Genomic DNA, 144179 nt, shown 5'->3' on the forward strand with positions numbered 1-144179 from the left:
GTTCTAGAGGTAGACATCTATCACATAATATCAAACGAGTTAAGAGATTAATATATCACATAATATTCACATGTTAAAAATATATAGTTTCCAACAAAATTTGTTAAGCAATCATTTTTCAAGTAAACACGGTCGAAGTCCAGACTCACTAATGCATCCTAACAAACTCGATAAGACACACTAATGCAAAATTCTGGTTCTCTAAGACCAACGCTCTGATACCAACTGAAATGTCCCGTTCTTATTGATTAAAAACGTTCCATAATAATTGATTTCGTTGCGAGGTTTTGACCTCTATATGAGACGTTTTTCAAAGACTGCATTCATTTTAAAACAAACCATAACCTTTATTTCATCAATAAAGGTTTAAAAAGCTTTACGTAGATTATCAAATAATGATAATCTAAAATATCCTGTTTACACACGACCATTACATAATGGTTTACAATACAAATATGTTACAACAAAATAAGTTTCTTGAATGCAGTTTTTACACAATATCATACAAGCATGGACTCCAAATCTCGTCCTTATTTAAGTATGCGACAGTGGAAGCTCTTAATAATCACCTGAGAATAAACATGCTTAAAACGTCAACAAAAATATTGGTGAGTTATAGGTTTAACCTATATATATCAAATCATAATAATAGACCACAAGATTTCATATTTCAATACACATCCCATACATAGAGATAAAAGTCATTCATATGGTGAACACCTGGTAACCGACATTAACAAGATGCATATATAAGAATATCCCCATCATTCCGGGACATCCTTCGGATATGATATAAATTTCGAAGTACTAAAGCATCCGGTACTTTGGATGGGGCTTGTTGGGCCCGATAGATCTATCTTTAGGATTCGCGTCAATTAGGGTGTCTGTTCCCTAATTCTTAGATTACCAGACTTAATAAAAAGGGGCATATTCGATTTCGATAATTCAACCATAGAATGTAGTTTCACGTACTTGTGTCTATTTTGTAAATCATTTATAAAACCTGCATGTATTCTCATCCCAAAAATATTAGATTTTAAAAGTGGGACTATAACTCACTTTCACAGATTTTTACTTCATCGGGAAGTAAGACTTGGCCACTGGTTGATTCACGAACCTATAACAATATATACATATATATCAAAGTATGTTCAAAATATATTTACAACACTTTTAATATATTTTGATGTTTTAAGTTTATTAAGTCAGCTGTCCTCGTTAATAACCTACAACTAGTTGTCCACAATTAGATGTACATAAATAAATCGATAAATATTATCTTGAATCAATCCACGACCCAGTGTATACGTATCTCAGTATTGATCACAACTCAAACTATATATATTTTGGAATCAACCTCAACCCTGTATAGCTAACTCCAACATTCACATATAGAGTGTCTATGGTTGTTCCGAAATATATATAGATGTGTCGACATGATAGGTCGAAACATTGTATACGTGTCTATGGTATCTCAAGATTACATAATATACAATACAAGTTGATTAAGTTATGGTTGGAATAGATTTGTTACCAATTTTCACGTAGCTAAAATGAGAAAAATTATCCAATCTTGTTTTACCCATAACTTCTTCATTTTAAATCCGTTTTGAGTGAATCAAATTGCTATGGTTTCATATTGAACTCTATTTTATGAATCTAAACAGAAAAAGTATAGGTTTATAGTCGGAAAAATAAGTTACAAGTCGTTTTTGTAAAGGTAGTCATTTCAGTCGAAAGAACGACGTCTAGATGACCATTTTAGAAAACATACTTCCACTTTGAGTTTAACCATAATTTTTGGATATAGTTTCATGTTCATAATAAAAATCATTTTCTCAGAATAACAACTTTTAAATCAAAGTTTATCATAGTTTTTAATTAACTAACCCAAAACAGCCCGCGGTGTTACTACGACGGCGTAAATCCGGTTTTACGGTGTTTTTCGTGTTTCCAGGTTTTAAATCATTAATTTAGCATATCATATAGATATAGAACATGTGTTTAGTTGATTTTAAAAGTCAAGTTAGAAGGATTAACTTTTATTTGCGAACAAGTTTAGAATTAACTAAACTATGTTCTAGTGATTACAAGTTTAAATCTTCGAATAAGATAGCTTTATATGTATGAATCGAATGATGTTATGAACATCATTACTACCTTAAGTTCCTTGGATAAACCTACTGGAAAAGAGAAAAATGGATCTAGCTTCAACGGATCCTTGGATGGCTCGAAGTTCTTGAAGCAGAATCATGACACGAAAACAAGTTCAAGTAAGATCATCACTTGAAATAAGATTGTTATAGTTATAGAAATTGAACCAAAGTTTGAATATGATTATTACCTTGTATTAGAATGATAACCTACTGTAAGAAACAAAGATTTCTTGAGGTTGGATGATCACCTTACAAGATTGGAAGTGAGCTAGCAAACTTGAAAGTATTCTTGATTTTATGTAACTAGAACTTGTAGAATATATGAAGAACACTTAGAACTTGAAGATAGAACTTGAGAGAGATCAATTAGATGAAGAAAATTGAAGAATGAAAGTGTTTGTAGGTGTTTTTGGTCGTTGGTTTATGGATTAGATATAAAGGATATGTAATTTTGTTTTCATGTAAATAAGTCATGAATGATTACTCATATTTTTGTAATTTTATGAGATATTTCATGCTAGTTGCCAAATGATGGTTCCCACATGTGTTAGGTGACTCACATGGGCTGCTAAGAGCTGATCATTGGAGTGTATATACCAATAGTACATACATCTAAAAGCTGTGTATTGTACGAGTACGAATACGGGTGCATACGAGTAGAATTGTTGATAAAACTGAACGAGGATGTAATTGTAAGCATTTTTGTTAAGTAGAAGTATTTTGATAAGTGTATTGAAGTCTTTCAAAAGTGTATAAATACATATTAAAACACTACATGTATATACATTTTAACTGAGTTGTTAAGTCATCGTTAGTCGTTACATGTAAGTGTTGTTTTGAAACCTTTAGGTTAACGATCTTGTTAAATGTTGTTAACCCAATGTTTATAATATCAAATGAGATTTTAAATTATTATATTATCATGATATTATCATGTATGAATATCTCTTAATATAATATATATATACATTAAATGTCTTTACAACGATAATCGTTACATATATGTCTCGTTTAAAAATCATTAAGTTAGTAGTCTTGTTTTTACATATGTAGTTCATTGTTAATATACTTAATGATATGTTTACTTATCATAGTATCATGTTAACTATATATATATCCATATATATGTCATCATATAGTTTTTACAAGTTTTAACGTTCGTGAATCACCGGTCAACTTGGGTGGTCAATTGTCTATATGAAACATATTTTAATTAATCAAGTCTTAACAAGTTTGATTGCTTAACATGTTGGAAACATTTAATCATGTAAATATCAATCTCAATTAATATATATAAACATGGAAAATTTCGGGTCACTACAACTTAGATTCCATTTCCGCAAAGATAGATGCTGTCGAGAGACGAATGGAAAAGATGACTAAAGATATTCACTCAATACGAATTAGTTGTGAGCAGTGTGGAGGACCACATTTGACAAAAGATTGTCTCAGTATTGAATTAACAATGGAACAAAGAGAGAATATTTCATACATAAACTAAAGGCCTGGAAATAATTATCAGAATAATTATCAACCGCCAAGACCGATTTACAATCAAAACCAGAATTATAACCGAAATATTCCATACAACAACCAACAAGGTCCTAGCAATCAACAAGTATCCAATAATACTTACAATCAGCAAAGACCTAATTTTCAAAACAAACCACCACAACAAATCGATGATAAAAAGCCGAATTTAGAAGATATGATGACGAAGCTAGTTGAAACTCAAACGCAGTTTTTCACATCTCAGAAACAAACTAATGAACAAAATGCTCAAGCATTTAGAAATCAACAAGCTTCTATTCAAAATCTGGAACAAGAAGTAAGTAACCTAGCAAGGTTAATAGGTGAAAGAAAACCGAGAAGTCTACCTAGTGATACAAATGCTAACTCCCGGAATGAAACAGCTAAAGCCATTACCACAAGAAGTGGTACAACACTTAAACCACCTGAAATACCTGTAACTTCTGATGAAGCTATTCCTACTCCACAAGAACCACAACCTGATCAAGATAAGGAAAAAGAACCGGTAGTTGAAAAGGTTAATGAAGATAACACAGCTAAGGGTAAACCTTATGTTAAACCATACCAACCACCACTTCCTTACCCGAGTAAAATGAAGAAAGAGAAACTTGAAGCCGAGCAATCCAAATTCTTGGATATGTTTAAACAGATAAATGTAAATCTTCCTTTCATTGATGTGATTTCAGGAATGCCTAGATATGCTAAATTCTTGAAAGATCTAATCTCAAATAGAAAGAAAATGGAAGAACTCTCTGCTGTTACTATGAATGCTAATTGTTCAGCAGTGCTGTTGAATAAGATACCAGAAAAACTATCTGATCCAGGAAGTTTCACAATTCCATGTTTTCTGGGTAGTCTTAGTTCAATAGAAGCATTGGCAGACTTAGGTGCTAGTATAAATCTAATGCCGTATTCACTATACGCTAAACTAGACCTTGAAGAATTGAAACCAACCAGAATAAGCATACAACTAGCCGATAGATCAATAAAATATCCTAGAGGGATAATGGAGAACATGCTAGTTAAAGTTGGTACTTTAGTATTTCCAGTAGATTTTGTTGTTTTGGACATGGAAGAAGATTCTCAAGTTCCTCTCATATTAGGAAGACCATTCTTAAACACGGCTAAAGCAATGATAGACGTGTTCGGTAAGAAATTGACCCTAAGTATAGAGGATGAGAGTGTTACCTTTTCAGTTGATAGAGCAATACAACAACCACAATCTACAGATGATACATGTTATTATATTCAAACTATAGATGCACATGCAGAATTATTAGAAGAATTTCCAGAATTACAAGGAACAGGAGAATGTTCTTTAGGAGAAGGTAATGAACCAATTGATGAAGCTGAAATGTTAGCTACACTTATAGCTAATGGATATGAACCAACAATAGAAGAAATTCAAATGCTAAAAGAAGAAGACAGATATCGATACAAATCATCGATAGAAGAACCTCCGAAATTAAAGTTAAAGCCACTTCCAAACCATTTAGAATACGCTTATTTACATGGTGAATCTGAATTACCTGTAATAATATCGTCTTCTCTTACTGAAAATGAGAAATCACAACTCATTTCTGTGTTAAAAGCTCATAAACCAGCCATTGCATGGAAGATTCATGATATTAAAGGAATAAGTCCTTCGTATTGCACACATAAAATCCTTATGGAAGAAGGTCATAAAACGTATGTGCAACGCCAACGAAGACTAAATCCTAATATGCAAGATGTAGTTAAGAAAGAGATTATTAAACTGCTAGATGCAGGTCTAATTTATCCAATCTCTGATAGTCCATGGGTAAGCCCAGTTCAATGCGTGCCTAAGAAGGGTGGCATGACTGTCATTACAAATGAGAAAAATGAGCTTATTCCTACTAGGACTGTAACAGGATGGCGTGTGTGTATTGATTATAGAAAATTAAATGACGCCACCAGAAAAGATCACTTTCCCTTACCTTTCATAGATCAAATGTTGGAAAGATTAGCCGGAAATAGTTACTATTGTTTCCTAGATGGATTTTCCGGATATTTTCAAATTCCAATAGCACCCGAAGATCAAGAGAAAACCACATTCACGTGCCCTTATGGTACTTTTGCTTACAAACGCATGCCATTTGGACTTTGCAATGCCCCTGCAACCTTTCAAAGGTGTATGATGGCAATTTTTCATGACATGATAGAAGAATGCATGAAAGTTTTCATGGATGACTTTTCAGTCTTCGGTGATACATTTGAATCATGTCTAGTTAATCTTGAACGAATTCTTATTAGATGCGAACAATCAAATCTAGTACTTAATTGGGAGAAATGCCATTTCATGGTTAAAGAAGGCATCGTTCTTGGACATAAAATTTCAAAAGAAGGATTTGAAGTGGATAGAGCTAAAGTAGATGTAATTGCTAAACTTCCACATCCCACCAATGTTAGAGGAGTTAGGAGTTTTCTAGGGCATGCCGGTTTTTACCGACGTTTCATAAAAGATTTTTCTAAAATTGCCACTCCTATGAATAAACTCCTAGAAAAGGATGCTCCATTCATCTTTTCAGATGAATGCATCAAATCTTTTAATATTCTTAAAGAGAAACTAACTAATGCGCCGATCATGATAACACCAAATTGGAATCTACCATTTGAACTAATGTGCGATGCAAGTGATTTTGCAATGGGAGCCGTTTTAGGACAAAGGATTGAAAAACGATTTCAACCTATATATTACACTAGTAATACGTTACAAGGAGCACAAACGAACTATACAACTACTGAAAAAGAACTCCTTGCTATTGTCTTTGCTTTTGACAAATTTCGATCATATCTCGTTCTAGCAAAAACGGTGGTCTATACCGACCATTCTGCTCTTAGATACCTATTTTCGAAACAAGATGCTAAACCAAGATTAATCCGTTGGATCTTACTCTTACAAGAGTTTGATATTGAAATCCGAGATTAAATAGGAGCAGAAAATCTCACCGCTGATCATCTTTCTCGTCTTGAAAATCCCGAATTAGAAGTTCTAAATGAATCGGCCATACAAGACAACTTTCCTGATGAATATCTATTGAAGATAGATTATAATGAAATACCATGGTTTGCAGACTATGCAAACTACTTAGTTTGTAGATTCCTTGAAAAAGGATTATCGTACCAAAGACGAAAGAAATTATTCAGTGATATAAAACACTATTTTTGGGAAGATCCACATCTGTTTAAAAGTTGTCCCGATGGAATAATACGCCGATGTGTATTTGGAGACGAAGCTAGTAAAATTTTAAACCATTGTCACACAGGACCAACAGGAGGGCATTATGGGCCTCAACTAACAGCAAGAAAAGTTTATGATGTTGGATTCTATTGGCCTACAATTTACAAAGACGCACACCTTCTTTGCAAATCCTGTGATGCTTGTCAAAGGGCTGGAAAAATAAGTCAACGTGATGAAATGCCACAAAATGTCATACAAGTATGTGAAGTATTTGACATTTGGGTTATTGACTTTATGGGTCCATTTCCAAAATCTCATAATAATCTATATATACTCGTAGCCATTGATTATGTATCTAAAGTGGCGGAAGCACAAGCTCTCCCAACTAACGATGCACGAGTTGTAGTCAACTTTTTAAAACGTCTTTTTGCATGGTTTGGAACACCGAAAGCTTTAATAAGTGATCGGGGTACTCATTTCTGTAATAATCAACTTGAGAAAGTTCTTAAAAGATATGGAGTAACTCATAAAATCTCCACCGCATATCATCCACAAACAAGTGGACAAGTTGAAAATACCAACCGAGCTTTAAAACGTATTCTAGAGAAAACCGTAGGATCAAATCCGAAGGAATGGTCCATTAAATTGGAGGATGCACTCTGGGCTTTTAGAACAGCCTACAAAACTCCAATTGGAACCACACCTTTTAGACTTGTTTATGGAAAAGCATGTCATCTTCCAGTAGAAATTGAACACAAAGCATTTTGGGCTTTGAAGACATGTAATCTTGATTTACATGAAGCCGGACGTCTACGATTAAGTCAACTAAACGAATTAGAAGAATTAAGACATGAAGCATATGAAAATTCGTTAATCTATAAAGAAAGAACGAAGAAATGGCATGATAAAAGAATCAGAAGTTCAAAAGAATTCAAAGAAGGAGACAGAGTTCTTCTTTTCAATTCACGATTCAAGCTATTTCCTGGAAAATTGAAATCAAGATGGTCTGGACCATTCATAGTCAAAAGAGTTTTCCCATACGGAACTATAGAATAAATAAATTCAAATGGGATTGAATTTAAAGTTAATGGTCACAGAGTTAAACATTACATACATGGTCCGATGGAAGTCGACAATGAAGTTAATCACAATTTCGACACCACAGCTAACTAAGTGTGGGGAGAATCAAGTCTTTAAAGGTTTATGTATTTCTGTTAGAGTTAGATCGTCTGTTTTCGTGTAGTTCTCGAAAATGGAACCCGAATGGTCTTTCCCTAGCAGACCCTAAAGAACTAGTCTTCTCCCCCCATTCTGAATTTTTATTTTTTTTAGGTTTTTACAAAATGAAGACTGCCTGTGAACTAAACCATGGTCTAATGCTACACGCTTTGATCACTAAACGTAATAATGACACACTTCCGAGTGAAATAGTATCAGTAATCAGAGAAAGAATGGACGGAGTTAGAAAAGAATCCAGATGCGAAGATAATAAGTTACAATTTGGTAAAGGAAAATCAAAATCCGCAGCAAAAAGAAGAGCACGACACCTAGAAAGATGTCACAAATGCGGAAAATGGTCACATGGAGGTAAATGTTCAAATAATCAAACCTATTCAAATACCGAATTTGTTACTTTATGCAGAGACGGACCGTTCATATGTTTAGAAGAAAAGACACTGAATGCTCGAGGTTACGCCTATGTAGCTATGGAAAACCAATTAAACCGACTATCTTATGAATGGGATAGATCATATAACTAAGAAATCTATTTCACAGGTATTTTTGTACAGTTTTTATTTTATTTTATTTTTTTTAACCTTTTGATAATAAACGCTAATTTGTTCGCTATAAAGTATTAAATTGGTATTGAATAAAATTAGGTTTGGTGACCGAAATTATTGATATCATTCAAAAATTTATTACATCACTGCGAAATTTAACGTTTATTCTTAAGGTATAAATATCTTTAAACAATCAACCCAAAATATTTCAAAAATTCGTCATGAGTTAAATTAGGTCTTGGAACCGAAATTACTTTACCGAAAAGAGGGGCGCATATTTTTGATAATATTTGATTGATTAAAGTGGGATAAAAAGCCAAAAAGATTTTTAATTTTATTTTTACCATGTTTTTAAAATTAATATATAAATCTTAAATTAATATTGTAAACTTTGTAAAAACAATATATTTAAAATTATAAATATTTGAAAAATTAATATAAGTTTGGTGTGAATTTATAATATGAATTTTTAAATTAAGTTTGGTGTGAATTTTTAATTTTTAAAATATGAATTTTTATGCATTTCAAATTTTAAAGTTTGGTGTGAATTTTTAATATTAAATTTGAATTTTATATTTAAGTTGTGTGAATTTAAAAACAAAAATTTACTTTATCTCATTAAGTTAAAAATATGATTTTTAAAATTCGTCGTAAGTTGAAGACTAGGTCTTTAAACCGAAATTGCTTTACCCGAGGGAGGGACGAGAACTTTTACTATCATTATTTTTAATCTTATTGAATTAAAGTATGCCAAAAACATTAAAAAAACCCAAAAATCTTAGCTTTTAAAACAATCGCTACAAAAAGACAAATTTTAAAATTTTGTCGAGGGACGGACTAGGACATCGATCCGAAACGACCTCGTCCTAAATAACAAGGGAAACAAAATTTTAAAATTAATTACTTAATTGTTTTAATTAGTATAAGTTATAAAAAAAAATACCAAACTCCGCGACTCGCGGAGTTTGAAGCCTTAAACACCGCGACTCGCGGAGGGATCGGATTAGAGAAAAAAACAAAAAGAGCTGAAACAGCTCAGTCCACACAACCCACAAAACACATACTGCGAAATAACTGCACGCAAAAACCCGTAAAAACACCCCCAAATTCACAATTTTTGACCGTTAATCACCAAATCTTTTACTAAAATCATGTTGAGAAGGATGCTATCAAGGAATTACTCAAGAAAAACGGTAAATTTCTACACCTAAACACCATTTAATCCGAAATTAGTGTTTTTGAGCAATTTTTTTCCCCAATTTGATTTTGATGCTTTTTAGTGTAATTAGGCTTAAATTGTTTATGTATTATGCTTGTATAACCTAGATTGATGCAATTTAACATGATTAGAAGCCTTAAACTTCAAATTTTGAGTAATCTAGGGTTTGTGTTCTTGAGCAAATTTGGGGCTTTTTGATATAAACAGGTTATGGCCGATTTTTGTCATGAATTGTTGCTAAATTAAGTAGTGTAGTATGTTTAGGTAGTTAAATGATCAAAACTTTGAGCCTAAACATGATTTTGAGAATTAAAGTGGACTTTTTCAAGTCTAAAATTCATGAACTTGATTTTTGAGAGATAATGCCATTTGAAACTTGTTTAATTGCTAGTAATGATTATTTTGACATGTTATTTGAGTTGAATGCTTATGAACTTGGTGAACATTTTCGTATATGCTTATTTGAAAAAGTGTAGATTTGATAAAAATGTGAAAATGAGCTTAAGTTTGATATAAATTGATCATGTCATTGTAATTATTTTGATTGATGATTTTGCTGACACTAATGTATATTTGGATGCACAAAAATTGTGTTGATGTGTTTTGCAGACTGAAAGGGGTGAATCTTCATCCCAAGCCCGCAATGCTCCTGCTGAGAATGCGGAACAACAGGAGGTGGATAACTACTACAAGCAGGATATACCTCATCCAGTCATGACATTTTCTGATATGCACTTGGAAGAGTTGCACCCGAACCTGAGATTTGACAGACTTTGGATTGATTATCCAAAATACCAAAGGGGTTTGCATACTCTTCATTCTAAGGTTGTTGAGGTACCGAGGGTCATAGAATGGGGACCCTTAGAAGCTGTAGAATTGGCAGGGCCAATTAGGGAATTACTTGTACAGAGGTATGGTAATTCTACTTTTAATGACTGGGTACATTTATTCACCATGCGTAGACCTGTATATAAAGTATGGTGTGAAGAATTGTTGTGTAGTATAGAGTTGAATGATCGGGTAGCTAGTTTAACTGATCGATCTTTTATTAGATTTTTGTTAGGAGGTTCGATGCGCCACATGTCTTTACTAGACATGGCTCAGGCTTTACGTATATATACGCCTGAGGAGTTAGCATCTGCCGATTGTAGAGGGTTGATACTAAATGGTAGAAAGATAGATGAAAATTTTGATACACACGGTGTATGGAGTCAATTGACAAGCCATCACCGTTTCAAAGGGGGAAATTACTCTTATTTGGATATAGATAGAGCCGAATTAAGAGTGATTCATAGGTTTTTAGCTAATTCGATTACACAAAGAGGTAAGAACAAGGAAAAGGTAAATAAACAGGATTTGTTTTACCATATGTGTATTCGAGACCCACAAAGCGCTGTAAGTATACCTTATTGTGTGGGTTATTATTTATCAGCTATGGTCAGGGGGATGAGACCGCATAGCATAATAGGAGGTGGTATTTTTATTACTTTGATTGCTGAATATCTCGGTGTGGATATAAGTCGGGGGGGATTATTAGTAGAAGAACCAGAACCCCGCGATACTATAGGTTTAAATGTATACCATGGTGCGAAAGTTTTGAAGAGGCGAAATAACGCCGTAGTACAATACCATGGTAGACATCCACAGGTTGAGAGAAACCAACAGCAAGGTAATGTAGGAGGGGGAAATGAGATGCAAGAAATGCAAAGGTTTATAGCTGCACAGGAGTACGAAAATGCTAGACAGAGAGCATTTGAAGATTGGCAAGTTCATCAAAACCAAATCATAGCTTATTGCCAACATATAGGTAGAAACTATATTCCTACTCCGAAACCCATCTTCCCTCCCTGGTCTATAGAGATACAGCCACCGTATCCTACGTATAACCCTGCCGAAGCATTTTATAGCACCTATGGTTATGCCTGGAACCCCTATTGGTATCAATATCATCCCTAGTCTACTTAGTTTTTTTAATTTATTTTGTAATTTGTAATGTTGATACGTTTAATACTTATGTTAATATTGTAATAGTTGTTATAATTTTCTAACTTTTATTCTTAGATTTTAATAATTTTTAAATGTGGGGTAATATACCAAACTTCAAAAATATGTATATATGTTTGCAGTTTATCTTATGTACACAACAGGGTAAAACAACGCATTTTCAAAGACTGGCATTAAGTTCAGCAAAAGCAACTAATTTTGACGACAAGATGCAAAATATATGTGAAATAACAACAAGACGGAATGAACAAATGATGTGCACCATTTATCATTCAGCAAACAAACGCCAATATATTTGGAAACTTTGGTAAAAATTTAATCATTTTCATACAAATCACCCTCAATAATTTAAATTGTTACTGATTTCTTGCAAATGAGGGCATTGCAAGATCTTAAGTGTGGGAAGGGGTTAAATTCTTTCGGATTTTAAAATTTTTACTTTATACACTTGGTTACCATTAAAAATACTAGTAAAGCAGTAGTTGTATTAGAATCTAGTGCTCTCTGATAATAAAGAACAGCCCTAGTCTTATATACTGACTACCCAATTCTAGTAAAATTTTACAAAATTTTCAATTAAATGAACTCAAAATCATGTTTATACATATTTATGAACGATAAAACTAGGTTTTAACACCGAAATTATTGTAACCTCGGAAAGGACATAAATTGAGAAACAAACCAAAATGTTAAAATTCATTTAAAATGGAATAGAGGACGATAAAAAGGAAAATAAAAGCCAAGTGTGGGAAAATTTACCAAGTTATTCAAAACATATATCACATATTTTTGTACAAATAACTGAAAATACTTTTGCTTTGGACTAAACTAAAAAGTTTTACCTGATTTACTGTAAGAAAGATGGATCTACACGATGAATCAATTCCATCATTAAAAGGAAGTAAAGTCTTCCGAAAAAGAAACGCGCTTCTTGATTTAGGTCAAGAAGTTGTCGTCCAGACCAGCTGTAGGTTGACGAAAAATCTAGAAAAGTCATTACTAAAATCAGCAGGAAATCCACGGACCTCAGCATTAAACATGGTCGCCAAGTGGTCAGATTTATCCTAACCATGAGAAGGATTTATCTCGTACAATGGGGGGCACCATGCAAATTAGCTTGATAAGACTAATGAATCAGATCCCCAGAAAGGATAATCTCCTTAAAGATCAAAAATCAGCTTTTAAGACTGATATTACTCAATCCTTGAGATTGACCTTAAAGATTGAGAATTACAAACTCATGGAATTCAATGATATCTAAACTCGAGCTTGAACGAGAAAATATTTTGATCAAAATTACAAACCGATTTTTTTTCTGGAAATCCTATTTTCAATGCGTTCATTACCTTTGAACGTAAAATCCTAGGAATTCACCTGGAATTCATTAGGTCACCTGAACCAAATCGGGTGTCAACCGTAAGAACGGTGGTTGCATAGTGGTCAAAGACATGACCTTGTGCCAGACCGAAAAATTATAAGGGTGAGCTTTACTATTGCTCCTACCAAGGATAGTAACTGCGTCCGACATGTTATAGACCATAATTAAAAGCATGTCAGGGGACATTGCCTTAACAGTTGCTTGTTCAACGCTTTCCTTTACAACCGGACGGTAGTTTACCGAAAGGTAATATACGGGACAAGTAAACTGGACGTGTTGCTTTCCAAATGCAAGGTTAGCAAGTGGGTGACACAAAACCATAAGTTTTGAGCTAAAATTTTCAAATCTGAAACCCACCAAACCCACAAAAATATTTTGCAAACACCGGTAAAGGGTTATTCCGGAAAACTTATCTAGGGTAAAAACTAGATTTAATTTTCAAAAGATCAAATGTTTTCATAAATATCCAATTTCCTTAATGGATCTAAATTTTTATAGTCATGTGGGACTGTAAACCATATCGTTACTACCATTGTTTATACCGCCGTATAGAAATCACTGATGTACAAAGTGTGAAGAATAAAGAAGTGATTCTAGTATTTCAAGACGATATTGCTTGAGGACAAGCAACGCTCAAGTGTGGGAATATTTGATAATGCTAAAAACGAACATATATTTCATAGCATTATTCCTCAAGAAAGACAAGCTTTTAGTTGCAATTGTTCTATTTACAAGTGATATTCGTTTAAATAATAAAAGGTGAAGACAAAAGACAGATTCGACGAATTGAAGACGCAAACGACCAAAAAGCTCAAAAGTACAAAAGACAATCAAAGAGGTTCCAATTATTGATAAGAAACGTCTCGAAATTACAATAGTACAAGATTCAAAACGCAAAGTACAAGATATTAAATTGTACGCAAGGACGTTCAAAAATCTGGAACCGGGACCAGAGTCAACTCTCAACGCTCGACGCAACGGACTAAAAATTACAAGTCAACTATGCACATAAATATAATATAATATTTAAATAATTCTTATAATTATTTAATATATTATATTTATTTATAAAACCGTCGGTAAACAAAGAGCCAAACTCGTGTGAGCTGTAAAATCTCAATATATACGTAATATATATTTATAATTTATATTTTAATTTTAATTTTAATTTTAAATCCTAATAATAAGGGTATGTTAGCGAATATTGTAAGGGTGTAAGTCGAAATTATGTCCGTGTAACGCTACGCTATTTTTAATCATTGTAAGTTATGTTCAACCTTTTTAATTTAATGTCTCGTAGCTAAGTTATTATTATGCTTATTTAATCCGAAGTAATCATGATGTTGGGCTAATTACTAAAATTGGGTAATTGGGCTTTGTACCATAATTGGGGTTTGAATAAAAGAACGACACTTGTGGAAATTAGACTATGGGTTATTAATGGGTTTTATATTAATTAAACAATACCTTGTTAATTTAATATACAAACTTATAATTCGACGTATTTATATATAACCACATACGCTTGACTGGGTACGGTGGGCGGGATATCTATAAATACCAATAATTATTCATTTTACCGGATACGGAACTGGATTAATAGTTAATAGACTTGTTGAAACAGGGGTGAATTACATTCAAGGGTAATTGGTGTAATTGTTAACAAAGTAGTAAAACCTTGGTTTACACGCAGTCGATAACCTGGTGTATTCATTAAACAAAGTATTAAAACCTTGTTACAATTCGAATCTCCAATTAGTTGGAATATTTAACTTCGGGTATAAGGATAATTTGACGAGGACACTCGCACTTTATATTTATGACTGATGGACTGTTATGGACAAAAACCAGACGGACATATTAAATAATCCAGGACAAAGGACAATTAACCCATGGGCATAAAACTAAAATCAACACGTCAAACATCATGATTACGGAAGTTTAAATAAGCATAATTCTTTTATTTCATATTTAATTTCCTTTATTTTATATTTAATTGCACTTCTAATTATCGCATTTTTTAATTATCGCAAGTTTATTTTATCGCACTTTTATTATTCGCAATTTCATTATCGTTATTTACTTTACGCTTTAAATTAAGTCTTGTATTTATTTATTATTTTACATTTGGTTTTAACTGCGACTAAAGTTTTAAAAATGACAAACCGGTCATTAAACGGTAAAAACCCCCCTTTATAATAATAATATTACTTATATATATATTTGTATTTTTATAAAAGTAAACTAATATAGCGTTAAGCTTTGTTTAAAGATTTCCCTGTGGAACGAACCGGACTTACTAAAAACTACACTACTGTACGATTAGGTACACTGCCTATAAGTGTTGTAGCAAGGTTTAAGTATATCCATTCTCTAAATAAATAAATATCTTGTGTAAAATTGTATCGTATTTAATAGTATTTCCTGTAAAAATATAAGCTATTTTGTATACCCTTTGCTTTAACATCAGCTTTATATTAAATTAACGATACCTAGTTAATTTAATATAAAGGTTATGATTTGACGTATCTATATATAACCACATACGCTTAATCGGACACGATGGGCGGGATATTTATAAATACAAATTATTGTTCATTTGACCGGACACGGGGATGGATTAATAGTCAATGGACTCATTAAAACAGGGGTGGATTACATTCAAGGGTAATTGGTGTAATTGTTAACAAAGTATTAAAACCTTGGTTTACACACAATCGATAACCTGGTGTATTCATTAAACAAAGTATTAAGACCTTGTTACAGTTCGAATCCCCAATTAGTTGGAATATTTGACTTCCGGTATAAGGTTAAATTTGCCGAGCATTTTATAATTATGACCGATGAACTATTATGGACAAAAACCAGATAGGTTTCAAATACATCCAGGACAAAGGACAATTAACCCAGGGTAATAAATTATAATCAAACCGTCAAACATCATGGTTACGGAAGTTTAAATAAGCATAATTATTATATTGTTATTTATTTTACGTACTTTAATTATTGTCATTTATATTTACACTTAAGTTTTAAAATCGACAAACCGGTCATTAAATGGTAAACCCCCTTTTATATATTATTATATATATTTATATATATTTTGTACAAATATAGCCATTTAAAATATAGTGTGAAATAAGCTATCTCCCTGTGGAACTAACCGGACTTACTAAAAACTATACTACTCTATGATTAGGTACACTGCCTATAGTGTTGTAGCAAGGTTTAGGTATATCCCATTTGTAAATAACTAATTAAAACTTGTGTAATTCGTAACGTATTTCGTAATAAATATATAACTATTTCCTAGTACACCTCGCACACATCATATATATATATATATATATATATATATATATATATATATATATATATATATATATATATATATATATATATATATATATATATATATATATATTACTCTTATATATAAAAACTCTTATTCATTAAAAAGATGTGGCAGTATTTTTTACTTTTTTTTTTCTTTTTTGTAGTAATCCTTAATTAAATTTGGAAAGTGTTATAATCCTAATATGAGGATTAAGAATTATACATTTAAACTTACTTTTAGTTTAAGCAAATAACTCCAAATCTAATGGACCTAGTATACATTGGTGTCTAAATATTTATTGGTTTAAATTTAAAATTTATACGGATACCTAGGTTTAAAATATAATTTGTTAATTCTTAGATTATTTCTTGAATGCCACGTACCTACAAAAACTGTGGTATTTAGAGAGTTTCTAGACATACCGGAAACTATACAGTGAAAGCGGAAAGATCGGGGTTTAGATCACCGGTCGAGAAAGCGATCACCAAAAGGAAGGCTTTCAATTTTCACGGCCTAAGTTTCTTTAACGGTTTGCAATGTTTCACCTGAACAAATATACTCATAATCTCTCAATTTACTAGTGTATGCTTTTCTCTATGATTTTGTGTGTTTATTAAACAAGGAGATTGAGACACAATTTATAGGGTCATAAAGTAAAAACCTATAGCTTATGAAAGGTCTCCATTAAAATTATTCACCACAAAGTTAATGAGTTAACTCAAAAGTTTGCAGGTGTATAACAATTAATTTTCAACATCTCCCACTCGCACACAAACAATTTTGATATAGTCATATATCTTGAAAAACATACCGTGTAATATGCAAACCATTCATACTGGGAACTAGGATGTGCGACCGACATACTTGAGAGCTCATTTTTTTATACATTTGTTATGAATATATATTATCTCAATAAACTTGGAAAGAGTAGATTTAGTATGAAATATCCTAGACCAATTATCACATTAGTAACCCTCATGATCTCAGTTTTACTTTTAAAACCCTTTTGTATTCACAATTATCATTTATCACTAACACAAAATATAATTGGTCGACCGGTGAATACAAGTTAATGTGAACTTCAAATGATCTTTCTTTCTCTTAGAATCCATTGGCCTTAGCTAAATTTTCTTTTCTAAGAACGTCCGGCCAGGTTGAATCGCTCATAACCCTTAAGAAATGCCTTAAGATAGCAAACATTCAACTAAGCTTCAAGAGACAAGAAAAAGTCATAAGGATATTAATTGAGGTTACTGATATCTCAAGGGACTCACATAACATAGAAGTAGAGATTGTTTCTTCTATTTCCCTTATTGGTCACCTTGATCACATGTGGTATGAATCACATGTTGCAACATTTCTCCTTTCACAATGGAGGTATGTCTTCAAATCAATGTTGCACAGATGATAGTTCAAACATACTCAATGTTCAAAACTCGAGCTCACTTATCTACTCATAAAACTCTTAAGAATTCTCATCTGGATACTCATGACATATAGAGTGAATTTTGAATATTCACATAATATTGTACACTAACAACTATGGCATCTAATTATCTCAAACACGTTCTCTCGATTGTTACCAAAACAATGTTCTTAAAATGAGCCACTTATCCATTTGTCACATAAAATGGAATTGATTACCCATGTGAGTAGGCTAATCTTATATCTGTCCGACATACTTTTCTCGATTTGCAACACAAAGAGCGAACAATAAAAAAGGAAAAAAAAAAGGAAACTTATTGCATTGGATATAAACTTAAATTTGTAAGTACGTTTATTAAAATAGTACATTCATCAAAATCTACGCAATCCTTGAGACCTAACATGCTTAACAAATGAATCTCTAGGTATGGGTTTTGTCAAAGGATTTGCTACCATATTATGCGTAGATATGTACTCCATACTTACTTTCTTTCTTGCAACCTTGTCCTTCACAAAATTGTACTTTATGTCTATGTGCTTTGTCTTACAATAGAACTTGGGGTCTTTTGAATATGCAATGGCAACCTCATTATTAGAGTATATCAATGCTCGATCAATGGTATTGCCAACAACCCCCAAACTTCTCAAAAAATGATTAAGCCACACAGCTTCTTGTACAATAGCTGAAAATGCCACAAATTCTGCTTCCATTGTAGACAATGCTATACATGATTATTTCTTTCTACTCCAATATATAGCACCTTTGTTTAATAGAAAAACAAAGCTAGAGGTGGATCTTGTTTCATCCATATCTCTTCCCATATTAGCATCAGTGTAGCCTCTCATTTGCAGATCACTTCCTTCGTAGCACAAAGAGTAATGACTAGTTTCCTTAAGATACCTAAGTATCCTTTTCACGGCTTTCCAATGGCGTAAACCTGGATTGGATTTGTATCAGCTTACCAAGCTAATAGCAAAGCAGATATCCGGTCTCGTACACATCATAGCATACATGAGACTTCCAACCACACTAGCTAATGTTATGCGAGGTGTATATGAAATAGCTTTATTTTATTACGAAATACTACAAAATATGATACAAGTTTTATTTAATTTACGGATGGGATATACCTAAACCTTGCTACAACACTATAGGCAGTGTACCTAATCGTAGAGTAGTGTAGTTTTTAGTAAGTCCGGTTCGTTCCACAGGGAGCTGGTGATACGTACTATATTTTTATAGAATTATATTTATATATAAAATATATATAATTATATAAGTAGTAATATTATAAAAGGGGGGTTTTACCGTTTAATGACCGGTTTGTCGATTTTAACTAAAGCGTAAAGATAAATGACAATAATTAAAGTGCATAAAATAAATGACAATAAATAAAATGACAGTAAATAAAAGTACGATGAGAAATACAATAAAACAATTATGCTTATTTAAACTTTCGTAATCATGATGTTTGACTTTTTGATTTTAATTAATTGTCATGGGTTAATTGTCCTTTGTCCTGGTTTATTTGATACCTATCTGGTTTTTGTCCATAATAGTCCATCGGTCATAAATATAAAGTGCGAGTGTCCTCGTCAAATTACCCTTATACCCGAAGTCAAATATTCCCACTAATTAAGGATTTAAACTGTGACGCAGTTATCACTTCTGTCAACAATTACACCAGTTATCACTGTATGTAATCCACCCATGTTTTGATTAGATATGAATATTAATTTACCCACTTGATCAGTTTGAATAATCAATTACCCAACCCTAATAATTAATTAAATGATTATAATAGATTCCATATGAACGTCACTAAATAAGACAACCATAATCATTATTAATTATTAGGTTAATTAATTTGAAGATAGGTTCGACAGACTCCAATGAGTTGTCACTTAATTAGACAATACCCCCCATCTATTAATAGTCAATAGTCCAATTTCCACAAGTGTCGGTCTTTTGCCCAAACCTTAATTATGGTCCAAAGTTCAATAACCCCATCTTAATATTTTAGCCCAACATCACGATTACTTCGGCTCAAATAAGCATAATAATAACTTAGTTACGAGACATTAAATTAAAAAGGAAGAACATAGCTTACAGTGGTGATTAATCGCGTAGGGTTGCACGAACGGAATTTCGACTTAAAACCCGTAAAACATTTCTTACAATAACCCAATTACACTATAATTTTATTATTAAATTTAACTTAAATTAAAATTATAATATATATATTACATATAAGAGAAGAAAGAGTACGTGAAAAAGGTATATTCTTTTCATTACTCCGTGAATTCCATTTTATAGGCAAATGTTGATTTGAAATTTTCACTTATGACCTCTTAACTATGCTCAATTAACAACTTTTTATTATTTATTATTATTCTTATTATGAATTATTTAAATATTATATTATATTCTTGAGCATAGTTAACTTGTAATTTTAGCTCCGTTGCGTCGAGCGTTGAAAGTTGGTTCATGTCTCGGTTCCGGATTTTCGAACACCTTTTCGTATAATTTAATATCTTGTACTTTGCATTTTGTGGCTTGTACTTTTGTAATTTTGAGACGTTTCTCATCAATATATTGAACCACTTGGAGTGTAACTTGTACGTTTGACCATTTTGGACATTTTGGTCTTTCAAATCTTCGTTTTCGAGCGATTTGCGTCTTTCGTCTTCGCACTTATTTATTTAACTATTACAACTAAAAATAAGGAAATTACATTTAAAAACTTTACATATTGGAACGATATTGCGACTAATTATATGTTCGTTTGGAGCACTATCAAATATCCCCACACTTGAACGTTACTTGTCCTCAAGCAATACAGAACTTGAAATTTAATCATACTTCACTCGAATCACTTTTTTTATTCTCACACTTTATACATCAGTGATTTTGATACGGCGGTATAAACAATGATAGTAACGATAGAACCATGGTTAAAGGTGGGTGTGCCATCCACAGTTGCCTCGGGTTCAGGTCAACGACACTTGCAATCAAATAGCCGATTTACTTTCGGTTTCCAAAGCAAAGTGCACATTTGAAAGGCGGTTTAAAGTCCCACATGACTATGAAAATGTAGATCCTTAAGGAAATTGGATCTTTATGAAAATATTTGATCTTTTGAAAATTCATTCTAGCTTTTATCCTAGATAAGTTTTCCGGAATAACCCTTTACCGGTGTTGCAAAATATTTTTGTGGGTTTTGTGGGTTTCAGATTTGAAAATTTTAGCTCAACACTTGCGGTTTTGTGTTACCCACTTACAAAGCTTGTATTAGGAAAGCAACACGTCCAGTTTACTTGTCCCGTATATTACCTTTCGGTAAACTACCGTCCGGTTGTAAAGGAAAGCGTTGAACAAGCAACTGTTAAGGCAATGTCTAATGACATGCATTTGATTATGGTCCTAAAAATGTGTCGGATGCTAGTACTATCCTTTGTAGGAGCAATAGTAAAGATCATCCTATAATTTTTCGGTCTGGCACAAGGTCCTGTCTTCGACCATGCTATGCAACCACCGTTCTTACGGTTGACACTCGATTTAGTTCAGGTGACCTAATGAATTTCAGGTGAATTCCTAGGATTTTACGTTCAATGGTAATGAACGCATTGAAAATGGGTTTTTAGAAAACAAATCAGTTTGTATTTTGATCAAAATATTTTCTCGTTCAAGCACGAGTTTAGATATCATCGAATTCCATGAGTTTGAATTCTCAATCTTTAAGGTCAATCTCAAGGATTGAGTAATATCAGGCTTAAAAGCTGATTTTTAATCTTTAAGGAGATTATCCTTTCTGGGGGTCTGATTCATTAGTCTTATCAAGCTAATTTACACGGCGCCCTCCCCATTTTACGAGACAGATCCTCTCATGGATAGGATAAGTCTGACCACTTGGTGACCCTGTTTGATGCTGAGGTCTGTGGATTTCCTGCTGATTTTAGTGATGACTTTTCTAGATTTTTCGTCAACCTACAGCTGGTCTGGACGATAACTTCTTAACCTAAATCAAGAAGCGCGTGTCTTTTTCAGAAGACTTTACTTCCTTTTAATGATAGAATTGATTTATCGTGTCGATCCATCTTTCTTTCAAAAGTATTATAATAAATCGGGTAAAACTGGTTAGTATCGTCCAAAACAAAAGTACCTGCAATAATCTTGTACAAAATATGTGATATATGTTTTAAAGAACTTGGTGCATTCTTCCCACACTTAGTTTTTATTTATTTTTTTCTTTGCCTTTTTATTCTCCTTTATTCCATTTTAAATGAATTCAAGCGTTTTGGGTTGTTTCTCAATTTATGTCCTTTCCGAGGTAACAATAATTTTGGCATTAACACCTAGTTTTATCGTTCATAAATATGTATAAACATGATTTTGAATTCATTTAGTTGAAAATTTTTCAAATTTTCACATAATTTGGCAATTAAACTAAGTGTAAATTCGAGAGAATTTATAACCCTTCCCCACACTTGAGATCTTGCAATGCCCTCATTTGCAAGAAATCAGTAAAAATTTAAATTCATGAGGGTGATTAGTGTAGAAAAATGATTAAAATTACCGAGTTTGCAAACATATTATTGTTATTTCACATTTGATCTTTCGCGTCTTGTCGTCAAAATTAGTAGCTTTTGCTGAACTTAATGACAGTCTTTGAAAGTGCGTTGTTTTACCCTATTTTATACATAACATAAAATACAAACATATATATACATATTTTTGAAGTTTGGTATATAACCCCACGTTCATATAATATTTTTGGCATACTTTAGATCAATAATATTAAAATAATGATAACAAAATTTGCCGTCCCGCTCTCGGGTAAAGCAATTTCGGTTCAACGACCTAATCTTCAACCCACGACGAATTTTAGAAATCATTTTTTTTTAAACTTAATGAAATAAAGTAAATTTTGTCTTTAAATTCACACAAAACTTAAATTTTAAAAAGCATATTAATTGCATATAAAACCTAAAAAAAAAAAAAAAATTCAGAATGGGGGGAGAAAACTGGTTCTTTAGTGTCTGCTAGCGGAAAAGACCAATCGGATTCCATTCTCGGAACTACACGATAACAGAACAATTAACTCTAGACTTCATTTTCTTTTTAAACATTTGAATCTCCCCACACTTAGGTAGTTGTGGTGTCGAAATTGTGATTAACTTCATCGTCAATTTCTCTTGGACCATAATTAACTTGCATATCCGTGACTTTTTCTTTAAGCCAGTGACCGACTTCTTCCGTAATATCCACAAATTCAACTAGTTTCGCCTTTTCTTTAGGCGGCAGATTGGATACTAACCGGTTACATAACTTAAAATTCCCCTTACTTCTAGCATCACAAACCCGTTTAAAAAGTTTCTTCATTGAACTGTTAATAACGGGATCATTTAATTTCGTATCAACAACGGGGTTCTTTGTTATCAGGTCATCATTAGGTGTTACTTCATCTTCCCCACACTTAGGCGTTTTATTATTGTTAAGCACTACCGTTGGAGTTGGTAAAACAACATGGTTCTTACCAATCGTTTTTGCTGGTTCAACGGTTTTGGTTGGTGGAGATTTAGACTTTCGAATCATAAAGGTGATCGATTTCTCACATTTACTAAGTGTCATTCTACCCTTTCTTACATCAAATAACGCCCCGGTGGACGCTAAGAATGGTCGACCTAAAATTAGAGGAACGTTTGAGTCCTCTTCTATGTCAATGACAATGAATTCGACTAGAAAGGTTAAATTACCTACTTGAACGGGTAGGTTGTCAGCAATTCCAACTGGGTGCTTAATGGTTTGATCAAGGAGTCGAACACTCATATCCGTTGGAGTTAACTCACCTACACCTAATCTCTTATATAATGAAAGAGGCATAACACTCACACTTGCACCTAAATCTGCTAGTGCATCATACATGACACAATCACTAAGTAGACAATGAACAATAAATTCACCCGGATCACTTAACCTGGGTGGAGGTTTTGGTGGAACTGTCTTCACCGGGTTTACTTCTACGGTTTTTGTTTCTTGCACTTTATTATTCTTCTTCTTCTTCTTTCCAAAGGTATCACAAACTTTAGTACCTATTACTTTCTCATACTCAACTCCTTTTCTTGAAAACGGGATGGGTGGTTTGTATGGTGCCACCACTGGCTTTACATACTCGGGTGGTGGTGGTGGTGTAACTTCTTCATTGTTACTCACATCTAAAACCTTCCCATCTTCTGGAGCTGGTTTTTCAGAATTTGTTGAAACCATGTTAACATTCTCATTCCGAGGATTTACTTCATTATTACTCGGTAGCTTTCCTTGTTCCCTTTCACTCATCAATCTAACAAGAGTACCTACTTGTTTTTCTAGATTCAAAATGGAATCTTGTTGAGTTCTAAATGACTGATCAAACCTCTCATTCGTTTGGGTTTGAGTTTCAATAAATTGTGTTTGAGATTCAACTAGCTTAAATACCACTTCTTCCAGATTTGACTTTTTCTCTTCGGTTTGTTGTGGTGGTTTATACAAGCCAGGTCTTTGTTGATTGAAAGTGTTGTTTTGAGTTGGTTGGTTATTCGAACCTTGTTGGTTATACGAGTTATTGTCGGGTCCTTTTGGATTGTAAAGAATGTTTTGATTTCGATTGAAGTTTAGCCTTGACGGTTGATAATTATTTTGATAATTATTTCCCGGCCTTTGGTTCATGTAGGAAACATTCTCACGTTGTTCCATCGTTTGTTCAACATTACATTCTTTTATTAAGTGTGGTCCACCGCATTGCTCACAACTGATTCGTATTGCGTGAATATCTTTATTCATCTTTTCCATTCGTCTCTCGAAAGCATCTATTTTTGCGAAAATGGAATCAAAGTCATGGCTAGAATCGGCTCTAGCCGCTTTAGATGAACGATATATATCTTTCTCTTGGTGCCACTCATGAGAGTGGGAGGCTATGTTATCAATGATCTTGTGAGCTTCAGTTGCGGTTTTCTTCATAATGGAACCGCCAGCTGTTGTGTCGATATCTTTTCGTGTAGCGATGTTTACGCCTTTATAGAAGATTTGCACTATTTGAAAAGTATCTAATCCGTGTTGAGGACATCCTCTCAACATCCTTCCGAATCTTGTCCACGCCTCATATAATGTTTCATTTGGCTTTTGCACGAACGTGGCAATTTCTCCTTGAAGTCTCACGGCTTTAGATGCCGGAAAGAATCTTTGAAGAAATTTCTCAACTAAAACATCCCATGAGTCAATCGCTCCTTCAGGTAACGATTCTAACCAATCTTTGGCTTCTCCCTTTAAAGTCCAGGGGAACAACATAAGATAAATAGTTTCATCCTCAACTTCTCGGATTTTAAATAGATTACAAATCCTATTAAAAGTTCGAAGATGTTCGTTTGGATCTTCTTTTGTTGTACCACCAAATTGGCACTGATTGGTGATCATGCGTAGGATTTGTCCTTTGATTTCAAAATCTGATGCTCTAACATCTGGCTGATTAATGGCGTGACCTTGGCCCGTGCGTATGGCTCTCATTCGGTCTTCCATACTTTGAGGTTTCGTTATTTCCATTTTTGAATTTGTTGAATCCGAATCACTAGAAGATTCCGATTTAACGGTTTGTGGTTCAGGAGGAATGATTAGTTGTTCAGGATCTTGGAATTGACCTTGAATATCCGCCGGGTTCTCGATTGTGAAGTCGGGTTCAAAAGATGGATTATCGGAATATTGAATTGGAGTACTTGTTCGACTAGATGATGATTCTAAAGAAAAATCAACGGCGACAATATTGGCTAGATGTCTTGATCGAGTTACAGGTGGTGAACGTATGAAAGGTGGTGAACGTTTTGCTCGGTGCATTCACTGAATATCCTATTAGTTATAAAAATAAGAAAAATTATATAAGTTATCAAATTAATAGACTTTTCTGATTTTGCCCACGTTTCGAATAGTCAAAAGATGCAGCAGAGGGGCAGGATTCGTTTGGTCTCAATATAATTGAGGACTGTTTGGCTCCAATAACCCGGTCCACGTACAAATCCAACTATTACTACGAACCAGAAAATGGATGTCTATCAATTTAACCACTTAAAATAATTTTTCGTTTTGAAATTTTAGAGAAGAAATAGAAAAAATTCTATGTCCTATAAACTAGAGCGTCGAGAAATAAGAAAGAAAAAGATTGCGCGTCGAAAAATGTCAAAAAATAAAAGGCTGAAAAATAAAAAGAAAGGAGCGCGTCGAAACTTAAAACTAAAAAGTAGTTACTAAAGTATTAAAGCTTAAAAAGAATCTATATCCAAAACGGCAATAACTTAAAAGGATACTAATATTTTTTTTTTTCAAACATATATATATATATATATATATATATATATATATATATTCAGTATTAAAAAGATATATTTAAATATTACTGTTGTATTACGTACTATAACAAACAACATATATTGAACGGTAACTCTTTTTTCCCATTTGAATATACTTGTATAAATAAGAAATTTGGAGTTTTTTTTTTTTTTGCGATACCCTCAAGTCCATCAATGTTGAAAACTACACCAATAACTTTTTTCTGCAAACGGCATGGCCCGGAGGTTGCTTTTTTTCATAATATAACACACGCGCATTTGTTTTGTTTCATCTCATCTGTTGCTTTCTTTTCTTTTTGTAAAGCAGACCCAACCACTCCTCTTTTTTCTTTGTGGTTAATTTTTTATTGTTAGTATTATATCTTTTTAGTATTATATTATATTATATTATATTATATTATATTATATTATATTTTTAATACTAAATCACACCACTTTGTGAAATAGTGACACCAAATAAAAGATTTTGCACAAATCACACTGCCTTTTAATACGAACACATAGAAATAGTAACCACTTTGTGAAATAGTGACACCACTTAGTATTATATCTTTTCCAAATCGCGACACCAAATCACACTGCCTTTTTTTTTTTCCAAGTATGAAAATAATAAAGAAAAACTACACCTTCTGTTCTTTTTCTTTCCGTCGACTACCACATAAGGAAAAATATGATCTCTCCTTTTATTGTTGTAAACCTACGGACCAAATCACTTCATTCTTTGTTTTGCTTTTTGAAATCATCACAAGGTCAATATTATAAAACCCTTTTATTTACCTTCACACTATTTTTTTTTTATATTTTTTTTTATTTTTTTTAAAACGTTTTTTTTTTATATATAGAAGTTAATAATAATACAACTTAAAATATTTAAATACTTAAAATAATTAAAAACCTAACTTGAATAAACTAATTAAAGTTATGAAGTTTCAATACGATCCAGACTCAAAGTAGGGATGCAGATTCAAAAAAAAAAAAAAAAAAAAAAAACTTGTGGGTGTGCCTACGGCCAAGGTGGTCCCCACTTTGGTTGTGGTTTTGCTCGATGCAAGCAAGGACAAGAAGCAATGATTAAAAAAAAATCACTTAATTATATATTAACTTTTAGGGGTGTAGTGGGACAAGTTCACGTGTAGCACAGAAGGAAAAAAAAGTCAACAGTGGTTTAATCTTTTATCTCTCACTTTTGGCTATTTTAGTTTAACTTTTCCTCCGTACTTTAAAAATATTGACAACTTGTATTAAATAACACTTGAATGATTGGCACTTTAATTACATTCCATCACTATACTACAACGAAAAAGAGAAATAATAGAAATGATAGCAATTAAAACTTACCACTTACTATAATCTTAACAAAATCTACATATTACACTTGCGTTGCTGTATGAGTTTTTTTTTTTTTTTTTTTTTTACACTTAACTAAAAATTACAAATTCGATTTATTTAATTTTCTAAACTTAAAACTTACAACTAATTAGTAAAAAAATATAAAATAAAAATCTAAAATACTAATTTAACTAAAACTAAAAAAAAATAAAAAATCTAAATCAAGCTCCCCGGCAGCGGCGCCAAAAACTTAATGTTATGCGAGGTGTATATGAAATAGCTTTATTTTATTATGAAATACTAAAAAATATGATACAAGTTTTATTTAATTTACGGATGGGATATACCTAAACCTTGCTACAACACTATAGGCAGTGTACCTAATCGTAGAGTAGTGTAGTTTTTAGTAAGTCCGGTTCGTTCCACAGGGAGCTGGTGATACGTACTATATTTTTATAGAATTATATTTATATATAAAATATATATAATTATATAAGTAGTAATATTATAAAAGGGGGGTTTTACCGTTTAATGACCGGTTTGTCGATTTTAACTAAAGCGTAAAGATAAATGACAATAATTAAAGTGCATAAAATAAATGACAATAAATAAAATGACAGTAAATAAAAGTACGATGAGAAATACAATAAAACAATTATGCTTATTTAAACTTTCGTAATCATGATGTTTGACTTTTTGATTTTAATTAATTGTCCTGGGTTAATTGTCCTTTGTCCTGGTTTATTTGATACCTATCTGGTTTTTGTCCATAATAGTTCATCGGTCATAAATATAAAGTGCGAGTGTCCTCGTCAAATTATCCTTATACCCGAAGTCAAATATTCCCACTAATTAAGAATTTAAACTGTGACGCAGTTATCACTTCTGTCAACAATTACACCAGTTATCACTGTATGTAATCCACCCATGTTTTGATTAGATATGAATATTAATTTACCCACTTGATCAGTTTGAATAATCAATTACCCAACCCGAATAATTAATTAAATGATTATAATAGATTCCATATGAACGTCACTAAATAGGACAACCATAATCATTATTAATTATTAGGTTAATTAATTTGAAGATAGGTTCGACAGACTCCAATGAGTTGTCACTCAATTAGACAATACCCCCCATCTATTAATAGTCAATAGTCCAATTTCCACAAGTGTCGGTCTTTTGCCCAAACCTTAATTATGGTCCAAAGTTCAATAACCCCATCTTAATATTTTAGTCCAAAATCACGATTACTTCGGCTCAAACAAGCATAATAATAACTTAGTTACGAGACATTAAATTAAAAAGGAAGAACATATCTTACAGTGGTGGTTAATCGCGTAGCGTTGCAAGGACAGAATTTCGACTTAAAACCCGTAAAACATTTCTTACAATAACCCAACTAAACCATAATTTTATTATTAAATTTAACTTAAATTAAAATTATAATATATATATTACATATTAGAGAAAGAAAGAGTACGTGAAAAAGGTATATTCTTTTCATTACTCCGTGAATTCCATTTTACAGGCAAATGTTGATTTGAAATTTTCACTTATGACCCCTTAACTATGCTTAATTAACAACTTTTTATTGTTTATTATTATTCTTATTATGAATTATTTAAATATTATATTATATTCTTGAGCATAGTTAACTTGTAATTTTAGCTCCGTTGCGTCGAGCATTGAAAGTTGGTTCATGTCTCGGTTCCGGATTTTCGAACGCCTTTTCGTATAATTTAATATCTTGTACTTTGAATTTTGTGGCTTGTACTTTTGTAATTTTGAGACGTTTCTCATCAATATATTGAACCACTTGGAGTGTAACTTGTACGTTTGACCATTTTGGACATTTTGGTCTTTCAAATCTTCGTTTTCGAGCGATTTGCGTCTTTCGTCTTCGCACTTATTTATTTAACTATTACAACTAAAAATAAGGAAATTACATTTAAAAACTTTACATATTGGAACGATATTGCGACTAATTATATGTTCGTTTGGAGCACTATCACTAGCATAGGGAACATTTTTCGTTTTTTGTTTCTCTTGTGGAGTTTGAGGACACTCTCTAATGCTCAATGTATCACTAATCACCATAGGAGTGTCTATGAGGTTACATTTATGCATGTTAAAACGTTCAAGAATCTTGTTGATATAAGTCTATTGAGAAAGAGCCAACAACTTCCTTTGAGCGATCCCTTGAAATCTTAACTCCAAGGATATATGCAGCTTCACCCATATCTGTCATTTCAAAATTAGATGATAACCATCTTTTAACCTTGAAAACAAACTCCTTGTCATTTCCAGCAATCAATATATCATCAACATATAATGAAAATATGACAAATTTTCCTTTAGACCTTTTGGTATAAACAAAATTATCTTCATTTATTGCATTGAAGCCATATGATATGATCATATTGTGAAAATGTATATACCATTTTCTCGATGACTACTTGAAGCCATATATTGATTTAACTAATCCACAAACATTATGTTCGTGGCCTTCCTTGATGAAGCCCGTCGGCTGTTCCATATAGATTTCTTCATCTAAATTTTCATTGAGGAAATCAGTCTTTACATCCATTTAATGTAATTCAAGGTTCATACTTGCCACTATTGCTAGAATCAAATGAATTGATGTAAATCTTACAACAGATGAAAATGTTTCCTCATAGTCAATCACTTCTTGTTGATTGTAGCCTTTTACCACAAGTCGCGCTTTGTATCTTCCAATACTACCATCAGCTTTATGTTTTATTTTGAGAATCCACTTAATCCCAATGGCTTTTCTTCCTTTTGGAAGCTCAACCAATTACCAAACGTGATTGGATCTCATAGAATCCATATCTTCTTCCATTGCTTTGAACCATTTATCCTTTGTAGGACAAGTGAGAGCTTCATTTATATTTCTTGGTTCATCCTCTTCTTGTTGAACCATAAAAGTATAACCATCTTTGATCTCATACCGAAGTGGAGGTTTACTTTGACGACTACTTCGTCGTGGTTGGTTATCCAATGAAACAAATTCTTGCTTTACCAAATTGCTCCCACTTTGATCAGAATTATGCTCGGTAGCAACGGGTTGATATTCTTCAGAAACATGTTCTTGGTTTGCCATATTGCTCCCACTCGGATCAGAATTATCTTCATTCACAATAGGTTGAGGAGTTATATCCAAAGAAACAAATTATTCATCTTCACTCCTCAAATATCTCCCACTCAAATGAGGTAATTCTGTAGTCTCAAATAAAGACCAATTTATCAAGATCTCCTTGTTTTAGAAACTCGTTTTCCAAGAATGTATCATCTCGAGATTCAAATTCAGTTATGCTCCCACTTTCGTGTTCACCTAAAAACACATAACCTTTTGATTGTTCAGAGTATCTAATGAAAACACATTTCTTTCCTGTTGGACCTAATTTTCCATATTTGAGCAATGAATCCAAAGTATATGTTGCACAACCTCAAGGTCTTAACATATTCAAGTCAGGTTTGCGACCTGTCCATAACTCATATGGTGTGGAAGTTAGTGATTTTGAAGGCACATGATTAAGTACAAATGTGGCATTTAACAAAGCATCACCCCAAAAGGTAATAGGTAAATTTGCTTGTACCATAATTGACTTAACCACTTCAAGAAGCGTTATATTCCGCCTTTCTGCAACACTATTTTATTACGGAGTTCTAGGAGTAGTTAGTTGAAGCTAAATACCTTTAGCATCACATAGAGCTTTGAACGAATCAGATAGGTATTCACGCCCTCGATCGGTTCTTAATGCTTTAATCTTACGTTCTAATTGATTCTCAACAAAATTCATATAACTTTGAAAACAATCCAACGCTTCGGATTTGTGAGAGATCAAGTAGACGTAACCAAATCGAGAATAATCATAAATGAATGTAATGAAATAATACGCTCCATGCCTTGCTCGGATGTTAATAGAGCCACTTATGTCCGAATGTATTACTTGCAATGGATAATCGGCATGAGTTCCTTTTCCAAATGGTTTTCTCGTAGTTTTCCCTGCCATACAATGCTCACAAGTGGACAATTCCACTTTATCAATATTAGCCAATAAACCATCTCTAGCTAATCTATTCATTCTTTGTTGGTCGATATGACCAAGTCTAACATGCCAATTGTTTACATCATTATCAACCTTATTCGAAGATGTAACTAAAGAAAAACATGGTTTATTATTACGATAATCAACATCTATTACGATAAAACCGTTAAGGACATAACCAAAACCATAAGAGTTTGTTCCCAAAGACAATTCAACAACATTATCGCGATAGTACCAATGAAAACCAAGTCTTAACAAAACCAAAACAGAAATCAAATTTCGACGAATTTGAGGAGCATATAAAACATCATGTAGGATTAGGGTTCGTCCATCACGCATGACTAACTTGCATGACCCGATCCCTTTAACTGGAACTCTTGAGTTGTTTCCCACATATATCCATATAGATCCATGAGAAACTCGCTGAAAAATTCTACAAAGGTGTCTTAGCCTTTAGCTACATAGTCTGTTGCTCCTGAGTCTACAATCCACAAAGGTTGAGATTCAGTTAAGAAAATAGAACTAGCAACAAAAAGTTTGCTAACATAAGCATTGTAAGAATATACCTATTTAGGCTCTGGACAATCACGAGCAAATTGCCCGTTGTTTCCAGAATTGTAGCATTTCACCTTTGCAATGTTCACTTTCTAGGAGGGATGTGTTCCCTTGCCACGATGATTGATCTTTGGCCTTTTGTTGGACTTATTAGTTTCTTTACCCTTATGGTGATGAAACTTACACTTATGCCCAAAAGTATTTTTAGAGTTTGTCACCATATTCATCCTAGAATTGACTTACCAGCCTCAATCCGATCTTCTGCTAGCTCTAGAATGGCGTGCACACTTCTCAAAAGTCTTGATGTTCTCATTGTGTGTGAGATGAATTTCTTTGGCTAGCAACTTTGAGGCAAAGAATGGATCATAGCTTGAACATGTTGTTCATAAGTAAGAACCTGACCTGCATTTCTTAATTCACTTATCATGTTTGACATTTGTCTGACATGTTTTTTCATGGTATGATCAGACTTCTTTTTATATTGGTCAAACTTGATAGTGAGAGATCTTAGTTTGGTCATCGAGGTTGCACCAAACTTGTCAGCCAATGCTTTCCACATATCTTTTACTAGTTCATACTTACAAAATCACGCATGATGTCATCATTCATGCTGCTCAGCAACGTAGTGCGAGCAATGGTGCTCTTACATTTCCAAGCAATGACACTTCGGCATCCCTTTTATGTTGTTCCGTATCACCCACCTCAGCTACTTCCATTGATTGAGTAAGAGCAACAAGAGCCTCTTGCTCTTCCAACACATATTCGAGTTTCATGCTCCATATTTCGTAGTTGTCACCATTCAACTTAACACCATTGTTAAGTTCAACAATAATGTTCTTTGATGTGGAAGCCATGATTGAACACAAAAGTTATATCTTTAAGTCAATTATGCAAGATTAGTTATATTCATCTAAATATGCAATCATGTTGCAAGTATATTATTTTATTAAATAATAGTTCATCATAGGCTATAGAGAAAAAGGTCACTATGTTTCCAATTATCATCCATAAAACCTATTATGAAGCCATCACCAACACAATAATATACACAAGATTATAATTTCCCATAAATCCGAATTGGCACAACTTTTCAGTACCATATTTCAAACTTTAAAAACATATCAGTTCATATTAGTGTTCTCATAAACAATGATCTATGCAATAAATAATATATACTTCTTCATAGAAATATATTTATGTACATATAATAAGTGTACTACAAGATACTCATGACATAGTGATCAATTTTATCTAAGACATGCTTGATGTAATGTTATGAAAACACAAGAATAAAAATCACTAGAAATATGAAGTTTTAATTAATCAAGTACCAAAAGATAAACTTATAAGCATGCATAAAATATATACTATTCAATGATCAATCACCAACTATAAACTTGTACAGACCATATCAGTTACGGAGGAATAATTTATTAATTAATACACTATGTAAACTATTATGAGAATCCAAAAATGAACATTATTGTTTTCATGAGAAGATAAAAGGACACATATCTCATTCCATATATTATTTTAGCGTTTTGATTACGTGGGCTCACCAAAAGACATAATGCACATTAATAATTATTTAACGATATATGCATTCACCAAAAAAAAATTATATGTCACAAATATATATACCGTATACATTGCATACCACAAACAAACAAGGCATATCATATTCAATTTTGTAATTTGGTATATCAGCGATACGAGATACGGAGTAATAGAATCAAGAGGATCAAGCAGAATAATTAGATAAAATAATAAGTATTTTCTTTTCAGCAATTAACAACAACAGTGTATCTCCATGCACATAAAAAGGAACTGAGCATAATCTCAAATAATTTATGAACTAAAGAAATAATATAATGCAATTCATATTCATTTGCAAGATATCAATCCATGAATTTAGTATAACATACGGGATAATATATAACACATAATATATTAAATTTTAAGCAGTAGTGTAAAATTATGTTTAAACATACGATCATGAAAACTATATAATTCATGCAATGTCAAATACGATGAAAGAAAACTTAGCGTGATAACCCGAGAATAAAATTCTTGCTCTGATACCAATGTAGTATTTAGATAGTTTCTAGACATACCGGAAACTATACGGTGGAAGCGGAAAGTTCGGGGTTCAGATCACCAATCGAGAGAGCGATTACCAAAAGGAAGGCTTTAAATTTTCACGGTCTAAGTTCCTTCAACAGTTTGCAATGTTTCACATAAACGAATATACTCACAATCTCTCAACTTACTAGTGTGTGCTTTTCTCTATGATTTTGTGTGTTTATTAAACAATGAGATTGAGACACAATTTATAGGGTCATCAAGTGAAACCGTTTAGCTTATGAAAGGTCTCCATTAAAATTACTAACCACAAAGTTAATGAGTGAACTCAAAAGTTTGTGGGTGTATAACAATTAATTTCCAACAAAAACGTATTTGAGTACCACTCAAAATCTAATTTCTAATTGAATGATGTAATATGAAAACTTTTTAGTATATATAAAAGAAGACTGCCAAACCATATTCAACTTTAACCTATTTTGTACATTCAATCTTACATTAATCACTCATGGTAGCATCGAATAAAAAATCATCAAGTTCCAACAAGACGATCAAGTTACATTATGCATATGGCGGGAAGATTGTGTATGGTAATGACGGAATAAGGTATGATGGTGGCACAAACAAGATCGAGGTTAATCGTGATATCTCTTATACGGAGTTGATCATAAAGTTGTGGGACACATGTGGACCATCAATGAATTTGAGGTTTAAGTTGTCGGGAGATGATCCTGATTTGTTAGTATTAGTAACGTCGGACTGAGGTTTTTAATATCTTATTAAAGAAAACGATCTATATGCCAAAGATTCAAAAATTGAAGTCATCCTTGATGACTCCATATCAACCGTCGTTGAAGAGTGTAAAAGAGAAGAGACTAAAGTCGGAGGTGGTTTCTTGGGCGTGAAGGCATCCTTACAATTTGGTTATAAGGTTTTCGCAGATTAAGAATTTTAATAAAGAAAATTTAAATGTACGTACAATTGTGAGATAAATAGTTGATGGTTGTATTTAAACAAATAATAACAACATAAATATGCATGCAAGTGAAATTTTATTGTAAAGCCAATTTAAAGAATATTTGGTTGTATGTTTCTTGATCTTGATATTTATTATTATTTTTTTTGCTAAAACTTCAATAGTATTAAAAACTTTCCAAGATTTACACCGCAAAAACTACATCTCACTTAATAAATAAAAAAACCCTCACCTCATTCTCTCCACATCTTCTTGAATCCCCCAAATCGACAAGGTACCACCACCACCTTCATCCATTCATCCACCGCCATCACCGCCATTTTAATCGATGATTTACAATAGAGTGTTAACCAGATAACAAAAGGCTGAACTACCAGCATCATCACCATCGGCTCAGCCTCAGATCTTGAATTTTCCTACGCGATTGTCGACGAGCGGGGATTGAAGGGTTTTACTTTCATAATTTGGTCGTCTACATAGATTAAAAGACGATTTAGGGTTATAATTGTTTGTTTCCACCTTTCTTCCCTTCTAAACTTAGGGTTTATTGATTAAAATTCTGATTCCCATGTATATATTGACGTATTCAGTTGTAGATTAATCTTTTATCAGCTTTACTTTATACTTACTTCTTTTCCTTCCTTATAGGTTTTCTTTTCCTTCCATTTATTAATTAGTGTATATGCAACGAAAACATTGTGTCTAGCCCACCATAAATTGGAATAGTATTCAAGAGTTCAGGACACATTTTGTTAAGCTGGCTAGTTATTGGTCTAGTATGCCTCGTATGTGGCTTAAATATGAGTAAAATTCCCGAAAAGTTGTATCTTCAGGCTCAGATATATACACAATCACAAACAAAAGCGTATGAATTGACATGATTGCAACTCTAAGGTTGCCGAGCAAAGGCAATATATATGTATAACGACGATTAAAAAAGGAAAAAAGTTATGAACAAACAACAGACCAAAAAACTATGTGCATCACAAAACTCATAAAAAAAACATTACCGCACATTGAAGATGCAACATGGTTGATGAAGAACAACCAATATAAAAAGAAACGGAATCACTTAGCTCTGCAAGAGAGCAGAAACAGCAACAACAACCAAAGACGGATTATGCCTTTAGTTAGTTTTAATTTTCAATTCATACAATCAGAATGAATGTACTTTGAGAAAAGATTGTACTGGGGTCTTGTGACAACGGATTGTCCGTTTTAATATTATGAAATTTGTGTCCATCTTTAAGGATAGAAGGATCAATTAGAAGCTTCCTCCTTATAGCAGTATACCTGAGACGTACACATTTTTCTATTATATAAGAAAAAATGTTATATTGTGCATCATATCCAAAGTTAAAGTTCAATACTTTAAACTGTTTAAATACCATATTACCAAAATTCCTAATAATCAACACTGAACATCAAGAAAGTTAATAATAATAAGTTATCTATAAGGAAACTTTTATTAATTGAAGTATCTAATAGGAAACTGCAAAGTTTTAAAGTATAGAAAGAATAATACATATACCAAAGGTTCGCTTAACATCATTTCGGGCATTTGCTTGAAATATCGTAAATTTAGGTCGTCTATCGTCAGTAGGACACAACCACCATTTGACAAGTGTAGCCTAATCTGGATATATACCATCGGCAAAGTAGTAACCTTTGGTTTAATGATGTTCGTTAACCTCAAACGGTGCGGGTGGAGCATTGCCATTTTTTGATGTATCAAATATTGGAGAGTTATTTAAGACGTTTATAACATTATTCGATCTCGCCATCCCAAAAAAATACCATCCACATATCTTACGAAGCAACTGCTTCAAGCATAACAGTCGGTTTCTTGTGATCGCCTCTTGTGTATTGACCTTTTAAAGCAGTCGGACAATTTTTTCAATCACAATGCATACGGTCAATGCTCTCTACCATCCGCTAAACCCATGCATTTTGTTCATGTGCATTATATAATCATACAATATCTTGTTGATTGGGTTTTTTTATATACTTGGGATGGTATAACTGGATAATGCGCTTACAAAAATTTTCTATACAATTTATCATGGATATTTTACTCATCTGTAAGTATTCGTCAAACATATCCACAACAATGCCATACGGCAAGATTCAAGGAATATCATGGAAACAAGACCGGATCTTCTCCTTTGTAAAATTTGAAAGCCATCAATTAGCTTTTGCAGCGATATATAGAATGAATGGGAGCATTCTACAGGGTCGAAACATTTTAGTTAGTTTTGCGAAGAAGGAACTCAATGTTAAATTGGAAAATGTACATGATACACATCGGGGATCTTCACAAACCAAGAGATATATATGGTTAAATGAGAACTAGGAATTTTCGGCCACATTAAATCGTTCGGTTTTACTCGATGATAAGATACCTATCAAGCAGGTAAAAGTTTGTTCATGGTTGAGAAGTAGAGACACTTCTATAACCTCCATTTCATTGTGGGGAAAATATGGGGCCATTGTAAATGCCAAGATTCAGAAAGTTTTCAAAAAATAACTCCCTGCAAATCTCTTAACAATGATGAACTTTTGAAAATACAGCCGATGTTTGGCGTATAGGAAAATTATCAAGATTTACATGGCTTGAAATAAAGGGTATTCCATTTGATAGCGCTTCCATGTAAAGTATAATGGTTGTTGCAAAGTCAATAGGTGAGGTTCTTTACGTCAACAAAGGATCTTATGAATTGAGTCAAGCATGATCTCTTTTCGTGGTAACGGAAGTGAACGATCCAGGAAAAATAGCGATATATGTATCTTCAAATATATCGAATGTTAAATCTTGTCGGGTATGGGTTGAGGAATTCCACGGCGACCCATTATGCATTAACTTTTTCTCTGATGATGACATTGATGAATAGAACAAATCGCTTAAAAAGACCTTTATACTTCACTGTTTGCATCTTGCGATGATGATGTTCAGCCCGATCAATCCCCACCGATAAAAGATAGAGAAGAAGATGAGTTTCAAGATGAGGGGAAAATTCTAATTCTGTAAAGGAAAAAGATCCTTTGGTTAGTCACAATAACTCCCCTACTGAGGTTATTACAGCTACCTTGGGTGGAATTAAGGAAATGGGGGGTTATCTTGATGGTGAATCTGTATCGACCATGTTAGAGTGTGGAGACATTTAAACAAAACTGGAAAAAGTGTCACTAAAAACTGTTTCAACACTTGCACGGATTTTGCAGATTTCGGTAAGCGTGAAACAGAGAAAAACAGAACAAAAACAGAGCAAATTGATTGTGCGCGGTGATGGTGCGCGGCGCGCTCCCTGCGCGCACTAGAGAAGTTTTGATCAGAAGGCTTGCTCGAAGTTTGGGAGTGTGCACGGCGCGCACGTTTAAGTGTGCACGGCGCGCACGATGTCTGGCAGCAAGTGGGCAACTTGCACACATGGGATCCGATCTTGATTGATTCTCCTTTCACTTTAGGTTCTTAGTGGGTTGCTTTACACCACTAATTGTGGCTATGATCATGTCATTAGTGGGTGTAAAGCATGGCTAGTTGGTTTATCTTTCATGATTACTAACACACTTGAAGATCAAGTTGTAGTTTGGTTGGTTTCTTGTTTGCTCTATATATAGAGCTCATTCATAGTCATTGTAACACACCACTCTCAAATATTCAGTAAATAAACGATCTCTAGTTGGTCCGTGGACTAAAGCAATCACAACGATTGCATATAACCACGTTATATCTTGTGTCGATTTACTTTTTCGCATTTATATTCTTTCGTTCATTAAGTGGGTGAGTGATCTTGAAGAATCGCTTGCGTTGTTTGGGTCCTAATATCCCAACAACTGGTATCTAGAGCACAAGGTTTCATTAAGGGAATGATGGCGGAAGATGGGAAGTTTAGAATCGACCGATTCGATGGGAGAGACTTTGGCTTTTGGAAGATGCAAATTGAAGATTACTTGTATCAAAAGAAGCTACACCAACCCTTGTTAGAGACCAAGCCCGAAAGCATGAACGATGCCGATTGGACGCTTTTGGATCGGCAAGCTTTGGGTACTATTCGTCTTTCACTTGCTAAGAACGTTGCATATAACGTTGTGAATAAGAAGACGACGTTTGCTTGTTTGAAAGCACTCTCTAACATGTATGAGAAACCTATAGCTGTAAATAAGGTATTTCTCATGCGTCAATTGTTTAATACTAAAATGAAGGAAGGTACGAGTGCAACGGATCATATCAATGAATTTAATAATATCGTTTCAAGACTTGAATCGGTAGAGATTAAGTTTGATGATGAACTAAAAGCACTTATCTTGCTTTCATCATTACCGGAAAGTTGGTCGGGTACGGTTACCGCGGTTAGTAGCTCTACGGGAACTACTAAGCTAGCGTTTGAAGGAATAAGGGACTTGATTCTTGGTGAAGATACTCGTAGGAGAAATTTCGACATCCGGTTCTTTGTTAAGTACCGACAACCGGGGTAGAAAATTTGAACGCAGTGAGAAGAAGGGTAGGAAGACGTCTAAGAAGAGGTATCCATCGAAGGATAGAAGTGAAGTTACTTGTTGGGGTTGCAATCAAAAGGGGCACTTTCAAAGGAATTGCAAAAATGGTTCCACGAAAGGTGTAAACTTGGCCGAAGGGGAAAGTGATGATGCACTTTTGTGTAGTGTTGAAAATTCTATGGAGTCTTGGATTTTGGATTCGGGAGCTTCGTTTCATGCTACTCATATCAAAAGCATGATGAAGAATTTTCATTCATACCAAGGCAAGGTGAGATTGGCGGACAACAAGCAACTCAATATAGAGGGCATTGGAGATGTTGTTTTGAAGACTACTCTTGGTTCTAATTGGACTTTGAAGAACGTAAGGTACATTCCTAAATTGAAAAGGAAACTTATTTTGGTTGGTCAATTAGATGATGAAGGTAACGCGGTTACTTTTGAAAACCGTGAATGGAAGGTGGTTAAGGGTAGTAGTATTGTGGCTCGTGGGCATAAAAGGGGAACACTTTATATGGTTGAAGTGTTTGATGAAGACACGGTGGTTGCTACGGTTAATGTTGAGTCCGAATCAACTCTATGGCACCGAAGACTCGGGCATATGAGTGAGAAGGGTATGAAGATGCTTGTTTCGAGTGGGAGGATTCCGGATTTGAAGAAAGTAGAACTTGGGTTTTGCGAACCATGTGTTTATGGGAAGCAAAAGAAGGTGACTTTTTGGGAAATCGGGGAATGCACCTAAATTGGAGAAATTGGAGCTCGTTCATACGGATGTGTTTGGTCCAACCAATGTAGAATCACATGGAGGTTCTCGCTATTATGTCACCTTCATTGACGACTCCACTCGAAAGGTATGGGTTTATTTTCTTAAAGCTAAATCCGATGTATTTAATACTTTTGTGAAGTGGAAAGCTATGGTAGAAAATGAGACTAACTTGAAGGTTAAATGCTTGAAGTCGGATAATGGAGGAGAATATGGTAGTCTTGAGTTTAAGGACCATTGTGCAAAGCTCGGTATTAGAATGTTGAAAACGGTACCGGAGACACCGCAACACAATGGGGTCGCCGAACGTATGAATCGTACGTTAAATGAAAGGGCTAAGAGTATGAGACTACATGCCAGTTTGCCTAAAATGTTTTGGGTGGATGCAGTCAATACGGCGGCTTATTTGATAAATAGAGGACCCTCAACACCGTTAGGTTTCCGAATTCCCGAGGAAGAATGGCAAGGTAAGAAGGTGAGTTATGGTCACCTTAGGATCTTTGGGTGTAATGCATATGTGAAGACCAAAGATGCGGATAAAGACAAGCTTGAAGCTAAGTCAAAGAAGTGTATTTTCATAGGGTACTGGTCGGATGAAATGGGCTATCTTTGTTGGGACAACGAGGCTAGAAAAGTGATTCGTTCGTGAGATGTTACTTTTGATGAAGATTCGGTCTATGGCAAACCGGAAACGGGGAGTCCTAAACCGAGTCAAGTTACTTTTGACGATGTTTCTATTGATGATCTTGCAGGTTCTAGTGGGAGTACGTGAAACAATGAATTGCCGAATAACGGTGAGGCGTCGGAAAATGCTAATGATGGGGATGATTCGGAAAGCGGTGATGATTCCGAACATAGTGCGAGCTCTAGTGATGAGGAGGACACAAATGAAACCGGTCCAACCATTCCGGTTACTCCTACACCAAGACGCTCGACTAGAGTGCCCAAACCTAATCTTAGGTATTCTCCATCAGCAAACTACTTGCTCTATACCGAGAATGGTGAACCCGAAAGTTACTTTGAGGCAAGGAAAACAAAAGAATCCATACAATGGGAGCTTGCCATGAAAGAAGAGATGGGTTCACTTGAGAAGAATAAAACTTGGTCACTAGTGAAGTTACCTCATGATAAAAGGGCATTGCAAAACAAATGGGTGTATCGAATCAAGAATGAGTCGGATGGCAAGAAAAGGTACAAGGCTCGTTTGGTAGTCAAAGGCTTTCAACAAAAGGAAGGGGTTGACTACAAAGAGATATTTTCACCGGTAGTTAAAATGACTACTATCCGTTTGGTACTTTCTATAGTCGCATCCGAAGACTTACATCTTGAGCAACTAGATGTAAAAACTGCATTCTTACATGGTGATCTTGTTGAAGAGACCTACATGAGGCAACCCGAGGGCTTTGAGGTAAAGGGTAAAGAGAAGTGGGTTTGTAAGCTAAAGAAAAGTTTGTATGGATTGAAGCAAGCACCTCGGCAATGGTACTTGAAGTTTGATGATTTTATGAAGAAGATTGGTTTCTTAAGATGTGAAGCGGATCACTGTTGCTACTTGAAGAAATCCAAGTCTTCTTATATAATCTTATTGTTGTATGTTGATGACATGTTACTTGCAGGTTTAAACATGTCCGAAATTAACAAGTTGAAGGGATTACTTTCCCGAGAATTCGAGATGAAAGATCTTGGCGGTGCTAAGCAAATACTTGGCATGAGTATTGTGCGTGATCGTGTGAAGGGTACTCTATACTTGTCTCAATCCAAATATATTGAAAAAGTAATAGAGAGGTTCAACATGGAAGATTCAAAGGCTCGTTCTATGCCTTTGGGAAGCACCTTAAAGTTATCGAAAAGTCAATCACCAAAGACGGAAAGAGACAAGAAGGATATGGAAAAGGTTCCATATGCATCAGCCGTGGGTAGTATTATGTATGCCATGGTTTGTACAAGACCCGATATTGCTCAAGCAGTGGGAGTTGTAAGTCGTTATATGTCTAATCCGGGAAAAGAGCATTGGGAAGCGGTCAAATGGTTGCTTCGTTATTTGAAAGGTACTTCTAATATGGGATTGTGTTTCTCCAAAAACAATCTCATACTTAGAGGTTATGCGGATGCTAATTTGGGTGGATGTGATGATTCGGGGAAAAGCACTACGGGTTATGTTTTCACAATGGGGAAGACGGCGATTAGTTGGTTATCTCGATTGCAAAAGAGTGTTGCTTTTTCAACCACCGAAGCCGAATACATAGCTATTGCGGAAGCTTCTAAAGAGCTAGTGTGGTTGAAGAACTTCTTAGGCGAGTTGGGTAAAAGACAAGACTATTGCGTCTTGTATTGTGATAATCAAAGTGCGGTTCATCTTGGGAAGAATCCGGTGTTTCATAGTCGAATGAAACACATCAAGATAAGGTATCATTTTATTCGACAACATATAAATGATGGCACTTTATTCTTGGAGAAAATCCTTGGTACGAAGAATCCTGCCGATATGTTTACTAAGGTGGTTACAACGGAGAAATTGAGGTTTTGCATTACCTCAATTGGTCTTCTCATGAATTGATGAGAGAAGACCCCAACTAGAGATGTGAATGGTGTTACAAGTTTAACAAGTAGTATTGAAGACCTTTTATCGAAAGTCTACTCATCCGAAGTATGTGTTGAGCGTGCGTGTCCCAAATGATATTTGGCGGTAATCGAAGGTGGTTTAATGTTCTTGGTAAATTCATTGATATGAATGGAGCTTGTTCAAAGTCTCCAAGTGGGAGATTGTTGGAGTGTGGAGACATTTAAACAAAACTGGAAAAAGTGTCACTAAAACGGATTTTGCAGATTTCGGTAAGCGTGAAACAGAGAAAAACATATCAAAAACAGAGCAAATTGATTGTGCGCGGTGATGGTGCGCGGCGCGCTCCCTGCGCGCACTAGAGAAGTTTTGATCAGAAGGCTTGCTCGAAGTTTGGGAGTGTGCACGGCGCGCACGATGTCTGGCAGCAAGTGGGCAACTTGCACACATGGGATCCGATCTTGATTGATTCTCCTTTCACTTTAGGTGCTTAGTGGGTTGCTTTACATCACTAATTGTGGCTGTGATCATGTCATTAGTGGGTGTAAAGCATGACTAGTTGGTTTATCTTTCATGATTACTAGCACACTTGAAGATCAAGTTGTAGTTTGGTTGGTTTCTTGTTTGCTCTATATATAGAGCTCATTCATAGTCATTGTAACACACCACTCTCAAATATTCAGTAAATAAACGATCTCTAGTTGGTCCGTGGACTAAAGCAATCACAACGATTGCATATAACCACGTTATATCTTGTGTCGATTTACTTTTTCGCATTTATATTCTTTCGTTCATTAAGTGGGTGAGTGATCTTGAAGAATCACTTGCGTTGTTTGGGTCCTAATATCCCAACAGACCACACCTATCCGGGAAGATGTTGGTGAAGTCGCAGGCTGCTTTTCAAATATTAAACTTGCCGATTTGCAAACGGGCAAAAGCTTAGATCCAATGAGTAATAGTGCGATTTCCAAATCCAATTTGAATCTTGAAGTATATGAGAAGTATAGGGGTGTTGTGGGGATGAAAAAATCATTTAGTGTGCCTTTAAAGGTGGGTAACAGTAGCTCTTATGAGAAAAGGGTATCAAATAACGTTAAAATAAACCTTGAACGTACATTTATATTGGTTGATGCAACAACCCATATTGTTGACCTTCCAAATGCAGCTTCTGTTCCCCATAATCCTACATGTTCCTCTCTAGTTACTAATCCCATATCCTTAGTAAACAATGTATCTGCCTGTTCGTTGGAAAAACCCATCGATAATGGGTCAGCCCAAAACAATTCTGCTTTTGATGTTGATATGCCTAATGAACCTTCCTTTTTTTCACTTAGCAAGATTTAATCATGAAAAGCAGGACTTACAAAAATTCCCTACATTAGATTGCCAATCTTCTTGTGCAATTTATAAGAAAAACTCTCAAAAATCCAAAATTACTATCCAAAAATGAAGTAGTTGCTAGTGATCATCGCAGCCCATCAAAGGGCTATAAAATGAAGAAATTAAAGACAAGAGAGTTAAATGAAGATCGAAATGGAAGCAGAGATGGAAGTTCGTTCTGATGATGAAGATGGGGAACAAAGAGAAGTAGATCAAACTCCCATCTTTCCTCGCAAACTGATTAAAGTGAGTGGTAAACGTTTAAATTATAAGAAAAATCTTAAAGATATAAAGAAAGATGATAAATTCAGTAATTTCTTAGAAGGCATGTTCGATAGTAGTGAGTGCCCGGTCAAATCTAAACCATGAAGATTGCGACTTGGAACAATAGGTGACATGGAAATAAAGATAAAGGGCGAAGGTAAGTAATATAGCGAGGGATCAATTTTCGGCTTTATATCGATTATCTTCTAAAAGGAATTATCATTTTTCGTAGGGTGAGTTCGTTAACAAAGACGGGTAGATTATATGGGATCTAGGGATTTAAGGACGAATGGATGCATACGAAGAAAGACATTTTCTAACTTTAATGGCTTTGTTGGAGCCTACTATGATGGTCCAAAACAAAGAAGTTGAATTTCGATGGGCGCATTCGATTGACAAGGTCTAAAGTCGTACGGTATATATAAGTCCTTTCAAAATTGGCTTTTTTCATTGGCTAGCGATTCGGGGGCAATCGGGTTAATTAAGATCTGAGTTATAGACATCCGTTATAGGAGCTCAGATAAAGTGTTTCAATGGTTATAATATTCGAAGACATGTGAGTGATTTCAACTTCACATTTGGACGACAACTCAACTGTGGTTGTTTATGCAAATAGATAGGCGATTGTAGTTCAAATTTGTTAAGCTTTTGTTGTGTAAGTTGTAGTATGTTTTTTGTTTGGCCCTTTTTATTTGACAATGTCGTTGGTCGTTTTCAAGTGGACAAGTAATGTGTAAGTCCAACTTGACATTTATGTACTTGACAACTTTTCACTATTTCTTGAAAAATTTTATTTATAAAATTCTTGTTTTTTGCCAAAATAAATAAATAAACAAATCTATCTATCTATCTTCTATACATTATATAAAACGCGTGCTAATAATCTTACGTGTCAACTCCTGATTAATTCATGCCATATGTCAACTCCCCATTTATTCCTGTCATGTGTCAGTATATCAGTTATTTTCATCTAGTAATTAAATTATTAGATTTTCTAATCCAATTTAAAAGATTTTCTAATTTAATTTAAATAGATTTCATTACCTAAAATACTATATTATATATCATACTATATTATATTTTTATTAACAACGATAAATGTTATAATTATCTATCTATCTATATCTATCTATACTATACATTAAAAGAAAAGAAAAATTGAGTTATACTTTTGTAGCATTATTGAATTTGGACCCTTAGATCAAAAAAATGATCTCCATTACCCTTACTTAAAAACCATTGGATCAACCTATAACCTAACTAAATTCACCCCATCATACCCTTGATCCAGTAAAATTACGGGAGTAGGTCACGCCATTTACGCACTTCATCATTAACCCTATTTCCCATTCTCATTCTCATTAACCCTAATCATTATGAATCTTCCCTGATTTTCAAGATTAAAACCCTAAAAACATCAATTCTATCAACGAATGCGGGTTGAATTCATCTGAAATATCGATTGTCACATCTAATCGTTATTCTTCTTCCCTGATTTTCAAGTTTGTAACCCTAAAATCGCCAATTAAATCAACGAATGCGGGTTGATTTCGACTGAAGTATCGATTGTTACATCATCTTCTATTTCAGAATCACAAGCTAAGTATATCTTCATATTTTCTCTACAAATTTTCTTCTAGGGTTCAATTATAAATGAATGTATTCCGATATAGAACTTTAATTTTGTGTTTTTAATTCAACAACATTTTTAATTTGGTCATTTATATTTGTATTCTTTTGTTGATTTGTAGAGAAATTTGATGCCTTTATTGACATCGGAAGAGAAATTGCGTTAGCTCTCGCCATTTCATTCTCACATACACAAATTAGGGAACAAAAAAAAGCTCTGCTACATTCATTCTAGAGTCAATTATACAATTGGTCCCTGAGATTTTCCTAAAAATATATCAGTAGTCACTATCTTTTTAAAATTATACCGATAGTCCCTATGGTATTTAAAATGCATGGCGCTGGTCCTTGCAATTAATTTTTGTTGAAATATTTGGTTAAATCTATACGGGTATCATTGACTTTTACTTTTTTTCTATGTTATTTCAAAACTAAAAATACTAATATGAATCAGTATCGGTTGATGCAGTATCAAATATATAGATTTATAGATAGATTTATTTATATTTCAACGAGCTTAATCAAACATATACATATACACATCATATCATATTATTCATAACCAAAATACTCTAATTAGTACCACGACCAGAAAACTCTAATGAGTCCTCATATACATACACACATCAGCAAGCGTAACCTATAACCTATACATACACACATATAAATCGATTTATATTGCTAATAGACTATTCAAATTGCAAAAGATAGTCCTACCACCTGAACCTAAATCAATCCGTTGTTCTACATGTCAATCCATAACAATCGTCGAGTCAACTCAACGGCTGCCGTCCGGTTACTCTATATTTTTCGGTTCGGAACAGTCATCGTCATTTGCTTTTTCTTCAGAACAAGTTCAATCTCGTGCTCCTTAGCTGATATAAATTCCTCAATTTATAAAACCCACTTGACCACCAGATCTGGTGGTTTCGATTTCAAATTGACAACCGGCCTCTGACCACTAAAAATAGCTGAAAACGTCGTCGTATTCTTCCACAAAATCCAGCTGTAACGATCGATTTCCCAACCCCAGATCTGATGCCGGAACTCTTAATGTCGTCGGATATGCTTGCTTATCGAGCACGTGAGAAACAGGGTGTGTTTAATCCAAAAAATTGGATGAATTTGATGATCAAGTAAGAGAAAACAGAGTTGAGAAGAAGAATAACGATAAGTGTCTAATGTCTATTCAAGATTACATAAATTTGAATGAGTGTGATTACATAAATAATTTTTTTATAGGATTTGGTTTGATGGGTTTGTTCGATCGGAGGTAAAAGGGCAGTGAAGAATCGTTATATGTATCTTTGATTTTGGTATATATCTAGAAGTTTAGATTTGAGAAATAAGATTAGGGTTCATATTGGTGTAAACTGATAGAAAGGGGAATAAGAATAAAATGAAGGAGAAATAGAATGGAAAAGTAAGATGACCAAATTACCCTTTCTTATTGTAGATTTAACAAAATAATTTAACGGAAACTAGTTTTAGGGACCAACGCCATGCGTTTTAAAAACCATAGGGACTATCGTTATAATTTTCAAAAGATAGGGATTACCGGTATAATTTTAGGTAAATCACAGGGACCAATGATATAATTAACTCTTCATTCTAATTCTATCTTCTTCGTACATCAATCAAGATAGCAGGTTGATTTGTGCTGCAAAAAGTTTATATTAAAACATCATCGCATATTTCAGATTCAAAGGTTAGTATATTTCAGTTTTTTCGTTTCGTTTTTTGATCTAGGGTTCAATTGATTTTGGATACATATCTTTATCGATCCTTAATTTTGGATACTATTTTAGGGTTTTTAATTTTCGTTTCAATTTTAGGGTTTTACTATTCTTCAATTGCAATCCACGGGTTAGTTTTTATTTATTGTTATTGACTATTATGCTTTTCGTTTATTCATGATGTTTGTCATTCATATTTATATTATTTGTAGGTTAGTGTGTGATTTTTTATGTTATTTTGAATGTTAGTGTGTGAAGTTTATGTTGGACTAACACATAATTGTGCCAAGTGTTCGATGATTTGCCTCAATGAAACGTGAAGAATATCTACGTTGATCCAAACACATGTATATTTTAATGTGCAAATGAATTCGTGCACTTTAGAAATCATCACTGCAGTTTGCTGCTCATTGAAGGTATGAATGCATTTTTTGACTAAAAAAATCTGAATTTGCTTACTATATTTCTGTTTAAATTGTCATTTTGTCCAATAATTAGGTAGATATATCTTTGTCAGGTTAACTCGTGTTATGGAAATCCTAGGTCAATTCATGGCACTTGTATGTAGCAATTGTTCTGACTATATCTTTTATTATTTGCAGTTTAAAAATTTTCTTGTGGACAAATGCATCATAGATACAAACAAGTTTTATACTGTATACTACTTAACTAAGTTAATTTATCTATCTATAGTATATATTAAATCTCTATCCACATGATGTCACTTTTGATGACATGTCAACCTCTTAAAATATATTAGGGTACAAGCTGATGTCATAAATCTTGCATTTTACAATAATTAACTCAATTATAATTATAATTGGCTTAATTTTTTTTTCTTTCAAAAAACAACAAATATGGAAATATAGGGAAATAGAATCGGCTATTTTAATGGTATTTATTAAGTAACAAAAAATTTCCTAAATGTCATTAATTGTAGTTACATGACACGTATTTTAAAAAAAAAAAAACAATGGAAAAAAAGAGGAGAAAACAATTCGGACTAATTTAATGGCATTTGTTATGTTACCAAATATTTTAATAAATACCAAAAATATTATATTTTACATTAATCCATCATAAACAAAATCAATATTAACTAAGATATATATAGTAAAAACAATTTTTTACTCAAAATTTTTAATAATCATAAAAAAAAACTATTTAATTTATTCTATTATATATTCCTCATAATTTTTTTTCAAATAATTCTTTCAACTTTAACATCTTGAAATCTTCTATTTATTCAATTATTTTTCAAATACATGTTTGTAATATGATCTTTTATCATCCTCTTAACACAAAATATGAATTCATTTTTTGTCTTAAAACTACGTTTGTATATAACAAATTTGATTTATTTATAAGTTAATTTTGAAATAATCATTGTATCTGAATTATCATATTTTGTATATGAACTAATATTTGTATATTACTTCTTACTTTTAAAATGTTATTCTGAATGAACATAATTTTAATATATTAATATCAGTCCAATTAACATTTGGATCTAAAAGTTAATATATGTATATTAAATTTTTAATATTAATATTTGTATATGTTAAAATTAATATCTTTATATTTGTATATTTTTGAATTAATATTCGTATATATTAATATATATGTTTACCAAACTCGTGATTCCACGGGTTATTAAAAAATATAATATAAAAACATATCATTAAAATATTTTTCATTACCAAACCCGTGATTTCACGGGTCATTATACTAGTTATTATATAAGTCGGAAAAAAATGATAGTTGATCTCATAAAATGCAACCAAGTTTCACCTTTTCATTATTAAAAGTCCACCACGTTTTTGTTTTTGATTAGACTGATTTGGTGATATGTCATAGCAAAATGTCACATCTTTCATGTTTATTCGTAAGAAATGTTTATTCTCGACAATGCTAACAACGATAAATGTATATGATTTGTAGATCACCGTTGAAGGTATGCGATAGAGGAGAATACGGAGTGAACGCAGCTCATGCTTGAAGCTATTTACAATTTTACACCATGTTTTTTTTTTCCGTTAGTGTTCATCAGTAACAGAACATCAACATGTACAAAGGTTCGCTGCTCATTATCATAAATGAATCAGCTTACGTATTGAATATCAAGGATGCTGAATGTCCAATCAGGTTAAATTAACAACTTTATATCTGTGTCTGTCCATATAATCAAAAGGTTCAAATCAGGTATTTAGTTTCGTGAAGCACATTTCAAAAATAGATTATAACAACATTTAGATGTATGCTTCGACTATATTGGTGTAGGTTGGCTGGGCTGTTGGTAGATATCGGATGCGGAATTCAGTATGGTTTTGATGCTTGAATCTTAGGATACAAGGTTATGTACGAATTAAAATTATGGTTACGCTTTTTTATATTTAAGTTTTCCGTATAAGTTATTGATATTGTTGTGCGATCTTATTATTATTAAGCGATTTACCTACTAACTTGAATTAATATATTGTGAAGTTTACTAATATATAAAATCCATGGTTAAATGTACGTCATATTGCACCCAGCACAAAACTGATGTTTCTCATCTTTGTTCTTCAGGTGCCACTTCACATTATGTTTTGATGCTCAACAGCCCTACGCTCCATGACACGGGTACGTTTAGAGTTTTATGTTCCTTTCAAGTAGTATTCTATAACCACCAGTTACATTTTTTGGAGCTGACAAGATCACCAGTCTAGGTTTGTTCATATATTAACTTTGTTGTTATTCGATATCCTTTGCTTTAAATATGCATAGTATGTGTTTTATGCAATTCCCCAATTCTAACTTTTGATGGTCAGTCTGTTCTCTTTGAGGTTTGTTTCTCTATGTTATTTTGAACATATATTACTTCATGTCATAGGTTGGTTAATGCTTCAAAGAATTAATGTGGTATGGGTAATAGTTTTATATTTTTATATTAATATATGAAAATTGTGGAGTTTCAATACTGATTATGAGGAGAGATCCAATTGTACTAGATAGAGAGGTTAGAGAGGTCAGGTGGGTTGGGTAAGGATAAGAAAGGATGCGTTGTAGGTTGCAACAATTGGTATGAGGCTCATAATTGCCTTTTTTGGTTCAGCGTGGAGGTTCAAGGATCTAAAGTCACTAATTTCACATACGGCCTCCAAATGTTCGATGAAATGCTTCGATGGACAAAGGTCAATTAGGACGTAACTCACAAGATCAATTAATTTTAATTCATAATCACTTTGCATGTGTTTATGATTACAACCAAGATGTAGGCCAAGTAGGAAAGAACAACTATTAAAGAATATCATCCAAATATACACAAAGAGTTCTAGGATGGAGGGAGCTGAACCAACAAACTGCATGTATCCAAGGTGCTATCAGCTAGAACTATGCAGTTGTTACATGTGAGTTTTTATTCTTAATACAACCTTAAAGGTAGCATATGTTTAAGTTTAATCATAAGCGTATTTATATTGCAGTGGCTTTACCCGTTCTAATTGCCCTGAGTTGACCACCCTGGACCACGGTATAATGAGTTAGATTGTTTTCTTGTCTTTTTTTGTCGCCAGTTTTTAATTTTGCTACAACAATCTTTGCGATACACTGATTTTGTTGTTGTTGTTGTTGTTCTAATCTTTGCAATACTGTTGAGGGTTTGCAACTGCTTACATAAGTGTGATCTGTCTCTATTATGTTACAGGTATTGAAATAATTGCTTTTCGATGCAACATTATTGGAAGTCAACAACCTGGAACACACAAATATTGGATCAACCAACTTCCGTAAAAACAGACATGCATGCATGTATGTATGTATGTATGTATGTATGTATGTATGTATGTATGTATGTATGTATGTATGTATGTATGTACACGGGCGGATCCAGCATGGTGCAACCGGGGTCATCCGCCCCCGGCGATCGAAAATATTTTAATAATTTTTTATGTAAATGCGATAAAACCGTGCGTAACTATCAGGTTATATAATATATAGAAGAAATATGTAACAAACTGCCCTTGGATCAGCTGGTTAATGTAAGGCGCTAATAACAAACTGGTTGGGGGTTCGAGTCTTGCAGCAGCTGTTTTTATTACTTTTTTGATAGCATTTATAAGTTATCTCTTTGAAAAACTTAGGAGCTATGTCCATTTTTTATATGATTTTTAAAATTCCAATAATTTTAGTAAATTTTTGCCCCCGTAGAAAAATAATCCTGGATCCGCCACTGTGTATGTATGTATGTATGTATGTATGTATGTATGTATGTATGTATGTGTGTGTGTGTGTGTGTGTGTGTGTGTGACGCACATGCTTCTCACATGTGAAAAAGGTTTCGTTTATGCGGAAAAGGTCATATATCTGTCAAGTTATGTGTATATTGTTTTTCTATTCTCTAACATTTTCAATTTCCAATTCTTCTTCAACAATTTAGTGGCTAAATGACCAATCCATTTGGGTTATAATAGGAAAAAATGAATTGGTGTCAACATGTGTAATTTCAGGCATAAATGAATTGTGACAGGTTGTGGTTATACTTTAAATGGTATTGGGTAAAAATGGGTATTGTTTTTGTTTGGGTATTTTAGATACAATTTAAATACACTTTGGATGACTATTGACATATTAGAAACTATATTTTACATGGGCCCTTAGTTGGTACATCAATTGAAATGGCTGCCTCAAATCATGGCATTTAAGATTTGTTTGTTGATTGCATTGTATGAGTATGTGTTGGTAATATAACTAATTCTTCATACTATTTGTATAACTAATCCTTTATACTTATTTTGCTACTGCTGCTAGAAACCATTGACACTTTATCCAAAGCATATCTTTACTTTTTTTTAAAAAAAATAATAATTTGAGATTGACGTTCTTTATAATTTTCTGAGGCTTCATGTACATGTGCTGGATTATAAATTCAAACCACTCTTACTGATCATGGACTCATGGGTTAGTGGGATTCATGGGTTAGTGGATCCACCAAGACCAAATTCTTGATCATGTCTAATTAATTTATACAGTTATGTTTAAATGGTGATTTAGGATGCTTCTAAGAGATTCATGATACCGAAGCTTTGGTATATATAGTCCTTTATATGGTTCATGCAAGAGGTCTCAAGGTACCATGGTGGTTGGGCCCCTGACATCCTTGCAAGAGGTCTCAGGTTCAAACCTTGGGGGTGGCCAAGGAAGGGTTGGAAACAGCCAGGGAATATTCTTGATGGGCTGCGTACACTTGAGTATGGGGTCGGATTACTTGCCCTTTCTGGGTAAGGGGAATAGGGAAAACCTTACAACAACATAGTTCATGCAACTATTAGGATATGTATAACTGTGGTAATTCATATCCCATATCCCCATATAGGTGAAAGTCCTTTGAACCTGGAATCAGAAAGGCTATGGTTATGAAAAACACAGCAAGACACGTGTGTGGTTGAGCAGGTTTGTTTACATCCTTATTTGAATCAACTTCTATATTATACTAAGAATTTAAGATTGTAATATGTTATTTGATATATGATCTTCTATTATAATTTATGCATATATACCATATAGACTGTGCACAATCATGTTTAGATGATAAATATTTGATATAGTTCTTGGTATTTTCTGTGCAAACATCCTTATGACGTTAGGAATTGCAGAATCTGTCATTGCACACATGTTATTAATTTCATTTTACTTCTTTTGAGTATAATGTTGTATAAGCAAAAGAGTTCGTTATAGTAACATTCAAAGGGATTTAGGATTTATCTAAGTAGTCATTGTATAGCTTTTTGATGTGCCATTTATTACATATATATGTTTGGCAGTGATTTATAACAATGAACAAGCTCCAGTTGATCAAAAACCTCCGAACAAAAAAAGGAAGAACACATAAATGAAGGTGAAGGTGGTCTTGATAACGAAGACACTATCTGATGAACATGTACCAATTATATTTTAGCAAAACTATGTCCAATTATAGAAATAACATGTTTGAGCAAATTGACAAGTTATATGACATGCAAAACTATTTAGATAAGGTGATTGTATTATATTCCGCTTCGTCATTTCTAATGTTACATCTTTACAACATTATTTGATAACTTGCGCATGTAAACTACTTATTTCATGGAATTTTTATAAAGCTATTGGTTTTTATTTGTTGCAGAAAAATTAATTACGCGCTATTACCTTGAAGCAAATCAAAAGTATACTCATAATAAAGCAAGCGACCTTCGCTTTCTGTACAATTTATTAACACGTTAAAAGATTAGAATCATGGAGTAATATGTGGAAACTCGACCTTAACCACGAAGTCTAGCTTTTTTGTGATATTTTGGTTTACAACTTTGTCTTATGTGGTTTTTGCACTATTAATACATCATTACTTTTAATATAGTTTTGATTTGAATCAACCAAACAAATACTTTATAGAATACTATTTATGGGACAAATATAAATTTGATTTGACCCTTAAAAAATCCCGCGAATTCGCGGGTTTAAGCTAGTATTATATTAATAATATAATATTATATATTATATTATTATTATTACACTAGCTTAAGACCCGCGAATTCGGGGGATTGTTTTAAAACAAATTAGATATTGAATTGCAAAGTTATATGATTTTACATACTATTGTTAGGTTGTTTAGAATCAAAACAATATAAGAAGTAATGTTGAATTAATGATAATAGGTGTCATGAAAGCATACGTTATTTACATAACCAAGCAACCTGGAAAAACAAATATCAGCTTGATAAACTTCAAGAAACTGACATCCAACAAAGTGCTATCAATCAAATTATGAAAGCTCTCAACATCAGATAGTGCTGAACAATACACCCAAAGTCTGGCCACTTGCAGCTTGCACTACCTGCTCACTAAAAATTTTCCAATCTTCCAACAAATTATCAACTTATCCGCCAATTCATCAAAATATTAGCTGTGAACGTTGATTGAACATTAAAATAATGAGCTAACTGAATGCATTTTTTAGGGTAATAAGTATTCTAGAAATCGTTTTTGGTGCAAAACATAGATATTATTCACGTTTGATGTAAACGAATTCCTCAAAACAATGGCGGAACTTAAATCTTTCTACTGGGGCCGAATAGAATAAATGTTAGTAGTGTCAAAAGAGGATGTCGTTTCTATGTTCATAACAAATAGAACACTATAAATAAAGTAATGAACTAAAGCAATACCTATAAATGGAGGTAAAACATATAACTTATGATATGTGTCTCTCATAACATGCTAAAAAGATTGATATCGTATGAATTGATACAACTTCAAAGAAGCTCTTCTTGACATGCAGAGGTAAATAAGTGAAAAAACATGTGTATATACAAATCCACAACATTCTCATGTTCAACGTGATACAAGCTTTTTAAAAAATAATAATGTTATCTAAAGATTGGATCAATTAAAAAGCTAACAATGAACATCTATATATACTTATTCAACTTTGACAAATAAATCGTTGTATACTTAATCTTTTAATCAGATAAGACACCTAATTTTTCAGAGAGCCTAGCTTAGTTCCATATGTGATTTGAATCTTAAGTTAAGATAAAAAAAAAAGGCACATACCATACTTTGCAGCTAATTGAGACCACCATCAGAGAAGAGAAGCTAATGTTTGACTATCAAAAGACTATCTTATATCATCATATTAGACCCGCCCATTTTACATCTTTCACAAACCTACTCCTCCTGCTCATTTGATAAATTACTTGTCATTAGACACGACCATTTTAAGAAATCGGTTACACTAATTGAGATCACCATTAGAGAAGAGAAGCTAATGTTTGACTTATAAAAAGGTTAACTCATTTTATCATATTAGATCTGCCCATTTTACCTCTTCCTCCTATTTGATAATTAAATTGTCTATTAAACCAACCCATTCTACAAATCAATTACACTATAATATAAAATTACAGTCTACTAGACCCGCCCATTTTACCTCATTTACAAACCTGATTCTGCCCATTTTACTTCATTCATAAACTTGCTTCTACCCATAAAACTCTACAGAGAAGTTGTCTTTAACTCTACTCAGAAAATTTAATTACTCACTAAAAGTGTATGGTTAATGATTTTTTTTTTGGATCACGATTACCTTTTACCCCATATTACTTTTATTTTAATATATAATAAAAAAGGTGGAAGATAGATTAAATAAAAAATAGATAATTAAGCATTCGTTGTATCTACATGAACCACTACCCCACGAGGCATGTATTTCGGGGACTTATCATTTGACCCACTAACATATGAACCCATGTCCAAAGAAAAGTTATAGACCCACCGAATTTTATTAGTAAATGAGCTCTACAATGGTATACGGAGTAGTAATTATTCTAAATTAGTACTTTAAAATCATGTTGTTACCTTAGACCATAGATAACCCACAAATGTAAGCCCATTGAGAATTGTGTCCTCTTCTAAAGTGTTCAAGGCATTTGATTTTGATCTACTGATGCAAGACAATGCAAGAGGTCTATGACATACCTGCTTAATCACATAATAGGGCTTAAACGACAACGCAAACCAGGAGATATAAACAACTGAGTACATAAGAATTTATAAATCTTTAACCTTAGAAATTCCTGTCCATCTTCTTCTTTCTCATGACCAAGATTGCTTCCCAAGTTTTACATATGGCCAAGTGTGTGAATTAAAATCATTACAATTTATTACAATCAAGGCAACAAACTCATAAAATAGTTGTTTATCATATTTGAGAATGCGTACCTAAAGGGCTTTCATCTTCTCTTTGAATTTGTTCCACGATTCATTGCAACATCCTTCAAGGAAATATCCATGTTGCAGGAACATCTTAAATTATTTTGACCCAACCTAATATGACTCTTTGATAAACCCGCCCATTTTGCCACCTTTAAAAAACCAAGTTGACTTTCTATTTATACCTTCAGAGTATGCAAATCAAGGATACAAATTAAAGGATACTGAACGTTCAATCTCTTAATTTCACTGACGTAAATCTGTTCACCAACATGGATTTTTTTTCTGAACATGAGTTAAATCCAATCAAGAGAAAATGACCATCGAAATACATCTTTATGCAACTACTGTTGTAAGAATAAAGAAGATGCAACTAATGTCTTAATATCCCATAAAGAGTACAAACCTTTACATAATGAGATTCAATATGTTCACGGCTAAAATGACCTGCCATTTGGATTATATTACCAAATGCCAATAATTGTTTGTAGTACTATAGATATTTCACTAACGTAATATTTTAACAGTCAAATATCAATTAACAAATACAAATGGCAATATGAATTGGTCATACGTGTTATCATGGGCGATTGTTTGCTATCATATTTTAAAAAACGACAATCTTTTACATGTAAAATTAGCATCAACACATCACTAATAAGATCTCTGTGTGATTTTAACTGTAAAAAGGAGTATCAAACTGAAATTCAGTCAATGTGTTCAGCGTAATCATCATACCTGGCCATATGTAAAATGAATAGATTAGTAACACAAACCTGATAATATGAAAAACGAATTTGATGATTAAGGTAAATAGAAAATTAGGGTTAACACACTATACGAACGCAGTTTATAGATTCCTGCAAATATATGGTTAATCAACCTTATGAATCAATAACATCATCGCGTAACATATAATTCTCATATTGGACATTAAAATCAATTTCGCGAACCCTAATTTTCAAATCGTATACTGATGTAATCCAAATCACCAAATAGAGCGGCATCATGATTTCTAATTGATATTAGAAATTAAGAAAAAAGATGTAAAGACTCTGATAAGTTTTGGCGATCTCCAGGTACGTTGATTTAGGTTGAAGAAGATAATTATGGGGATAATTGTATGTAATCGGAAAAGCGCGTCGAGTTTGACTCTGAAATACCTATTTCCAAAATAAATGTGATTAGAAGGGTTTTTTTGGTAATCAAATAATTCAAAGCTATGATTATCATGTCATTAGAAAGTTTTTTGAAAATGAATGGTTGAGATTATTTAGGATTAAATTAATGGAGGGTTAAAATCAGTTGTTGTTATTTAAGATGATCTATTTTTATTTTTGTTATTATATATAGTATAGATATAGATTGTTTTAAATGGTCATATATATATATATATATATATATATATATATATATATATATATATATAAATCAAAAGTTTTTTGTTGATTGTGATTGAAAGTTATTTATGGATGTTTATATATATATATATATATATATATATATATATATATATATATATATATATATATATATATATAGTGGTAGGATTAAGAGGGAAGTAACCATTCGGGGGGAAGCGGGGGGAAGCAAAAAAATTTTTTTTTTCGTTTTTTGAAAAAACTTTGTTCACGAACATTATAGATGAGATGAAAATATGAACATTTAGTAGAGACGCTTTGTGATAAATGTTTTTATTTTGGCGGGAAAACGCTCGAAGAAGTAATATATAACAATTATCGTGTTTTTCGAGCGTATTTTGAGGTTTTAGCTATTGGGGTTTAGATATTAGGGTTTAATGGGTTTAGATATTAGGGTTTAGAAATTTAGGGTTTAGATTTAGGGTTTAGATTTAGGATTTAGATTGAGTTTTTAACACGAACGGTTTAGAGTTTAGGGTTTAGGGTTTAGGGTTTAGGGTTTGGTGTTAATATTACTAAATGAGAGTTTCTTGGAATGAGTCAGGACTTAGAGTTATGTAAGAAAGAGCGTTGTTCCAACAGGTGTGGTGAAATAAATCCATGGGGTAACGCAATAGTTTTGAATGGTGTAAGTGTTAGTGGACGCCCGAAGGCCTTGCATGACGTGGTAGTCAGTGCCCTTATCACATACACAGGAATCTCTCGATTTTGACGGTTATAAGGTCTCCATGATGACTTGGATACGGGTAAGCAACGAAAAGTTTTATATAATAAGCAACGAAAGTTTCATAAAAATTGTTCATGGTGACAATGTAAGAGAAGAAACGAAGTTCTTAGTAAATTAGGGTTATGTACAACACGTACCGTTCAAAGTATAATATCTTTTAAATGAAAGACTTGATTTGTAAAAGTGGAGGTAAAGTTTCATATGTATTTGTCAAAAGTAATCATTTACTTTATTTTATATAACGGGTACGATTTTAAAAATTTGTATGAATGGCAAACAGAGTAAATTTATTTTTATAAAGCTTTGAGAGGATAGCATAGTAAAATAGTGTGTGTAAAATTTTGGCAAACAAAATTTTCATATTTCGGAGGTTACAAGTTGGAAAAGATTGATGAGAATCGAGTAAAAGACTTTTTAAAAATTTCGAGTGATATTTGAGGTAATAAAAACCATTGAATTTATATGTGATTGACGACTATTAGTAGGGCATAAATCTTTTGACCAAAAATGCTTAAGTGTGAAGTTGTTGCTTATAAGTGAGATACGAATGGGAGAGTAAGAGGATGAGAGTTAACCACTCATTGATTTTAGGAAAATTTCGAACTGGTATGACTAATATCGAAGTAAGAAGGATGATGTTGTGGTTATCATTGAATAAAAAGTTCCTCGTAATAAGTTAGGATTTAGAGTTGCGTAGGAATGAGTTTCAAATGAGATTCTTGGGTAACCTTTAATATAGAGTTTGAATTGCTGAAGTGACGGAATACAATTTCCTTTGGGTATCGTTGTGCAAGTTTGTCCATTGCATCGGTTCCTTTCATGGCTAGAAAGTGAGCAGTTTTGGTGAGATGGTCAATAATAACCCAGATGATGTTCTAACCGCCTTACCGTCTTTGGTAGTTTAGTGATGAATTTCTTCCCATTTCCATTGTGGGATTTCGGGTTGTTGTTATGTAACTAATAAGGTTCAGTTTTCGGGCTACCTCTCTTCCCATAATAGTTTCACCATTCTTGCGAGGCATACGAATAAATTTTCCTCATTATAAATAAATTCCGCTTTCATCCTTGAAAGTCAGTTCGTTCCAACCAATCTTATCATACTGCTGTGAAAATTTTATCAATCTTCTCAAATAACATATGCCTGTACGTAGGTAACTAATTCTTTTCAACTACTACATTAAAACTCCCAAGTTTGGTTAATATGAGGTCAGCTTGTAAGACCCGAATATTTATCTTGTATACTTGTGTATTATGGTGTTCAAGGGTGTGGGTTTTATTGTATATAAATTAAAATGCAAAAGAAACTGTTTCAGTAGGATCGCGCGCCGCGCGGGTTTGGGGCGCGCCGCGCCATTTGGCGCTGACAGAATCCCTTGTTTTAATTGGTTTAAATGAAGGGTATTTGGGTAATTTCACTTGGGACCGGATTTGTGAGCCATATTAGCTGGTTTGGATCAGTTTTGGATCATTTTCACATCCATTCATCACTCTCAAACTATTTTAGAGAGAGAGAGAGATTCTAGAGAGAGATTTAGGGTTTTGGTGAAGAAGGAGGCCGAATTGATCAAAAGCTCGAGTTCTAAAGTTGTTCCTTTCGTTCCTAGCTACGTTATGGTGGTATTGGTAAGCTCAAACTCCGAATTTCATCTATTTGATTTGATATTCAAGTTAGGGTTTTGAGTTAGTTTGTGGTAAAACCCTTTTAGGTGATGAAATGGGTTTAGTGAAGCTAGTAATTGGGTTTATTATTAATTGTTGGTGGATTTTGGGTTGGTGAACTAATTGGCCATGTTTAGGACTTGAAATTTAGTTTGATCACTTAAGTTAGTGATTATGGAAGTATTGAAACCCATTTAAGGTTGTTTGGTTGACTAATTTTGACTTTGGGTCAAATTAGGGTTTGGTGGTGATTATGACCCAATTGGCGATTTAATGAGGTTTATAAACTTGAAATGGACTAAGTTGAAGTATAAAACCAAGTTAAATGTGTTTTGGTGTCAAAACTTGTAAATGGTGAGATTTTGACCTTATGGGTCAAAATTAGGGTTTAAGTGTCAAAATGGGTATGACACGTTTTTAACACTTGAGTTCGGGTTTATTTGGCATATTAGGACCATTCTCACTTGTGTGAGTGATTATTGGTTAGTTTGGGCGCGGTTTGTACTTGGTAGTGCATTTGGGTCAAATTTGCACTAAGTGTCGAATTGGGTTGATTTGTGAATCCACTCTAAGTGTATTGTTGTAATTGTGATAATGGAATAGGTATTTTCCATTGGCGAGTTGCGGTTTACTTGGAAGCATTCTTCAAGACTTCAAGGTGAGTGATAATATCCTATGTGCATATGTATGTGTAGGATGGGTGCGGGTCGGGTGAAGTGATTCTCGGCTATAGAGCTCACTTCACATATAGATGGATTTGATGGACTTTTGTATGAGTCCAATTGGCACGGTTGTGCGTTTTAGTTGACCATCTTTAGCGAAGTACGCGTTCGCGTGTACATTATCACACGTGGTTGTGATGTGGTTGATATAACCCCAATGGCGAAGGGTATAATATTGAGAAGTGAATCGCGTGTGTATTCGGATTCACGATGACGCGTGTGGTTTCGGTCATCTTATTGTATTGTGGAAATGAATCTCGTGTAGTTCGGATTCATGGTGACTCGTGTAGTTCGGTCATCTTATTGAGGTAGTAATCTCGTGTGGTTTCGGATTACTAAGGCTCGTGTAGTTCGGCCAACCTCGATGTTGTGAAGATAGTAATCTCGTGTGGTTTCGGATTACTAAGGCTCGTGTAGTTCGGCCAATCTTCATTGTGGTATTTGGTTCTCAGTATTGGGTTAAGGTGTTAACCTTGTTCGTTTATATTGTTATATATTAATGTATTATTGTGTTGTAGCTAACCCTCCGGGTGTAGCTATTTGGCGTTGTTCACATCGTCGTTGGTGAACTTATATTGTTGTTGTTTCTTTAGCTCGTTGCCTAGAGATCGTACGGTATGCTTAGTGTAGTGCCTTATATGGATGCCTCGGTATGCGGTATTTGTTACTTTGTGGCGTGTCCATTTTATACATATATATGTATGTAGTATATTATCATTCACTAAGCGTTAGCTTACCCTCTCGTTGTTGACTCTTTTTATAGATTGCATGCGGATGGTGGCTCGGGTAAGCGCGAGGATTAGAGGACTTGCATAGTTTGCGTAGAAGGCTTGCTTTTGGATTTATTAGGATTGGGTAGCGTATCCCCAATCTCCATGCTCGGCTTTGTTTTGTATTAAAAGTCTTATGGTCGAAAATTGTATTTTGATACTTAAAGGGTAATTTGGGTCAATGTGGGCCCCGCTTCGTAAACATAATTTTATTAATAGAACGTGCTAGTTTTTATATATGGAACATGGGGTTAAAAGCGTTTCGTCTAAAAGTGTCGGGAACTAGTCAATCTTTTTCGCATTTTGAGACTTTCCGGACAGACCCGAATGGCGCGCCGCGCCAGTTCACTGTGCAGCAATTTTTTTTTTATTTTGTATTTTCACGTGGTTTGTTCGCGGGTTGGTTTGGGTTGTTACAAGTGGTATCAGAGCATGGTCTAAGGGATTTAGGTGACTTGAGATAGGTGCCTAGACTTAGACTTGTGTGTGCTTAAATTGTTGCGGGACTTGTAGGATTACGGGTCGGAATGGGTTTGGTTAGTGCCTTGGCTATAGGTTGACTAACGTTTATATTAGTAATACGGATATTATTAATATGTTGTTGTGTTGTGATAATAATTATCGCGTGTGTTTGTACCGCGTAGAATTTTGGTTGTGTTTGTGTATATCATCGAGCGAGACGGTCGTTGTACTAACGAGTCGATGCGGCATGTGTGCGTAATAAGAACTTGCAAACCTTATTACGGGTGAAAATCGTGTCTAACAAGTGATGTACGATGAGTGTTTAGCAAGATGGGGCTGTGTCGTGCGTACGGTTTTACACGTTCGTGGACTAATCGTTTTGCATTCTTTAGAATGACGACGCGAAACGAGACCGAGGCGAATGACGTGGAGTTTAACGCTAGGGTTGCGGCCGCCGTTGCGGAGCAAATGGGTGCGTTAGAAGAAAGAATGGAAAGGAGGTATTCCGAACTTCAAAGTAGTGGTGAAATGGAGCGTTATCTTAAGAGCTTCATGAGGACTAAACCCCCGATGTATGACGGAAAGCCGGATCCTTTGGTAAGCACAACTTGGATTTCGGACATCGAAGGGTGTTTCCGTACTATTGATTGCCCTCCCGAGAGAAAGACGAGACTCGCTACGAGTTTGTTGCGGGGTAGGGCAAGGGATTGGTTGGATGGTAAGATTGATCTTGTCGGTGGCGAGACGTTTATGGCTTTATCGTGGGACGACTTTAAGGAGGAATTCTTCGAGGAGTTTCGGACTTCGGCCGATTTGTGGGAATTGCGTAATGAGTTGCGAAATTTGCGACAAGGATCTATGGATTTGAGTACTCTCAAGACGACCTTTATGGCGAAGGCTCGTTTTTGTCCGGAGTATTTGGGGAATGATCGTTTGTTGATGGGAGATTTCTATCGGACCTTGAATGATGACTTGAAAAGTAAAATTAGCCGGGGTCAAGCGAAATCGTTTTCGGAATTATTCGACTTGGCTAGAGGTTTCGAGTCGTATTCACGATCGAAAAAGGGTGAACCTTCAAGTGAGCGAAGGGTCGTTTCTTATGGTGCTCCGAGTAAGAGGGCTAAGGGTCCGAGTGTGAGCACGGGTGGTACGCGAACGGGTATGTCGGATTCTAGTGCGGCTAGATGTTACAATTGTGGCTTGAGGGGTCACAAGTCTTGGGAATGTTCGGTACCAAAGGGTGATGGTATGGTGTGCTTCAATTGCCAAAAAGAAGGACATCGTAAGTCGGAATGTCCCAAGTTAGCGGGGACGGGTGCGGCCAGGAGACGTTAAGGTACGTTTAATTTTGATAAATATGTCTTTTGATTATTTATTAAATGCCGTTCGAGTTTGAGCTGCGTGCCTTTGTTGTGCATGTTATGCTATGGGTGACGTTCCTAATGGAAGTACCCTATGTTGATGTTTGATTGACGGGCGAAGGGCGTAAGACTTGGTGCAACCAAGCATTCCTTAGTATTTAGGAAACGTTTCTACCAAGCCACGGAAATGGTTTTGGTGTTTGGTTGTTAAGCGCGTGTTCGCTCTTATGTTGAAGTGACGAATCATGAGGTTCGTCGGTTGGTTGGAACCCTTGAGATCGAGTGTTTTAAATCTCGATGTGTGTTGGTAATGGAGTCTTTATGACGCGACATTAGGTGCCTCTTTTATACCTACTAGCGTGGTGTTCGACTCCGATTGTGTTGCGGTACACTTTTCGTACAAAGTGTTTAAGGGTTGGTTAAAATCCTTCGTGTGCTCAAGGTTGGAGCAAGATGTGGTAATGGGTCGTGTGAGCCCAATTGTTGGTAAAGTCTACCTGTGGTAGCATTGTGCGGTTGTATAAGTTGTGGATATGGAACGTGGTTCTAAGTGGGGGAGTTACACTCCCGCACGAGGAAGTTTTAGTGTGAGATTTCGGATGATGCTATTGGTAGATCCGGAAAATGTTGTCGACACCTGGTTGGGTCGATTTGTGGTAGAGTACAATTTCGGATAAATTGTACTTATGGTTTGGATTTGAATCATCACCGAGGTGGTAACGTGGTAAATCTCGTTGAGAGATAATGGACGTGTTTGGCGAGCAAGGTGAAATCCTCCGGTTAAGGGAGGTGTGTGTCGGGTTCTCTTGTGGAGAATTATTGTTTGGTACCTATGTTTGGTATAGGTGGTTCTTGCTCGATTATGGTATGGTTGTTTGATGAAGCATGATCTTTAGGGTCCGCTGACTTCATCATGGGAATACGTGATTGGTGGAGCATGACTTTCGGGGTCCGCTGACTTCATCATGAGCGTGGTGTTATATCGGTGAAGCATGATCTTCGGGTCCGCTGACTTCATCCGGTGTTGAGATTGGTGGAGTATGACCTTCGGGGTCCGCTGACTTCATCAAGGGAGTAGTGTTATGTCGGTATGGTGTAACACTATCGGGAAATGCGAGTACCGGTGGGAAATGCGAGTACCATTCCTATGTTGAGATTGTGAATCGCGTGTGGTTTCGGATTCACGATGACGCGTGTGGTTTCGGTCATCTTAACTAAATGAATCTCGTGTAGTTCGGATTCATGGTGACTCGTGTAGTTCGGTCATCTTAACTAAATGAATCTCGTGTAGTTCGGATTCATGGTGACTCGTGTAGTTCGGTCATCTTAACTAAATGAATCTCGTGTAGTTCGGATTCATGGTGACTCGTGTAGTTTGGTCATCTTATTGAGGTAGTAATCTCGTGTGGTTTCGGATTACTAAGGCTCGTGTAGTTCGGCCAACCTCGATGTTGTGGAAGTGAATCTCGTGTAGTTTGGATTCACAAATGACTCGTGTGGTTTCGGTCATTGTATTGAGGAGTGAGTCTCGTGTAGTTCGGATTCACAAATGACTCGTGTAGTTCGGTCATTCCTCCGGGATAGTGACTCTCGTGTAGTTCGGATTCACTATGGCGCGTGTAGTTCGGCCATTCCCGATTGTTGTTGTGGTGAAGGTAGTGAGTCGCGTGTAGTTCGGATTCACTAGGGCGCGTGTGTTTTCGGCCAGCCTTCGTGTCGTGTGATCTATTGGTTGTTTGATACACCAATGGTAGGGTCGTAAGGACCATGTTGCGGGAACTATCGGTCATTTTATACGTCGATGGTGGGGTCGTGAGGACCATGTTGTGGGATTAGTGAGGCGATAGCCGTGTTTCGCTCACATGTTTGTTACGGGTGCGACGATGGTTGATTTCGTACACCTTGGGTTTTGCGTTTCCATAGTCATTTTGGGCGCTATCGGTTCTAGCCGTTGGATTATGATGTTACGGTGGTTGCGTATTGGTCGTATGGCGCACTGCAAAGGATGTTTAGTGATTGGTGTAATCCGAAAGGGTTCGTTTGGTTCGGTCTTTATCGTTTCGGATTGTTGACTTTAGGATTTAAACTTGGTTGCTTTTAGCATTGTACTTGGTAATGTTACGCTAGAGGGTTGATATCTCGGTTCGAGATTGGTTTGAGTTTCCCGATGTGAGGGATTGAGCATGGTTTTAGTGCTCGGATTGTGATTTGTTAAATCGCGTGTGACGATTTTGGTTGTTAGAGGTGATTCATTGGGAAGAGTTGCCTAGGAAAGTCGGATTGGGACGTATGTTTGAGGACCGTGGAGTGTGGTCCGTTTGGTTAAGTGACGAGGATCACGAGGACGTGATCGAGTTTAAGTGGGGGAGAGTTGTAAGACCCGAATATTTATCTTGTATACTTGTGTATTATGGTGTTCAAGGGTGTGGGTTTTATTGTATATAAATTAAAATGCAAAAGAAACTGTTTCAGTAGGATCGCGCGCCGCGCGGGTTTGGGGCGCGCCGCGCCATTTGGCGCTGACAGAATCCCTTGTTTTAATTGGTTTAAATGAAGGGTATTTGGGTAATTTCACTTGGGACCGGATTTGTGAGCCATATTAGCTGGTTTGGATCAGTTTTGGATCATTTTCACATCCATTCATCACTCTCAAACTATTTTAGAGAGAGAGAGATTCTAGAGAGAGATTTAGGGTTTTGGTGAAGAAGGAGGCCGAATTGATCAAAAGCTCGAGTTCTAAAGTTGTTCCTTTCATTCCTAGCTACGTTGTGGTGGTATTGGTAAGCTCAAACTCCGAATTTCATCTATTTGATTTGATATTCAAGTTAGGGTTTTGAGTTAGTTTGTGGTAAAACCCTTTTAGGTGATGAAATGGGTTTAGTGAAGCTAGTAATTGGGTTTATTATTAATTGTTGGTGGATTTTGGGTTGGTGAACTAATTGGCCATGTTTAGGACTTGAAATTTAGTTTGATCACTTAAGTTAGTGATTATGGAAGTATTGAAACCCATTTAAGGTTGTTTGGTTGACTAATTTTGACTTTGGGTCAAATTAGGGTTTGGTGGTGATTATGACCCAATTGGCGATTTAATGAGGTTTATAAACTTGAAATGGACTAAGTTGAAGTATAAAACCAAGTTAAATGTGTTTTGGTGTCAAAACTTGTAAATGGTGAGATTTTGACCTTATGGGTCAAAATTAGGGTTTAAGTGTCAAAATGGGTATGACACGTGTTTAACACTTGAGTTCGGGTTTATTTGGCATATTAGGACCATTCTCACTTGTGTGAGTGATTATTGGTTAGTTTGGGCGCGGTTTGTACTTGGTAGTGCATTTGGGTCAAATTTGCACTAAGTGTCGAATTGGGTTGATTTGTGAATCCACTCTAAGTGTATTGTTGTAATTGTGATAATGGAATAGGTATTTTCCATTGGCGAGTTGCGGTTTACTTGGAAGCATTCTTCAAGACTTCAAGGTGAGTGATAATATCCTATGTGCATATGTATGTGTAGGATGGGTGCGGGTCGGGTGAAGTGATTCTCGGCTATAGAGCTCACTTCACATATAGATGGATTTGATGGACTTTTGTATGAGTCCAATTGGCACGGTTGTGCGTTTTGGTTGACCATCTTTGGCGAAGTACGCGTTCGCGTGTACATTATCACACGTGGTTGTGATGTGGTTGATATAACCCCAATGGCGAAGGGTATAATATTGAGAAGTGAATCGCGTGTGTATTCGGATTCACGATGACGCGTGTGGTTTCGGTCATCTTATTGTATTGTGGAAATGAATCTCGTGTAGTTCGGATTCATGGTGACTCGTGTAGTTCGGTCATCTTATTGAGGTAGTAATCTCGTGTGGTTTCGGATTACTAAGGCTCGTGTAGTTCGGCCAACCTCGATGTTGTGAAGATAGTAATCTCGTGTGGTTTCTGATTACTAAGGCTCGTGTAGTTCGGCCAATCTTCATTGTGGTATTTGGTTCTCGGTATTGGGTTAAGGTGTTAACCTTGTTCGTTTATATTGTTATATATTAATGTATTGTTGTGTTGTAGCTAACCCTCCGGGTGTAGCTATTTGGCGTTGTTCACATCGTCGTTGGTGAACTTATATTGTTGTTGTATCTTTAGCTCGTTGCCTAGAGATCGTACGGTATGCTTAGTGTAGTGCCTTATATGGATGCCTCGGTATGCGGTATTTGTTACTTTGTGGCGTGTCCATTTTATACATATATATGTATGTAGTATATTATCATTCACTAAGCGTTAGCTTACCCTCTCGTTGTTGACTCTTTTTATAGATTGCATGCGGATGGTGGCTCGGGTAAGCGCGAGGATTAGAGGACTTGCATAGTTTGCGTAGAAGGCTTGCTTTTGGATTTATTAGGATTGGGTAGCGTATCCCCAATCGCCATGCTCGGCTTTGTTTTGTATTAAAAGTCTTATGGTCGAAAATTGTATTTTGATACTTAAAGGGTAATTTGGGTCAATGTGGGCCCCGCTTCGTAAACATAATTTTATTAATAGAACGTGCTAGTTTTTATATATGGAACATGGGGTTAAAAGCGTTTCGTCTAAAAGTGTCGGGAACTAGTCAATCTTTTTCGCATTTTGAGACTTTCCGGACAGACCCGAATGGCGCGCCGCGCGGCCATCCTGGCGCGCCGCGCCAGTTCACTGTGCAGCAATTTTTTTTTTTATTTTGTATTTTCACGTGGTTTGTTCGCGGGTTGGTTTGGGTTGTTACACAGCTCCAAATGACCCACCTGTTAATCTTAAAGTACTACCTTAAATTATTCCTCTATCTCTGCCAGCTTACCATTTGCTGGTCCTATAGAATACTTAACTCTCATGGTTGTTAATGGCTTATTATTCATAACGCTAAGGTGCTTAGATATAAGGTTTCATCATTATAGTATTAAAAAACTCCGAAACAATAAAACGTTGTGATGAAACGTTCCCTAACTAAAATCAGGATCCATGCGAGTTTCCATAACTGAGATAACGATTGCTCTACTGCAAGTCAGTACAAAGTTTTTCCTATAAGAGAACTTTTTCCTTAAATGCCCACGGTGTCGATATCTATAGCAAATTTTCGGGTTATCAATTCTGCAATCAAGGCCCCTCTTGTACAGTATTTTTTTTTTGGCTATGTGGTTATTCTTGCCCTACCTTTAACAGGCTACAATGTGTATGCTCAAGTGATTCCTGAAAAAATTCTCCCTGGATCACCCCATATTCCTCATGTAGTAACATTGGAACTTCTGCACGATCTACTTCAATATAATCACGTTGGTCTGGCGTCATTATATTGTACTAAATCGTACATTCATTCCTATATCATTCCATATGGTCAATGTAACGTGATCACTTCCAATTATACACAATTCCATCTAACGGTGCTTTATCTATGTTATCTCAAAACAAAATCTACATACCTAATCTCACAGTTTCTTGATGTGGGTGCGTAGGTTCCGTAGATCATGCATTAATGCCTAACTGTCCTGAAGTTTCTTTAAAGGTTCGGATTCAGGTAAGTTGTTAGGTTCCTTCTAGATATTCAATCCGGGTCTCGCGTTGGGTTGTACGTGTAGCAAGTAGTAATACGATGTGTTTGAGCATTAGTAGAAGATACTATGACCTTGTGAAAGGTGATGTCCTCTCGACTTATCCAATGTCTAGGAGTGTTAGGGACTTAAGTCCAAAAGTGTTGTTAGATCGTCGAGTAGTGGTGAAGAATGAAAGAGATAAGTGACGGTCATGAAAGTGTACAGGGTATGTGTCAACTGAACAATCTTCTAGATTGCGTGAGGTATTGTTTCGATCTCTGGAACGGTGGAGCAGTAGTAACAGGTAGATTACACTACTAGTTCTTAGGGTTAGACGAGTGAGAAAGTGGTTCAGGAAAACATCTGAACTGGGAAGGATAAGTTCTCCAAGTCGGTACGGCAAATAGTAGACGTGTAGCAAGAGCGTATTCAGGCATATCAATTACAGCAGCCTAGATTGTTTACAGCAGTACGTAGCATGGCAATAGTAACAGTATCATACCGAAGTAACATGTTAAAAGGGGATAGTAGCATGCAGTAGCGAGAGTAAGCAAAAGCGTACAGCGAGTTTGCATAGCAGTAAAAGGTAACACTAGCATGCAACAAGTTCATACAGCAGTAGAAGTAGGTAGTGGCATGCAGTAGTACTAAGCAGTAACATGCAGTAATATAACACAGTAGCATGCAATCGAAAGCAGATAACATCATACAGTAGTGTATGCAAGTAGCAGTATACGATATATAGCAGTAAAAGCAAGCAGCAGCATGCAGCAAGTTCTGCGGAAACAAGTAAACTAGCAAGTTGTAGATTAGTCATATTAGTGAATCCTACTCGGGTCGGTCCAGAATCACTAATGCATCCTAATTCCCTACAACCAATGCTCTGATACCAAATGTGATGCCCCGTACTAAATTAACGTGTACGGACCATCAACAACAGGATCATTACAAGGTCAAACACTATATACTGTTTCAAAAGAGTTTGCATTCATAATAAAAGTGATGTCTTAACCAACATCAAAAGTTTAAAAACCCAAAAGTATGCTTCTACGAATAGCAAGCATAAGTAATAGTATGTGACCCATAGGTCGTTACAAATATATCGTTTCAAAAGTATCATGTTTGAATGCAAAATAACGTTTCATGCGGTGACTTCTCTAAGCGCAGCGGGTGTCTACAAAGCATGACTAGTACAGCGGAAGCAAGCAAACCTTAAGCAACTGAGAAAAACATGCTTAAAAACGTCAACACAAAGGTTGGTGAGCTATAGTTTAAGTATAACAGTAATGTAATATAGGCCACGAGATTTCAGTGCTGTAACAAGCATTTAAATCAGTAATCCAAATCAGTATGATAAAGTATATGTTCAACCGTGGGCACCCGGTAACTAACTTAATGTTTAATAATATATCACCCCCTAAAAGTACACTTAGCAAGTGCGTATGTTTACGAAGTATTAAACATTCGTTAAATGCTAGCGCAACTAGCCCGAGTGGGGATGTCAAACCCTATGGATCCATATCTAAGATTCGCGTTCACCGGTTCAAAAACCAATGACTAAACGTTACCGAGCTAAAGGGAATGTTTATGCCGTTGTATAACCCACACATATATAAAGTTTAAGTACTCGTGCCTAGTATGTAAAACGTAAAATGCGCATGTATTCTCAGTTCCCAAAATAATTAAAGTAAAAAGGGAATGCTATAACTCACAATGATAAAGTAGCGGTAAGGTATGACTCGGGAAAAGTAAGCAAGTATGTGGGTTGTCCAAACGGGTCCTCAACCTAAGTCAAATATTACTAAGTCAGTAAATCGTCCCAATAGGTTTATAAGTATGTAAAATAGGTCTTAAAGGTCATCATCATTCATCATCAAACGAAAGGTATAAAGTAAGTTCCGTTCATGAAGGGAGTTTAAAACAAAGGCTGAGTTCGGTCAGTCACCACGGCCTCTACACCTACTGAAATAAGGTGAAAAAAGTGGCCATGGCTCCGTATATGAGTCCTTTAGTTTTGGTAAAAATCCCAGAATCAAACTCATCTTCGTTCGACCGTGGCGACGGTCTAAGTGCGAGTAGGTCAGAATTTTCTGCACAACGTTAAAAGGACATAGGGACGATCGGAGGGCCATAAATCCTAAACCGTAACTCGGATTAAGACGAGTCCTAAATGAAAAGTTATCTACTCGAACAGAGATATCTGAAAATCATCTTTACAGTAGCCCAGGTCATACGGGTCAGACACAGAAATAGTAAAATAGTAGGGTCAGTAGGTTCCGGTGGTTCTTGGTGCTCGATGCTTATCATGGTTCTCATCCTTGATGCATATAGCTTCAAGTGTACAACTCGTTGATGTATTTGCATTATTTTCACCAAGGTTTGACCATCATAACCCAAGTGTAAGTCTAAGAAATGAAGCACAACTCACTTAAGTGTTGCAAGTGTTTTGATGAACCAAAGTTACATCAAAGTCTTAGATTCAACACATACATGAAATGTAAAAGTAATATTGAACTACAAACTTGAAAGTAAACTAACTAATCAAGATCTTAAGATGTAGAACATAGTTCTTAGTTAGATCTTGAAGATCCAAGACCCAAAAGTCTAGATCTAAAGTTATTAAGTTAAATCTAACACAAGTGTATGAAGTCATAACTAAAGAGTTACACTTCCATGTTCTTGAAATCTTAAAGTTAACTTTTAGTTTCAAGAAGTATGAGATCAAGACTAACTTGTAAAACTTGACCATTTAAACCAACAAACATGAAATTAAAGTACATAATATAAAGAAATAAACTAAGTAAACAAGTAGCTAGTTCATGGGTTGTTCATACTTTAAAGATTCAAACCAAAGTTTGATCTTTAAGAATGTAAACTTTAAGTTTACAAACATGACTTACAAGTAATGATTCTACAACCATGAACTTAAAATCTTTTAACATATTAAGTGTAGAACATAAACTAGAAAGTTTATGTTCTTGTGTGTTCTTGTAAATACAAGATAAATGAAGAACAAACTAACAAGTTTGGTTCTTGAAAACTAGGAAGTAGCAAACAACAACAAAGAATGATGATGATTAATGTTATTGGTTTCGGTTTTGGTCAAGAGAAAAGGAAGAAGAAAACTTTGTTACTTACAAAATGTAGAGAAAAGATGAGAGCAAAAGTTGAGAGAAAATGAGAGAAAGTTGCAAGTATTATTTGTGTGTGTGTAAAAGTGAGATGGAACTAGTGAAAAATGCAAGTAATAAGTGATAAAAAAAAACTTGAACTCCCTCCTAGCATCCAAAACTTACGGTTTTCACAAGGGGGAAGGGGAAGGAAATGTTCACTAGGTTATTGCATGTATGTGTCATAAAAGATGGATATAAGGTGGCATGCATGGGGAAGATGTATAACAAGTTTGCAACTAGATTACTTACTAACATAACCAATTTAGTTTAACTTGAAAGTAATACTTACATGTGAGAATGAGCTAGTAAGTCCATATAAGATGTAGGGTGGGCTTATAAGCCCAAGTATGTATGTAAGTAACAAGTTAAATAAATAAGCCCAAGTCCAAATAAATAACAATCAAATAAAAGCCCAAGTAATTAACTAATAACCTTAGTTAATTAAAATGATTAATAAAACTTAATCATGAATGTAAATAATATTCAAAAATATTATTCGTGTAATGTACGTGTGTCACAAAGACCTTCCGGGCATTCAAAAGTCATGTATGATTAATCATGGTAACGAGTAAATGTAATCATATACATTCATTAAATCCCAAGTATTAATAATAAACATTATTAATTAAAAGTGGAAAAACCAGGGTCGTTACACCATTGGCCTCGAAAAATGATCGTCTTCAAAAAGGTCATTTTGAGAAAGCGGAACATCCAACCATTCGTCGTCCGCATCTAAGTCTACACGACTTTGAGTACCCAATCCCGGAACGTACCACTTTGCCTTGTCTTTCAAAACTCGCCACGCATCCATCATCGCAAATCTTTTCCCTTTGTTACTTATTACATAAATTTCATGAGCTCTCGTTTCAATGTCGATATCACTCGCACCACTTCTCCAATTTTGACGGGCTTCGTTGTAAGCGGCTTGAAATTCCATACAAGCTTTCTTCACGTTTCTCCATTTTGACGACAATTGGTCGTCGCCTCTATGCCACCCGTTTTGATTGCTATTAAATTTTTCATAAATTGTAGACCACAACGGGGCATATTTTTGAGAATTCACCTTTCGAGAATTCTTGGACGAATCGACCCAACACTGCTACAACCACGCTTCTTCTTGGGGAGTCCCCGCCGTACACTTTTTGGTGATCTTTTCGGGTTCGTCACCTACAACTATAAACACAAATATAAACACAAACACAAGTATATATTATGTTATACATATATATCCGAATTATATATGTATAAATATATATTATTCAAAAATATATATTTATAAATATACATATTTTATAAACATATTTAACATGAATATTTTATTTAAATATTTAATACACATTTTCTATATACATATTTATAAACATTATAAATATAGAAAACGAAATATAGATAAAAATATAGAAATTATACCTTGCTTTTTTTTATGTTTGCGTTTAATGCGTTCTTGAGTTTCGGGAGTTTCCGGAACCGTATCAACTTGCGTTTCCGCACGCGGTGTTGGCGGAGTCATCGGATTCAACGGGCGGAATTGTTGTTGCCGGGCTTGTTCGATGAGAAATTGTTGTTGCATATACAAACTATGTTGTTCTTCGGGTGTCATCAGGCGGAATTGCGGTACGATAATCGGGATTTGTTGAAGATTATTCGGGTTTGATGAACCGCCCCCGGTGTAGCTTCCGTACCGCATCAAATCGGTAAAGGATCCGTACTCGGTTTGCATAGGTGGTCGTTGGTTGTGGTTGCCGAATTCGTTTGGGGTGGTTGGTCGTTGATTTGGATCTGACATAATTTTGATTTTGGTTATAAATTTTGATTGTAGAAGATGAAGAAGAAAGATATGGTAGAAGATGAAGTAGAAAGGATATGTATATATTGAGTAAAAGTAAATTAAATTTCGAATTTGAAAAAAAAAAATCCAAACGGTCGGACGACCGTTGTGACGTTCTCCATCCAATCAAACAGCGATACGTGCCCTTTAACGCGTTTTTTGTTTTTGTCGGATTGCAGACTAACACCCCTAAAGCGTTACATCTAACACCGCGTTACGGGCGTCAAGGGGCGTCAGAGGGCGTCAGAGGGCCTGATCTCGCCAGCCTGACGCCGCGTTAACCATGGTCTAAGCAAGCAAGTGCAAAATTTTAACATGTTTTATGATGGTGAAAATTCATATATATACAAGTAATATTTAAGTACTCAATTTTAGGGATGACAACCATTTTATATATCTAAATTAATCGTCTCATTTCTCTGAAACTATTAGAAACTATTATATATACGTGAAGTACTCAAATATAAGGGCTCAATCTACGTTTCGCATGTGATAAGGGCTTTAACTTGTTTAGCATCTATTTACTTAATTGATATGAATATTACCTATTTTATACATGTTTTATACATAGTTTATATTTTAATGACAATATTTTGCTCATCAATATATCATTTAAGTCAATTTAATGAACTTTCGATAATTATTATTATATGAAATTAATAGGGAAAAGTATATGAAAATGCATTGAACTTTCACCAAATTCCTATTGTATGCATTCAACTTTCAAATTTTCTATTGTATGCATTTAACTTTCTAAATTGTTCTATTGTATGTATTTAACCTGTTATAACAAGTAGTCTTCAGGTCACCAATTTTACAAACTTACATTATTGGTCCTTTCTGTTTGTAAGATATTGTATGTTAGTCATTTATGTTTATTTTTAACGTCATTGATCCTTCATGTTTGTTTATTTTTCATCTTTCATCTTTATCTTCATCTCCTTCTAATAAAATAAGAACCCTAATTGTTATTTTCAATATCAAATGTAAACATTAAAATCTTTAACAATAAAATCTAAATTACAAATCATATGTCACAAAATACACACATCAGAATCTTCAACCTCTAATTTATTTCGTTTCATCCATTTGATTATATCACATTTCATACTTTGCTCTTCCATCCATACCTTAAAACCCTTTACATTTAAACTTGAAAAAATACAATCAGATGCCTCGAAGAACAGTAGCAGCAGAACCCTCCACACAATCAATTGTTGGGAACTTCATGAATAAGTTGGTTTCAGATCCGTGTTACCACAGCCACCGTCACCGCTGCCACCTAGGTCGGTTTCCATCTTCGTTTCAGATCCGGGTTTCCAACTCTGATGAGTTTTCGATTTCGTTTCAGATCAGGGTTGCTTAATATATGGTTTTCTTATTTCGATTTTGATTTTATTTCAAATATGAGTCTATTAATATCTCGGTATATGATTTGCGAAAGGGAACATGTATATAATTTTGGGTAATGATGAACATGATAAGGTATGTGAAGAATTTAGAAAAGTTTCAATATATGATTTTGGGTATTAAGAAGGTATGTATCCTCTCTCTCAGACTCAATTTCTGCTGTTTTTTTATGAACTTATTTTTGATGAATTTTGGTTTTAGATTTATTTACGATTTACGATGTAAGAATGTAAGATTCTATCAAGGTGTTTGACAGATACATATACAGATGACCATTGCATAACTTTTTTTTATTTAGTGGCAAACGTACAGTATGGACAAACATGAAGGACTAATCGCGTAACTTTTTATAGATATTAACCGGCTACCTGATGTATGAGTTATTTAATGCGTACAATAGTACAATTTAAAAAGTTGAATGCACACAATAGGATATCTGAAAGTTGGATGCATACAATAGAAATTTAGTGAAAGTTCAATGCATTTTCATATACTTTTCCCTATTTCAGTAGAAGTGTATAATTTGCAAAATCATCATATTTCAAGATAACTTAAACAATTTTTTTTTACAATATCTTATGATATTAATTTCATATAATAATAATTATCGAAAGTTCATTAAATTGACTTAAATGATATATTGATGAGCCAAATATTGTCATTAAAATATAAACTATGTATAAAACATGTATAAAATAGGTAATATTCATATCAATTAAGTAAATAGATGCTAAACAAGTTAAAGCCCTTATCACGTGCTAAACGTAGATTGAGCCCTTATATTTGAGTACTTCACGTATATATAATAGTTTCTAATAGTTTCAGAGAAATGAGACGATTAATTTAGATATATAAAATGGTTGTCATCCCTAAAATTGAGTACTTAAATATTACTTGTATATATATGAATTTCCACCATCATAACACATGTTAAAATTTTGCACTTGCTTGCTTAGACCATGGTTAACGAGGCGTCAGGCTGGCGAGATCAGGCCCTCTGACGCCCCCTGACGCCCGTAACGCGGCGTTAGATGTAACGCTTTAGGGGTGTTAGTCTGCAATCCGACGAAAACAAAAAAACGCGTTAAAGGACACGTGTCGCTGTTTGATTGGATGGAGAACGTCACAACGGTCGTCCGACCGTTTGGATTTTTTTTTTTTTTCAAATCCGAAATTTAATTTACTTTTACTCAATATATACATATCCTTTCTACTTCATCTTCTACCATATCTTTCTTCTTCATCTTCTACAATCAAAATTTATAACCAAAATCAAAATTATGTCAGATCCAAATCAACGACCAACCACCCCAAACGAATTCGGCAACCACAACCAATGACCACCTATGCAAACCGAGTACGGATCCTTTACCGATTTTGAAAGGACCCCTTCATATACATTATAAACGATTCACAATAGTTGATTACATTGCGAGGTATTTGACCTCTATATGATACATTTTACAAATATTGCATTCGTTTTTAAAAGACAAACTTTCTTTACATCGAAAATTGACAGGCATGCATACCATTTCATAATATCCACTATCCAACTATAAATTGATTTAATAATAATCTTTGATGAACTCAATGACTCGAATGCAACGTTCTTCGAAATATGCTATGAAAGACTCCAAGTAATATCTTTAAAATGAGCAAATGCACAGCGGAAGATTTCTTTAACACCTGAGAATAAACATGCTTTAAAGTGTCAACCAAAAGGTTGGTGAGATCATTAGTTTATCATAATCATTTATTTCCATCATTTTAATAGACCACAAGAATTTCATTTCCAGTTTCCATAAATATACGTCCCATGCATAGAGACAAAAATATCATTCATATGGTGAACACCTGGTAACCGACATTAACTAGATACATATAAGAATATCCCCTGTCATTCCGGGATCCTCCTTCAGACATGATATAAATTTCGAAGTACTAAAGCATCTGGTACTTTGGATGGGGTTTGTTAGGCCCAATAGATCTATCTTTAGGATTCGCGTCAATTAGGGTGTCTTTTCCCTAATTCTTAGATTACCAGACTTTAATAAAAAGGGGCATATTCGATTTCGATAATTCAACCATAGAATGTAGTTTCAATTACTTGTGTCTATTTCGTCAAACATTTATAAAAGCGCATGTATTCTCAGTCCCAAAAATATAAAGGGTAAAAAGGCAAATGAAACTCACCATACTGTATTTCGTAGTAAAAATACATATAACGTCATTGAACAAGTGCAAGGTTGGCCTCGGATTCACGAACCTAAATTAATTATATATATATTTATGTGTTGGTCAATATTTGTCTAACAAATTAGGTCAAGTCATAGTGTACCACAATCCTAATGCTCGAGACTAATATGCAAAAGTCAACAAAAGTAAATTTGACTCAAAATAATTTCCAAAAATCTATACATGATTAATATATAGTTTAAATATCGTCGTTTTATATTTTTAAATATTTTTAAAAGATTTATTAGAGTAAATAATATAATTTATTTATTAATAAATAAAATTTTATATTAAATTTATATAATAAAATATACTTTTATATATATTAACTAATAAAATTTACAGGGTTCATTTAATATCATAAAGATAATATGATATGTATTATTAAAGTAAGTTATTACACGTAGTAAAATATGTTTGTATCTGATAACGCCAAAATTATACATGTTTATTGCCGTTATTTCGATCCAAAGTTGTTCCATTTGTATGTAATTTTTGTACGTATGTATTGTAATTCATGTATATTTGTAAAAGTCCATTGTGAATGAATAAATGAAGACCAACAGCAAAAACAGAGTTAAAACGAAGATTAAACGCGCAAAACAGCCCGAAACCACTGAAACAGGTCTAAATGCGGCGCATCTCTCTTAGATGCGGCGCATCTATGCACCAAATAATTCCCGACAGTTTCAGATGCGGAGCATGCAGACTTCTGGACCAAAACAGCCCCAGATGCGGCGCATCCAAGCCAGATGCGGCGCATCTGTCCCAGATGCGGCGCATCTGACCCCCTGCCGACAGTTCTGAGTGCAGAATCGAGCTCGAATCTACTGAACGAAAAGAGATGCGGCGCATCCCAAAGAGATGCGGCGCATCTGGTCACTTTCTGGCCAAAATACCTAACTTTTGAGGCTATTTAATGGAGCCTTTGGTTACTTACTTGAGAGACCTTCACTACTACGTTCTCCCCCAGTTTTAAGACAATTTTCAAGGTCCAAGGAAGGCTGCAAGTTAATCTCCACTCTTTCAACATCAATATTAAGCTAGGATCGTTTATTGCAATTGGTACTATTGTTCTATATCTTTTTAACATGAATTCAACTTGTATTTACTGTTTCATTAGTTCTACTATGATTATGTTAGGCTAAAAGCCTTGTGTGTTTGCTTCAATGTAAGATTTATGGCTTGGGATTGTTCTATACTTTGATGTTATGCTAGTTATACATATGTTTGATTGATTTTATTATCTAGTTCAACCGTAAGAACCATTGTTATGCATGTTTAGATCATTACTTCAATTATATAGATTGCAAACCTATTAATGTAAGTTAACTAGGAAAACAATCTATACTTCAATACATCTAGTAATCTAGACGATTAAATACATACACTTAAGTGATTTTGTTATGTGTTTAACTCGGTAATTGAATAAGTTCCAAAGCAACATAGTTATGAAATTACCTCAAGTGATTGTTGTAATTAAGGTTTCACGTGAGTTTAACCGGGTTGAATCTAGTTAGTTAACCAATCTAAATCACCATGTTCTTTCAAGAAATCTATTGTTGTAACTATCTTTATATTCTAGTTCAATTATACGAGTTATGACTTGATTTATGTGAATTTATCAAAGGCTATAATTTGTACTTCAACACCTAGTGATCTAGACACCTATATGTGAATCTAGGATGGTAATTGGATGATATCTAGGTTTTACAATCATGTAGTTTACTTAGAGTGATCTTAGTAAACTAGGTTTTATGTGAATTTAACCAAGAAAGAATCTTGTTGATTAAACATAGTTCTTAAGTTTATAAATATTGTGAAATTGATATAAACTACTCTATTGTAACTATCGCATAACGGTTTTAATTATAAAAGAACAATCCCTGTCATTTATCAAGTAAATAAGTAAACACCGCATTCTCATTCTTGTTAATTATTATTTTTATTTACTGTTTCGTTAAACAAAAACACAACTTCAAATACAAACCCCCTTTTTAGAATAATTAATCGTGGTAAAATCATTTAAACAAACTTCTCCCTGTGGATCGAACTGGTCAATTTACTTGCTAGTTACTACATGATCGGGTTTTAGTTGCCTGTATTATGTGTTAATTATTAAGCATATTGTCTACATTTTAAAGGTTACGTCTTGACACATCAACTTTTTGGCGCCGCTGCCGGGGAGCGGTTTTGTTAAAAGATTTTAATAAACTTTGAATTATTCGATCCTTTTGTAGGAATTCAATTCCTAGAAAAGTTACTTTTTATTGTAAGCTTGTGTTTTTGCAATTGGTTTGTTTGTGGTGTTGTGATTGCAGGATAGGTATTAGTGCATGAATCTAAGTTCTTCCAACTCTAATTTAATTCCTTCATATCCTAAACCTGAAAGAGAACTTCACGAACGCTTAAGAGCTCAAGAAGTAGAATCTCTTGCTCAAGGTTTAGAATCACTTTCTTTAGATTCTAACTCTGAACCAATTGTTCAACTAATCATCGAGCCAGTCATTAAAGAAAAGGAAGAGATGACTACTACAAATCAAACGATGGATGCTTTGATGAAGGCAACAAGGACAGGACAAGGCCACGCAATTGTTCAACCTACGATGACTGATGGTTTTGAAATAAAGGGGCAATTTCTCCACATGGTGACTAATACATGCCAATTCGGTGGGGCCCAAATGAAGATGCTAACGAGCATCTTTGTAAGTTTTTAAGCATTTGCAAGCTTTTCAAAATCAAAGATGTCTCCGATGAAGTTGCATGTCTAAAAATCTTTCCATGGTCCCTAAAGGATGATGCAAGAGATTGGCTAGACTCATTACCGGAAGGTTATATTGAAAACTGGAATGATATGATGGACAAATTTTTGTCAGAATTCTTCCTTGCTTCGAAAGCAGCAAAATTGCAAAGTGACATAAATCACTTCAAGCAAAAGTCTAACGAGACTCTTTATGAAGCTTGGACCCGATTTAATAAAATGCTTAGGGTATGTCCTCAACACGGGTTGAATACATTCCAAAAAGTCCAAATTTTCTATAAAGGAGTCAATGTGGCTACCCGGAAGGATATAGATGTTGCAGCAGGAGGATCAATCATGAAAAAAACGCCCGAAGACGCTCACACGATAATTGCCGATATAGCAGCCCATTCTCATAATTGGCATCAGGAGATGGAATTCTCTAGATCGTCAACAGTTGCTAATGTCGAAAGCAACGATGAAATCGCTGCATTAAAAGTTCAATTGGTAAATCAAGCAAGGCAAATCGAGAAGGTAACCAAAGAAATGCACGCTATCAGGGTAGGGTGCGAGTTGTGCCAAGGTCCCCATCTCATGCGAGATTGCGACCAAACGACGATGGAAGACCAAGCAAATTTCCTAGGTTACATGCGAAAAGGTGAGATGAATTTTGACGACTTTCCGGCGGTTGAAGCAAATAACTGGAAATATCCTCCTGTCAACAGTTATCAAATAGGAGGACCTTCAAGTTCAAACAACAACTACCACGGAGGAAATGCAGGTTACCAAAATAACCGGAATTTCCAGAATCAAAATCAAAGAAATGCACCACCGGGTTACAATCATCTAAACAATCGTAATCAACCCCCACGAAATTACCAAAATAATTTCCAACACAATCAACCACAAGCACAACCACAACCACAAGCACTTATACAACCACAACCTGAGAAGAAATCTGGTTTAGAAGATCTGTTGAGAGATTTTATGGTTAAACACGAACAAAATGCAGAAATTCAAACTCAGCAAATTCGAAATCAACAAGCTACGATTCAAAACTTAGAAAGGGATGTTGGAAGGATCTCACAGTTACTAGCAGAGAGACCACCTGGTGCTCTCCCCTCAAATACTCAAGTGAATCCTAGTAACAATCAAACAAGGAATGAGCATGTAAATGCTATAACCACTAGAAGCGGTTTAACTACTAACCCGGAGACCCTTAAGTCCCCGGAAGTTCCCTTGTCTCCTTCTGTTTTGTAGGTGCCTGTTGATGTAGATGAGCATGTTGAAAAAGAGCAAGAGAAAGGTGATCCACAGGAGGTCATATCGAAGAAAAGTGAAGAACCACCAGTGAAGGTGTACAAGGCACCTATTCCATACCCAAAAGTGTTGAAGAAAGATAGACTCGCGAGCCAATATCAGAAATTTGCAGATATGATCAAGCAAATCAGCATTAACATGCCACTCGCGGAGGTTCTTAAGGGTATGCCCCATTACGGGAAGTTTTTGAAAGATCTCATATCCTCGAAAGGAAAATACCAAGAAGTATCTGCCACATTCCTCCATGAGGAGTGTTCGGCCATCTTGAAAAAGCAAAATGTACCTCCAAAATTGGGAGATCCGGGTAGTTTTATCATACCATGTATGATGGGTGATTCGGTAGTGTATGATGCGCTAGCCGACCTAGGTGCGAGTGTTAACCTAATGCCATACTCGTTATATTTGAAACTTGACTTAGGAGATTTGAAACCAACCCGGATGGGTATTCGATTAGCAAACCAATCATTTGATACTCCTATAGGTATAGCCGAGGATATTCTTGTAAAAGTTGGCTCACTTGTCTTTCCCGTCGACTTTGTTATTCTAGAAATGTAAGAGGACACAAAAGTTCCTATCATTTTAGGACGTCCTTTCCTTAACACTGCAGATGCTATCATTAATGTCCAAAAAGAACAATTAAGTCTAGGTGTGGGAGACGAGAGAATAGTTTGTAATATTGACAAAGCCATGAAAAGACCCACTTCCACCGATGACTCTTGTTTTCAAATTGATGTTATAAACTTTTGTGTTGAGAATGAATTACAGGAGCTACTTGAAATTGATACCTCGGGGTTTGCCCCGGTGAGTGAAAGTGAATATTTCAATATTGATGAGGATTTTGATGAGTTGATGAAAGTGGTCACGGATGATGAGACCATGAAAGAAGAATTTCCTAAGGAAGAAGAATCATTTGAAGATATCAGAAATAAAGATAGATTCCGAATAAAGAATTCCTTGGAAGAACCACCCGTACTAGAGCTTAAGGAGCTACCCAAACACTTGGAGTATGCTTACCTCGAAGGTACATCTCAATTACCGGTAATTATTGCTTCACATCTTTCCGGTAACGAGAAGAAAAGGTTAATCTCTGTTTTGAAAACCCATAAAAAGGCTATAGCCTGGAAAACGACCGACATTCCAGGGATAAACCCGTCTTATTGTACACATAAAATTCTTCTTGAGAATGACTTCAAACCAGTAGTACAAAGACAACGCAGGCTAAATCCCAACATGAAAGAGGTTGTTAAAAAGGAGGTAGTCAAGCTTCTTGATGCTGGGTTAATCTACCCCATCTCCGATAGTCCTTGGGTTAGTCCAGTACAAGTAGTACCCAAAAAGGGGGTACAACCGTTATTGTAAATGAAAAAGACGAACTCGTTCCAACTAGAACGGTTACCGGCTGGAGAGTCTGTATTGATTACAGGCGTCTCAATGATGCCACTAGAAAAGATCATTTCCCGTTGCCTTTTATTGATCAAATGATTGAACGATTAGCGGGGAAAGAATACTATTGCTTTCTAGATGGTTTTTCCGGTTACTTCCAAATTCTAATTGATCCCAACGACCAAGAAAAGACCACATTCACTTGTCCTTTTGGGACCTTTGCCTATCGCAACATGCCATTTGGTTTATGCAATGCACCCAGAACCTTTCAAAGGTGCATGATGGCAATTTTTGATGATATAGTAGAGGATTGTATGGAAGTCTTCATGGATGACTTTTCCGTGTTTGGAGACTCCTTTGAATCGTGTCTTTTTAACCTTGAATGTATGCTTATCCGATGTGAGAAAGCAAATTTGGTCCTGAATTGGAAAAAATGCCACTTCATGGTGAAGGAGGGCATTGTACTTGGTCACAAAATATCTCGTGCAGGAATAGAGGTAGATAAAGCTAAAATTGAAGTTATCTCTAAGCTACCTATACCGACGAATGTCAAGGCAATTAGAAGCTTTCTTGGTCACGCGGGATTTTATAGGCGATTTATCAAAGATTTCTCTAAAATTGCCCGTCCAATGACCAAACTTCTTGAAAAGGATGCTCCATTTGACTTCGATTCCAATTGTGAGAATGCATTCTCCATTCTAAAGTCAAAACTCACACAAGCTCCCATTATCGTGTCTCCGGATTGGAGTATGCCTTTTGAGTTAATGTGTGACGCGAGCGACTATGCCTTATGAGCTGTCTTAGGACAACGACCCGATAATCATTTTTGTCCAATTTATTATGCGAGCAAAACGCTAACGGGAGCTCAAATTAATTACACCACCACGAAAAAAGAGCTCCTAGCGGTTGTTTATGCGTTTGATAAATTTCGGTCATATTTGGTGTTGTCCAAGACCATTGTTTACACGGATCATTCGGCTCTTAGGTACTTATTCTCGAAACTAGATGCAAAACATCGTCTCATACGTTGGGTTCTTCTACTTCAAGAGTTTGACATTGAGACACGTGATAAGAAAGGAGCCGAGAATCTAGCCGCTGATCATTTATCCCGACTTGAAAACCCCGAATTAGAACAACTTGATGATACAATCATCAAGGACACATTTCCTGATGAATCTCTAATGAGGGTTGACAAGGAATCTGAAATCCCATGGTTTGCCCATTTTGCAAACTATCTTGCTTCAAGCATTCTTCAAAAAGGACTTTCTTATCAACAAAAGAAGAAATTCTTTGCGGATTTGAAGTCCTATTTCTGGGAACATCCCGACCTATTTCGTGTTGGAGCGGATCAAATGATTCGCCGTTGTGTGTACGGAAAAGAGGCTCAACAAATTCTCGAGCATTGCCATCAAGGGCCCACCGGCGGTCATTTCGGACCAAACCACACCGCAAGAAAAATCCTTGACTCGGGCTTTTATTGGCCCACGATCTTTAAAGATGCCCATAATTTTGTTCGGACTTGCAATGCATGCCAACGAACGGGTAACATCACGAAAAAGGATGAGATGCCTGAAACCGGCATCCAAGTTTGTGAAATCTTTGATATTTGGGGAATCGATTTCATGGGACCATTTCCAAGTTCCCATAAGTGCAAATACATCCTGTGATGACCCGGGAATTTCCGATCAAATTTAAACTTAATCTTTATATGAATTCGACACGATAAGCAAAAATCTGTAATGTTGAGTCTCGAAAATTTTGAAACTATATTCAGGTAATCAATTACCCTTTAACTATTCCCGACAATTCACGAACTTTTAATCGTAAATAGAAATGTTTATATATAAATAACTATACATGTAAATAATTATTTTATAAATTAAAAAAAAAGATTAATAAACTGTTAGGTAATTAGATATTATGAAAGAAAACTTAAAACACAATTAAATATGTAGTAGTTATAATATTAATATTAATATTAATATTAGTACTATTATAATCAGTAATAAAATTCTGATTTTACTATTATTAAGATTATCATTTTCATAATCACCATTATAATTAAAATCATTATTAATATTATAATTACTATTATAAAGATAATACAAATTATTATTATCATTAATAATATCATATTTAAGAACATTATTAATAATTATTATTATTATCAGTATGGTTAGGATTATTATTAACTATTATTGTTATTATCATTAATAACATTATTATTATCAATTTCACCAAAATTACCATTATTGTGACTTATTATTATTATTATTATTATTATTATTATTAATCCTATTATTATTATTATCAGTATCTTTATCAATACTATAATTATTATTAGTAATATTATTATTATTAAGTGTATTATTAATAAAATTAATATACATATACTTATTAATTATAAAGATCACGAGAAGATATTTAGATAAAAGGAAAGCAGTTTGTTACACTTCACAATCAAACTTTACTCCTTTACATCTCGATTTAAAATGGATGAAATAGAACCATAACAGAATTGTTGACATCTCTATCTGTTTATTTATTCTATTAAATCTTTGATTTAACAAATATGTACTTCTTGTCTCTGAATCTATACGTAAACAAATCCAAACAAAGAAAAGAATCCAAATCTGTTAGCTTTCTATGTCAGAACTTTATTTTGTTTATAATTTTTTTTCTGTACGACAAGATTTATGCGATCCAAATTTCAATTTGGTTATATAATTCAAATCTAGTTGTTAATTGACATCACTACAACACCATACTTCTTCTTCTTCTTTATGATTGCTCACACGAGACCACCATCAACGGCTCCGTATATATGTTGCTCGCCTGTTTACTTTAATTCGAAAGGCTCATCAAAACAAAACACCACGATCACTACCTTGTGCTTCCATCTTCAACCGTCACCACCTTGTTGAGCCACCAAACTCTACAACATCATCAAACCACCTTTCTCTTATTGATATCCGATCATGTACCCATTATACTTTTACTGTTAAGTTATTTATGATGAAACCCACTTAAGAAAAACCCTTGAAACCTGTTGCAACATACTGCATTATTACTGCTCGTTCCTTCAGTTTGCAACCTTGTTACCGCTACTATTTAACTGCTACGATTGTTGAGTATGTTTCTGTTGCTTCCATCGACCACCACACTCGCCGGATCACCACCCAACTTCTACTCGAATCACAACTATCCTCCACCTTCACCCTTAACCATGACCTACCATCGTGAAACCCATCACCATTACAACCATCGAACCCCTACTCACTAATTCTGTTTAATTCCTTTGATCGAGCACAACACCCACTCCATAAACCGCCACCATAACCACTCTCGCTCTCCCTCTGTTGGTACTTAGAAACGAGAAGCTGCTGTGGTTGTCACCATACCCGTTTCGTTTCAGTCTTCTGGCTTAGAACAAGAACAAACACCATAATCACAAACCTAAACCACCCTAGTAATCACCACTACGCCACCTTCATATTTTTCTTTCTCATCGGTTTAGTTATTTTAAAGAAGTGAAAAAGAGAGAAAAGGTTACAGTTTGAATTTGCTAAACTTTGTTATATATATCAATAACAATATCAATAATGGCGTTTTAATTAAACAAGAGGGGACTAGGAACTCTTTTATGGCCAACAAAAGGGTGTCCTTAAATTGTTTAAACATATTGGCCGAAAAAAAAAAATTGGATTCGGTAGCCTTGGATCCCATTTATTCGATTCATGGATTAAATAATGTAAAGGTTGGGCCATGATATATTTTTTGATGATTCTAATTCTCGATTCTATTAATGGCCAACAAAAGTTGAAGAGGTAATGGAGTTCAAGAATCGAGACTAGTGCACATGTGTGTCTTTCATGATTCATTTAAAGGGTAATCGGTTGGTACATAATAAAGATATAAAAACGCAAGTATAATCAGAAAGACTCCAACAGTTCATTGGTTTAGTGGGTGTTTGATAAAAGGGTGGTCCTGAGTTCGAATCTTGGTAGCCACAGTTTATTTTTTTTTATCATCAAGTAACTGCACCAGTTTTTGGGTCACTTAAACCTTAAATGGTTTGTAACTTGGGCTTCATGAAAACATAAATGGATTACGATTTGGGCTTATTAAATTGGACTTGGGCTTCAAGATCAACCTAACTTAAATCCTTACAATTGTCTACTAAGTTAAGGTATATTATTATTATTATTATTATTATTATTATTATTATTATTATTATTATTATTATTATTATTATTATTATTATTATTATTATTATTATTATTATTATTATTATTATTATTATTATTATTATTATTATTATTATTATTATCATTATTATTATTTAAAAACTAATTATTATTACAAATTGTAATTATTATTATCAATACTATTTTTCCAAATAAATATTAGTTACATAAAAAAAATATATCTAATACATATAACCTAACTATATTATTATTTTTATAATAAGTATTAATTAATTAGTTAAGACACACAAAATAAATATATTTAAATTATTAATGGAACACATAAAATCATTAAAATAACAGATATATCACTAATAATAATATATAGTTTTGTTTGATTTCAAATATATATTTTAATATATATATGAATGATATAGGTTCGTGAATCCGAGGCCAACTCTGCATTGTTAAATATTGTCATATGTATTTTTACTACAAAATACATTAGGTGAGTTTCATTAATCCCTTTTTAAATGTTTTCGCAATATATATTTTTGGGACTGAGAATACATGCGCTGCTTTTATAACTGTTTTACGAAATAGACACAAGTACTTAAAACTACATTCTATGGATGGATTATTAAACCGAATATGCCCCTTTTTATTAAGTCTGGTAATCTAAGAATTAGGGAACAGACACCCTAATTGACGCGAACTCTAAAGATAGATCTATCGGGCCCAATAAGCCCCATCCAAAGTACCGGATGCTTTAGTACTTCGAAATTTATATCATGTCCGAAGGAGAATCCCAGAATGATGGGGATATTCTAATATGCATATTGTGAATGTCGGTTACCAGGTGTTCAATCCATATGAATGATGTTTTTGTCTCTATGCATGGGACGTATGTTATGAGAAATGGAAATATGAAATCTTGTGGTCTATTAAAATTATGAAATGATTATTTATGTTAAACTAATGAACTCACCAACCTTTTGGTTGACACTTGAAAGCATGTTTATTCTCAGGTATGAAAGAAGTCTTCCGTTGTGCAATTGCTCATTTTAAAGATATTACTTGGAGTCATTCATGACATATTTCAAAAGACGTTGCATTCGAGTCGTTGAGTTCATCAAGATTATTATTAAGTCAATTATAGTTAGATATATTATAAAATGGTATGCACACCATCAACTTTCGATGTAACGAAAGATTGTCTTTTCAAAAACGAATGCAATGTTTGTAAAATGTATCATATAGAGGTCAAGTACCTCGCGATGTAATCAACTGTTGTGAATCGTTTATAATCGATATGGACTTCGTCTGGATGGATTAGGACGGGTCTTCACAGTTGGTATCAGAGCGGTGGTCTTAGCGAACCAGGTCTTGCATTAGTGTGTCTAACTGATAGTCGTTAGGATGCATTAGTGATTCTGGACTTCGACCGTGTCTGCATGTCAAAAGTTTTGCTTATCATTTCTAGTCGAAAATCATCTGCTTATCATCTTTAGGAAATTACATGCTTATTATTCTTAGTCTAAGACATGTCTTACTGCCTCTATTGCGTAGACAGTGTATAGATAAATTCATATCTTAGCGTATCTGTTATTGTTACCTTTGCCTGACAGCTTCCGTAGATTTCTCCGTAACTTATGGGATTTTAGTATTATATATGTATATGTAAACTATGTATTGTAGGGTACTAATCTATATCCTATAATCTTTTTCTTATCGAAAATCCTTCATCTGATCGTACGAGATGAATCCCTCCACCAGTTCAAGTCGCTCAGATTTCGATAGCTATTCTGATAGTTATTCCGACAGCTATTCCGACATGGATATTCACCTAAGCTCCGAAAGCAGTGTCATCAGAATGTACCAACAAATCAACCATCCCCAACTCATCTGATGGGTTCGTAAACGACTTAATCAATGGAGACGCGAAGAAGGCGATCCTTTTCACCAACCGAATTCATCTCTTAGTGAAGAACCTGAAGTACTTATCGGCGAACCAGTCTGAAACACCATTTTCATCCTCATTTTCCGAATATCTCGCTATAATTATATACTATCTCAAATTCAAAACATTATTCAACTCGCTCGTTCCTACCGACAATCATCCCGAAGTAATAAGTCAACGAGCTTCGCACCCGAGTTGTAGCCTTGAAAGAAAATATGGTGCAAAACGTACCAGCTTCAGCAACATCACCGGCATCAACAGTATCACCAATATCAATACCAGTACCATCAATAATCCATGCCTCAACATCTCATTATGTACCTCGAATATAATCATCATTCTACGTATTGTTCTACATCAATTATCTTCGTTCTTCATGGCGATTAAGTAATCTCTAAATGTTTTAGAGATTATGTATTCTAGTTCTAACGGTAAACCAAATGAGTTTAATAACATATTAACTTAATGAATCTATGATTACATCTGAAGAAAATATATATGTATATATGTTTTCATAAAGATTGTAATTAAAAATTCTTTCGTACAAACTGATAATGGTGAAAATATTTTAACGGGTAGGTAATACCCGAGGAATATTCAGATTTCACATTAATAAGTTACACTGTACATTCTTCGAAGCTAATTCAACAGTCATTTACTATCCTACTTACATCCACCGATATACAAATCCGTTCACCACAGAATAGCCATATTCATCCAATTTCATATTGGGATTTTGATTTATCAGAATTCAACAAGTGGCATAATGAAGAAAACATTTGACAAAATAAAATTTGTTAGAAATAAACAAATTAACTATGAGAAATTTTATTAAAAATCCACGCTAACTGTTCCTAACTAATTATTCCTAGGTAACTGATTACATTTTATTTATCGCAATTTACATTCTCGTAATTTTATTTATCGTCATTTAAATTCTGTTATTTACTTTGCGCACTTTATTTATCGTCATTTATTTTCTGTTATTTATTTTACGCACTTTAAATATCGGGACACGTATACCAGGTTTTGACATATCATATCGACACATATATATATATATTATTTGGAATCACCGTAGACACTCTATATGCAGTAATGATCGAGTTCTCTATACAGGGTTGAGGTTGATTCTACAATAATATATATAGTTTGAGTTGTGATCGAGTCTGAGACGTATACGGGTCGCGACACGTATTAATTAATTCGAATATTATATATTAAATTATATATGAATTATTGGACTGTCAACTGTGGGCTACCGACTGTGGACTAATAACATTGGACAATTAAAATGAATTAAAAATATTGAATATAACATATGGAACTAAACAATTCTTCAAGTTTGCCACTTGATTTCATCTTAAACGCCATTTGTATCTTGACAATTCTAATCTGCGTTCAAACCTTTCATGATTCTTGAAAACACCTCAATTGAAAGGATGAACCAATCGCACTTCATCTATGGAAGAAAAGATTGACGCATATAGTTATGCACCTGAAAACTCCCGGACCCTAAGTAAAAGTTTAACACGTGTCTGTTTTAGCTCCTTTGGCATTGTTATTACCAAAAATAACATTGCAACTCTTTTTCAAATTAGCCAATTTTATCACAGCTTCAACAAATCAACTTCAACTTCCATTCGAATTAGCCTTATTATAACCTCGATATATAAGTTTGCCTGTCGTCATCGTTACCGGAGAACCGTTTATATTTCACCACATTAGCAGTAAAATTACAAGCAACTTCAATGAATTTGGACTTTCCGAAAAATCATTATATTCATTGAAACCCCATCTTGTATTCATCTATACCCTGTAACAATAATTGCCATACCAATTACCGGGAATTAGCAATCAGTATTTCGAATCTCGTAGCATTTCTACATCAATAGTTATATGTATACATATAACAATTATCTCCTAGAATTACGATCTTCAATTCTGAAATTTTGAAAAGGCACCCAGTTTACGAATCGATACTCTGAATGTTGAAAAAGCTGAATGAAGCAGCAGAAACTGTAGGCAACCGTAAACGACCTTAGTCGTCGGAAGTTTGATGATAAAGAATAATATGTTGGAAAAGCTCAGAAACGTTAGAACTGGAAAACGGATAGAGTTAACCATGAAGGAGACCAGGGACAAATATAAGGACCATACCCTATATTCAAAGAATCCAGATAATTCTGGATCCGTTGAAATATTTATAGAATATCTTGCTCTGAAGTCATGTTAAAATCTTGCGGAAAATCTTTCTTCATCAACCATCGAACTTAGAAATTCCAAAATATCATCATCAATATCTTCGATATTTCGGAGGATATTTTCATAAATATTCTCGTTCGAAATTATATACCTCTTCTTGCTTCCTGTGTATCATTATATTGGAAACATTCAATAGAAAATTTAGTACCGAAAAGCAGATTATGCGAAACTATGAAGAAAGCCCTGGACAAATCATAAAGAATAAGTTTGACTTCAAAGAATCCAAATGATTCAATGTCTGCTAAAGTCTTTAGTGAATATCTTGCTCCTTACTCTAAGCCCTTGCAGACAATAGTTTCTATCATCCTCTGATCTTAGATATTCCGAGATATTATCGTATCTTTCATTATAAATATCCTCCATATTTTTGGAGATATTTTTATAACTATTCTTATCTGAAATCATTAATCTCTTCGTGCTATCAGTATTACATCATATAGAAACTGTTAGTTTCTATATTCTGTAAACTTTCGAACTTAAAAATATGAATGTTTTCGAAGTATTGTTGGAAACTGATGCATGAGTTAGTATAATATAATGACACTTGATCAACGTGATTATATTACAGTAATTCATGCTGAGTTTCTAATAAAATGTGATGATTCTCAGTACCATCATCATGTGCCATATTACACGACTCTTACATCCTATCTAATCTCCAAACATATCAAGAACATATCTTCTTGATAGTTCTATCTTTTCGGATATTCTGATAATTTGACAAATCAAGATCGTGCCATTACGTTTTCCTTCTTAGAACATTAATTATGTTCATTTTGAATTTCATATCTACAAATTCTGGACCATTATTCGCTTGACTTAAAGTTGGGAAGAGAAAACAAAGGCATGAAGCTCCAAAATATAAGGGAGAATATAAAGCCCGATAACAACCCCGAAACTACAAACCGTGCATATTAATACGTATTGTCACGTAAAGGCACGGGAGAATTAAAATTTCTATAACCCCAAGGTAATAGTAGAAGTGAATAGATTCTTCTGGCAGAAAATGAAAGAGAAGAATGACAGATGTGAAAGTTAGGAGTATATCAAGAATCAGTACTGGATGGAGCATATTGACAAATGATTCAAAGTACAAATTAAAGGAGAATGAATATAAGGTGTGAGTTATAAGGAAACAAAAGGGGTGGATTTATAGTAACATATCTGACAAAGCAATTAAAACGGACGATCGCATTTAAAGCGGATCCTAATTTCCTTAATTATCGAAGAACCAAATCTTATCGCAAGGATTTTCTTTAAATCCCTTAAATTCCGGAAATCAATCGTGACTACGTCACCAGTTAAGACAAACCTGCATTTACTCATTTCAATCTTTTATGATAGCTTCACTCGTACTCTTCGAGTAATTGAATTGTTTTTTCTATATTAATCAATATTGATAAAACTCTATGTATCAGCTTATATTCGTCACAATAACATTCTTACTGTTAGCCATGACGACCTCTATCAAATTTCGGGACGAAATTTCTTTTAACGGGTAGGTACTGTGATGACCCGAGAATTTTCGATCAAATTTAAACTTAATCTTTATATGAATTCGACACGATAAGCAAAAATCTGTAATGTTGAGTCTCGAAAATTTTGAAACTATATTCAGGTAATCAATTACCCTGTAACTATTCCCGACAATTCACGAACTTTTAATCGTAAATAGAAATGTTTATATATAAATAACTATACATGTAAATAATTATTTTATAAATTAAAAAAAAAAGATTAATAAACTGTTAGGTAATTAGATATTATGAAAGAAAACTTAAAACACAATTAAATATGTAGTAGTTATAATATTAATATTAATATTAATATCAGTACTATTATAATCAGTAATAAAATTCTGATTTTACTATTATTAAGATTATCATTTTCATAATCACCATTATAATTAAAATCATTATTAATATTATAATTACTATTATAAAGATAATACAAATTATTATTATCATTAATAATATCATATTTAAGAACATTATTAATAATTATTATTATTATCAGTATGGTTAGGATTATTATTAACTATTATTGTTATTATCATTAATAACATTATTATTATCAATTTCACCAAAATTACCATTATTGTGACTTATTATTATTATTATTATTATTATTATTATTATTATTATTATTATTATTAATCCTATTATTATTATTATTAGTATCTTTATCAATACTATAATTATTATTAGTAATATTATTATTATTAAGTGTATTATTAATAAAATTAATATACATATACTTATTAATTATAAAGATCACGAGAAGATATTTAGATAAAAGGAAAGCAGTTTGTTACACTTCACAATCAAACTTTACTCCTTTACAGCTCGATTTAAAATGGATGAAATAGAACCATAACAGAATTGTTGACATCTCTATCTGTTTATTTATTCTATTAAATCTTTGATTTAACAAATATGTACTTCTTGTCTCTGAATCTATACGTAAACAAATCCAAACAAAGAAAAGAATCCAAATCTGTTAGCTTTCTATGTCAGAACTTTATTTTGTTTATAATTTTTTTTCCTGTACGATAAGATTTATGCTATCCAAATTTCAATTTGGTTATATAATTCAAATCAAGTTGTTAATTGACATCACTACAACACCATACTTCTTCTTCTTGTTCTTTATGATTGCTCACACGAGACCACCATCAACGGCTCCGTATATATGTTGCTCGCCTGTTTACTTTAATTCGAAAGGCTCATCAAAACAAAACACCACGATCACTACCTTGTACTTCCATCTTCAACCGTCACCACCTTGTTGAGCCACCAAACTCTACAACATCATCAAACCACCTTTCTCTTATTGATATCCGATCATGTACCCATTATACTTTTACTGTTAAGTTATTTATGATGAAACCCACTTAAGAAAAACCCTTGAAACCTGTTGCAACTTACTGCATTATTACTGCTCGTTCCTTCAGTTTGCAACCTTGTTACCGCTACTATTTAACTGCTACGATTGTTGAGTTTGTTTCTGTTGCTTCCATCGACCACCACACTCGCCGGATCACCACCCAACTTCTACTCGAATCATAACTATCCTCCACCTTCACCCTTAACCATGACCTACCATCATGAAACCCATCACCATTACAACCATCGAACCCCTACTCACTAATTCTGTTTAATTCCTTTGATCGAGCACAACACCCACTCCATAAACCGCCACCATAACCACTCTCGCTCTCCCTCTGTTGGTACTTGGAAACGAGAAGCTGCCGTGGTTGTCACCATACCCGTTTTGTTTCAGTCTTCTGGCTTAGAACAAGAATAAACACCATAATCACAAACCTAAACCACCCTAGTAATCACCACTACGCCACCTTCATATTTTTCTTTCTCATCGGTTTAGTTATTTTAAAGAAGTGAAAAAGAGAGAAAATGTTACAGTTTGAATTTGCTAAACTTTGTTATATATATCAATAACAATATCAATAATGGCGTTTTAATTAAACAAGAGGGGACTAGGAACTCTTTTATGGCCGATAAAAGGGTGTCCTTAAATTGTTTAAACATATTGGCTGGAAAAAAAAATTGGATTCGGTAGCCTTGGATCCCATTTATTCGATTCATGGATTAAATAATGTAAAGGTTGGGCCATGATATATTTTTTGATGATTCTAATTCTCGATTCTATTAATGGCCAACAAAAGTTGAAGAGGTAATGGAGTTCAAGAATCGAGACTAATGCACATGTGTGTTTTTCATGATTCATTTAAAGGGTAATCAGTTGGTACATAATAAAGATATAAAAACGCAAGTATAATCAGAAAGACTCCAACAGTTCATTGGTTTAGTGGGTGTTTGATAAAAGGGTGGTCCTGAGTTCGAATCTTGGTGGCCACAGTTTATTTTTTTTATCATCAAGTAACTGCACCAGTTTTTGGGTCACTTAAACCTTAAATGGTTTGTAACTTGGGCTTCATGAAAACATAAATGGATTACGATTTGGGCTTATTAAATTGGACTTGGGCTTCAAGATCAACCTAACTTAAATCCTTACAATTGTCTACTAAGTTAAGGTATATTATTATTATTATTATTATTATTATTATTATTATTATTATTATTATTATTATTATTATTATTATTATTATTATTATTATTATTATTATTATTATTATTATTATTATTATTATTATTTAAAAACTAATTATTATTACAAATTGTAATTATTATTATCAATACTATTTTTCCAAATAAATATTAGTTACATAAAAAAAAATATATCTAATACATATAACCTAACTATATTATTATTTTTATAATAAGTATTAATTAATTAGTTAAGATACACAAAATAAATATATTTAAATTATTAATGGAACACATAAAATCATTAAAATAACAGATATATCACTAATAATAATATATAGTTTTGTTTGATTTCAAATATATATTTTAATATATATATGAATGATATAGGTTCGTGAATCCGAGGCCAACCCTGCATTGTTAAATATTGTCATATGTATTTTTACTACAAAATACATTAGGTGAGTTTCATTAATCCCTTTTTAAATGTTTTCGCAATATATATTTTTGGGACTGAGAATACATGCGCTGCTTTTATAACTGTTTTACGAAATAGACACAAGTACTTAAAACTACATTCTATGGATGGATTATTAAACCGAATATGCCCCTTTTTATTAAGTCTGGTAATCTAAGAATTAGGGAACAGACACCCTAATTGACGCGAACTCTAAAGATAGATCTATCGGGCCCAACAAGCCCCATCCAAAGTACCGGATGCTTTAGTACTTCAAAATTTATATCATGTCCGAAGGAGAATCCCGGAATGATGGGGATATTCTAATATGCATATTGTGAATGTCGGTTACCAGGTGTTCAATCCATATGAATGATGTTTTTGTCTCTATGCATGGGACGTATGTTATGAGAAATGGAAATATGAAATCTTGTGGTCTATTAAAATTATGAAATGATTATTTATGTTAAACTAATGAACTCACCAACCTTTTGGTTGACACTTGAAAGCATGTTTATTCTCAGGTATGAAAGAAGTCTTCCGTTGTGCAATTGCTCATTTTAAAGATATTACTTGGAGTCATTCATGACATATTTCAAAAGACGTTGCATTCGAGTCATTGAGTTCATCAAGATTATTATTAAGTCAATTATAGTTAGATATATTATAAAATGGTATGCACACCGTCAACTTTCGATGTAACGAAAGATTGTCTTTTCAAAAACGAATGCAATGTTTGTAAAATGTATCATATAGAGTTCAAGTACCTCGCGATGTAATCAACTGTTGTGAATCGTTTATAATCGATATGGACTTCGTCCGGATGGATTAGGACGGGTCTTCACACATCCTAGTAGCCGTTGACTATGTATCTAAGTGGGCTGAAGCAAAAGCTTTACCTACGAATGATGCTAGGGTGGTGGTGAACTTCTTGAAAAATCTCTTCTCGCGCTTTGGAATCCCAAAAGTGCTCATATCCGATCGAGGAACTCATTTTGCCAACAACCTTCTTGAAAGGGTGTTGAAGAAGTATGGCGTAACTCATCGTTTCTCTACTCCATACCACCCGCAAACGAGTGGTCAAGTGGAGAACACAAATCGTGCCTTGAAACGCATACTTGAGAAGACGGTTGATAACAACCCTAAGATTTGGCAACGCAAGTTAGATGATGCGTTGTGGGCCTTTAGGACTGCTTTTAAAACACCAATCGGTACCACACCATTTAGACTTGTATACGGTAAAGCATTCCATCTTCCGGTTGAAGTGGAACATAGAGCGTACTGGGCATTAAAACTTTGTAATTTAGACATGGAAAAGGCTTGTGAAAACCGATTCATGCAAATGCATGAATTGGAAGAGTTGAGGTTAGAAGCGTACGAGAATTCGAGCTCGTATAAGGAGAAAACGAAAAGGTGGCATGATGCCCGATTGAAAGAAGTGAAAGAGTTTAAAACCGGTGATAAGGTTTTAGTTTTTAACTCACGGTTTAAATTTTCTCCCGGAAAGTTGAAGTCCCGATGGACGGGACCTTATTTGGTGAAACAAGCATTCCCATCGGGATATGTTGAGTTGTTTGGAAACGGAAATACCTTCAAGGTGAATGGTCATCGCTTGAAACTCTATTTTAATAGAGTGGACACCACGGTTCGAGATGACATCACCCTATTCCCCAACGCTAATTAGCTTGGGACGGAGTCGCGTGAACGACTCGTTAAACTTCACAACATGTATATAGTCCCACTCGTGTACGTATTTTAATAAATTTGAGTGTTTTGAGTGATTTCTAAGTTATTATACGAACCAAGTTGTTTAGGGACCTTCCGAAATGTTTAAAACGCGAAAAAACGTCAAAATCTGGTTCAACAGGGGCAGATGCGCCGCATCTATGATGGATGCGCCGCATCTATGATGGATGCGCCGCATCTGCAGACAAGAAAAATCCCGAGAGTTTTGAATGCGCCGAGAATGGGTCATGCACCGCGTTTGGACTATCTGATGCGCCGCATCTGCTTCAGATGCGCCGCATCTGAGCCAGATGCGCCGCTTCTGTGTCTGTATGTTGGATTCTGCCCAATTTTTTGGCACAAATACGGGAGTTTATCATTTTTCTCATTTTTTCACCTACTACTCCGAATCCCATCTCATTCTCTCTCAAAATTTCAATCTCTACTCACTAATTGAACCGATTAATCCCATCTTTGAGCATCAAATCCGAATATCAACATGAGAAAGGTAAGATTAATCCTAAACACTTCATGATTCTTGTGTTCTTCAATCTAAAAATCGGATTTAGCTTGTTCTTAGTGTGAGGATGTTTGAATGTTCATGTTTTGGTCATTATATGCTTAAATTGTTGCTACTAATCCTTATTCATGCTCTAATTTCATGATTATTTGCTTCATTCTTTACTTTGGAAATTAGGGTTCTTCATGAATTTAGGGGTTTCGGAATTTTGGCCATTAATTTATTCAATTGAGATATTTTGAAGTTTGATTACTAGTATACATTAACAAAATCGCATGAACCTTTGTTGAATTACACGATTACACAAATTATTGAATTTTAGGGTTCTTGAATTAGGGATTTTGACTTTTGTTAACTAGTAAGTGTTCTAAGTTAAAGTTATGCAAATCATTACTTATGCTAAACACATGTGAACCTTGGTGTTATTTCGATTTGAAAGTAATTATTATATAAGTTAAGGATTATATGCTTAAGCATTTTGATGAAGTTGTTGACTTGAGATGAATTTAATGTTCTAAATGTATGAAAACCATTGATTGCATATTGCTTAACATGCTTTTTGATGAATGCCTATGGTTCCATATGTTATGACATTACAAGTGTTTGGTGAAATGAAGCATGCTATGTATGATTATACTTGTAAAGTGATTTGAATCAATTGGCATACTAGTTCATGTTTGTTAAGAGTGAAAATAGTTCATACCATGTTAAGATATTGGTTAACATAAACATTGAGATTTAATTGGAACTTAACATATCCACATGGTTTTCGCTAAGTACAATATGAAAGATGTTTTGAAATTCTTTAACGCTAATCAACTTGGTTTGTTATTTTGTTTGTTTGGTTTTGTTGTGTTTTTGTAGACTAGAGCATCATCATCAAACCCAAAATCAAAGAAGCAAAAAGCCCCGGCAATTGTAGATGAGGATACAAGTGAAGAAGAACATGCTGCTGAAGAGGAAGAAATGGATATTGACAACCGGCAGTTAAATGTCCGTGGATTAACCACTCCGGATCCATGGATCAATGCAGTTTTGAGGCATCCGGAATACCATGAACGGATGAAGGCACTTCTACACAAAGACGTATATCCGGGGAAATATATCGATTGGACACCATTAGAAGAAGCCGGCGAATATCAAAATTTTCGCAACCTTTTTCGAGTAACGTATCACGACCATCGAATATATGCTTGGGAAAACCTGTTCAGAATGCAAGAAAGAGTGTATCCACTTTTAGTCAAAGAATTCGTTGGTTCACTTAGGGTTGATTACACGTCACCAACATTGGGTACATTTATGAGATTTCGTCTTGGAGGGCAAGACAGGACATTAACGCTGCTGTAATTTGTGAAGGCGTTGGATATTTATGAAGGGTTGCCACATCAACTGATGCAAAATTACTTTAATCAATGTATATACTATGTTTCTTCTTTTAATCATTCAGCAGCATGGGTGGACATGAGCAATACCGCATATAGTGCAAGCAAGCAGACTTGTAGCAAGCTACGTACCTACGAGCACCGATGCGTCCAACGATTCATTTCAAGTACCATAAACTGTCGAAAAGACAGTAGTGAAAAAGTCACCAACTTGGATATATGGTACATTCACGCGATAATGGATCACTCCCATATTCATATCCCACGAATGATTCTCACTTTCCTCCTCGAAGAAAGGAAAAAGATTACACCAATCATGGGTGGCCATTTTGTAACCAGGATTGCCGAACATTTTTGTATCAACACAAGTGGGTTAGAGGAGAAACATATGATTGCCTTTGATAGAGTGAGTTATACAAGGGCAAACATTTTGATGAGGGGGTCGAACGGCCTTCTAACTAGGTATGAGGATCCCGTGAACAGGCAACCAGAACAACCCCAACAGCAACCAGATCCACAGCCGAATGTTGGAAGTAGTTAGGGTCCGGGAAATGATTGGGAGGCTTACATGGCGTGCCAGTTTTCAGATATGCGACTCCATAGTGATCGAAACACCCAAACGGTAATTGATCACTACGATGCAGGTAACAGGGAGATGCAACATTACATTGATGTTGGGAATGATCGAACATGGTACACTCAAGCAGGGCAGCAAAATCAGCTTAATTGGATACATGAACAGACAGTGTCATACGCTGCAGATCCCGCTAACTATACCCCCTCTCCTTGGCCTGCATACGATCCTTGGGTTTGAATGGGTGATCCATATCCTGCGCCTTATCCTCCTCCTCCTAACCCGCCTACTGAAGACACTGTGGTCGTCCCTGCTCAAGGAACTTATCAGGGGTACAACCCCTCAATATTTCAGGACGACGACGCGGGAAATCAAAGCGAAGGTGGAGCTGGCCCAAGTAACTCATTTTGGGGATTTTTCTGAAGATGACGTAATTTTTCCTGATGTGTGACAGGTTTGGTTGATGTTGGTTTGTTTCAAAAACAATTTCTTTTCAAGTTTGGTGTGTAATAACTAGATAATATTTTGGATAATTGTAATTTGAATAATTTAGATAATTGTAAGTGGGGTTTTTAGTACATGGAGTACACCTCCATTTATTTGTGTGAATCGTATGGTACCTTTGTTTGAATTGCTACAGGTGAGCATTGTGCTATATGCTGCATTTTTACAAAGACTGGCAGTAAGTTCAGCACATACTTGATTGGTGATTGTTTTGTGGTTGCAAGAAGCGGATGATGTTCTTATGCTGGCATTCAGTTCAGCGCCATCATCCCGTGAACTTCGGTTTTAAACCTTGAAAGTAATAAACTCTCTTACACTCTTTGACCCTCTTGAATTTAAATTTTTCTGATTTCATGTAACGAGGGCGATACATGAACTCAAGTGTGGGGAGGAAGTTATAAATTCTTTCGGGTTTTTGATTTTGGTTAAAAAGGCTTAAAATGGTGAAAAATTTTAAACTTTTATCTTCATAAATTCAAATTTTGTTTAAAATTTGAAGATTTTAAAACTATGTGTATACACCGAAATTATTATCACAAAACAAATTAAGAAACAACCAAATGATTGAGTTTGTCATATAAAAGATATAATCATCATGCTATACCACATTCTGGATGAAATGAAAATTATCAAGTAATTTGTTGTTCTAACAATCTAATCCAATGCTCATCCATGTAATAATTGTGATGGAAGTCAAGTCTTCCAATATGACACACTTGTTAACTTATGTTAGAAGTCGTAGTCCAGAACAGCTGTAGGTTGACGAAAAATCTTGAAAAGTCATCTCTATCATCGGCTGGAAATTCACCTTACCTCAGCATCAAACAGGGTTTTTGGTGGTCAGACTTATCCTAACCATGAGATGGATCTGTCTTGTACAATGGGGGGGCACAGTGCAAATTAGCTTTTAAGACTAATGAATCTAATCCCCAGATGGATGATCTCCGTAAAGATCAACCGCATCTATGTTGACCGCGGTCAACATACATATGCCATAACAAATTGAGGTGTGCAAACTCATGGTTCACCGATGATATTTGGACATGATATAGTTTCTTCTAAAACTTATGCTATTTTATGAACTATATTGTGTAAAATCATTTTTAGGACATCCGGTTTCAAGTTCCATGATACTTCAATCATGGGGGCGAGTAGCTTGCTAAGCGCCGACTGAGGCTTCGGTTTTCAGTTACCCTCAATCGGACTTTGAGGTTAAAACCGGAAAACTTGATTAGTGTAAAAACTAACATGAATAATTTTCAAAACATAAAAGGTTTTTCGCAAAGGTCCTAATTTCCCTAAGGATCCAAATTTTCAAGAAATGTGGACTTTAAAACCCACCTTTCGACTTTGGCGTGATTTCATTTCGCGTGTGTACTCCAAAGGTGTGTGTATACTCAAAACGCGTGAGTTTGATTCGTGTGTGAAATAAAAGTGTGAGTGTGTATATATTGTGACCCGAGTGTGATTTCCATATAGCGTGAGTTATTGTGTTACTAAATAACTTGTGTGTCTTGTGTATTATATCGAGTGAGTGCGAGTCCCATTTTTTGTGTTCTCACTTAAATAAGTGTGTGTACTATAGTAAATTTCAAATTCTTGTAAGTCTTGCTTGAGGACAAGCAATGTTTAAGTATGGGGATTTTGATAACGCCAAAATTATACATGTTTATTGCCGTTATTTCGATCCAAAGTTGTTCCATTTGTATGTAATTGTTGTACGTATGTATTGTAATTCATGTATATTTGTAAAAGTCCATTGTGAATGAATAAATGAAGACCAACAGCAAAAACAGAGTTAAAACGAAGATTAAACGCGCAAAACAGCCCGAAACCACTGAAACAGGTCTAAATGCGGCGCATCTCTCTTAGATGCGGCGCATCTATGCACCAAATAATTCCCGACAGTTTCAGATGCGGAGCATGCAGACTTTTGGACTAAAACAGCCCCAGATGCGGCGCATCTGAGATGGATGCGGCCCATCCAAGCCAGATGCGGCGCATCTGACCCCCTGCCGACAGTTCTGAGTGCAGAATCGAGCTGGAATCTACTGAACGAAAAGAGATGCGGTGCATCCCAAAGAGATGCGGCGCATCTGGTCACTTTCTGGCCAAAATACCTAACTTTTGAGGCTATTTAATGGAGCCTTTGGTTACTTACTTGAGAGACCTTCACTACTACGTTCTCCCCCAGTTTTAAGACGATTTTCAAGGTCCAAGGAAGGCTGCAAGTTAATCTCCACTCTTTTAACATCAATATTAAGCTAGGATCGTTTATCGCAATTGGTACTATTGTTCTATATCTTTTTAACATGAATTCAACTTGTATTTACTGTTTCATTAGTTCTACTATGATTATGTTAGGCTAAAAGCCTTGTGTGTTTGCTTCAATGTAAGATTTATGGCTTGGGATTGTTCTATACTTTGATGTTATGCTAGTTATACATATGTTTGATTGATTTAATTATCTAGTTCAACCGTAAGAACCATTGTTATGCATGTTTAGATCATTACTTCAATTATTTAGATTACAAACCTATTAATGTGAGTTAACTAGGAAAACAATCTATACTTCAATACATCAAGTAATGTAGACGATTAAATACATACACTTAAGTGATTTTGTTATGTGTTTAACTCGGTAATTGAATAAGTTCCAAAGCAACATAGTTATGAAATTACCTCAAGTGATTGTTGTAATTAAGGTTTCACGTGAGTTTAACTGGGTTGAATCTAGTTAGTTAACCAATCTAAATCACCATGTTCTTTCAAGAAATCCATTGTTGTAACTATCTTTATATTCTAGTTCAATTATACGAGTTATGACTTGATTTATGTGAATTTATCAAAGGCTATAATTTGTACTTCAACACCTAGTGATCTAGACACCTATATGTGAATATAGGATGGTAATTGGATGATATTTAGGTTTTACAATCATGTAGTTTACTTAGAGTGATCTTAGTAAACTAGGTTTTATGTGAATTTAACCAAGAAAGAATCTTGTTGATTAAACATAGTTCTTAAGTTTATAAATATCGTGAAATTGATATAAACTACTCTATTGTAACTATCGCATAACGGTTTTAATTATAAAAGAACAATTCCTGTCATTTATCAAGCAAAGAAGTAAACACCGCATTCTCATTCTTGTTAATTATTATTTTTATTTACTGTTTCGTTAAACAAAAACACAACTTCAAATACAAACCCCCTTTTTAGAATAATTAATCGTGGTAAAATCATTTAAACAAACTTCTCCCTATGGATCGAACTGGTCAATTTACTTGCTAGTTACTACATGATCGGGTTTTAGTTGCCTGTATTATGTGTTAATTATTAAGCATATTGTCTACATTTTAAAGGTTACGTCTTGACACATCAGTATCACATATTTATTTGATAAAATAATATCTATAATGATAGTAAGTAAAAGTTGTATTATTTTGTAATAATAATAATTATTATAAAAATATCAATATTTATAATTACTAAGATGACATTATGATAAAACGATAATTCTAATTATGATAACTTTAATATTTACGATAATTTTTAATATTATCTTTAAAATAATAATTCTATTTAAAATAATAATAATAATGATATTTTATAGTAACAATGACATTTCTATTAAAATGATAATTTTTGTTAAAATGATAGTTTTAATACTAACGATACTTTTAATAATAATAGTAATGATAAAAATAATAAGAACAATAATTTTATCTAAATCAATATCTTATAATATTTTAATTTCATCATGACACTCTTACTCATTATTTCCTAATCATTTCGTTTAATAGCTTTTAATCGTCTTTTATATCGCGTTCATAATAATGATAATAATAGTAATCAAAATAATTATGTGTTACAAATATTTGTTTTAATTACACTAATATTAATAATGATAGTTACTATAACATTATTAACGATAATACTAATAATTATCTTAATGATAATATAGTAATAATAATAATAACAGTAACAATAACCGTTTTTAAATAATGATATATATATATTAATAATGATAATAATAATAATAATAATACTAATAATAATAATAATTGGATAATAATAATAATACTAATTATAACTTTAACGATAATAGCGATAGTAATAATAAAAAAAATAACACTTTTTAATGATAAATCTCTTTTATTGATAAAGATAATAATAATGATAATAATAAGATAAAACTAGAACGACAATAAAAACGACGATAATAATAATCATTTTTAATAAAAATATCGAAAATTCAATTGATTATAACTTCTAATCCGTTCATCGAAACCATTCGATATCTAAAGGAAAAGTTCTTAATTTTTCGCTAGCTTTCCAAGGACATGCATATCTTATACCTTATCTCAACCGCAAGTGTAACTAATTCAAGATTCAACCTAACCTGTCTAAGGGCAATATCAAAAGTACAAGCATGCATAATCCTAAATACTCGAGCACTAGTCAGGGATACACTATTAGTATGTAAAAGTTAAATTATGAGTACTCACGTATCAATATTGAGATTCAATATTGCAGGAAAGGTACGTAGACGCAACGGAAATGATAAACACTATATTAACCTCACGAGCATACCCATGAACTATACTCAATAACCTCTATAGTTATAACCCATAATTTCCTTAATCCTATCCTACTCGAAAAACAATTTCGAAATCACTCGGACAGCACTCCGTCGTAATATTTTATGTATACTAATAATATCTTGAAATAATACGGAGTAAATATATATATGTAAATCGATTGAGAGAGTTTAGAGAAAAATATTTTCAAGTTTCTATGAAATAATGAAACCTATTGAATTCTATTTATAATAGATTTTTGAATTATTAAAGTGAATTATTAAAGTATGAATTATTAAAGTGAATTATTAAAGTATGAATTATTAAAGTGAATTATTAAAGTATGAATTATTAAAGTATGAATTATTAAAGTGAATTATTAAAGTTAAAGTAAAGTAAAAATAAAGTAAAGGTAAAGTTTAAGTATATTAAAAGTATAAAAACTATGTACGTATAATACGCGTATAAATATATATAATATTAATTTAAATCGTTATATATATTTAATAAAATAAAATATAAATATCGTTATCTTTATCATACTAGTTAAGTAATGATTTGTCAAAAGTGGTTCTAGATATTTATAAAAGTTATATACGTTTTAAAAATAAAGTTCTTTTTAAACTGAAAATGTTTTTGTACGTTTGAAACTAAATAGATCAATCGAGTCTTTATGAGATTCAATATTCCACTATCCTTTGTCTAGTTCTCAATGATTGATAATTTATTCTTATTTATAAATCACTTTACCATTTTCCGAATATTGTTAAAATGGAAACATTTCTCAAATCAACGTGGGCCTTTCAACAGAGACTTGTAATCATAATTCAATATATATGATAATTCAATCATTTGATCTTATCTTCTAATTCCATTGATAAACATTTTAAAACAGATACAATCATATAAAGTATTTAATCTAATATTTTGTTTACGTTTCAAGTTATAATATATATACACATATACATATATAATCATATTCGTTTAATGGTTCGTGAATCGTTGGAACTTGGTCGAGGTTGAATGAATGTATGAACATAGTTTAAAATTCTTGAAATTTAACTTAACAAATATTGCTTATCGTGTCGGAAACATATAAAGATTAAAGTTTAAATTTGGTTGGAAATTTCCGGGTTGTCACAGATTTGATGCGGTACGGAAGCTACACCGGGGGCGGTTCATCAAACCCGAATAATCTTCAACAAATCCCGATTATCGTACCGCAATTCCGCCTGATGACACCCGAAGAACAACATAGTTTGTATATGCAACAACAATTTCTCATCGAACAAGCCCGACAACAACAATTCCGCCCGATGAATCCGATGACTCCGCCAACACCGCGTGCGGAAACGCAAGTTGATACGGTTCCGGAAACTCCGGAAACTCAAGAACGCATTAAACGCAAACATAAAAAAAGCAAGGTATAATTTCTATATTTTTATCTATATTTATAATGTTTATAAATATGTATATAGAAAATGTGTATTAAATATTTAAATAAAATATTCATGTTAAATATGTTTATAAAATATGTATATTTATAAATATATATTTTCGAATAATATATATTTATACATATATAATTCAGATATATATGTATAACATAATATATACTTGTGTTTGTGTTTATATTTGTGTTTATAGTTGTAGGTGACGAACCCGAAAAGATCACCAAAAAGTGTACGGCGGGGACTCCCCAAGAAGAAGCATGGTTGTAGCAGTGTTGGGTCGATTCGTCCAAGAATTCTCGAAAGGGGAATTCTCAAAAATATGCCCCGTTGTGGTCTACAATTTATGAAAAATTTAATAGCAATCAAAACGGGTGGCATAGAGGCGACGACCAATTGTCGTCAAAATGGAGAAACGTGAAGAAAGCTTGTATGGAATTTCAAGCCACTTACAACGAAGCCCGTCGAAATTGGAGAAGTGGTGCGAGTGATATCGACATTGAAACGAGAGCTCATGAAATTTATGTAATAAGTAACAAAGGGAAAAGATTTGCGATGATGGATGCGTGGCGAGTTTTGAAAGACAAGGCAAAGTGGTACGTTCCGGGATTGGGTACTCAAAGTCGTGTATGTAGTGACCCGAACTTTTCCATGTTTATATATATTAATTGAGATTGATATTTACATGATTAAATGTTTCCAACATGTTAAGCAATCAAACTTGTTAAGACTTGATTAATTGAAATATGTTTCATATAGACAATTGACCACCCAAGTTGACCGGTGATTCACGAACGTTAAAACTTGTAAAAACTATATGATGACATATATATGGTTATATATATAGTTAACATGATATTATGATAAGTAAACATATCATTAAGTATATTAACAATGAACTACATATGTAAAAACAAGACTACTAACTTAATGATTTTGAAACGAGACATATATGTAACGATTATCGTTGTAACGACATTTAATGTATATATATCATATTAAGAGATATTCGTACATCATAATATCATGATAATATAATAATTTAAAATCTCTTTTGATATTATAAACATTGGGCTAACAACATTTAACAAGATCGTTAACCTAAAGGTTTCAAAACAACATTTACATGTAACGACTAACGATGACTTAACGACTCAGTTAAAATGTATATACATGTAGTGTTTTAATATGTATTCATACACTTTTGAAAGACTTCAAGACACTTATCAAAATACTTCTACTTAACAAAAATGCTTACAATTACATCCTCGTTCAGTTTCATCAACAATTTTACTCGTATGCACCCGTATTCGTACTCGTATAACACACAGCTTTTAGATGTATGTACTATTGGTATATACACTCCAATGATCAGGTCTTAGCAGCCCATGTGAGTCACCTAACACATGTGGGAACCATCATTTGGCAACTAGCATGAAATATCTCATAAAATTACAAAAATATGAGTAATCATTCATGACTTATTTACATGAAAACAAAATTACATATCCTTTATATCTAATCCATACACCAAAGACCAAAAACACCTACAAACACTTTCATTCTTCAATTTTCTTCATCTAATTGATCTCTCTCAAGTTCTATCTTCAAGTTCTAAGTGTTCTTCATAAATTCCAAAAGTTCTAGTTTCATAAAATCAAGAATACTTTCAAGTTTGCTAGCTCACTTCCAATCTTGTAAGGTGATCATCCAACCTCAAGAAATCTTTGTTTATTACAGTAGGTTATCATTCTAATACAAGGTAATAATCATATTCAAACTTTGGTTCAATTTCTATAACTATAACAATCTTATTTCAAGTGATGATCTTACTTGAACTTGTTTTCGTGTCATGATTCTGCTTCAAGAACTTCGAGCCATCCAAGGATCCGTTGAAGCTAGATCCATTTTTCTCTTTTCCAGTAGGTTTATCCAAGGAACTTAAGGTAGTAATGATGTTCATAACATCATTCGATTCATACATATAAAGCTATCTTATTCGAAGGTTTAAACTTGTAATCACTAGAACATAGTTTAGTTAATTCTAAACTTGTTCGCAAACAAAAGTTAATCCTTCTAACTTGACTTTTAAAATCAACTAAACACATGTTCTATATCTATATGATATGCTAACTTAATGATTTAAAACCTGAAAACACGAAAAATACCGTAAAACCGGATTTACGCCGTCGTAGTAACACCGTGGGCTGTTTTGGGTTAGTTAATTAAAAACTATGATAAACTTTGATTTAAAAGTTGTTATTCTGAGAAAATGATTTTTATTATGAACATGAAACTATATCCAAAAATTATGGTTAAACTCAAAGTGGAAGTATGTTTTCTAAAATGGTCATCTAGACGTCGTTCTTTCGACTGAAATGACTACCTTTACAAAAAAATGACTTGTAACTTATTTTTCCGACTATAAACCTATACTTTTTCTATTTAGATTCATAAAATAGAGTTCAATATGAAACCATAGCAATTTGATTCACTCAAAACGGATTTAAAATGAAGAAGTTATGGGTAAAACAAGATTGGATAATTTTTCTCATTTTAGCTACGTGAAAATTGGTAACAAATCTATTCCAACCATAACTTAATCAACTTGTATTGTATATTATGTAATCTTGAGATACCATAGACACGTATACAATGTTTCGACCTATCATGTCGACACATCTATATATATTTCGGAACAACCATAGACACTCTATATGTGAATGTTGGAGTTAGCTGTACAGGGTTGAGGTTGATTCCAAAATATATATAGTTTGAGTTGTGATCAATACTGAGATACGTATACACTGGGTCGTGGATTGATTCAAGATAATATTTATCGATTTATTTATGTACATCTAACTGTGGACAACTAGTTGTAGGTTACTAACGAGGACAGCTGACTTAATAAACTTAAAACATCAAAATATATTAAAAGTGTTGTAAATATATTTTGAACATACTTTGATATATATGTATATATTGTTATAGGTTCGTGAATCAACCAGTGGCCAAGTCTTACTTCCCGACGAAGTAAAAATCTGTGAAAGTGAGTTATAGTCCCACTTTTAAAATCTAATATTTTTGGGATGAGAATACATGCAGGTTTTATAAATGATTTACAAAATAGACACAAGTACGTGAAACTACATTCTATGGTTGAATTATCGAAATCGAATATGCCCCTTTTTTATTAAGTCTGGTAATCTAAGAATTAGGGAACAGACACCCTAATTGACGTGAATCCTAAAGATAGATCTATCGGGCCCAACAAGCCCCATCCAAAGTACCGGATGCTTTAGTACTTCGAAATTTATATCATATCCGAAGGGTGTCCCGGAATGATGGGGATATTCTTATATATGCATCTTGTTAATGTCGGTTACCAGGTGTTCACCATATGAATGATTTTTATCTCTATGTATGGGATGTGTATTGAAATATGAAATCTTGTGGTCTATTATTATGATTTGATATATATAGGTTAAACCTATAACTCACCAACATTTTTGTTGACGTTTTAAGCATGTTTATTCTCAGGTGATTATTAAGAGCTTCCGCTGTCGCATACTTAAATAAGGATGAGATTTGGAGTCCATGCTTGTATGATATTGTGTAAAAAACTGCATTCAAGAAACTTACTTTGTTGTAACATATTTGTATTGTAAACCATTATGTAATGGTCAGGTGTAAACAGGATATTTTAGATTATCATTATTTGATAATCTACGTAAAGCTTTTTAAACCTTTATTGATGAAATAAAGGTTATGTTTTGTTTTAAAATGAATGCAGTCTTTGAAAAACGTCTCATATAGAGGTCAAAACCTCGCAACGAAATCAATTAATATGAAACGTTTTTAATCAATAAGAACGGGACATTTCAGTTGGTATCCGAGCGTTGGTCTTAGAGAACCAGAATTTTGCATTAGTGTGTCTTATCGAGTTTGTTAGGATGCATTAGTGAGTCTGGACTTCGACCGTGTTTACTTGAAAAATGATTGCTTAACAAATTTTGTTGGAAACTATATATTTTTAACATGTGAATATTATGTGATATATTAATCTCTTAACGCGTTTGATATTATGTGATAGATGTCTACCTCTAGAACAAGTCCCATTGACTCACCTAATAATAATGAAGAGTCAAATGTAAATTGGAATGATTCGTGGACTGATTCACAAGTTCCCGAAGAGGAACCGGAAGAAGAGTCGGAACCGGAAGAAGAATCGGAACCGGATGAAGAAATAGAACCGGTGGGGGAAATAATAAAACGGTTAAGTAAAAGAAAATCCTCAACCAACCGACCAAGGTTAATTATGGTCAATGGTGTTTCCGCCAAGGAAGCAAAATATTGGGAGGATTACCAATTCTCCGATGAATCGGATTCCGACGAGAATTCCGATGATGTTATAGAAATTACCCCAACTGAATTTAAAAAGGCAAAAGAAAATAATAAGGGAAAGGGCATAAAAATAGAGAAATCTAATTCCAACCCCGATGAACTTTATATGTATCGTCAACCCCCGAAGTCCTTAAGTTGTAACAATGACCCGGGAACCTCTAAACCACCAGGTTTTTCTAAACCAATGTGGATCACGACGGCTCGTATTAGGGGAACATCATATATCCCTAGAAACTTGGCAAAACGAACCAAAACTGAAGAAGAAGAAACAAGCGAGTCGGAATAAGATAGTTGTATTCGTGTGGTGTAATATATGTAATATAGTGTGCTTATGCTTTATGATATATGTAAAAATTGCTTGTATTAATAAGTATTTTTTTTATGAATCTAAATCTTGTCTATTTTACAGTATAAAAACACAAAATGGATAGACAACCCAATATTTTAAGAGACCTACCCGGAGACATGATTGATGAAATCTTGTCTAGAGTCGGTCAGAATTCTTCAGCACAACTATTTAAGGCGAGATCAGTTTGTAAGACATTCGAAGAACGTTCCAAGAATGCCTTGGTTTATAAAAGGCTTTCGTTCGGAAGATGGGGGATATCACATTGGGAAATCCATAAGTTACGATGTGTTTACTTTGACGCATATATTGCGGGGAACCCAAATGCTATTTTACGCAATGGGTTAAGAAATTATTTTGACTCAATATATCCGAATATTGGACTTCGTGATTTAGAAAAAGCGGCTAACATGCAACATAAAGAAGCATGTTATGCTTACGGATTAGTAATGTTCGCTTCTCACCAAAGTGAGAACAAGAACATCGGGCTACAACTATTAAACAAAACGTTCCCACAAGTGACGGAGTCGGTAATTGGGGTAAGAAATGAGGTTTTTAGATTGTTACGGGACTGTTGGACATTACGTAACCCTCATCCCTTTGACGACGTTACAACACGCTGTCTCATCAACGGCCATAACGGTTATGTTCCACAAGACCTAGGATGGGAAGTAATCCTAGTAAAACCAGAATGCATGACTTGTTTCTGGACGTATGAATTACGTGTCTTTATTGCCTTTGCTGAACGACTTGTGTACTAGCTAGAATTATCTTCACAACCATCTTGTATCAAATTTATTGTGTGCTATATTTCATGCTATATGTAAAATAAGCGGTATTGTAAGTTTGTAAAATATTGTGTAAAAGTTTGAACGCGAAATATTATTATAATCAGTTTTTCATATAGAATTGTAGTAGTTGAATTGTATATTAGCTACTAAGTATGAACTTAACGGGTAGGTACTACCCGAATTTAAACTTATAAAACGCTAATATGAAGAAAAAGCTTTTATAAATGAGTTCATATTATGCTACGAAATACTATTAACTACTCTTAATATTCTGTATGATTAACTTGTTCCATTTAACTATTTTGAAGGAAATGGCACCGACTACTCGACACACCGTGAATATGAATGAAGAGGAATTGCGTACTTTTCTAGCTTCAAACATAGCCGCAGTACAGGCTGCGCTACATACCAACAATAACCTTGGATCTAGCAGTACAGGAAATCGTGTAGGATGCACCTACAAAGAATTCACTGCCTGCAAACCTTTGGAATTTGATGGAACCGAAGGACCGATCGGATTGAAACGGTGGACCGAGAAGGTCGAATCGGTGTTTGCCATAAGTAAGTGTACTGAAGAGGACAAAGTAAAGTACGCTACGCATACCTTCACAGGTTCTGCGTTAACATGGTGGAATACCTATCTAGAGCAAGTGGGACAAGACGATGCGTACGCACTACCGTGGTCAGCATTCAAACACTTGATGAACGAGAAGTACCGTCCCAGAACCGAGGTCAATAAGCTCAAGACAGAACTTATAGGGTTACGAACCCAAGGATTTGATATTACCACGTACGAAAGACGATTCACAGAATTGTGCCTATTGTGTCCGGGAGCATTCGAATATGAGGAAGAGAAGATCGACGCGTTTGTGAAAGGATTACCGGAAAGAATCCAAGAAGATATAAGTTCACACGAGCCCGCCTCCATACAACAGGCATGTAGAATGGCTCACAAACTCGTGAACCAGATTGAAGAAAGAATTAAAGAACAGACTGCTGAAGAGGCTAATGTGAAGCAAGTTAAAAGAAAGTGGGAGGAAAACGGTGATAAGAATCACCAATACAACAACAACAACAATTACAACAATAATCGCAACAATTATCCCAACAATCGCAACATCAATCGTAACTACAACAAACGGCCCAACAACAACAACAACAGCAACTACAACAATCATCCTAACAACAATAATAACCGCAATAACAACAACAATCAGAAGCAGCTATGCCAAAGGTGTGAAAAGAATCACTCGGGGTTCTGCACCAAATTTTGCAACAAGTGTAAAAGAAATGGTCATAGCGCGGCGAAGTGTGAGGTCTACGGACCAGGGGTTAATAGAACGAAAGGAACAAATGGTGTCGGAACGAGTAATGGCGGAGCAAGTAGTGTCGGAGCAAGTTATGCCAATGTAGTTTGTTATAAATGTGGAAAACCGAGCCACATTATTAGAAATTGCCCGAACCAGGAGATCACAAATGGACAAGGCCGTGGAAGAGTTTTCAATATTAATGCGGCAGAGGCACAGGAAGACCCGGAGCTTGTTACGGGTACGTTTCTTATTGACAATAAATCTGCTTACGTTTTATTTGATTCGGGTGCGGATAGAAGCTATATGAGTAGAGATTTTTGTGCTAAATTAAGTTGTCCATTGACGCCTTTGGATAGTAAATTTTTACTCGAATTAGCCAATGGTAAATTAATTTCAGCAGATAATATATGTCGGAATCGAGAAATTAAACTGGTTAGCGAAACATTTAAGATTGACTTGATACCAGTAGAGTTAGGGAGTTTTGATGTGATAATCGGTATGGACTGGTTGAAAGAAGTGAAAGCAGAGATCATTTGTTACAAAAATGCAATTCGCATTATACGAGAAAAAGGAAAACCCTTAATGGTGTACGGAGAAAAGGGCAACACGAAGCTACATCTTATTAGTAATTTGAAGGCACAAAAGCTAATAAGAAAAGGTTGCAATGCTGTTCTAGCACACGTCGAGAAAGTACAAACTGAAGAAAAGAGCATCAATGATGTTCCCGTCGCAAAAGAATTTCCCGATGTATTTCCGAAAGAATTATCGGGATTACCCCCACATCGATCTGTTGAATTTCAAATAGATCTTGTACCAGGAGCTGCACCAATAGCTCGTGCTCCTTGCAGACTCGCACCCAGCGAGATGAAAGAACTGCAAAGCCAATTACAAGAACTTTTAGAGCGTGGTTTCATTCGACCAAGCACATCACCGTGGGGAGCTCCTGTTTTGTTTGTCAAGAAGAAAGATGGTACATTCAGGTTGTGTATCGACTACCGAGAGTTGAACAAACTTACCATCAAGAACCGCTACCCACTACCGAGAATCGATGACTTATTTGATCAACTACAAGGCTCGTCTGTTTATTCAAAGATTGACTTACGTTCCGGGTATCATCAAATGCGGGTGAAAGAAGATGATATTCCAAAGACTGCTTTCAGAACACGTTACGGTCATTACGATTTTATGGTCATGCCATTTGGTTTAACTAATGCACCAGCTATGTTCATGGACCTTATGAACCGAGTGTGTGGACCATACCTTGACAAGTTTGTCATTGTTTTCATTGATGACATACTTATTTACTCAAAGAATGACCAAGAACACGGTGAACATTTGAGAAAGGTGTTAGAAGTATTGAGGAAGGAAGAATTGTACGCTAAGTTTTCAAAGTGTGCATTTTGGTTGGAAGAAGTTCAATTCCTCGGTCACATAGTGAACAAAGAAGGTATTAAGGTGGATCCGGCAAAGATAGAAACTGTTGAAAAGTGGGAAACCCCGAAAACTCCGAAACACATACGCCAGTTTTTAGGACTAGCTGGTTACTACAGAAGGTTCATCCAAGATTTTTCCAGAATAGCAAAACCCTTGACTGCATTAACGCATAAAGGGAAGAAATTTGAATGGAATGATGAACAAGAGAAAGCGTTTCAGTTATTGAAGAAAAAGCTAACTACGGCACCTATATTGTCATTGCCTGAAGGGAATGATGATTTTGTGATTTATTGTGACGTATCAAAGCAAGGTCTCGGTTGTGTATTAATGCAACGAACGAAGGTGATTGCTTATGCGTCTAGACAATTGAAGATTCACGAACAAAATTATACGACGCATGATTTGGAATTAGGAGCGGTTGTTTTTGCATTAAAGACTTGGAGGCACTACTTATATGGGGTCAAAAGTATTATATATACCGACCATAAAAGTCTTCAACACATATTTAATCAGAAACAACTGAATATGAGGTAGCGTAGGTGGATTGAATTATTGAATGATTACGACTTTGAGATTCGTTACCACCCGGGGAAGGCAAATGTGGTAGCCGATGCCTTGAGCAGGAAGGACAGAGAACCCATTCGAGTAAAATCTATGAATATAATGATTCATAATAACCTTACTACTCAAATAAAAGAGGCGCAACAAGGAGTTTTAAAAGAGGGAAATTTAAAGGATGAAATACCTAAAGGATCGGAGAAGCATCTTAATATTCGGGAAGACGGAACCCGGTATAGGGCTGAAAGGATTTGGGTACCAAAATTTGGAGATATGAGAGAAATGGTACTTAGAGAAGCTCATAAAACCAGATACTCAATACATCCTGGAATGGGGAAGATGTACAAGGATCTCAAGAAACATTTTTGGTGGCCAGGTATGAAAGCCGATGTTGCTAAATACGTAGGAGAATGTTTGACGTGTTCTAAGGTCAAAGCTGAGCATCAGAAACCATCAGGTCTACTTCAATAACCCGAAATCCCAGAATGAAAATGGAAAAACATTACCATGGATTTCATCACTAAATTGCCAAGGACTGCAAGTGGTTTTGATACTATTTGGGTAATAGTTGATCGTCTCACCAAATCAGCACACTTCCTGCCAATAAGAGAAAATGACAAGATGGAGAAGTTAGCACGACTGTATTTGAAGGAAGTCGTCTCCAGACATGGAATACCAATCTCTATTATCTCTGATAGGGATGGCAGATTTATTTCAAGATTCTGGCAGACATTACAGCAAGCATTAGGAACTCGTCTAGAAATGAGTACTGCCTATCATCCACAAACTGATGGGCAGAGCGAAAGGACGATACAAACGCTTGAAGACATGCTACGAGCATGTGTTATTGATTTCGGAAACAGTTGGGATCGACATCTACCATTAGCAGAATTTTCCTACAACAACAGCTACCATTCAAGCATTGAGATGGCGCCATTTGAAGCACTTTATGGTAGAAAGTGCAGGTCTCCGATTTGTTGGAGTGAAGTGGGGGATAGACAGATTACGGGTCCGGAGATTATACAAGAAACTACCGAGAAGATCATCCAAATTCAACAACGGTTGAAAACCGCCCAAAGTCGACAAAAGAGCTACGCTGACATTAAAAGAAAAGATATAGAATTTGAAATTGGAGAGATGGTCATGCTTAAAGTTGCACCTTGGAAAGGCGTTGTTCGATTTGGTAAACGAGGGAAATTAAATCCAAGGTATATTGGACCATTCAAGATTATTGATCGTGTCGGACCAGTAGCTTACCGACTAGAGTTACCTCAACAACTCGCGGCTGTACATAACACTTTCCACGTCTCGAATTTGAAGAAATGTTTTGCTAAAGAAGATCTCACTATTCCGTTAGATGAAATCCAAATCAACGAAAAACTTCAATTCATCGAAGAACCCGTCGAAATAATGGATCGTGAGGTTAAAAGACTTAAGCAAAACAAGATACCAATTGTTAAGGTTCGATGGAATGCTCGTAGAGGACCCGAGTTCACCTGGGAGCGTGAAGATCAGATGAAGAAGAAATACCCGCATCTATTTCCAGAAGATTCGTCAACACCTTCAACAGCTTAAAATTTCAGGACGAAATTTATTTAACGGGTAGGTACTGTAGTGACCCGAACTTTTCCATGTTTATATATATTAATTGAGATTGATATTTACATGATTAAATGTTTCCAACATGTTAAGCAATCAAACTTGTTAAGACTTGATTAATTGAAATATGTTTCATATAGACAATTGACCACCCAAGTTGACCGGTGATTCACGAACGTTAAAACTTGTAAAAACTATATGATGACATATATATGGTTATATATATAGTTAACATGATATTATGATAAGTAAACATATCATTAAGTATATTAACAATGAACTACATATGTAAAAACAAGACTACTAACTTAATGATTTTGAAACGAGACATATATGTAACGATTATCGTTGTAACGACATTTAATGTATATATATCATATTAAGAGATATTCGTACATCATAATATCATGATAATATAATAATTTAAAATCTCTTTTGATATTATAAACATTGGGCTAACAACATTTAACAAGATCGTTAACCTAAAGGTTTCAAAACAACATTTACATGTAACGACTAACGATGACTTAACGACTCAGTTAAAATGTATATACATGTAGTGTTTTAATATGTATTCATACACTTTTGAAAGACTTCAAGACACTTATCAAAATACTTCTACTTAACAAAAATTCTTACAATTACATCCTCGTTCAGTTTCATCAACAATTTTACTCGTATGCACCCGTATTCGTACTCGTATAACACACAGCTTTTAGATGTATGTACTATTGGTATATACACTCCAATGATCAGCTCTTAGCAGCCCATGTGAGTCACCTAACACATGTGGGAACCATCATTTGGCAACTAGCATGAAATATCTCATAAAATTACAAAAATATGAGTAATCATTCATGACTTATTTACATGAAAACAAAATTACATATCCTTTATATCTAATCCATACACCAATAACCAAAAACACCTACAAACACTTCCATTCTTCAATTTTCTTCATCTAATTGATCTCTCTCAAGTTCTATCTTCAAGTTCTAAGTGTTCTTCATAAATTCCAAAAGTTCTAGTTTCATAAAATCAAGAATACTTTCAAGTTTGCTAGCTCACTTCCAATCTTGTAAGGTGATCATCCAACCTCAAGAAATCTTTGTTTCTTACAGTAGGTTATCATTCTAATACAAGGTAATAATCATATTCAAACTTTGGTTCAATTTCTATAACTATAACAATCTTATTTCAAGTGATGATCTTACTTGAACTTGTTTTCGTGTCATGATTCTGCTTCAAGAACTTCGAGCCATCCAAGGATCCGTTGAAGCTAGATCCATTTTTCTCTTTTCCAGTAGGTTTATCCAAGGAACTTAAGGTAGTAATGATGTTCATAACATCATTCGATTCATACATATAAAGCTATCTTATTCGAAGGTTTAAACTTGTAATCACTAGAACATAGTTTAGTTAATTCTAAACTTGTTCGCAAACAAAAGTTAATCCTTCTAACTTGACTTTTAAAATCAACTAAACACATGTTCTATATCTATATGATATGCTAACTTAATGATTTAAAACCTGAAAACACGCAAAACACCGTAAAACCGGATTTACACCGTCGTAGTAACACCGTGGGCTGTTTTGGGTTAGTTAATTAAAAACTATGATAAACTTTGATTTAAAAGTTGTTATTCTGAGAAAATGATTTTTATTATGAACATGAAACTATATCCAAAAATTATGGTTAAACTCAAAGTGGAAGTATGTTTTCTAAAATGGTCATCTAGACGTCGTTCTTTCGACTGAAATGACTACCTTTACAAAAAACGACTTGTAACTTATTTTTCCGACTATAAACCTATACTTTTTCTGTTTAGATTCATAAAATAGAGTTCAATATGAAACCATAGCAATTTGATTCACTCAAAACGGATTTAAAATGAAGAAGTTATGGGTAAAACAAGATTGGATAATTTTTCTCATTTTAGCTACGTGAAAATTGGTAACAAATCTATTCCAACCATAACTTAATCAACTTGTATTGTATATTATGTAATCTTGAGATACCATAGACACGTATACAATGTTTCGACCTATCATGTCGACACATCTATATATATTTCGGAACAACCATAGACACTCTATATGTGAATGTTGGAGTTAGCTGTACAGGGTTGAGGTTGATTCCAAAATATATATAGTTTGAGTTGTGATCAATACTGAGATACGTATACACTGGGTCGTTGATTGATTCAAGATAATATTTATCGATTTATTTATGTACATCTAACTGTGGACAACTAGTTGTAGGTTACTAACGAGGACAGCTGACTTAATAAACTTAAAACATCAAAATATATTAAAAGTGTTGTAAATATATTTTGAACATACTTTGATATATATGTATATATTGTTATAGGTTCGTGAATCAACCAGTGGCCAAGTCTTACTTCCCGACGAAGTAAAAATCTGTGAAAGTGAGTTATAGTCCCACTTTTAAAATCTAATATTTTTGGGATGAGAATACATGCAGGTTTTATAAATGATTTACAAAATAGACACAAGTACGTGAAACTACATTCTATGGTTGAATTATCGAAATCGAATATGCCCCTTTTTTATTAAGTCCGGTAATCTAAGAATTAGGGAACAGACACCCTAATTGACGCGAATCCTAAAGATAGATCTATCGGGCCCAACAAGCCCCATCCAAAGTACCGGATGCTTTAGTACTTCGAAATTTATATCATATCCGAAGGGTGTCCCGGAATGATGGGGATATTCTTATATATGCATCTTGTTAATGTCGGTTACCAGGTGTTCACCATATGAATAATTTTTATCTCTATGTATGGGATGTGTATTGAAATATGAAATCTTGTGGTCTATTATTATGATTTGATATATATAGGTTAAACCTATAACTCACCAACATTTTTGTTGACGTTTTAAGCATGTTTATTCTCAGGTGATTATTAAGAGCTTCCGCTGTCGCATACTTAAATAAGGAAGAGATTTGGAGTCCATGCTTGTATGATATTGTGTAAAAAACTGCATTCAAGAAACTTACTTTGTTGTAACATATTTGTATTGTAAACCATTATGTAATGGTCATGTGTAAACAGGATATTTTAGATTATCATTATTTGATAATCTACGTAAAGCTTTTTAAACCTTTATTGATGAAATAAAGGTTATGTTTTGTTTTAAAATGAATGCAGTCTTTGAAAAACGTCTCATATAGAGGTCAAAACCTCGCAACGAAATCAATTAATATGGAACGTTTTTAATCAATAAGAACGGGACATTTCAGTGTAGACTTAGATGCGGACGACGAATGGTTGGATGTTCCGCTTTCTCAAAACGACCTTTTTGAAGACGATCATTTTCCCAGGCCAATGGGGCGAGAAAGGGCAAAAAAGAAGGCCCAATCACAAAGCACCGGCTCCGACACTTCTCGATCTTCTCGTTCATCGAAAGTGGAGCAAGTTTTGGAAGCTATTTCAAAACATAAGGAAGAACGAACATCGGCGGTTAGGCATGCGAAAAAGGAAGAAACGCTCCGAACCGCTTTTCAAGGTTCTAACATTTTATCAATCAACACCTCGCAAATCGATGACCTCAACCGTAAAGAAATGATTAAGTCGCATCAAAAAGTGTTCGTCGAAAAATATAAGTTCTTGGTCGATCCAACCGTGCCACCACCACACAACGATGACAAATCAACCGTCGAAGACTAGTTTTTTTTTTAAATAAAAGCCGAATGTATTTTTTTTTATTTCTGCAGTTTTTTATGCTTTTTTTTTTAATTTTTGCAGGTTTGTTTGTTTTTTTTTTTAATTTTTGATTGTAGAAGATGAAGAAGAAAGATATGGTAGAAGATGAAGTAGAAAGGATATGTATATATTGAGTAAAAGTAAATTAAATTTCGGATTTGAAAAAAAAAAAATCCAAACGGTCGGACGACCGTTGTGACGTTCTCCATCCAATCAAACAGCGACACGTGTCCTTTAACGCGTTTTTTGTTTTCGTCGGATTGCAGACTAACACCCCTAAAGCGTTACATCTAACGCCGCGTTACGGGCGTCAGGGGGCGTCAGAGGGCCTGATCTCGCCAGCCTGACGCCGCGTTAACCATGGTCTAAGCAAGCAAGTGCAAAATTTTAACATGTGTTATGATGGTGAAAATTCATATATATACAAGTAATATTTAAGTACTCAATTTTAGGGATGACAACCATTTTATATATCTAAATTAATCGTCTCATTTCTCTGAAACTATTAGAAACTATTATATATACGTGAAGTACTCAAATATAAGGGCTCAATCTACGTTTCGCACGTGATAAGGGCTTTAACTTGTTTAGCATCTATTTACTTAATTGATATGAATATTACCTATTTTATACATGTTTTATACTTAGTTTATATTTTAATGACAATATTTTGCTCATCAGTATATCATTTAAGTCAATTTAATGAACTTTCGATAATTATTATTATATGAAATTAATAGGGAAAAGTATATGAAAATGCATTGAACTTTCACCAAATTCCTATTGTATGCATTCAACTTTCAAATTTTCTATTGTATGCATTTAACTTTCTAAATTGTTCTATTGTATGTATTTAACCTGTTATAACAGGTAGTCTTCAGGTCACCAATTTTACAAACTTACATTATTGGTCCTTTCTGTTTGTAAGATATTGTATGTTAGTCATTTATGTTTATTTTTAACGTCATTGATCCTTCATGTTTGTTTATTTTTCATCTTTCATCTTTATCTTCATCTCCTTCTAATAAAATAAGAACCCTAATTGTTATTTTCAATATCAAATGTAAACATTAAAATCTTTAACAATAATTATTATTATATGAAATTAATATCATAAGATTTTAATGTTTACATTTGATATTGAAAATAACAATTAGGGTTCTTATTTTATTAGAAGGAGATGAAAATAAAGATGAAAGATGAAAAATAAACAAACATGAAGGATCAATGACGTTAAAAATAAACATAAATGACTAGCATACAATATCTTACAAACAGAAAGGACCAATAATGTAAGTTTGTAAAATTGGTGACCTGAAGACTACCTGTTATAACAGGTTAAATACATACAATAGAACAATTTAGAAAGTTAAATGCATACAATAGAAAATTTGAAATTTGAATGCATACAATAGGAATTTGGTGAAAGTTCAATGCATTTTCATATACTTTTCCCTTTCAAATAATATTTCTCACTCGTACGAGCTCCGAATTAGGTGATTCGAAATCTCGGACGTTTGTAACTCAATGGGCTACAACTTTCAGTTTAATGATTTTCTGAGTTATGGAACGAGTTGGCGTCAGGGCCGGTCCTAAGAATTTAGATGCCCAGTGCAAACACCTTAAAAATATGCCCATGCCCCCCCTCAAGATATATTAATAGCACTACACAAATATTTAGGGGTTTGAAACCTAGTCAAGCTAGGCGGCTTATCCCCACGCCGATTTTTATTTAACAAATACAATTCAAATACACATGTTCGGAACTACAAATCACCTAAAATGATGTATACATGCATTTTTTGTTGCAAAAACTTCAATCAATTTATCATAATCTATATTTGATAGAAATCTATTTTCAATATTTATAATTGCTAACCCGTTGAACCGTTCTTGACTCATTGTACTTCGTAAATAATTCTTCAACAATTTTAATTTTGAAAAACTCTGTTCTGCAGATGCTACAGTGACCGAGACGGCTAGCAAAATCTTGTATGCAAGTAAAACATTTGGAAAAATATCCATCTTCTTTGTAAACTCCATAATCTCAAGTGACGTCCACGACGGGAAAACAAATATATAAAATCATGGCGGAGTCATGGAGATTATCTATGGTATTGTATAGAATAGATAAAAAGAAATTGATTATCTTGATTTAGAATTTGGGAATCGTCGAATTGATGAGGAGACAGATGAGTAGAGGACGTTTGGATGCCCCAATGATACGACTAATTAACTTGACTCCATATTTAATTTTATTCCGTATTTAATTTTACTCAAAGTGGGCTCTTTTTTTAGTTTTTGTAAAACAATTTATATTTATAAGGGCTAAAATGTTCATCTTCATGAACCTGGTATATATGCAACTGGATCAATACTATGTTGCCCTTTGGATTGTATTGCCTAGGTGCGGTTTCACCTTCAGCCCCGCCCAAAGTCCGGCCCAACTTGGCGTATAAAAGAAGAGTAAAAGTGGCCTGTCAGTAGGCATTCTTCTATAATGATGGACTTTTAATGAATATATATAGTCATTGGGCTGAAGACAGAAATGGCCTGAACAAATAAAGAGTAAAAGTTAGCCCATCAGAAAAGTGTTACGTCAGTTTTTTATTCCATTTTTCTTTTATGTGAGTTTTGTTTTGGTAAACGAAACGCTGAAACGAATAGAGGATCCAATTCGATTATAACTTTCAGATTTTTAACTGTAGTTTGGGGTTGTTATCGTATAAATATTGGTACTTTCAATTTAATTATCTGTAATACGAATGATGACTTGTTTGTGTTTTAATTATGGGTTAAAGCCAAAAATAGGCTATAAACTTACACAAATGTACCGATGTCGCCCACAAACTCATTTCCGTCCTACTGTCGCCTACAAACTTTCAAAAAGTGTACCGATGTAAACAAAAACTTTCAAAAAGTGTCCAAATGTAAACAAAAATGACTTGCTACCGGCCAAACTGGTTAAAATCAACATGTGTCGTTCGTGGATTGGATCTTAATTCTTAAAAAAAAAAAAAAAAAAAATTATCAGGTCAAAACTATAAAATGTTGATATTAACACATTTTTTGAAAGTTTGTAGGCGACAGTATGACGCAAATGAGTTTGTGAACGACATCCATTTATGTAAGTTTGTAGCCTATTTTTAGCTTTAACCCTTTAATTATTTGTTATTGTGTTCAACTCAAATTATAGACTAAATTATCTTATATTTGCCAAGACTAATAACCTTTTTTGTTGGATGATATTTGTTTGGTTAGTTTAAATATGTGTGATATTTTATTGCTCAAATGAAAGAAAGATTCTAATTGATGACTTTTGTTCGACTTAATTAGAAATTGTGATTGTCTAGTAATTTTTTTTTTGAACGGCGATATTGACATTAAATGCTCTCATTTGTCACCCACATATGCGTTAGGAGAAAACTCAATTCACGACCATATTGGAGTACCATTGAAGCTTGAGAAAACCTCCCAGAGACTTTCCCAAATCGCATTGATGTTGGCAGTACCATCAAAGGTTGAAAACTCCCTGCTTGAAGTGAGAATCGAACATGAGTTGGTAGTACCCCAAGTTGAATTTCACCCCATCCCACTCAAGCCAAGCTTCGGTGGTTTATTGTCTAGTATAATGATAGTTCATCATAGTCTTTTGATTTATTTACTAATTACTGAATCCACAATTAGTTGGTGATTGTGACTATCTAGTGACGTTTAATAGAGCCTCTTTGTTGAACTAAAATAACTTGAATTCGTGTATATTGATGTTTTGATCATGTACAGTAACGTGATATAGAGTATATGTATGTATGAAGATGTGTATGGTAATAATGAACTGATGATGGTTATGTATGAGTGCAGTAGCAGTAATTTGAGTTATAAACACATGAATTGTAATCTACATGTATTGATACAATTAGTCAAATGATTACAATTCCACGGCTTCCTTCAATTCGGATATGCATCATTCTGGTTCCTAATCCGTATGATTAGGACAACACTAATCTATGTTTAGCTTAAGTTCCATTAATTATGATATGGATGTTGTAGGTTGGTTGAGAGAGAATTAGATTAGTGTGTAGGGAAAACTGTGCTATGTGTTATTGGTATCAAGTGTTAATGAATTATGGGTGACAGATTGTACATATACTCACATACAAACTCTAAAAAATCCTTATTCCATCACAAACACGATATCTAAATTATCTCATAGATCCTAACACTCTTGCAATTATTCCGATTGATTAACCAACTTTTTAGTAATTTTATGGTTGGTCAGAGACGGCGACGAATTAAGTTCAACCACTAGTGAATACACGGGAGGATCATGCACAACGAGAGCTAACTCGTAGTTCAAGATATCATCTAGTGAGTCTTAATTCAGAAATATATAATTTTCCTCCCTAAGTCATAAAAAAGAGGAGGCATAGCTATGATAAGGCTCCACAGATGACTTGGGCTTAAAGTGGTTAGGAATTCACGCCCCTCTTCTAGCTGGGATCCAGTCAAGTTCTATTGATATATGTGATCGTTGGTATTTTACGCAAGTTTTTAGTTCATAAATAACGAAAGTTAGAAGCGTTTCGAAGATAAAAAAGAAGATATAAGTTTTTGGTGAAAAATGACAATTGAAGACGTTTTTTGCAAAAAGTTAATAAAAAGCAGAAAAGCATCGGCATGTTTGTACTGGCGTAAATTACGCCAGCCCAAGAGAAAATTGGAAATAGGAAAAACCTGCATTTTGTGGTGTAAAATTACGCTAGAGATTCACATGGTGGCATAATGTAAGCCGGACATGGCGTAAATTACGCCAATGCAAAAAAGCTACAACAGAATTTTTAGAGATTTTTCTTACGGAACAAGTTGGACATTCCCTGTATAAAGGAAACCTTAAAGCTAAGAATTTTATCACTTTTACATCAGTTTTGAGCAGCAGAGAAGAACCTTAGCATCAAGAATTCATCTCTTTTCAAAAATCAAAGGCGAGAACTGTAAGACCCGATTATTTATTGTACATGGAGTATATATGATGTACATAAGGTGTGTGAACTGTGGTGCAAAAGAAAATCTTGGAAACTGATCAGACCTGTGTGCGCGCCGCGCACGGTCAAGTGTGCGCGCCGCGCACTTGACCTGGCGACAGATTTCTGTTTTTTTTTCTAATTTGAGTTAAATGAAGGGTATTTTGGTCTTTTCACTTAAGGCCGGATGTGTGGCAATATTATCAGTTTGGGATCCAATTTTGGATCATATTTCAAGTCCACAAACTCTCTCATTTCATTCCTAGAGAGAGAGAGATTTCTAGTGAGAGATTTGGTGATTTGGGAAAGAAGGAGCTTGAATCAATCAAAAGCTCTAGTGTTAAAGTTGTTCATTTCGCTCCTAGCTACCTTTTGGTAGTATTGGTAAGTTCAAACTCCGAATTTCAATTGTTAGATTTGATATTCAAGTTAGGGTTTGAGTTTGATTTAATTGTAAAACCCACAAGTTGATAAATGGGTAAATAAGCTAGTAAATGGTGTTGATGATCATTGTTGGTGGGTTTTAGGTTTGATTAGTTGATAATCATGTTCGGGTGTTAAAATCACTAGTTAACTTAGGTTATAAGTGATTAGAGGTGTAAACTTGCAAATTGGTGTTTTGACTTGAGATTAGGTCAAAATTGGGTTTTGTGTCAAATGATGCAAGTAATGTGTTTTGATGATGATACTTTGAGTAAAATGTGATGTTAGAACATAATCACTAGTTGATTGCGATTATGGGTGTTTTGGGCGAGATTTGACTTAGTCAAATTGGAAGTAAGTGCTAATGGGTCGAAATGGAACTAAGTGTTAAATTGGGTTGGTTTGTAAATCCACCCTAATTGTATTGTTGTTGTGTGATTTATGGAATAGGTACTTTCCATTGACGATTGCGGATTTTGGTATTGCATTGTTCAAGGCACCAATGTGAGTGGAATAATTATATATGTATGTATATGATTTATTTACTTGTGGGGTATGGGTTAAAGTTCGATGTTGACGATACCATATCCTAGAATATATTGTTGGTTCGTTTTGATGAGGGTTTAAGTTCGATGTTGACGATACCTCATGTATGGATTTAAAGTTCGATGTTGACGAAGCCATACCGCTAGTGTAGTGAAATTCGATGAGGGTTTAAGTTCGATGTTGACGATACCTCATATGTGGGTTTAAGTTCGATGTTGACGATACCACATTTATTAGGGCGAATGGGAATTAAGTTCGATGTTGACGATACCATTCGTTGAGCTAGCCTTGGGATTCGAATACTAATGGATGTTGTGAACATCAATGCTTATGTATTGTGTTGTAACATATTGTATTGTTGTGTTATATGATATTGTTATACTAGCTTGTATTATCGAGGACTTAGCGTTATACATTATAAAGGTATGCTAATTATGTTGCTAGTATGTATACGGATTTGTTGTAAGTGTTTGCAAGTAAGTAAGTTATATATGTATATGTATAATTATTGCATTCACTAAGCTTTAGCTTACCCTCTCGTTGTTTATCTTTTATAGGTTCGGGCGTTGACAAGGGTAAGGGCGTACGGTTGGATTAGAGATTCCCGCTTGTTTGATAGGGGACGCTTTTAGATGTGATAGCTTTTGGAGTTTGACCGAGATTTGGGTAGTTTAACCCCAAACACCATGCTCTTAGTGTCATTTGGAACTTAAACTAATGTGGTCGAAACTCGTGTTTTGTATGAAACTCGTAAAACGGCCGATGTGGGCCCCGTTTTGTAAAACTCATTTTATTATTGAAACGTGTGAGTTTTAACTATTATGACATGTTGTGAAAAGCGTTTCGTCTAAATATGTCGGGAAGTGGGAGATCTTTATTTGAAAAATTGCAAAATCGGACAGAACTGAAACTGACCAGTGCGCGCCGCGCACCCTGAGGTGGTGCGCGTGGCGCACTCCACTGTAAAAAAAAAAAAAAAATTTGTTTCGCGTATTTGGTTGGTTATTTGTTTGGGCTGTTATAAGTGGTATCAGAGCCTGGTCTAAGGGATTTAGGTGACTTGAGATAGGTGCCTAGACTTAGACTTATTTGTGTATGCGCTTTATGTGGGACTTGTAGGAGACGGGTCAGACCGGGAGTTGATTAGTGATTAGGTTTATGTGAACTAACCTTGCGCTAATTGTTTTGTGTTGTGTTAGCAATCATCAAGCGAGATAGACGTTGTACTAGCAAGTTAATGCGACGTGCTCGCGTAACAATGATTAGCTACCATTGTTACGGGTTCAAGTCGTGTCAAACAAGCAATGTACGACGAGTATCAAGCAAGATGGGGTGGTGTGGTATATGTATGTCGTTCCCTTTCGTTTCGTTGTTTAATCTATATGCATTCTTTAGAATGAAGGCGGAAGATGGAACCGGAACGGACGCGCCTATTAATGAGAGGAAGGATGAGTTAACATTAAGGATTGAGGCGGAGTTCGAACGCTATATCTTGGTTTTCGCCGACAAGGTTAAGCAAGTTCTCCAAGAGTCATTCGAGGGAATAGTAACCGAGATGGTCCGAGACCAAGTGCCTAAGGTCGTGAAGGAAGAGTTAGAAAAGAGGTTTCCTAAACCTCAAGGTGACGGTGACGAAGGAGCAACTATGGGGATTGAATATCGTGCTCCAGAATTTGCTGATCACTCTTTGGGTAAGAGAAAGTTCGAATCAAGAGGTGCTCCTAGTAAAAGGGCGAGAAGCACACCCGAAGGTGTTGAAAAAGTAAAGAAGAGGAGTAAGGGAGGTTATGGGCCTACGTGCTTTAGGTGTGGAGGACGAGGTCATTTGGCACGGGATTGTACGAGTGTACCTTTAAGCACAATTAAGTGCTTTATTTGCCAAAAGAAGGGACACCAAAAGGCGGAGTGTTCCGAATCGTTTGTCGATCAGGTTAGGAGGTTAGGGCGTGACTACCTGATGATCAGTGAAGCGCAAGGGTCCAACGATGATGTTTCAGGTATTTTCGTCTTTGGTACAATTATGCCTTATTATTGTTTATTGTGTGCCGATGGATTCGTGTATGTATTAGAGACTTAGACTTTGTTTCAAGATCTAATTAGTCTCAAGTGAACGTATTTTTCGAAGGTACTCACAAGTGTGCGGGGTTAGTGAACTCTGTGAAGATTCGGTTTGTTGGTGGTTTTGATGATAGTGCACCGGGGTAGCGCTTGAGTCGTTAACTCGTGGAAATGCGCCCTGGGGACGAATGCATGCCGGTAATACGTAGTATTGATATGGGTGATATTCCTAATGGAAACACCCTATGATGACGTTGTATTTACGGACGAGGGCATAGGACTTGGTGCAACCAAGAATTTTTTAGCGATGGGGTAAATGATTCTACTAAGCCATGAGAACGGACTTTGGTGTTAGGTTGGGAGCTCGTGTTCGCTTTTGTGTTGAAGTTGATGAGCCATGAGGTTCGTCGAGTGGATGAAACCCTTGAGATCAAGAGTTTGGCCTAGATGAATGTTGGTAATGGAGTCTACGGGATGCAATGTTAGGTACCTCTTTCATACCTACTAGCGTGGTATTCGACTCCGATGGTGTTGCGGTTACATTGTACTTAGGATACCGGGGAGAAACTCTTATGTACATGAGTGACTAGATGAAATTCAACAAGCTAGAGCAATCGGAGAATTGCAAGTTTTAAGTTTGTGTAATTGTGGTAAACTCTTCGTTCGAAGTGTTTAAGTATAGGTTAAAATCCTTAATATGAACAAGGTTGGGTGACGTGCATATTAAGAAATGAAAGACGGGTGAACCTCGTCCCTCTTGTAGGAGTTAGGATAATGCGACTTGGCGCATTAGTTGTTGATTTAGTTGTCACTCTTTCGTGAGAGTGAGCATGTGTTTATCGTCGGGATTTATTGTTGAAGACGAATTCGTAAGAATTCGAGGACTATGACCAATGAGGATATTGGTTGTGTATGTTGATAAGTGGTCATTCCACGGGATGCTAGTATTCAACGACGTGTTACGGAATGGAGTTCTAAGTGGGGGAGTTGTACTCTCGCACGAAGGTGTTCTAGTGTGGTGATATTTGGACGATGCTCGTATGGATTCGAAGCTAGTGTTGAGACCTACGTTGGTCGATTTTGGTAAAAGTACGGTTTTGAATAAATTGTACTTGTGGTTTTTGGATTTAAATTATCACCGAGGTGGTAATGTGGTAAGTCTCATTGTGAGATAATGGACGTGTTCGACGAGCGAAGTAAGATCCCTCGGTTAAGGGATGTGCGTGCCGGATTCTCTTCTAGGGAATTATTGTTGTGTCTATGCGCAAAATGGGTGGTTCTTGGTTCGATTGTGGTATCCGTTTGGTTACCTTTGGGGAATAGAGTAATGGGACTTTGAGGAAGGGTATGATGCCTCATTATCGTATACTTTGGGTGGTAGTTACACAATAGCCATTTTGCGTACTACGAGGTGATTACGTGTGTGTTTATTTGGGGTTATCTCTAGGTTGACTGCGTTTGACTAGTGATAGGTGATGAGTGATATCCAGAAGGAATAGCTCTTCGATTAACCACTCTTGGTTGTGATTGATGGTGAGCGGTTTTCGGAAAGAACCGTTACTTGTAGGATTATGATGTTAATTGCCCGTTTGAATTGTGCACATAGCCGTTTTGTGCACATGATGGTGAGTAATAGCCGATTTTTTTTATTTACTCACATATTGGTAATAGTGTTGCAATAGCCTTTTCTGCACACTAAGGATATATCACGATAGCTGTTTTCGTGTACTCGAGGGTGTGACAATAGCCATTTTTGTACACCTTGAGTTTTGTGTGAAATAACCTTCATGGGTTAGTATTGAGACTTGGTTGTTTTTAGCATTGTACTTGGTAAGGGTACGTTAAGGGATTGATATCTCGATACGAGATCAGTTGAGTTTTTCCCGATGTAAGGGATTGAGCAGGTTCTTGTGCTCGGATTTGGGGATTTTAATAAATCGCGGATGACGATTTGGTTATTAATGGCGACTCTTAGAGAAGGATTGCCTAGAGGAGTTGGAAGAGTATGTGGCGGTCTCGCCTATTTCGAGTGATCGTTATAGACTTCGGATGTTGTGTGTATTGCACGTTTCGAAATGCGTGCAAATGTGTATTTAGTTTTTGGATTAATCTTCGGGTTAATGTGTAATGTGGTGGAAATTGGATCGTAACGTTTGTTGAGGACCATAGAGTGCGGTTCCGGGTGGTTAAGTGACGAGGGTCACGAGGTTCGAATATCTTATAGCGAGTCCTTGGAAGGACTATTGAGTATGACCAACGCCGGAAGGGTAATGTGCGTTGTGGAAAGTCGAAATTCCGCGGGGTGTTATTATCTCGACGGTGAAAGTAAGGGGTTAAAACCCTAAATGGGGGAGTTAAGTACCGGAGAATGTGGGAAAAGTTCCTATTTAATAGACGTGATGAGCGAACGGGTGTCGCTTATTTAGGAAAGGAAAGTTTTGGTGGTCTTCAAAAAAGTCCCAAGTTGGACTTTGGAATGAATTGCGAAGGTAGTTAGCAACGTGAGTCGGAATGGCGAGGTTCCCGATAGAGTGATACGAGAGATTCTCGGAAAGTGTTGGGATGATTCCCGAATATTCCACGATTGAAAGGCGTAACGACGATGATTGTCGGTGAATTGTGCTACTTTTACGACGATTGTGGGGTGTATGGTGCGAGTTTGGATACTCAGCGTAGGAACAAACGGTTGTGGTTGTGTTGTCTCGTGGGTTGATTACCCGATATCGTTGAAATGATGGAATGATATGGCTTTTAGAAAAATATTATGAAGTTTTCACGGTATACTTCCGTATGAGTAGTGGAAATTTTGATCGAATGGAAGTGTGAACTACGGATGTTGTAATATGATGCGTTAGTGTTCGAAGTGAGAACCCGGACGGGTGATTGCTACATGTGTAATTCCGCATTGGAGACGGAAATGTTCAAGGTAGAAGTGCTTAACTTCTAGTATTTGGTGCGGATCACGAGAACGTGATCCAATCTTAGTGGGCGAGAACTGTAAGACCCGATTATTTATTGTACATGGAGTATATATGATGTAGATAAGGTGTGTGAACTGTGGTGCAAAAGAAAAGCTTGAAAACTGATCAGACCTGTGTGCGCGCCGCACACGGTCAAGTGTGCGCGCCGCGCACTTGACCTGGCGACAGATTTCTGTTTTTTTCTAATTTGAGTTAAATGAAGGGTATTTTGGTCTTTTCACTTAAGGCCGGATGTGTGGCCATATTATCAGTTTGGGATCCAATTTTGGATCATATTTCAAGTCCACAAACTCTCTCATTTCATTCCTAGAGAGAGAGAGATTTCTAGTGAGAGATTTGGTGATTTGGGAAAGAAGGAGGTTGAATCAATCAAAAGCTCTAGTGTTAAAGTTGTTCATTTCGCTCCTAGCTACCTTTTGGTAGTATTGGTAAGTTCAAACTCCGAATTTCAATTGTTAGATTTGATATTCAAGTTAGGGTTTGAGTTTGATTTAATTGTAAAACCTACTAGTTGATAAATGGGTAAATACGCTAGTAAATGGTGTTGATGACCATTGTTGGTGGGTTTTGGGTTTGATTAGTTGATAATCATGTTCGGGTGTTAAAATCACTAGTTAACTTAGGTTATAAGTGATTAGAGGTGTAAACTTGCAAATTGGTGTTTTGACTTGAGATTAGGTCAAAATTGGGTTTTGTGTCAAATGATGCAAGTAATGTGTTTTGATGATGATACTTTGAGTAAAATGTGGTGTTAGAACATAATCACTAGTTGATTGCGATTATGGGTGTTTTGGGCGAGATTTGACTTAGTCAAATTGGAAGTAAGTGCTAATGGGTCGAAATGGCACTAAGTGTTAAATTGGGATGGTTTGTAAATCCACCCTAATTGTATTGTTGTTGTGTGATTTATGGAATAGGTACTTTCAATTGACGATTGCGGATTTTGGTATTGCATTGTTCAAGGGACCAATGTGCGTGGAATAATTATATATGTATGTATATGATTTATTTACTTGTGGGGTATGGGTTAAAGTTCGATGTTGACGATACCATATCCTAGAATATATTGTTGGTTCGTTTTGATGAGGGTTTAAGTTCGATGTTGACGATACGTCATGTATGGATTTAAAGTTCGATGTTGACGAAGCCATACCACTAGTGTAGTGAAATTCGATGAGGGTTTAAGTTCGATGTTGACGATACCTCATATGTGGGTTTAAGTTCGATGTTGACGATACCACATTTATTAGGGCGAATGGGAATTAAGTTCGATGTTGACGATACCATTCGTTGAGCTAGCCTTGGGATTCGAATACTAATGGATGTTGTGAACATCAATGCTTATGTATTGTGTTGTAACATATTGTATTGTTGCGTTATATGATATTGTTATACTAGCTTGTGTTATCGAGGACTTAGCGTTATACATTATAAAGGTATGCTAATTATGTTGCTAGTATGTATACGGATTTGTTGTAAGTGTTTGCAAGTAAGTAAGTTATATATGTATATGTATAATTATTGCATTCACTAAGCTTTAGCTTACCCTCTCGTTGTTTATCTTTTATAGGTTCGGGCGTTGACAAGGGTAAGGGCGTACGGTTGGATTAGAGATTCCCGCTTGTTTGATAGGGGACGCTTTTGGATGTGATAGCTTTTGGAGTTTGACCGAGATTTGGGTAGTTTAACCCCAAACACCATGCTCTTAGTGTCGTTTGGAACTTAAACTAATGTGGTCGAAACTCGTGATTTGTATGAAACTCGTAAAACGCCGATGTGGGCCCCATTTTGTAAAACTCATTTTATTATTGAAACGTGTGAGTTTTAACTATTATGACATGTTGTGAAAAGCGTTTCGTCTAAATATGTCGGGAAGTGGGAGATCTTTATTTGAAAAATTGAAAAATCGGACAGAACTGAAACTGACCAGTGCGCGCCGCGCACCCTGAGGTGGTGCGCGTGGCGCACTCCACTGTAAAAAAAAAAAAAAAAAATTTTGTTTCGCGTATTTGGTTGGTTATTGGTTTGGGCTGTTACAAGAACTTCATACTTCATCAACAGATCCACATGATCATCATCATCAACATGAGCGGCTAGTTCTTTTATCTTTATTTCTTCCATGAATAATTAATGCATGCATTTTTCAGTCAAGTTTTTTATGTGGTTTGATATTGTAAAACTTAATTCAGTTGGATTATGATGTTATGAACTGATTGAATATTGATTAATGCCAGTTTCATGATTTTAATTATTGCAAGTTGAGTTATAGTGATTTAACATTCTGTTCTTGATCCAACTTAGTGTTAATTAGATTAAGGATAAAGACATAGTGTCTAGGTTGTATAGTTCAATCTCAAGATAATTACAACTAGTAGACTTAAGAATTCTTATCTATGAGATTTAATCAATACTTAGTAAACATAAGACTTGTTTGTGTAAGTAACTAGAGGGGGGGGGATTTTGAATAGTTACCTAATACGTTTTTACCAATTTTTCGATTGATCACCAAATTCGATTAACTATGATCAACCAACTCAACTCAAACTTGATGTGTGTAGTGTATATGCTCAAAATGATGAATGAAGTAATGTAAAGAACATAGACACAAGGATTTATAGTGGTTCGGGTGGATGTTAACTAATCTACCTTAATCCACTCCCCGATTACACTAATCGGGATTTGTTGCTTCACTAAGCACTTTTCTCCAAACCCGATGGAGATCCGATTTACAAGTCTTCAACTTCTTTGGTAGACAACAAACCTAATCTTCCTATCCCTTTGAAAGATCAACTCCAACCTATATCTACTTGTCTTCACCTTGGACAAGTATTAATCTCCAAATGCGATTAATCAACTTCCTAATTCCCTTTAAGGAAGTAGATCACTAAGCTAGCCTATGCTTCTACAAATTGAAGTTAAAAGACTAATACACTTTGTAATGATGATCCTAAGACAATACTAAGACATACATTACACTAAGTAAACTCACAAGATTGATGATTTTGATTAGTAAGTTTACAACAACCAAATTCTATATCTATAAGATCATAGAATCTTCACTTGCTTGATCACATTTGAGTAGTTTATAGAGCCCTTGTGATATCTGGAAATAAGCTTTTGAAATATGTAAGAGGGTCAGCTTCAAATGCTCTTCAATGCTTTCCTTTTGTAGTAGGATTCAAAAAATAGCCGTTGTCACACGGTTGCCAGCACGGTCGACCGTGGTTCGACCGTGCGTGCTCCAGTCCAAAATATGTATCCGTTGTATGAGCGTTTTACTGAGATTTGAACACCACATTTTGGAACCTTTACTCCATCTAGCACCTGCAAAAGAAACTTAACATTCTATACAAGTACTATATGCATTAAGTGTGTGAGATTTGGTCTTATTGAGTGAAAGTGACATAACACTCCAATAGTGGTAAACCAAACATTCTTGGAGAAGTGTCTTGATTGATATTTTGGGAAATCTCAGTTTGGTCAAGACTTAGTAACATTAATGCAGTTGGTTCAATTCTAAAGGCTAGTCAATATGTTATTAACTTTCTAGTTTTAATTAATCACAAGTCATGTTCATTTTAAGATTATGTAAAGATTAATTGAATGATGTCTTTCCAAGATAATCATTAAGTGTGTAGAGACATCAAAGTTAAGTCATACTTGAATAAGCAATCACAACTTGTTACTTAGACAATACCAAATAAGCAATTGACTATAATTCCATTTTGAACCATTTTACACTTAATTCATTAGAGTATGCTAGTTACTTGAATCCTAGTATTCTAACTATTAAGCACATAGTAAGTATAATAATTAAGTTGACAAATTTATGAGTATTAAACATATTAGCAAGTAATACTCACACATAGCAAGAGATAGTTACTCTAAGATCAATCACGTAGATATTTGCACAACTTATAATTTAAGCTTTTAGCAAGCTTACTTGCAATATAACATATTGCATGATTAATATGTAAGCACGCATTAATGTCCAACACATGCACAAGGGAAGAGCAATCTCTAGTTGGGACTTGGTGACCATCCTAAATGAATCTAACTGTATTTTAGGATTACAAGTCTTTACTAGTTACACTTGAAAGCATTGTTCTGCATTTAGCCTTACTTAATCACTAAGTCATCTTTAATAGTAATTATTGTTTTAGTGACATTGGCTTAAGTGTGTTGGTACTTGATGATCATACTAAGGATGTCTAGATAAGATTTAAGATCACAAGTTGTTATTTAACACTTATGTGTTATGCCTAATCTTGGTTAATTTGTCATTAAGATGTCATTAGCGTAATTAACCACGATTAGTGTTTTAATGACCAAAACTCAATTGAGTATGGAGAAGGAATCTATTCTAAGCATGTTGAGAAAGGTTTCATGAATTATAGATGTCGGAAACTAGGCAAACTTAATTGGGTCAAAAGTGATAACAGAGAAAACTGCGGTGGCACTGCGGTTGAACATGGTGGCGACCGTGCAACTTGTTTTCACAAAACTGTGTTGCAATTCAGTTTGAAGTTCTACGGCTGGCTATGCGGTCGACCGTACCTTTGACCGTGTATTTTGCTGATCTTTAATTCTATTCATTAAGCTATGTTTGACTTGGTCATTTGTAAGTTAAGTATGGATTAGTCACCTTGCGTGTTTTATGTTAAGATGTCGGTCATCACTTATGCATATGTATGTGTCATCATCAAAACATATTCTTTGGTTAATCATTATATTTAACTTTTTCGTTTAGTTCATTAACCAACATTCTCCCCCTTTTTGATGATGACAAACATACAAGTGATGATGGACATTTTGCTATAAATACGCAAGTGTTAACAATCATTTGTGTCCATATTTCTCCCCCTTTTGTCGAAGAAAAAAGGTTAGCTCCCCCTAGAACTATGCTCTCCCTTAGAGCAAAGCTCCCCCTTAAATTGTGCACGTTGGAAAATATTCATTAAAACATAACAAGCACACATTTTATTCATAGCAAATACTAAACATAGATAATTCATGTAGTACATCTCTCAAGTGAGATTTTTACATGAAGGTCAGAAAAGTTCAATGATCATGATGAGAGGAGTGACCCTTATCCTTGTCTTTAAGTCGGGACAATCTTCGACCAAGTTTTAGAATGTTTTCATGAATTACACTGTTTTGTCCTTGCATTGGAAGAGAACAAAAGTTGGGTGGATTTTCAAGAGGAGGTTCATGAATATGCTTGGTTGAGGCTCTGCATATTGGATATGAGGAGACTTGAATGGAATGGTGAAATGGAGATGTCATTCCAACATATGTGAATAGTTTGGTCAGATGAAGACCATACGAAAGTGACATATGAGAATGTTGAGCTGCATATTGCATTCTTGATGCCATGAAGTATGCAACATTTACTTTGGTAGAGTTTAGAAGAGACCATAAGAAGGTGATTTCATTTACATCAAGCCGATCCAATAATTCCCCTTTTCCGTAAACATTTGCAGTGATGATCTGTTGCCAGAGATCATACATTGATGCAAGATGTTGACAAAGGAATCCATCCTTTTTGATGTATTCGGGTTTAAGTGTTCCGTTGCACATAATGTCTAGTGCATTCTTTTTCTTAACCCATTCAGGAAATTCATTAAATGAATTTACTTTTAGAAAGAATGTTCGTCCTTCATTCGGAACATCCATAATATTTTCAAATTCTTTAAGAGTTAATGAATGATTTCTTCCATAAAGAGAAAATGAGATTTTCTCATTATTTTGTGAGAATTGAAAATTCTCATAGAGTTCATTGATGTGAAGTGGATAAAGTGGCCCTCTTAGATTTAGAAAAGCATCCCACTTGATGTTTGAGAAGCTTTCAAGAGAGTAGGTAGTAAGATGATGTGTAAGAACTTCTCTCCCTTCAACAATAGATCTCATGTGAAGAATTTTTTGTTTGCAAAGAGATATTTGAAATGAGTGATGTGGATGTGAATTGGTTGAATGTATTTTCTTTTATAGGCAAATGATGAGTGTTATCTAGCAAACTTGACGGGGTAGGTAGATGAATTGAAAGCACTTTGACAGAAATATCAATTTGTACTTTTGTAATCTATTGATCATTGAATTTGTGTAAGAGAGTTAGGACAACACTATTTTGTTAGATGTTCTGCGGTCGAAACACGGTCGACCGTGGGAGTGGCCGCACAAAAGCAAGTTTATCCTTTCACATAGGCATGCAAGCAAAATTAATTTAAACACATAACATAACATCACATAATTATTTAGTACCAACATTCAAGTGCTTTTAAATGCACATAAACATTCAATCAGGTTTATTACCCTAAACACAAATTATGTCCTACTGCATGAGATTGTTTTCACAAAGCTTTTCAATGCCTTCTTGATCTTGGAGTGATTCTCACTAATCTCCTCTTCCCGTTTAAGAATTCTGTCAATTTTGGTTTCAAAATTTGAGTTCACGAATTCTTGATGTTCATATAGATTCGCCTCCTCATATTCTGTTTCTTCTTCAATCGATTCCTCCTCTGGTTGATAGTTCTCAATTTCATCTAGATCTTCTTGAAGACTTGATCTTCTTCCACGAGAGGTTTCTGGAAGATGACCACTTCGAATGATGGTCAACTTGTCAACTGGTTCAGACGAAGGTTGTTGAGCGATAGGGTGAAAGACTTTAAGGTAGTTAAACAGGCTGTTCAGATGCATACCATAAGGAAGAGACCTAGTTGATTTAGTCATCAAGTTTCTCATTCGAGTTGTCATTAGAAAAGCCACATTGATCTCTTCATTTAGGTCAATTGCCCACATAACATAGATTTGAGTAACATGGATGTGAGAGTGGTTTCCTAGCCTACAGTAGATATTGTGATCAATGATTTTGTTCAGAATATCAAGATCCGAATGAAGATCCTATCTGGTTAGCCCCATGGATAGGATTTTGGAGTGATTGGCTTTAGGTTTGCAGAGTGGGGTTAATGCATCAGTAGCTTGAATAAATTCAGGAAGATATTCCAGCTTGTGTCTCCTGCTGTAGAACTCCCTTCCCCCAGTGGGTACACCCAGAATTTCACCAAAGGTTTAGAGGGGGTATTCCCACCATTTTTTGTTAAGATGAAACCTTACAACCTTTGTTTCGGAGTTAAAACTGAAGTTAACATAGAATTCTCTTATTAGCTCAGGATATATAGGTCCATTGATTAGCACAAAAGACGCTAAATTTCTTTGAAATAGCTTGTCAATTATTTCAGGGAATGCTTCAAGGTTTATAATTCTTCCTTCTGCGATTGTTCTAGTTTTGAGCCATTTCTTGTTGTATAATGTGCGTTGTCTTGCATCAGCTGGAGGATTATATCTTTCTTCACCACCTCTTGATTGAGCATCCCTGGTTCATGCCATTTTCTACACAATGATGTATCAAATTAATTCAGAGTGTATAATTCAATTGTAGGCAACAAGTTTTGCAAACTTTAAATATCATCAATACTTAGATGTTTTGATGTTAATGTTCTTCACATTTCCACTTCTTCATTAGTGTTAATGAGTTTGCAACTAGATTATGATTTTCACAAAGTTCATATGTGTTCTAGACTTTTGCGATCATCATCAACACATGTCTTGACATCTAACATTATCACACTCAATTTGCAACAATGTTGTTTATATCATATGAACAATGATTCTCTGAAAATTTAACCTAGATGTATAATGAACCTTACAGTTGTCTGAAGTTAAATCAATGCATAGATATACTACAATCATTACTACAATCGTTTCTAAATTGTTCTTCAAGAACAATTTTGATTGTTTGCATCAATTTTTGTTTTGATTCATTCTAGTTAGGGTTTCTTCATAACCCTAATTCATTATACAAACACAATTGAATGCTAGAAAAGCAAGGATTAATCATACCGAAAGTAGGAATTGAGATTGAAGGAATGCGTGTTCTTCTTCGTGCGGTCGATCTCCTCAGCCATGTGCAAGGTGTGTGTGTTTTGAAGTGAGTTTGAATGAAATAAAAGTGAGGGCTTTATTTAATTTAAAACAGAATCATACCACGCACGGTCGAAGCACGATCGATCGTGGTGTCCGCCGTGAGAGGATTTGCAAACGTATAGAACAGGAATCTGCGATCGAGTATACGGTCAGCCGTGATTCAGCCGTAGATTCTTCTGATCACCAATTTCTTCACTTCTACTTCTTTTGAGCGCGTTTTGATGATTCTTAGGTTCTATAGAATACTTGAGGACAAGTTTTCTTTCCCTAACATTGAATGATTACATCCTCCCGATGTTTAATCATCAATGACACGTAATATACTATATGTAATTGTATATATATATATATATATATATATATATATATATATATATATATATATATATATATGTATATATATATATATGTATATATATATATATGTATATATATATGTATGTATATATATATGTATGTATATATATATATATGTATATATATATATGTATATGTATATATATATATGTATATATATATATATATATATATATATATATATATATATATATATATATATAATCAATCATACACATAGTATACACAAAACCCATCCATCTTGTATTTAGCATGCAATACCTAGTTTCACATAAACACACAATTCTAAAGCAAGTAAGCTTCCTTCAATAATCTTTTAAAATCATTTTTCAAAAAACAATTTTGCATTTGTAAGAAAAATATTTCATTAATTCAAAGTCTTTTTGAAAAAGTTATTCTCATTAACATTTTGATCATTGGTTTTGATTGATTTTAAGGTTACCCAATCCTTGACTTATCCCTTCCATTGAATTGCTAGCTTGGTCCATTTTTCCCATGTTCTCAAGTTTCCTAATAATAGACTATGGACTTTGATTACATGATTTGTGTTTGCTAGAGTCGTGACACACATTCATTTCAAGTTTATCTCTTGATGAGTCATAAGTAACTATCCTTTCAAGTTTTCTTTTCAAAGTGTTGTTTTCATCAAGTAAAACTTTCTTAAGTTGTCTAACTTTGTGTAATTCTTTTTCTAATAGTTTTACTTTGTCATGACTACTATCATACACAAATTTAATAGTCTTGTAATCATCTAACAATTCTTCATAATTAGAAGGATAGAATACACGTACCTCATTGCAATCCATGCTTGAGACATCATCTTCTTTGAAGGGAGATTCAATCTCTTCTTCACTTTGACCATCTTGATCCAAAATCTTCATCTCCATTCAAACCCTTTTCTTGAAAATTAAAGTCTCCAAGCTTCTCCAAGTTCTCTCTTACCCTTTTACCCTTTAAACTCCTATAGTTTTCTTTTCCTTGAGAGCATAGTGAATCCCAACATTCTTTTGCACTTTCACATGAGATTATATTTATTCTTTCTTTATTTGAAAGAACTCCATGAATTAGTGAAATTGCATCAAATTGTTTCAAAACATCATTGCTTTGAAATGTTGTCTTCACTAGTCTTGAACTTGCTTGTGGAACAAAGTCTCTTACTTTGATTATTCTCCACAAGTAGTAATCTTTGGATTTGAGATAAGTCTCAAATCTAAATTTCCACACATCAATATCTATCTTATCAAAGATTGGTGCTTCTTTCACGAATTCTTCCAAGTATCTCATAGTTTGAGTTGATCCGAGAATCGTTGACTCAAGTTTTTGCACAAAACAAATTTTGACACTTTCAAAAATGTTTATAGAGTAATGATTTGAGCAACCGCTCTGATACCAATTGTAAGTAACTAGAGGGGGGGGGGGCGGTGAATAGTTACTTAATACGTTTTTACCAATTTTTCGATTGATCACCAAATTCGATTAACTATGATCAACCAACTCAACTCAAACTTGATGTGTGTAGTGTATATGTTTAAAATGATGAATGAAGTAATGTAAAGAACATAGACACAAGGATTTATAGTGATTCGGGTGGATGTTAACTAATCCACCTTAATCCACTCCCCGATTACACTAATCGGGATTTGTTGCTTCACTAAGCACTTTTCTCCAAACCCGGTAGAGATCCGATTTACAAGTCTTTAGCTTCTTTGGTAGACAACAAACCTAATCTTCCTATCCCTTTGAAAGATCAACTCCAACCTAGATCAACTTGTCTTCACCTTGGACAAGTATTAATCTCCAAATGAGATTAATCAACTTCCTAAGTCCCTTTAAGGAAGTAGATCACTAAGCTAGCCTATGCTTCTACAAATTGAAGTTAAAAGACTTATACACTTTGTAATGATGATCCTAAGACAATACTAAGACATACATTACACTAAGTAAACTCACAAGATTGATGATTTTGATTAGTAAGTTTACAACAACCAAATTCTATATCTATAAGATCATAGAATCTTCTCTTGCTTGATCACATTTGAGTAGTAATTAGAGCCTTTGTGATCTCTGAAAATAAGCTTTTAAAATATGCAAGAGGTTCAGCTTCAAATGCTCTTCAATGCTTGCCTTTTATAGTAGGATTCAAAAAATAGCCGTTGTCACACGGTTGCCAGCACGGTCGACCGTGGTTCAACCGTGCGTGCTCAAGTCCAAAATATGTATCCGTTGTATGAGCATTTGACTGAGATTTAAACACCACATTTTGGAACCTTTACTCCATGTAGCACCTGCAAAAGAAACCCAACATCCTATACAAGTACTATATGCATTAAGTGTGTGAGATTTGGTCTTATTGAGTAAAAGTGACATAACACTCCAATAGTGGTAAACCAAACATTCTTGGAGAAGTGTCTTGATTGATATTTTGGAAAATCTCTGTTTGGTCAAGACTTAGTTAGTCACATTAATGCATTTGGTTCAATTCTAAAGACTAGTCAATATGTCATTAACTTTCTAGTTTCAATTAATCACAAGTCATGTTCATTTTAAGATTATGTAAAGATTAGTTGAACGATGTCTTTCCAAGATAATCATTAACTGTGTAGAGACATCAAAGTTAAGTCATACTTGAATAAGCAATCACAACTTGTTACTTAGACAAGACCAAATAAGCAATTGACTATAATTCCATTTTAAACCATTTTACACTTAATTCATTGGAGTAGGCTAGTTACTTGAATCCTAGTATTCTAACTAGTAAGCACATAGCAAGCATATTAATTAAGTTGACAAATTTATGTTTATTACACATATTAGCAAGTAGAAAGTAATACTCACACATAGCAAGAGATAGTTTCACTAAGATCAATCATATAGATATTTGCACAACTTATAAATTAAACTTTTAGCAAGCTTACTTGCAATATAACATATTGCATGATTAATGTGTAAGCATACATTAATGTCCAACACATGCACAAGGGAAGAGCAATATCTAGTTGGGACTTGGTGACCATCCTAAATGATTCTAAGTGTATTTTAGGATTACAAGTCTTTAATAGTTACACTTGAAAGCATTGTTCTTCATTTAGCCTTACTTAATCACTAAGTCATCTTTAATAGTAATTATTGTTCTAGTGACATTGGCTTTAGTGTGTTGGTACTTGATGATCATACTAAGGATGTCTAGATAAGATTTAAGATCACAAGTTGTTGTTTAACACTTATGTTT

Source organism: Rutidosis leptorrhynchoides, chromosome 1 (assembly GCF_046630445.1).
Source record: "Rutidosis leptorrhynchoides isolate AG116_Rl617_1_P2 chromosome 1, CSIRO_AGI_Rlap_v1, whole genome shotgun sequence".
NCBI lineage: Eukaryota > Viridiplantae > Streptophyta > Magnoliopsida > Asterales > Asteraceae > Rutidosis > Rutidosis leptorrhynchoides.